The sequence below is a fragment of the Athene noctua genome, chromosome 3, assembly GCF_965140245.1.
Source record: "Athene noctua chromosome 3, bAthNoc1.hap1.1, whole genome shotgun sequence".
NCBI classification, from domain to species: Eukaryota; Metazoa; Chordata; class Aves; order Strigiformes; family Strigidae; genus Athene; species Athene noctua.
Genome location: NC_134039.1, coordinates 73,112,549 through 73,256,727, shown reverse-complemented (window position 1 = coordinate 73,256,727; position 144,179 = coordinate 73,112,549). Strand labels below are relative to the sequence as shown.

General features: G+C 42.0%; 3 protein-coding genes across 6 annotated transcripts in view; 1 reads left to right on the top strand and 2 right to left on the bottom strand.

Annotated features, from left to right (window-relative positions):
* The window catches only part of ATXN7L1 (ataxin 7 like 1), a 121,296-nt gene extending 93,645 nt beyond the window's left edge, over positions 1-27,651 (bottom strand). For 3 of the 4 annotated variants that reach the window (XM_074903337.1, XM_074903336.1, XM_074903339.1), the window contains exons 1-2: positions 27,441-27,651; positions 26,824-26,892 (exon numbers count right to left, since the gene is read on the bottom strand). In XM_074903337.1, coding sequence (XP_074759438.1) covers positions 26,824-26,892; positions 27,441-27,555 — 184 coding nt within the window. In that variant the 5' untranslated portion in view covers positions 27,556-27,651. The remainder of the gene's footprint in view (positions 1-26,823; positions 26,893-27,440) is intronic. The other variant, XM_074903340.1, reaches the window with a different exon arrangement.
* Positions 27,652-52,685: 25,034 nt separating this feature from the next.
* On the top strand, positions 52,686-85,497 carry LOC141958726 (cadherin-related family member 3-like). Its single transcript, XM_074901610.1, has 16 exons — positions 52,686-52,755; positions 56,565-56,767; positions 59,888-60,056; positions 62,519-62,604; positions 64,485-64,579; positions 64,685-64,789; positions 68,388-68,536; positions 69,889-70,078; positions 71,717-71,882; positions 73,382-73,481; positions 73,627-73,725; positions 77,176-77,402; positions 79,117-79,288; positions 80,971-81,215; positions 83,801-83,982; positions 85,377-85,497. Exons 1-16 carry the CDS (start codon positions 52,686-52,688, stop codon positions 85,450-85,452), a joined length of 2,334 nt encoding a protein of 777 aa, XP_074757711.1. The 3' UTR covers positions 85,453-85,497.
* A 21,273-nt stretch (positions 85,498-106,770) lies between these two features.
* SYPL1 (synaptophysin like 1) lies at positions 106,771-111,009 on the bottom strand. The gene is made up of 5 exons (XM_074901609.1): positions 110,941-111,009; positions 110,061-110,179; positions 108,705-108,909; positions 107,774-107,962; positions 106,771-106,902 (listed from the first exon to the last, which is right to left on the bottom strand). The coding sequence occupies exons 1-5, from the start codon at positions 111,007-111,009 to the stop codon at positions 106,771-106,773; spliced, it is 714 nt and encodes a 237-aa protein (XP_074757710.1).
* Between the last annotated feature and the right edge of the window lie 33,170 nt (positions 111,010-144,179).

Genomic DNA, 144,179 nt, shown 5'->3' with positions numbered 1-144,179 from the left:
ATCACGTTATTGTTCTATTTCAATTTCTGCCACCCTGAATACTGCACAAGTCATATTCTGACTTGCACCTATGTAAGTCACACAATTTAACAAACAAAAATTTATGCAACAATTTCATTTTCACATTCTCAAACAGAGACTTGGAAAAGCTTCAGTTGTCTTTGGAGCTGGTTTGTTTGTTTGTTTGACAGGAGAAAAAGGTGGCTTTGGGGAAACGAAATTCTCCTAGAGAAACTGGCTGCTTGCAGCTTGGATGGGCACACACTTCGCTGGGTAAAAAACTGTCTGGATGGCCGGGCCCAAAGAGTTGTGGTGAATGGAGTTAAATCCAGTTGGCGGCCGGTCACGAGTGGTGTCCCCCAGGGCTCGGTTTTGGGGCCACTCCGGTTTAACATCTTTATGGGTGATCTAGACGAGAGGATCGAGTGCACCCTCAGTCAGTTTGCAGCTGACACCAAGTTGGGTGGGAGTGTTGATCTGCTCGAGGGCAGGGAGGCTCTGCAGAGAGACCTGGACAGGCTGGAGCCATGGGCTGAGGCCAACTGGGGGAGTTTCAATAAGGGCAAATGCCGGGGGCTGCCCTGGGGCCACAACAACCCCCAGCAGCGCTACAGGCCTGGGGAGGAGTGGCTGGAGAGCTGCCAGTCAGAGAGGGACCTGGGGGGCTTGATTGACAGCCGGCTGAAAAGGAGCCAGCAGTGTGCCCAGGTGGCCAAGAAGGCCAATGGCATCCTGGCTTGTGTCAGCACTAGCCTGGCCAGCAGGGACAGGGAAGGGATCTGACCCCTGTGCTCGGCACTGGTGAGGCCGCCCCTCGATTCCTGTGTTCAGTTTTGGGCCCCTCACTACAAAAAGGACATTGAATGACTCGAGCGTGTCCAGAGAAGGGCAACGGAGCTGGTGCAGGGTCTGGAGCACAGGTCGTATGGGGAGCGGCTGAGGGAACTGGGGGGGTTTAGTCTGGAGAAGAGGAGGCTGAGGGGAGACCTCATCGCCCTCTACAGCTACCTGAAAGGAGGTTGCAGAGAGCTGGGGATGAGCCTCTTTAACCAAGTAATAAGTGATAGGACAAGAGGGAATGGCCACAAGTTGTGCCAGGGAAGGTTTAGCCTGGATATTAGGAAGCATTTCTTTACAGAACGGGTTGTTAGGCATTGGAATGGGCTGCCCAGGGAGGTGGTGAAGTCCCCATCCCTGGAGGTGTTTAAGAGTCGGGTCAACATAGCGCTGAGGGGAACGGTGTAGTTGGGAACTGTCAGTGTTAGGTTAATGGTTGGACTGTATGATCTTCAAGGTCTTTTCCAACCTAGACGATTCTGTGAACTACACAAAACATGTTTTTCCTAATTTTAGTCTTAAGTATATGACTACTACAAGGATCTTTCCAGATCACTCTTCAGAACATTACCTCACTTTCCACTATTTGTCAGCAGCAAATTATTGAAATTGACTTACTAGTACTTGGTTAGTACTTCAGGGGGTAATTCAAATACCACAAGGTAGCACTTCTGAGGCTTAGAGAAATCTTTCTTTTTAAAGGAAGACTACTGCATGTAATTAAGAATCAGCAGGCTGATTCAGATCTTGAAATGTGCTACACTGACCAAAAAAGTAAGAATGTTTTAGAGCCATTTGACAATGGAGGTAGCGAGCCTGCTTCTCAGTGCAGCTCCTCGAGTCCCGTTTCCTTGCAGGTGGTATGCAACTGCTTCACTGCTGACACTTGACTGAGACTAGGATATGAAGGGCTCAGCCATTTTTACTGGGGAGGTAAGAACACCCTAGGAACATGCACAAAGAAAACTGCACTGAGTTTAAAGCAAGCTGCTGAAAATGGGTCTGCTCAGTGACTGTCTCAGGTTCTTGGCACGAACATGCAAAAGGTCAGCAACATTTGCTGACATGACCTGGTCTCAGAAGTGATGCTGTCACCAGCACCCAGCTTCCCAGATTAATCTCATCCACCTAACAGCTCACTGACATGAGCAGACCACTTAACACTTCTTATGCTGCAGCCTGATGCCTGTCAACTTTGCTTAGAAGGAATCTCACTTCCAGCATTATAATATTCTAAGGATTTGAGTCTAGCAAAGCAATTTTTCATTTATTTCTGAGGATTTGGGTGTAGCAAAGCAGTTATTTATTTCATCCAGTATTACGGTAGTTTTGCTAGGTCTGTAACAGTTAAAAAAAAAAAAAATCAACAAAACAGTTCTGTTTAAAGACTGATTCTTCAAGTGTTTAGAATCCATGATTTTCAGCTTTTCTTCAAGTCTGCTGTGCCTCCTAGTACTCCATGATTTACCTAATTGCAGGGTCATTGGAACAAGATGTTTCCTAGATAAGAGTCCAAAAGACAGCTTTTCAGAGACACTCTCAATTCTCTGGCACACACCTGCCTTCAGCAGTGATAGCACCTTGAATAGACAGAAGAAAAAGGAGATAGAGAAGCAAAAATGCACTGCCTCGTCTCGTGCATTTAAGGTACACACCAGCATCATAAAGCAATAAAAAGTCATCAAAATTCATGGACAGAGACTACTTAAGAGACCTTTTCAACAACCCCATTAAACAAAAATATCCTCCACACTATTACAAGCAACAAACCTTACCCCCATTTACTGTAAGACTACAGGCCCTTGGAGGGCTGTTACTAATTGCCATGCGATCCAACAGACAGGACAGAGGAAGAGTTGAACCCTGCCTTCCTTCACCTACAGGGAAAACTTAGACAAATTTCTGGAATTCTTAGTGTCTTTCCCTGTACATCAGGAAGAATTACGTACATTGCAACTTCTAACTAAACACTTTCAAATTTACTGATGAAAAGCATTACACGAGAAAATAAGTATATCTATCATTATATCTTAATATATGTTGACACCTCATCTGCAAGTTTATGTGATAATTACAATGGCATAAGTGACAGCTAATTCCTATCACAACATTTTGTCTGGTAAAAAACCCACTGGTATTACTACTTTTCCAAAAGTCTACGTTCAACAAAATTCAGCTTCTGAGGAAAAAAAAAAAAATACAGCACAGCAGCCATGCAAATGAACATCTGTCCACTGAGAACTGTTTGCATGTTCTCCAAGTGGAACTACATGAAGGATCAGAAGCAAACTCTGGAGCTGTTTGTGTGAGCTGAAGCTGCTTCAGTGTGAAAGAGGTACAGACGTATCTTGAGGGATGCAACATACCTCAACCCAGAACTGCACTCTGTATGCTGTTGCAGCACCAGACCTGTGCAAGCTACCTGCCAGTGGGATCCTGGCAACAGCCAGGTGAGAGATTAATGTGGTGCATGAATTTAATGCAGGGTAAATTAATATAATGTCGGACAGAATAACTATTGTAAGTAAAAGAGGCTGCAAAATTCTTTAAGAAGGCTAAACACCTGAAAAGAATGCAGTATGCACTATTGCCCCACTCAGTACAGTACAAGGAATGACCATATCCATCTGTAAAGTGCATATTTGGAATATCACTCACAAAACCTACAAAGTTAGTGATGTGCACCTTCCTTCTGAGTCTCCTGTTTGAGATGCATTAAAGTTCTGTTGAACTCTGTATCTGAATGGCGTGAGACACCACTTCCTAATGTAAACTCCCTGTTAAGGAAGCTTCTGTAAATGATCTATCCAGCCACTCTGCAATTAAATACTGTCCTTTTTCTGAGATTATCACAAACAGTTTTTCCAACAGAAAGAATATTCTAGTTATCAGAGCAGAAAGGTTGAACAGCCCAAGTTGGTTTTTTTTTTTTTTTTCAAGCATTCATGATAGAAAGTCTCTGCCTAAGGAAAATTCTTCAGCCCAGAATATGTTTTCTTCCACAATGTTAAAACATAAAGCATCTTAAAGCTTCTGTCATAGACAGAGGATTCCTAAACCAGTTTCATACCTCAGAGTACATTTGTTCTTTTAAGTCTCCAAGTTCAAGTGCAGTACCTCATTTGATACCTAAACAGAATCAAATGTCTGCACTTTAAAACTTGTGTCTTAATTGCAAGCATTAAGGAGTCAAGAATCATTGTAGTTCACAAAACTGAACTCTCTTTATTTTGATTAGAACATGTTTCTGCAATGTAAAAAGCCACCAAGAGCTGTAAAAAAAAAAATCACTAACTATGGGGAAGCGTATACTCTAAGTAAGTTACTAGGATGCATAATTACTATCCAATAGAGTTAAGGCAGTCTGAACACCTTACCTATAAATTACTGATTTAAAGAGTTTCTATAATGTCTGAAACATTACTTTATAACTTTAATATATATTTGCAATACTTGAAGGATACTTGCAATATCACTAGCTATTAAAAAACCTGTAATATTACATTTTCTCAATATAGTTTTATGTTAGTTGAATAACAGAAAAGAGATTATTTTCTTCCTGACTGTATCATCCTAAACTCTCATAAACACAAATCAGAATTTGCTAATTACAATTCTATTTCTTTATCACTTATGTGGAAGCAGTTTCCATTTCATGCACCAGATGGATTTTTACGGCTAACACTATCAAAGCCATCAATACACTAACAATTTTAGCAATACACTAACAATTTTAGTGGAAAACACGGGCATAACAAAGAACCAACCCTGAATACAAAGTTTTAGTCTATAACTAAGGAAGATTATCCTCTAAGAGTTATATTTTACAGCAAGAAGAATGTTGAAAGTATCTACCACTTGCAGTTCAGAAGCTGGCTATTTGGACATTCACAATTAATTTATTTTGGTTCAGTATCAACACGGTAGCTACCAGAAATTAACAGATAGCAATCCCCTTGTCAAAGAAAGAAAAAAAAAAAAAAGAAAAAAAGAAAAAGGGAGCAATCATGAAAAAGTAATTCTAATACAATAAAAATCACTAGCAATCATTCATGCCCAGTTAATTATCAAAACATGCCCCAATTCTTATTAAAATACCACACTCATAGCTAGCTCACAATCACTGTTTACATTCCAAGATAATTTACAAGTGCTTTACAACTGCATGTTTCAATAACCTTACAAGGACTTTTATTCCTCTGTGGAAACAGAGCATTACAAAATGTCAAAACTTGTTGCAAAACCTCTGATGGAATTGTGAATAAAATAATCTCTGGTAAAATTCTACCAAAAACATAGCTATACAAAAAAAGAAAAAAAGCATTCCGCTCATGTGAATATCTCTTCTCTGCAAAAAAATATTTTAAAATTTATGTAAATACAAGGACTATTTTTTCCAGTTCTACCATCAACTGTTATTTCACACACTGGAATTGTATTTCACTTCATTAAAGTTACAGAACAAATGTACCAAGGCCTAAACTTACATTTTAATGACTGGATTACTACATTATCATCATGACATCTGTATACAAGGATATAAGGATCCCTTAAGCGACATGCAGATTTGACTGCATGGCTTTCAATTACATTCAGAAGACTTCTAGATTTTACAATCTCCAAACATAAATGAAAAAGAAATGTTCTCATTTTTCAAAATAGTTGATATTCTGAACTTTTAAGAAAGGTTTTAGGACACATAAGGTGAGCAAGATCACTCATAATGGGAGCTATCCTGCTGTTAATGAAAACTTTGCCCTCTATTTTGCTGTGCAGTGTGCTGAACACACATACCAAAGGAACTGTAAGCCATCAGTAGCCCAGACACCACCAAAACTCGGGACACTCTAAACAAACATGGACTTAATCATTTACCACACTTCTTGATTCCTTCAAACAGATTCTGGCAATTTGCAGGCTCCCATAGTACTCCGATTAGGCATATCTGAAGCACTTACATAGAAAGCTAATTAGGCAAGAGGGCACGCTACTAGCCAGGACACATCCCCTGAAACTTCAGAAGATACACTCCCAGCACTCTACCACGGTGCAAAATCCCCCACCCCCCGCTCCTCTTCCCTATCCTTCTTCTTCAGGGTAATCGCCTCTCACCTCTAGTCCTCTGTGCCCGTCACCTGCCCAAACCCCTCTAATTAAAAACAAACCTATAGCAGAAAATGCCAGGAGCAACTCAAAACCAAGTAAAGAAGGTATCACATACAACAGCAAGTGCCTTGCTGCAAAATGTCTCTCTGAATGAACCAACTCCACAAGAGCACTCTCAGTCAGTTTGCTCTCATAAAAAGAAAATAATGAATGGATACCTGCTAAAAAGAAGGAGAGCCTCCTTCAAGCTGTGGAACATATACAGTAGCATCAAGTTGATATTCTGCCAGCTGCTTGGATCTATGAGCAAATTCTGAGGAAAAACCCCCACAATTCAAAGCTATCTGAGGCTTCAATACACAGGTTAGTAGAGTGCAGTCCACAGATACTCCTGTATAAATAGGCAAGGTTTGCCAGTGCTGTCTGGACAGAGACCTAGATTTTGCTAACTACCTAACTCTGTTTGCATGCAAGTACAGCAAAATTTTAAACACAACAACAACCAAAAAAAGCAAAACTATTCTGATGACAAAATCTCTTCCATAAGATAGGCCAATTAAGACTGGCACACTCTGGAGAGATATGGAAAAGCAGGTTTTTCTCTCCTTAAACAAAGGAAGAATTAAAACTTAACTTGCCAGCAGCAGTATAAAGCTGTGGCTGGTCTCAGTCTCCAAGTTCTGATATATGTACCTGGTCCTCTATTACCCTACTCTTCATGAAAATATCAGTGGTTACTCAAAGTGAGGGTACAGATGCAACTAGCTACACCATGTAAATAACAAGATATAGGTCTTTGGGGAGTGTTGTTGAAAATGTGCCATGTGCTGCAATTACATGCAGCAATTTCTCTTTTACACACCTCGGATTCATACAATCTCCACACGAAGGTGCACCTAACCAAAGCACTCCAGCAACACAACTAGAGATTTATCTTGCATGTTTGGAACAAGACATTTGGCCTCTCCATGTTTCTGTTTCTCCATCTGTGACGCTTCACAGAAAGCTTGAGAGGCTTCATTTATTAACAGCCTGCCAAGTGCTTTAGATAAGTGTTACTAAAGCATTAAAACTGTGTTCATTGGTTCCGAAAGGGTAAACCATTAGTCAAACCAAAAGAAACCCAACAATATCCTTAAAAGAAGGCTACACTTTTTAAATGTAGAACTATTGTGTTTACCTTATTTGCCTTTATAAAAAAAAAAACACCTTCAGACTTTGGGTATTTTATTACAGTAGAACATCAGAGATCTGACTTTCCTCTGAACCTCCTTCCTCTCCATTTAATATTACACTCCTGAAGGAGGTGATAAGCAGAGAGAAACAAACCAGTAACACCAAATGAGTGTTATGTGCTCAGCCAGACTCACTGTCCCCAGGCCACAGGGAAAGACCTCTACACACCAAAGCCTGTCAGCAATCTTTAACTGACAGCAGATGTCAACTACAGGTTGCGTGACCAGGGCAGAAAAAAGTCAGGGTGCCAATACAGACAAGGGCAAACTGTTCCCAACACCTGCAAAAGACAATATATTAGACGCTGACAGTGAACACTATTTAAGCACTGGACTTCTTTCAAAGCAGTATCCATGTGGACGTTTTGTATCAATACAAACCCATGGTTCAGGCTTTTGCTCTGTTGTAAATGTTGCTTTTGCTGCAATATCAGCGAGAGAATTCTCACGAATCCATTCCTGGCAAGAGAAACTATCCACCTAAAATACTGACAATGGACAAGGATCATCCAAAAATACCAGATATATAATACAAACATATATTGACCAACTCCCAAACCCTAGTTCCACTTGAGAGCATATAATATATACTTATAACTAAAACCAGTTGCTATAAAAGAGACAGCTGAAACAAGAAACTCAAAAGAGAGACCAATAAATAACAGTACAGATTTCTTATAATTTTTCAAATTATTAAAACATGAAAAGCCAAATAAGACAAATATTCTCCAATGTATCACAGATTAAAAACAGCTTTCATTTAGGCAAAAGAGCCCCAGCACTGTATAAAAGTTGTAACATCAGATGAGGAAACAACTGATGCCTTGAAAAAGAGTCATTCTGAATCACCAGATACTTAAGAAAAATCTTGAGTTCGAAAAGCAAACATGATTACATATATTAATATATTTAGAAAATTCTCTGTATACACATACACATATATTTTTAGGATATCTGCCTGTAAGATTTTCAGCATATAAATATGGTAATGCTGCAGTGCCATCCTTCATCTTGTTCTTGCTAACCTTTTTGCGTGCTTTATATCTTTTTCAGACTGCAGAAGTATATTTGTACTACACTTTGCTGCTAGTTTATCCAGCACACAATTTAAAAGATCGCCTGATACAACTGTCAGGACAGCGCACTAGCTCTCTGCATCTTTAAGCTCCCACATCGGCACAAAGTATTTTGGTCCCACACTTGCAAGTCCACACTGCAGAACCTACCCTGCCTATAGCATCCTTAAGAGTCACTATAGTAAAAGCAACATTTTTTCCTCCTGACTGGTCAGTGTGGCTCACTCTCAGCAGGTGACTGGCAGTAAGAAAGTAGTTTCAGCTCAATCAGACACACAGAGATAGAAGTACTCCTCTCCTGAAGCTGACATCTGACCAATGTGCCATATCAAGTACATACTGTTTAGCAAGAGCTAATGAACATCGCTGCCATTCAGGACAGGGACTCTTCTGGCGTGAGTGACTGATGATATCATTTGTCTCCTGCAGAAGCCCACCTTGACATTTTGGTAAGGGGAATGGGGAAAAGGGGAAAGGCTTCTTTGTAATCAGATGGAAACACATGGTTCAAGATGCCCTGCCTTTTGACAGGTAGGACAGTGACACAAAAAGCCAAGGAAACAGCCAGAATGGTTTGGTGCCATCAGGTGCTCTATGAGGTTCTGAAGCTCTGCAGCTTGTTTCTCCTGAAGCAAGAACAACTTTTGGAAGATGACAGTCCTGATCCATTTAGACTTTGAGGTTGTGGCACGACAATCTAGAGCATGATTTTTTTCAACATGTACCTTGTTCCTGTAGAAGGCAAATAAGAAAGAACTTTGTGCTGTTAGCTTACAGTGTGAATAACAGCCATGAGGAACACCACCTCACAGGAAGGCGAAGCCTTGAGCTTTTTACAGTACAGTGGAATTTCTATACATTATAAAGGTACTTATCTGACAGTAATAGTGAGATAGCTATGCCTAACACACAGCTCATCAAACCACTGCCTTGGCTGGTCACACCCATCTGACTGCTTCCTTCAATTTTTAATGAATCTGCCCCTACTGCAGGGTATTGAACTCCTGCTTTCAGATTAGAAATTACCCTTTGCAGTGCTTTATGTCAAAGTGAGTGTCATCTTTTGCTGTTGTATTTGCCACAGTCTCAAATACAATTTACCTGAATGCAGGTATGGATTAAAGGATGATGGGAAGGTTAAGTAGACCGATCATCTGCCTGATCTTGAGTAACTGACGTCATCTACCTTGACTTGCCCAAAGCTTTTGACAGTCCTGCATGACATCCTCACCTCTAAACTGGAGACACATGGATTTAATGGATGGACTACTCAGTGAATAAGGAATTGGGTAGATGGTCACACTCAAAGAGTTGCAGTCAGCAGCTTGATGTCTATGTGGAAGACACTGATAGAGTGACATTCCTCAGAGGCTGGTGTTGGGACCAGCACTGTTTAACGTCTTTGCTGGCGACATGGACAGTGGGATTGAGTGCACCCTCAGCAAGTCTGCCGATGACACCAAGCTGGGAGGTGTGGTCAACACACTGGAGGGAAGGGATCTGCCATCCAGAGGGACCTTGACAGGTTCAAGAGGTGGGCCTGTGCAAACCTCAAAGTTCAACAAGGCCAAGTGCAAGGCCCTGCACATGGGTCAGGGCAATCCCAAGCACAAATACAGGCTGGGTGACGAGTGGATGGAGAGCAGCCCTGCAGAGAAGGACTTGGGGGACCTTAGTGGATGAAAAATTGACTATGAGACAGCAAAGTACACTCACAGCCCAGAAAGCCAATGGTATCCTGGGCTGCATCAAGAGAAGTGTGGCCAGCAGGTCAAGGGAGATGATTCTCCCCCTCTACTTTGCTCGTGAGACCCCACCTGCAGGGCTGTGTCCAGCTCTGGGTCCCCCAACATAAGGACATGGACCTGCTTGAGCAGGTCCAGAGGAGGGACATCAAGACAATCAGGGGGCTGGAGCACCTCCCATATGAGGACAGGCTGAGAGAGTTGGGGTTGTTCAGCCTGGAGAAGAGAAGGCTATGATGACACCTTAGAGCAGCCTTCCAGTACTTAAAGGGGGCTACAGGAAAGATGAGGAGGGACTTTTTATCAGGGAGTGTAGAGATAGGATGAGGGGGGATGGATTTAAACTGAAAGAGGGTAGATTTAGATTGGATATAAGGAAGAAATTCTTTCTTGTGAGGGTGGTGTGACACCCAAAGAAGCTGTGGCTGCCCCCTCCCTGGCAGTGTTCAAGGCTAGGTTGGACGGGGCTTTGAGCAACCTGATCTAGTGGCAGGTGTCCCTGCCCATGGCAGGAGAGGTTGCAACTAGGTGATCTTTAAGGTCCCTTCCAACCCAAACCATTCTATGATGTTAGCATGGTGGTTAGTACTGCGTAGAGAATACTATCTAAATGGCAGATCTCGGCCTAATCCAACATTTGTGAAATTGTGAATAGAGGTATCTACAGAGTGAGGGGACCGTGACAAGGACACTCATTCCAAACATTCATCCAGCTCACTACACAAGTAACACACTAAAGGTAACTCCAACCGTAAATTTCTGAGTATGTTGTAACTACTCAGCTAAGAGCTGATGAATCGGACACCTGTCAAGCTCTGCTACCTTGTCACAGGCAGTAACAAGGAACTAAGGAAGATTCAGATTCTCTGGATGTTCAGAACTCCCCATGGTACTACTGCAAGGTAGCACAGGACATGTGTGACCCTGTAGACTCCCAACCAGACACAGCCTGAGCTCACACACAAGAGAATTCACATGGCTCTAGAACAGAGCACACACTGACACATTTGGAGAAAACCTCATATTCCAATTCACAGTTTGTTTTCACCTTTCCAACTGCAGGAAAAAAAAAACAACAACAAAAAAAGCCTCCATCTATTCTGTAGTGCTGAAATTCTTTAGTTTTTGTTGGGTGTGTAAACCCAAAACCTAACATTTCATAAAAAGAAATCCAATATTGCTTATTTTCTTTTTTAGAACCTCAGTTCATGCTGCTTTCTTTTACAAGTTTTTGGAGGCAGCAATACTGGTAAGGGAATGAGGAAGGAGAATTTATCAAGTTGAGATGCAGCACATTCACTTTCTACTTATTTTGTATACAGTGATTACAAGAGCTACAGGACCACCAACGCTGGGGAAACCTCTGAAAGTGTGTCTTCACTGAAAGTAGGTTAGGTGCTTCCTTTAACCCCACATATACAACATTTCTCATCTAAGCTGAATGGTACCCTAAATCAGCATTGATTGGCCTTGCTGTGGGCATAACCAAGAGAAAAGGTGACACTTTCACTCACACTGGTGATGATTTTGCAACAGAGACAAACTAAAAGATGCAAGTGCTAATATCCTTGAAAAGACTCCTACTCTTCCGCAAAATCCCAAAAAATGTTCTCACACAATTCATTAAAAAATTACAGAGCCTCTTACCTTACCACAAAGACTGACTTCCTATGTCCTCATAAATCCATGGACAAGAAGGCAGTACCAGGGACAACATGTTAACAAAGGTTGCTTTGCAAATGAAGTAAAGCCAAAGAAGGCATTTGGGCCCATCAGTGCGTTGCATGGACTTACAAATTATCTGCAATGCTTCTGAGAAGGCTAACATCTATACTGGTAAATGATTAAATTATGTTTAGAATTAATGACTGGCAGGATATTTGTTGTTTTGATTACCAGAAAAATATAAAGGGAGAATGGAGAGTGTTACTTCCTCTTTTACCTTCTCAACTATACCACTAGAAAGCTGCCTTTTTGCTTTGATCACTTCATCTTTCATAGGAACCTCTTTTTTAACAAAAGAAGCATTTAAAACATATGAAATTTTAGCGAGGAGAAGAATAAGAACAAAAATCTTCCTTATGATCTGTACTGAATTTCTATGTTGAAACAGGCCATAGAATTTCATTACATTATTCTAGCTTTGAACCCAAGCTGCTTTCTGTCTGGCTAAAGCACTAGGTGCTTCCTGGGAAAGCACCTGGGCCTTATGTGAGGATTTTGTGCAACAGAGAGACTACTACATCCCTTGATAAGCTGTTCCTCTTTAATTGTATCATTAGAAAACTGCACCTTACTTCTAGTCTGAACTGATCTAGCTTCAGCTTTCAGCCATGAGAATCCCCTTAATCTATCTGACAAAGAACCATCTAACTGTCAGATACCTTCACTCTACCTAAGTACTTATAGACTTATTAGGTAGCCTCTACCATCTGTTGGTAAACTAAATAGATTGAGCTTCTTAAATCTTTCATTCTAAAGGTGATTATCCAGACCTCAAATTAATGTCTGTTTTTTTGAACTCCTTCCAGTTTTTCCAACACCTAATGTGCACATCAGAACTGGGATGTATTATTTCAGTAAAGCTGTATAAAAAGTAGTAGTATTCACCTCCCTTCTTCTCTCCCAGTCACGCACTTTCAGCCTTCTTCAAGGCTGCTTTGCACAGGGAGTAATACCTAAATAAATCAACCCTCTAAGGTAATTCTTCCATCCCTACTTATATTCTAGATAGAAGTTCTTCCTAACACAATAAATTCAGAATTGACAATGAACAAGTTTACTTCCATTTGTTATAAATAAAAACACGTATTTTTTTAACCCTAATTGCATAAGCTCTATATGATGGAATGGGTGAATTCAGTGCCCATATTTTACAAGAGAAAAAGATTACCTTGCAATCTCGTAATAGTTACCCAACTTAAAGCTACCTCTTTAAACTACTATTTCATTCAACAAGCTCACCACCCCCAGCCTATATTGCAGTATGGCATTCTGATGCTCACTTGTATTTCACCTCTCAAGGTGCTGGGTGGCCACAGATGATTTTATTTTCAGCAAAATCCAGTGGGCACAACGAAAGATTGCTTCAGGTTAGAGGCAGTGTTCTAACAGACAAAAGGCAGAGCTGCAGGCTAGTCATGGAGGATTTCCTAGTGTTATAAATTCATCTGTGTAGTGAAAATTAATTGCCAGTTATAATCTTCAATTATTACTGTATCATCAGCTAGTTTTCTTTCCTATCTTGGATGAAAAAAGAAGCCAAGTAAAATCATGAAATATCTAGGATTTTCACAAACAGAAACAAAAAGCAAACTTCCAAAACCCCATCAAAATAGAGATTATAAGATCATATCCTATCCTATCTGGTAACATATATATGGTCCTCATGGGCAGAGCAGGTGCAGAAAATAAGATGATGCTAGTGAGGTTTGCACATGAAAAGAGCAAGCAATCTAGCTTTTGAAGCAGTAATATCAATTTCTACTTTTAAGTAATTTTAAAATGATAGAAAAGCACCATACTAGTGTTTGTGGTGATTTGCTAAAATATAGTGAAGTAGCACATTTTTTTGCTGTAATAAGAAACTGGCCTAGTCTCATAAGCTCGGTTTGGTTAACTGTTCTTTAATAGTAAGATTAACTCCAACAATGTATTTCAAAAGATGGCACTCTTTGATCACTGCTTAATTTTAATGAGCAAAATTCGGTGCCAATGGGAGCATCACCTTTTGGAAACCAGTAAACAGAGTGTTTGTCAGTAAAGTCCCTCTCACAGGGAAAGGTAACATGCTTTGGTTGTTTTGCCTTTTTTTTAATTTTGTAAATAAATACATTTTATGTCCCTGCATTTTCTTTGTAATCTATAAATAAGGCATTGTTCCTTTCCTTTCCAAATCATTATGCAATAACATATTTCAGTGAGGGCTGGATTACACCCTATCAGCACACAGTAGGCTTTCAGTGTTCTTTCGTTTAACTCCAGTACAGGTAGGATTAGGCTTTCAGCAGCAGCCATATTTGCGTTCAGAGATGCCCCTGCCCCCTTTCAGTGACAAATGGATTAGTTTCTGCACATAGCTGGTAGAATACTTTGGGCCTTTTTCCAATGAAAGGTGATCTATAAACATTATCAGTAGTCAACTTGCTTATTCTCATGATTTCTTCCCATTCACTTGCTCCCTCTGCCTCTCCTCACACTGATAGGTGGGCTGTAGGCATGAATCACATTTCATACCCTTCATCTGGATATATACACACTGTCCTGATTATTACTTAAAGCAGCTTTAATACATGATTCTGAACACAGGGAAAGTCTCTCTCACAACCCCATAGTACTAAAATGAAAAAGCTTTAAAAGCACTTGTTCTGTGTATTGTTTTCATAGGACTGTATGCTTGCACATGGTATGGCAGAAATCTTTCACGAAAAGTCCACATTCAAGGGGTTCTCCTGATATAAATCTAAACTTCAGAGGAATCTGGACACAACAGACTCACTATAAGGTTGAAAGTCCACAACAAGAGTCAAAGCTGCTTAGAATTTTCTATGTCATTTATTGTCTGATCCTGTAACATAAAAAAAAATGGGCATAAAAGAACTAATACAGAAGGAGGAGTATGAAAGAATGACAAATGTTGCATACACAAGGTGTTAGTTTCTCTTCACTTTTTGCCTAGTATCAAAACTAGGGCACCATTCAAGAAAACAGATGAGATTGAAGCTTAATAAGAAAAGGGAATGTTTAAGCATTTGGAGAACAGAGGACATGTTCAGGGAACAGTTAAGGCAGATTAAGATTTATCTTTCAATATCTACATTATTTTTGCAGTTTGGCAATTAGAATTAGTTTTGCTTTCCAGTTCCAGGACAGTAAGACAACAAAACAAGGTGAGTTTAATTTTACGAATAAACTGTTTTCAATAGAAATCTGTTCTGTACGCTACTTTCCTGTACACTGTACTACCAGATTTGATGCCTCCTTCCTCTACATCAACAAATTATTCTCAACGTCCTTAAAATAGCTGCCTGCATGAAATTTTTCAACATTCATAGAATGATTTTTGTCTTCACAACGTACACGGCTTATGGCTTTGTCTGAAGTGCACTGTAAGCTCTCTGAAATGTAGACCATATCTTGCTATTTCTTAAAGCTACCACTTTTATATATGTTACACCATCTGATCTCTTTAGAACTTTTCTAAATAAATACTTAATAACAAGGAATTAGAAAAAAACAAACCAAGCCACAGAAACTCACACTCAGGATAAACTCTCACCTTCCAGGAAAAAAATAAAGGGAAAACAAACAGGGACAATAGTGGCAGGTATCTTGAAAAGCTAGAAACAATAATAAATGCTGCAAAATAAAACTTGTAGCATTCCCTCCTTCAGCAATGCAGTCAAGAATACTTTTTTCCCTTGAACAAGAAACCCCAAAAATACGTAAAGCTGCATTACCTCTTTCAAAATCTAAATACCTACAAGGCTTGGTAATGTTCACACCCAGTGTGTTTTGAGTTATGAGAGTAGATGAAGAAAATTTACACCAAGCACAGAATGTACAAAGACTCTATTAAAAGCTCTATAAACACAGCACACCATAATTTCAAGAGCTGAAACATTTTTTTCTCCCATTTCTCCTTATATTTTTCCATTGCCATGCATTGAGTTTCTTAGTATATTTGCCCAAGGTTCTCCAAGTCCATAAATGAAACAAAAGCAAGAATACAGGTTAGAACCACAAAACTTGATGACAGTGCACAAAAAACCCTAAGAGACCCTGAAGAGAAGATCTGAAGACTTTGTTTCTTCTCTTTTTTTCTCAGTAACTCTGCAAGAGAATGTGTATAAACTGCTGGGATGACTGAACATTGATAACATACAGGGACAGATAGAAAGTTGCCTGGGAAAGGCAGGCAAGGTAATGGATAAAACCATCCAAGTCAAAGTATCAGCTCAATTCTCTGTGTGCAAGCGAACAACTCTTTCCCACAGCATTCTCCTCTTCCTGTCTCTTCCCTTGCATAGATGATTACATCTACTAAAACTATGTGAAAACCTGATATTAACACTGAGGATCCTGCATCATGAATAACAGCCATTCCATATAACACCTCAAAAATCATTAAGTCCTGCTTTCTCAGGGGAAAAAAAAAAAAAAAAGGTGCTTATCATAAAACATGCCTGCCTGCAGCATGTAGACAGCAACAAGCTTGCTTTGCCCTGCAAGACAAGCAAAAGCCATACAACCAAGTTTACTGCAGCACTGTGCCCAAGCTCTGATGATACACACCACAGTAGGACATCAGCCAGGGCCCAGTCCATGACAAAGTAATCCTATGGCCTTGTCTCGGCTCTGGAAGCAGGAAGCAGAAGTCAGTATCAGTATGGGACAGATCATGTAGGTCTACTTATGATGCACTGCGAAGAACAGAACTACTGAGCTAGAAACCAGCAAGCAAACTACTTTCATGTCCATCACACAAAGCAATAGATATGATCAGTCCACCAAAGCATAGGAGCATTCTGCTGTCACAGCCATGGTCTACACACTCTTCTCTCTCCCCTCGGAAAAAAGGCAATATTCTCTGGATTTCTCAAAAATGCTGCTCTTCAAGGCTTTGAACTTTCTCAAAGGCACATTACGGATTCAAGCACGGGGTTGTCACAGAGCACAAACTGTCATCAGTCTTCTCTCCAGTTATCTCCAAAAGAATCTTTCATCCGAGAACGTGACTCAAAGGCTGACCTGGCATCCATACTGAATGGCATCCATTTACTCTCTCAGCACTGCTCATTATTCCCATCCCATTATTTCTGATATCCAGGACTCCACCCTCTTTCACACTGACACAGTATTTTTTTGCCCTTTTTGTTTCCACCCTTGATGGGCTTTGGTTTGCTTTTCCTTCCCACAATTAGGTCCAACTCCACCAATCCTGAACCCATGGCTCATCTTAGATATCCATTTCCTTTGCTTTATTCTTGCCTGTCCTAGAATTTGCAGTACAAAATGAAACCAGTCTGGAAATGAGGTTATTGCACATTTTCTCTCTCTCTCTCTCTCTCTCTCTCTCCTGCTGCTTACTAAGCTGTGCCATTCCTCCAGTTGAGCTGAACCCACACCTGCAATTTCAGCCTTTTTTCCTCCTACTTTTGACTCACTCCTCAAACCTTTTCTCTTGTATCCATTTCTTTCTCCACAATAGAATGCAAATATTTATCCCAGGAGAAAGCCAGAAAACATAATAATCATTTCATGTTCTCCCTTCCCACTCTCTTTCTCTTTCTTACAGCTCTCCCTTCTTCCTCATTCCATAGATATGAAACACATCTGTCCCACTCCCCACTTGCTTCACATCACCCCATGCCTCACATCGCCTTCCTCCTCTTGCTCTATCAGGATACCAGGACAGCAAATCAGTCTTTTATATGTTTGGAAATCTACTTCTGACCCCTTGCTTCTGTAACTACACAACTTCTCCTTCTATCCTTCTTTCACCTCTAAGCTCATAATGAACTGTTTGATAACAAATTACACTTTTTTTTCTAACTTCAGCAGTGCTTTGCACTATACTGAAACTATTTTCACTACAATGTCTAAAAACCTTTTACTACTGCAACGTCAAAATAAGTTAATAATTTCCATCATCCATGACTCCTGTGTTTTCTTCATAAAAATTCAAAGCATTTCTCCTTCTGAGGCATTCATTCTCCTTTTCTGACCTCCATGACTCAACCCTCTCCTGCTTTCTTTCCTCCCTTTACCAACCCCTTCACAGGTCACTGGGAGGCTCCTTATTCCTCCTCTGTTTTCTAGTAGGGCTGCACTGAGCTACATCTTTTGCCCCTTTCCTTATGTCTGGGAATTTCATCCACAAACTCAGCTCCTAAGGAGACAGGTCTCAAACACAGCAGATTTATGTCTAAACAAAAAATCTCAGTCTATCTTTCTGACACCTCTTGTCACGGAGTAGCTGTCAGCTTCAGTTCAATGCAGCTAGAACAGAACTTAGATCTCTCCTTTCCCACCCTCTTTTTTCCACCTCCTCTCTTGATTACTGTGGACAGCATTATCATCTTGCCCATCATTCAGATATGAAATACTATGCCATCTTTGACAATGACTTCTCTCTTGATCTGTTCATTCAGGCTGTGCCTGTATCTAAATTATTCTTCCCGTCTTGCATCCATAGGACAAAGTCTTCTCTAAACATCTTCAGAGCTAAAGGCTTCTCAGGGTCTTCACCTCAGCTACTAAAATTTTCTTTTTTGTCTTGACAAACATTATCCTGCTTGTTCACACTGTTCCAAAAGTTCTTTCTTCTATATTGTCATACTGATCTATCAGTATTCTCTCTGCATCCTTCTATGCACAATCCTCCATTCCAACTTTAAACGCTGGGAACAACTCACCTTTGCTTTCCTGTCTTACCTACACTATAGTCTTCAAGTCCTACTTGATGTCACACCATTTACTCACATTTCTAGTTGGCTCATGATGTCAGTAATCACTTACTAAGCTTTTAACAACCAGTCTGTATTTTCGTTCAGGTCAGCTTCCACACCTGAATAAGGATACCTTCCAAGCTCCTGCAAAACTACTTCAATGCCCTCTGAACATTACCTTAAACCTTTCCTTGCCACAGTTCTAAGCAAGTCACTTAGGTTTAGCTTTAGCTTAGGCTAAAGTCTACCACCTATCATGTTGAGCAGCTAAGTGCTTTTGTTTGTCAATATTAAAACTCCTGCTATGTCATATATTAAAAAAATAGTTCTCTGTAGCATAACAACTGCACAACAACACACATGCACACACCCTTCCTCCCTGAGCTGGTACCCTGCACAGCAGCATCTAGTCTCTAATGGGGCTTCTAGGCATTAGGATCATGCAAATAATAATACTGCCTCCCTAATCATGGCAGTAACAGATGAATTACTTATATTCATCCAGATCATTGTCCTCTGTCTGTCTCCATTATCAGCCCCAAACAAACAACGTTTTGGCTCTGTCAGTGCTTGTTGTAGTGGCATGGGTCCAACAAACTTTTCAGATTTAAATCATCAGCAGCATCCTGTCTCAATGAGACATAACTAAGAGCAGTTTAAAAAAATAACTGGTTACGCGAACTACCACCTGATAATCTATTCCATCTGGACAATCACAAGTGGCCAATCTAAATGCCACCTGAGGACAGAATACTTACTAGAGATTCAAAGGTGTACACACATGATGATTTACACTTCTGTACATCTCTGTTTCCATTCTGACCATTTAAGCTCAGAACAACAAGCTGAAATCACCTTATTCTGACACTGGAGAGATCTAGTCCCATCCTGTTTTGTTTTGCTAGTGAAGACACTTTTGATCCAAAAACTTGTCAACAACTATTACTTATATGATGTCAGCAGTGTTCAATTCAAACACAACTTCAAATTCCCAGTTTCTGCCCAACCCCTATGTCTAGCCCTCTGCAGTAGGAAAAATAAGGGAAAGCATGACTGGACAGAAAATATCAAACACCGTATATTAGGAAAAAATCAAACAAAACAAACAAAGAAAAGTGCACAGTGAAGATCACCACACAGAATCAAACCCCATGAACTCTTGCCCTTTGTGAGTCATTCTTACATCTTCATGTTACTTCACCAAGCACACTTCTGTCTCTTCTGCTGAACACCTGCTTCGAGGGAACGGAAAGGGAAGCAAGCCTAAACCCCTTGTGTACTGCGCACAGCTCTGTCACAATACAACTGCTTCCGTTTTACAGATGATTCAGAAAGGGCCTGGGGATTAAGTGAAACTACACTAGACATACATCGATACCAGCAGTTGTGCAGAACCTAGAACTTCTGTCTTCAGGTTCTTTGCTACTTCTGGCTGATGCTCTTTCTGATCTGGGAAAACTCTAGTTTTTTGCCAAACACCGCACTTTTTCTAAATACAACAAGCAGGAAGACCAAATAATTCTAAATTCTAATTGCTGTCAAGAATGCAGATAAATAGAAAGATGTGTTGGGCTTAAGGGCTGTATTGTTAATATATAAAATATGAAAGGAAATTGCCAAATAATAAACACAACATTTCAGAAGGAAGACATTTCTACTGAGTGCAAGACCAAGAGCAATCAGAAAGCCCACTCCTCCAGCAACACCAGTGGCTTTCAAGCATAACTTTTAATAAGCCATACAAGAAGTTAAAACAAAACAACTCCCTTAAAATCGTCAACATTCAATCATAGCAAGGGACACAAAAAAGACAAAGAAAGAAATGATGCATGTGATAGTTGGTTTTCCTTTGCCCCACATCGGTCTTAAGTAACTGGATTTCATCTCCAATTTAAGTTGGCTTAGCTGCACAGTACTACAATAAAAAATTGGATCATTTTACCCACACAGCATCAACCTTTCTCATCCAGCAAGAGAACCATCAAAGACTTCTTGCTATAGACCTGCTGCAAGACCTCTGTCAAACACCCTTACTACATCATGATAGCATTCACCACAGGATTTTTGGCATATAAATTACCTAAAGACACCAGCTTCACCTGGCATCCTGCACCATTAACTTGAATCAGCTTTTTCAAGGACAAGCTGAAGAACTTCTGCACCAAGTTGAACTTGGAAAACAGAAGGATCCAGTAAATTAATCCATGCCCACATAAACTGAAAAGCTTTCTTGCTAGTTAGTAAAAAATTACTCTTAATAACAAGTTGTTACAGCACTCACATATCCTTATGGTGAAGATAACTCTAAGAAATACTCATATCGATATACTATTTTTACTGAAGGTGATCTTTCTTAGTAAAGCATGTAGTGTTATAAATCTAAACTTTCACTGGCCTACCAGAAACTTACGCTTTCTGCCTACAGGACTCCTGTGATCCACAACTTAAGAAAATGTGATGTGAAACGTGTTTTATATAGGATTTTCCACTACTTCCATCTCATGCACCTCAGCCTTGGTTAAATGGATAACATTTTTTCTCCCAAAGGTAAACCAAGACCTGATCATGTCCTAATTTTTAATTAACTAGAAACAAAAGGCCCGTTTCAGGGAAATTACTCCATTTCACAGTGGAAATGGTTCAGCTCTTGTGTAGTCTTTTTCATACATGGAAACCTGCATTTCATCTATAAACTATTAACCACATGCAGAGACAGATCAACAAGAAAACACACATGTGCTCTTATATCTGAATCAAAATTAGATACAAAAACTCATTTCACTTTCTGTGGTGACAACAGGGCTTGGGATACACTCTAGTAAACATGTAATTTCCCTCTTTCTCAAGTCCAGTTATAAATTACAACAAGTAGAAGGAACATCATGCACAGATCTTTAGTGACAGGGCTGTTGGTTGGCAGAAAAATCACACATGGTTTCCCCCCTCAGTGATCAAAAGAGGTACCTTAAATTACAGGAGATCTAACCTCTTCAGAATAACTGTTGCACAAATTTTGGGAGAAATATCACCTGAACTCCATCAAGATATGTGCCACCTAACAAAACCAGATTTTTTAAAGAAGTCATTTATAGAACAACAGTTTTAGATAAACATTCAAAACCATCAAAATCCTGATTCAAAACACAGAATGTCTGATCAGAGCGCCTTACCATTACTCCACTCTTTTTATCCAGTGTGTGGGTTGATGAACTAAAGGACAGGTTTCAGAAAATAACTATGTAACTATGAGGATAAACTACAATTCTGACTAAATTTCTGGGCACTATCATACATAATGTTTCATTCTTCCTCTGTCACCATTCCTTGAGATACATTAAATGAGGCGACAGCCACAACCAGGAGCCACGCCACCCCCCTGCAGAAGCTGTCCATGGAAAAAAAAACAAAAAACAAAAAACCCAAGAGTCAGATATATACCAAACCGATCAGGCATTTAAACACCAGAACGCACACCAAAATTCAATCCCACGGACATTTCTCATTCTCAAGAAAACCCCCATGGAGACCTTTGCTTACTATTCTTACTCCCAGTATAAAGGTAAAATTGGTAAGAAAAAGTTTCTCTTGACAACAGTCACAGTGTTGTAACCTGCTGATTCTCAGTTCTTTCACTCATCAAGCTCCAGCTGAATATTACATCTGTTTAAGAACCAGTATCTCTGGAAGACCTTATTAGTTTAGAGGGAAGCAAAAGGAAATCATACAACCACTCACCCCTCTCTTTCGCCCACTGCAAAACCAAAACCAAAACCAACCCCAACCCCAAATCACCAGCTATGGTGGACTAAATTCAATAACCTCACCTCTTTCTGTTGGGGTACGTGTTTAAAACTGTTACAATTTTCTTTCTCTCTCAGCTCTTTCCAACATTCCCTACCACCACAAAAGGGTGAAAGATGAAGGCAGCTAAGTAAAACAAGAATGTTTTATTCTTAAGTTTTTGTTTGATTTGTTTTTAAAGGACATAAACAGCACCACTGGCAAACCACTAGTAAACAAACAAACAAACAAAAATTTTAAAAAATCAACTCCAATCTCTATGCTTACATTAACCAGCTGGTTTTGTCTTGTCTTCTGTTCTTTCACAATCTCCTCCAATTTTAGTTCCCTTCCTCTTGCCTTTCATAAAGTACAATGTTGTATGCTACATCTTTTTTTCCTACAAAAGTGTTTCCTACCATTGCCCAGCCTCCTTAACTTCTTGTTCTTCCACGAAGAACGATAAAATCATCAAGATACTTTTCTGAAGAATAAAAAAATACTGAAAGCAAACCTTATCAGTATCCCTTTAATTTTTTTCTGATGTTGCCAAAAGACTAATAAAAAAGCTCACCAGATATTTATGTGGGAAGTTAAAACAGGAAAAATATATTGTAAACAGCTATTCAATATATTTTAAACTCCAGTTTGCATGTGTAATTGTCAAGTAAAAGGGTCAAGTATGGGGCTGTGCAATAATGATAGAATATCTCTACTTTTAACACAACATAATAGAATTTTTTACATAACATACTTAATGTTAAACACTAATGAGTCAGTATGGTTAGTGAAAAGAATATCTAAGACAAAACACACACATCATCAGATTGAAACCTCAATAATAGATATCCACTGAACTGAGAAACTGAAGTTGACTATGACACCAAGTACCCAGATATAGATCTAAATCCCATAGGTCATATTTAACCCTGCTGTAGTACACGAAGACACACAGGATATCTTTTGCTCCTTTACAGCCTGTGCCTACCAAGAAACACAGCACTTACTGCTCGTAATTAATAAGGGTTCTTTATGTAACACCAAAAAAACCAAATCACATTCTTCTATTATTTTCTTAAATATTGTATAAAGTAAAACATATGCCTCCAAAATTAATCTAAAATCAGTTACAGTTCCTGTGACTTTTTATAGGACACAAATTGTCAAATAAATATAGACTCCTTTTACTATGCATGCTATCTCCAAGAAAATCTTCAATTCTTCAAATAAGCCATTCAACTTTCTAAAATTCAATAAAAATTCAAAACACTGCTCTAATTCTGATAACCCCTCTTTTAGCTAAACTGGTTGGTTGATAGTGATTTCTTAGATAAGTTACACAATAATGTTTCTGTTTCCTGATTAGATAAGCAGATAAGTGGGGTTTTTTTTCTGGCACATTTATGCATAAAATTTTTCATTTTCTGTGAACACTTGCAACTTCGTAATCCCCTCTCCACAAATCTACATGCCAGTAAAAGTCAACCATGGACATACTGCATTTGCTAAAGGAAAATATAAAGTAAGTATTAGCATGCAAAAAGCAATTCCATCTACAAAACTGAACAAACGTTCAGGAAATTTCTCTCCCTCTGTGCTGCCTACATAGACACTGTAGAATAAAGGAAAGCATTGAGCAATATTTCTAAGGCTTTACTTCTGCCCTAAAGAGGGGCACAGGGGGCACGTGGCCTTGGTCCATCTCTTGCATTACAGAAATGAACAGCATAGCCAGACTGTGACCCCTTTGCCCAGGGATTTGCTGAGAAGTATCAAGCACTTTGGCAGGTGGAGATTTGGCAGTGTTTCTCCCCACCACCACTGGGGAACGCTGCCTCACAAGTTCCCGCCTGGGTCAACAGGAGGAGGAAGAGCAGCCCATCAACCTGAACACATATAGTACACAACCAGAAAGGAGGCAGCAACACGGGGATGAAGCTAGCTGGAAGCACTTTTTGACATCTGACATTAATTTTTTTCTACAAAACCGAAGTGAAACACCTTGTCATGGTCTGGAGGAGACCACCGTCTTCCCACCCCTTCCCCCCAACATGTTCTCCACACATAGTCTCACTAGTCTAAAAAGGCTCCTTGCTTAACTGCTTACAAGGGAATGGCCACATAAATCTGGTCACATTGACTAAAGTTGACAAAACGCAGACAAATATTACAAGAAGTAAATGCAGTGAGATCAGATTTAACAAGCAGGACAGTAAATTCTGATACTTGAAGTCTTGTCCGTCTGTCATCCCCCAGTTATCTTATGCAAGTAAAATCTGATTTTTCCAAGACACCGCTTACCATCTCCTGGCACCACAAAGGCCATGAAGAAGGCCTACTCAAATAGATAATATTGCAAAGAAAAATGAGTTGGGTTTGGTATTAAGGTCTTCCATGACCACAACCCTTGTTTACGAACAAAGCAGACAAAAAAAGTCGTCACATGACAGATGTGTGCAAGATCAGAATAAGAGCACAAGTGTTTCTGCAAGTATATGGGCAATGTTTTCTGCAGACCAATCTAACTCTTAAAATTTTTCCCCACTTTTATTAAGCAGTGGGGATTAATAAGAGGCTCAAGGAAGATTTATAGCGGGTATTCAGCCACACAAATGGGTGTGGTGAAAACACCAACATTGACACATGTTTAAGTGAATACACTAGAAATACTTCAACACATACTAATTTATTCAAACTCTGTGAAAGTTCTAAGTGATCGAAAGCAAGTTAATACTAGGAAGCAATAAAATTCTTAAAGCTTTTTATTTTCTAAGTATAACAGTCAGGTTTGGTTTTTTAATCTGTATTCCAATGTAAGTACTATAAAGCTAGTAACTGCTTCACACCTGTCACTATCATAATGTAATGTTAGCAATCACACTACACTTTGTTTGGAAATAATTTTTCTGGATAGCAAGCTTACATAGAGCTCCTCTGACAGTCTCTAAACCCCTCAAAAAGAAACAAGGAGAAACTAGAGCTCATAATCTAAACTGAATTGTTCTAGGAAACAATTTGCATATTATGTATGACTAAGGAGTAGGGATGCGTTTCAATCTTTATGTCTCAAGTAAGCTTATAATAAGAATTCGTGTTCAAGGACTTCTAGGCGCAAAACATTTTATCTCAACAAATTAAGCTCCTTATGAAGGCCAAGCTCCAGTAGCAAGATTTTTATTCCATTACTTTTGAACCAAACATACACTCAACATTACTGACAGACATACAAATAGTTTGAGCCTTAAACCTTTTACCTATAAATATACTAAATGAAAATCCCAGTTGTGCCTCTAACTTATTTTTGGGATGGCAAAATAGAGAGGATCAGGCAAGATAGAATAAAGACAGGAACATAATCAAGCTTAGCATTTTTATAAAGGCCTTTCAAAAGGGAGGTTTTATGGCATTTAAAATAGTATTATTTAACGTGTACTCCACGCAATTTTATAGTTTACCACACAAATCTATGTTACTGATTAATTCATTCTTTTTTCGAGAGCTTCTTTAGAAAACGTAAGATTCCTTTAAGCTGCCAAGATGCTAGAAATTAAATGCACGTGTAATGACAACTATAATATAATGAGAAACTTAACATCATTTCAGAATATCTATTATGACATTACAGGTAATAGCGGGATTTCTCTCAGCATTAGTAAGTCACAATGAAGTTTCACTATGATGGGATCATTCATTCTGAACTGACTTCACAAGAAATACTTCTCAAGACAGAAAGGTTGTATATACATACTGCTTTCTTAACAGAACAGAAACAAACAGAAAGTTACATGAAAATATGTCCCAAATCGTTTCACTAGTTGCATTAGGTGTTACCCCAGCACGATGTTAGCAACCCGCCTCACAAACAAAATGTGCAAATTGATTTGCCTACGCTCACCACTGAAGTTTCTCCTCTCGCAACTGACAGAACTGTGTCAGGCATGGCACATTAGCAAATACCATTAGCCTGAAATTTGCCTGTTCATACTTATGGTACCAGAAAACCTTACGGCCCAAACGACTCATTATATTTGTTTTTGCATAATATGCATGGCTTAGGCTAATGTAAGATAATATTAGATGTCGGCCACTCAGCTGACTGTAAGTCACACTCAGCAGTGAGAATGAAAGAATAAAATGCGACTTGAACTGAAGTGCATGAACTCAAAGATCGTAACAGACCATTTCTCTCCACGAGTGAAAATGTTTTTCACTACAGTCACTAATGATAATACAACATTTAAAGTTGATGCACGGGTTTATATGCTTATCTTCACACAGAAGCAAGTGAAACGTTGCACCAAGGGACAGGGTCCTTGAAAAAAATCCAATATGGCCACTGATGTGCAGTTGTCTTCTGACTTAAAATTGCCTTATCTTTTACCATGTCTGTCAGTCGCACGCATACACCTGTTATACTCGCACTTCAAAAGAAGTTGACACAGTGACAGTCATCTGCGTGTATCCAACCCTGAAACACTCTTCACAGCAGAGAGGTCCATATGCTATTAGACTACCCTGTCAAGGCCAAACCACAGTCATTCACAGCCACCAAGAGACAGACAGGTAGAGAGGTGTGCCAGCGCTATCCACTTACCTTCTTTATTAAGCCTCATAACCTCCCTGCTTTTTCCACCCTCCTTTCCAGTCTCTTCTAGATCTACACCTGCAGAAGAGAAGCAGAGTCAGGAAGCGCCGAGGGCCCAGAGGTGTGCATTTATTGTTTGGCGGGGGTGGGGTGGGGGGAGGAGAGGTGAGGAGGTGAGCAGTGTTTCTATTTGCAACAGCAAAAGCACAATGGTCGGAGCATCTGCCAGGGAGCGGAACCGCCGGGCCCCCCGCGGCAGCACCCTCCGGCCCCCCCCGCAGCATCCTCCGGCCCCTCCGCGCCGCGCATCCTCCCCCTCGCCCCCTTCCCCCACCGCGGCGCCGGCCCAGCGGCGGAGCCCGCGCCGCGGGGCAGCGGCACGGCACGGCACGGCACGGCAAGGCACGGCGCGGCGTGCGCCAGCGCCTCCCGCACACATGGCACCGGGGGCTCGGCGCGTCAGCTGAGCGCCCGGGGGGGCGGCACCTCCCGCCGCGCGGCGCGGCCCCGGAGGGGGGGTGGGGGGGGCGGCCCGGCCGGGCCCCCGGCCCCGGGCCCCGGCGCCGTGCGTGCGCTCCGGGGGAGGGGAGCGGCGTGCCGAGCCGCGGGCCGGTCCCTGCCCTTACTGTGCGGGGGGGCGGCGCCGTGCGCGTGCGGGGGGGCGGCCTCCCGCACCCAGGCGGCCCAGGGCTGGCCCAGGAACGCCTCGGGACTGGGCACGGGCCGCTCCAGGGCCGCCATGGCGCCGCGCCTGCTCCTGCCTCCTTGTTGCTTTTCCCGTTTCCTTCGGCGGCGGCGGCGGCGAGCGAGCGAGCGAGACACGGGATTCGAGAACGCCGCACGTCATCCTCGGGACGTTCCGCCGCCCACACGGGGGTAGTGTCAGCCCCTGCTCCCTATCAGATCGGGCTCCCCGCCGCCCAGCGCGCATGCCCGCGCCCCCCGCGCCTGCGCGCCGCGCCCCGCGACGCCGCCGGCCGCCGGGCCTGCCGCCCGCCCCGAGGGGGGCGCCGGACCCCCGCTCCGCACCGCACCGCCCCGCACCGCGCGCTGCCCTCCGCGCCCCCGCGCAGCCGCCCGGCCCGGCCCGGCGGAGCGGAGCGGGGCGGGGCGGAGCGGGGCGGGCGGCCGAAGAGCCTCGCCGGGAAGGCAGCCGCCTTCGCTGCGCGCCCCGGGGTTGCGCGCCCCGCGTCTCGCAGCGCCCCGCAGTAAGTCCCTGGGACGCGCTTTCGGTAATTGCGGCACGGCCCCCCCGCCCCGGCGCGGCCCGGAAACGGCCCCGGAGTGCGGTGTCGGGGCACCCCCTCCCCCCGACTTCTTCCAGCTGCGCTCCTTTGGATCACCTATAGCCACAACCACAGCCATTTTGTTGGCCAAATACTGCCTAATCTGTGTTTGAGTACAGGCTTCATCTGTTTGCAGATGAGTTTTTTCTTGTTTTGGTGTTTCAGGCTGCGGTACGGGAGCTCTCTGAACTCGCAGATCCCGCTCCTCAGAAATAATACCGAGGTTTTCATCTCGCTATACATAACCTATGGGAAGTACATGCTTTCCGTTTAATTTTAGGAGTGTGCATTTTTGGTTTATTTCTCCGTTGAGGTAAGAGTAGAAAATTACCGTGAAAATTTCTGCCCTCAGTATACCCGAGTAAGGAATTAACAGCATAAAACTATTGCTTGAGCTCACACCTATTAAGCCAAACATCATCATCACTGGTGAAGGACTTGGTTTCATTTAAGGAGCCTCACTGGCTCCCCATGCAGCATCTTCCGTGCAACTTTACAGCCCCCAGCAGGAGTACTGCCCATGGAAGTTTAGGGTTCAACAGACACTTCCTGCAGTGGTGGTGTGGTCCCTTCCCCATCCTACTTTCTTCCAGCCACTCATTTAAGACTGTCACCATTCACTTTTTGCTGGCCTGAATCGTTGTGGGAAAGCGCTGAAGCAGAGCATGGAATTAATCTAGACTCAAGAAAAAAGAAAAGCATTTAGGGCCCGCTCAAGGGTTGGAGCAGCGGCCAGAGGGGCGGGATGAGAGTTGCTGAAGTCAGCACTGCTGCCTGCAGAAAGGTACACCGTACTAGTCTACCATGGATTGAAGAAAATTTCTTACAGTTTCATTAAGACTGGGCTCTTTACAGTGCTAAAATGGATAAACATTTGGGGCAGAGGATCACAGAATCACAGAATCATTCAGGTTGGAAAGACCCTTGGAACCATCGAGTCCAACCATCAGCCCTACTCTACAAAGTTCTTCCCTACACCACATCCCCCAGCATCTCATCCAAATGACCCTTAAACACATCCAGGGATGGTGACTTCACCCCCTCCCTGGGCAGCCTATTCCACTCTCTGACCACTCTTTCTGTGAAAAATTTTTTCCTCATGTCCAGTCTGAACCTCCCCTGTTGGAGTTTAAAACCATTCCCTCTTGTCCTGTCACTAATTACCTGTGAGAAGAGACCAGCACCAACCTCTCTACCATGTCCTTTCAGGTAGTTGTAGAGTGATGAGGTCTCCACTTAGCCTTCCCTTCTTCAAACTAAACAGTCCCAAACCAGACAAACACCCTTTGCCTTATATATACTGTCAATAGTATTACATACAGACAGCATTCACACTCCACCTCTTCCAAAAAGTAGCTGGAACATAGAAGTCCATCCTTAATACCTGGAGGCAAGCCTTTCACACCATATGGCCTGGACAGAGTGCCTCCAGTCATGTAATGCTAGCTACAAGAAACTACAGGAGCACAATTTAAAAAATCAAAGGAAGCTCACCAAAGTATGCCTCAAAAGAGACCCAGTCAATTGCAGCAGGCTTATTAGCAACCAACATGAAGCAGCCATAGGATCCATGGCCTTAGATATATTATAGACAGAATTTCCAGAAGCAGGAAGGGTAGTCATATACTACAAAGCCCTGACAAGACCTATTCTGGAATATTGAGTACAGTTCCAGGCACCAGTTTAAATTAATCTTCCTACAAAAAAGTGTGTAAAGAGTTATCAGAATGATCAGAGGAATTAAGAGTCATCATATGAGAAGAGCTTGATTTAGTCTAGGAAAATTTGGCTGGGAATGGATATGATTGATGTTTTTAATTATAAGGAGACATAATCATCAATGAGGAAGAAAAAATAAAGAATAGACATAAACTGCTTATGTTGAGGTTGAAAACCCCACTCACTACACATAAAACTCACTGGTCAGGAATAGCAAGATGGAATTCCTTAGGAGGAATGATAAATGACATGAAGTTAATAGTCTACCGTGTTTGGCACTTGTGCTCAAATTCACTGCAAGGTAGTTGAGCAAAAGTCTTTGACAGTGGCCAAATAGTCTCATAATTAAAGTTACACTGCACAGTTTATACCATAACACTTCTGTGATTATCCAAGACATGTAGCTGGGGAGAAGATAGAAAAGAAAAGGATGTGAGCACCCAGGAAATTCCCATCAATGAAAACGGGCATAAGATTTCAGGGAAGTACGTATTGCCAAACATCTAACTAATATTAAACATTGCCACAGGATACACAAGCAATAAAGCAATTCCTAACCACACAACAGGGAAAAAATGGGAGGGGAAAACTATTTAATACAAGCTGCCACAAACCAAGCAAAAAAAAGTGAAGAAACTTTCCAACTTCAACACATGGCACTAATCTACATGCTGCTTACCATGACACACTGCAGAACTACAGTCTAGGCTCTTAAGAGAAACAGACCATATGAAGGAAAATTAGCATAAAATCAAAGATGCAAGATGTACCAATTCCTTCCTAAAAAGAAACAATCCAGTGACTTACAGTTTGAGAGAAAGGTTTCCAAAGACCTCCCAAAGGAATTCTTCCTCCTCCCTACCATATGTATTCAAGAACAACATTATCATTAAACAAATGGTTCCACAATCATCAGAACAGATATGCCTGACTTTCCAATGATCAGCATCTTTTGTTTGAAAAGTGCAAGTTCTGCTGTGATTACATTTATGCTACCTCTATGATCTGCACCAAGGAATGAACCCCATCTCTGAGCAAGCTGTAGATCAGTTTATCTCCATTGGCTTGTAGGGTGCAAGTCCTGAAGCTGCAGAAAAGTAGCCTCTGTTCTGCACCAGGGTTCCTCCCCAAGAACACTGCTGATTTCACTGCAGATCGGAGCCAAATTGTGTGTGTAGCATGGACAACCGTGTGTTATGCTCCAGAGCCCTATAGAGAAATAGGAAGAGAGCCAGTCTGACATAGTTTTTCCATGGTTGTGAATATATGTAGTTCCTCTCTTGTGAATGTGAACTCGGGCTGCAGCTTTACCATAGCAAGGGTATTCAGATGGTTTCTTCTTCCCTTTTCCTGGCATCTGCTTTTGCAACATTTGTAGAAAGACAATTCTATTTAAGGCTTTAACTCCTCTTTCAAATCTGTTTTTATTAATCAATGGATCCAAAAGTTATGAGTGGAGAGGAAATAAGGGAGGGAAAGGCACAAACATGATCACAGAAGACTTATTTCCATAGGAAATGAGTAAAAAAACTGCACATGAAAGTGCAGATTAAACATCCTCTTTCTTTTCCACCTGCTCATCAATACAGAAATTTAATTCTTCTGTGACCTTGAACAAGTCACTCTGCCATAGAAAAATAATTAAGTCAGGCAGGAAAAGTACTTCTTTCCCTCCCCTGTCCCTGTGGATCTTGTTTTAGTTCAACTGCCAAGTAGAGGCTTCATTTTACTATGGGTTTTCAGAATTTAATATAATGCAGCCTTGATCTTGGTTGCAGCTTCTAAATACTACAGTGATCCAATTGTAACATGGAATTAAAAAAGTAAACTATAAGCAAATTAAGGCCTTTAATTAATAAGCAGCAAAATACGGGTGAAACCTTTACTCTAATCTTTTTAATCCATATATCACTGGTCTTTTAATAAGATGATCTCCAAATGCAAGCTTTCCACTAAGTAACCAGGAGATAAAAATCGCTTGTTCCTATATCTGCTTACTAGAATTATAGTTAAAGACTTGGGCTTTATAAAAGCACAGGGGAAGTTACATTTAGAAGAGATCCAAAGCTCTGTATCAATCTTTGGCTTATGTGGAGATCAATCCAACATTTATATAAGTTTCAGGATCTAAATGTTAAGAGATAACAAACTTAAACAGCAGCTCTCATGTGGCTGTTGGGAACATCATATGTCATCATCGTGTACAAATAAATAATGATATGATTCCATTTCAACTCCAGTGTCATACACTGAGAAAACATGAGTTTGCTGAAGGTGCCTGTTAGTCACAACAAGAATTTGTGACCCTCTGCTTTAAATGATGTATACCTGAAATACATGCACCAGATGGCTTTAAACTGCCTGCAAAAGTATTACAAAAAAGCAGCTGTATAAGACTTCAGTATCATAACAAGATTATAAACATATGATGTTCTTGTGACAAAGTCGTTATGATTTAAGCAGTTTGGCAAGAGATTCATTAGCACTTCTCAGGATCCTATTTTGCAGTGGATTTACCACAATAGTGGTTTTATCTTATATAGCAAAAATTATTACGCAGCAGACAGTTTTATGAACCCAGGTATCTACTTTGGTGGGAATGGAACAGTAAATGAATCACAAGACTTTCTTAAAAAGAGTCAGTGATGGAGTTTGCATAAGAAAAGCACCAGCAAACTAGCTGGCTCTCAGTCACAGAAGTACGGAAACTTCAATCATCCTCCAGGATTTTGAGAAGTGTAAAACTGATTTGTATGTTGACTAGTGTGCAAATGATTTTTATAGTGGATTTTTACACCCTTACTAATTTTAACCTGTAGATTATCTATCTGTAGTCTCTCTTTCCACAGTGGATGAGTGAAATTTCTATTTAATACTACAGCTGCACCTCAGGAGAAAAGATACCAGACAAGTTTGTATTGAAAAGGTGCAAAACCCACCCGGTAGTCCTGCCTTTCTCTGGCGAAACTGATTCTGAAACTTTTTTTTTTTTTTTTAAATACAGTGTAGCATCCTAGTCTGCTATGTGATAACGAGAGTAGCTAAATTCATTAAACAAAATAGATACTTTAAAAGTCCTATATCTAGGTTTCTGCAAAAAGATGCATACAGGATGGCCATTAAAAGAACTCAGCATTTAGCAAGCCGCATGTAAAAGCCACTATGAGGCAGTCTCACTAGAGCCACTCTGGCCGGAAGTTCAGTCCCTGTACTATTTATGATCTCTTCATAATTTCAGAAGGTGTCTCAAATACCATAAGAGTGCCATCTTAGAAGAATTGAGCTAGAAAACTGTATTAAATAGACAGTTATAGCAGAGAAATCTATTTTAATGTCCTCTGAAGTAACATAAGAAAAAAAAAATCTAAATTAAGCTTTTGATTCCGTCTTAGCCAAAAGAAGCCAGCACTTAAAAAAGAAACAGTCAGAAAAATGGAGAACTGAAAAAGAAATTCTAAGTGAGATACTCTTGTATCCCAACAAAAACATATTTCTCAAACAAGTGTTGCAAATTGCTTCACCCAAAAGAAAACAGTGCTTGAAACGCTACAGCAGCACTAATCAGCTGAAACAGAAAATCTGAAGAGAGGTATACTGCACAGATCTATGAACAGAAAATGCACAATAAGATAACATTACAGTGAACTCTGAAAAGTTTAGAGAAAAAATGCTACCAAAAAAAGGCCATGAACTAGAGGTGGGAATCAACAGTTACTACACTTTCCAAACCCAAGAGTTATACAAGCACTGTGAAAAAATAAATTGCTCGTCCTTCAGTTCCAGTGTCTAAAATCTTGTTCCAAACAATTTTGCTTAGGTATTGGTTATAGTGTAAATGCATTAACATAGCACTGTACTACAGCTAATTTATTGTGCATTTCAAGAGGATAATGTATCTTATCTACTGTATTACCATAGCTGGAGTGTTTCAGATACCAAAGCTAGTAATGGTAACTATCAGTGTATCATAGGACTGCTTTGTACAGTGCAGACATGCATCTTTGCTGGACACAGGGACCTACCAATTGCTTGTAAGAAGCAAAGCAGTTTCATTTTTTTCTGCAGCAGTCTCAGGTTTCAGCCATGAGTCTCTGAGAGTTCAGTTCAGACCTATCTTCCGTTCCAATATTTTCTCTCCCCCAAGAACATTCCCCATGTCCTGGCCTCCACCAAACACCGGAACATCCAGTCTCAGCGATATGGTACAACCTCTATGAAACATGGATCTCAAACTCACTTCTTAAAACCCCTTCCCAAGGTCCCTGGTCTAACACTTCATCAGGTGGACCTACAGCAAGAAACAGGATTGGGCCAGGTCAGGGGACTGCATTCATTACAGAAGACTGAGGGGTAGATTCTTAACAGTGTGGCTATTTGGGAAGATGGGAGACATGAATGACAGGTCAAAGAGTACCTGACAGGCTAAAATTCAATTTCCCTGTATTGACAGGTACTCAGGAAAGATCAAAGGGGAATTATTTTAAAACACTGCCAGTGCATGTTTCATATTGCTTCTTATATTTACTAAGAGTATCTAGCACTGGTGCAGTGAATTACTTGTACTTTACTTATTAAATATTTATCTGTTTTGTTTTATTTGAAACAGTTTGTTGGTAAATAACAGCAATAATAATATTTTTGAAGGCCATATGCAGACTCTAGAGGAAGGCTCTTAGCCATCCAGTTGGGACAGAAAAGAAGAAACTTGTAGGAGTGCCTTGCATTTTTGAAAGATACGACAAAGTTCTTTAGATTTTGAGATATAAAACCACTTCAGGATGGAGAGAGTTACCTTGCCTCAGTATTAAGTCTGCATCCAGACATCATGCTATGTTCCTAAGCTTTGCTCTCTCACAAAGCCCATGTGAATAATGAATACCACAAAACATGGGTCCCCAAAGATCTTCACACATTTCTCATGAGGTAGGCATAGAAATATACTTTCATTAAAAATTAAGTTTGCCTTGCTGAATAATGTATATTATAACTTTCCATTCACCAGCCACGTTTGCATGTGTTGGCAGCACACAACAGCAACTTACTGTGTCTCCCTAACTGCATCATAATCAATTTTCTTCTGTTCCTCTTCAACGTTGATGCCATATTTCTCCCGTTTGTATCCCTCTTTCTCCCAAACACTTCCCTTTTATGAATTTTGTTTCCTCTTTTCTATCACTTTTATTCTAACCTTGCAGGGTGGGTTTTCATCTCCCACCAGGTCACTCCACTGAAGCGCCATCTTGGGGCCTTTTTGCTCCCAGCTGCTCTCTCACTACCCTCCCACTTGGGCCCAGCTGCATCACCAAGCACTACCATGTCTTTTAATATGCCCTGCCTTGCTTTTTATCCCCTGCTTTGCAGTTAGGAGCCTCTCCTCTCCCCTTCCTCCCCCAGTGGAGGACAGGTCTGTGCCGTACATCTCTCCCAGTCCAGAGTCATCTCTCCACCTCCCACCGGTGAGCTGCCTCTCTCCTCACAAAGCCGTCTGGAGTTGCCGTCTTCTCCTCTCTAAACACTTCCTCACCTGCCTGGGGGAAGCCCCCTTTCCTTCTCCCCCCCCTTTCAGCAGCCAGCTCTCCTCTGCCTCTCCCTGGGAAGCCAGCAGTCCTTCCCAGCCTTGCCCTGCGCTTGGCTGGCGGCCCCCTTCCTTCCGTGCAGGGGTCTGCCTCCCCTCCTGCCATCTTCCACAAGTGCTGGCACACAGGCTGACCCCTCTCCCGCAGCTTGCTGATCCCCAATGTAAATGGGAACTCATCCCTGGTGGCCTGGGCAGCGTGTGTGAGTGGGCTGAGGGGAGGCACCCCAAGGGCTGCCAGAACAGCAAAATAAAGATTTCAGCCTGGGTAGGCTGTCCCTTGGTGTTTGGAAGTCACTTGAGTTTACTTCAGCCCAGGTCTGAAAGTTCGAGGCTGCCCAGACAAGAGGTTTGAGTGAGGGTCAGACTGCAACGCCTTTGGTGGAGTTCATCTTTCTGCCCTAAACCAGTCGATAGCAGAGAGGCTATCCTGTGGCTCCCCAAGCTCTTGCTGCTACCACAAGCCAGCTCCAGTCACACCTTGCTTGAGGTTCTGAAATGTTTTGACAGTTGTTATGGTATGTCCTACTTCCAGGCCGTACAGGAAGCAGACCTGTTGAAATCACAGAAGAAAGCAAGCCTGTTCATCTTGTATTTCTGGCTGCAGCTGGAAGTGGAGTGCCAGAAATCAATTGTGTCTCATCTATTGTACAGGGAAGTCTCTTGTAGCTCTTCGCATCAATGTACTAACTTTGCAAGGAGCTTTGTCCTAAGAAGATTCCCATCCCAACCTGGAGGAGTCAAAGATGGCATATTCTGATAAGCACTGCAAATTCCGTACTCAGTCCAAATGGCTCTCAAAGGCCTTAGCAGGAAGTTGAATATAGTGGGTGATGTGCCTAACAAATAAAGGCAACTGAATTAAAAAATAGTTTGATATTTAAGCATTGGCTTGCATGCAATGAGAGGTTGTTTCACAAATGTTTTGATACCATCAGGTTTCAAAATGTCTCACAAGCCACCCTACACTTCTGTCATCAAACTTTTCACCAGACATTTTACAAAGATGGTATGGTTGCAGAGACCAGATGTGGATGGACCTCAGTTATGGTCTCACAGATCTAATGAATTTTTGAATTAAATCCTTCTCTTAATGATACAAATACATTGTCTTTTGATAGTTCCTTTACCGGAAACCTGTGGTTTGATGATTGTTTCTAAGGCACTATTTCTTTCAAGCAGACAAAGTATAAACACACAGTAGTAATGATAGTCTGGGATTAAATGGAAAAACATAACTAGTCAAGAAGACAAAAGTTGAGACAGTATTAAAAATATCCTATGTTGCCTATGAAGTGTGCACACTTCTAAAATGCCTAGGAGCTAAGATTGCAACTTCGCAGATTCTGATTAAGAAAATCTTTGTACATCTATGGACATCAAACATTATAACTGCCTAATAACATCCAGTGATGCTTCTCTGTGCATTGAATCAAGTATTGTTTTGTAGATACCCAGCATGTGATATCTGGTATACGCAAAAGTTACAAGACTGATGAAAGGTGAACAATACTGGTTTGGGAAAAATAATTAACTAAAAATCATTACAAAATTTGAGTATTTTGTAGTTCAACTTCAGATACTCATTTGATGCAAGATTATAGCAAGATCTGGGTGTTGTTTTCCAAATCTTTTAATTGACAGATTAAAAAAAAATCCTTTAAGAGTAGTCAACAACAACATTCAAATTCAAACCAGTTACTAAACACAAACTCCTCTTTCTCCTTGTGTGGCATTGGAGTTTTATTCTGAATCTGAGCTCTTACATTTTTACTTGCATTCATATTTACTTTTAAGGACTCCATAATAATCTGATAATACAACGCCTGGTTTCCCTTCTGTGCTAAGAACATTCTTTTTCACTTGGCATTGCAGCTACTAGTGACTTCAAAATACTATTACAATTGTAGCCTGTGATATAGGAAAGCTAACAAAATCAGAATGCTTTGTGTATAGTGGGCTGAAAAATCACATGAAAGATTATCTCTCTAAGCATATTTTGACTGTCAGTTCTCTACAGCAAGAGGTGTCTGCTCTTCTGTTTACAAGAACTTTTTTTCTGTGCCCTCATGCATTATTGTAATTGGCACAATTGATACAACTCAGATGTATCAGTAGCATAAGCAGTGGCATTTTATTGAATTATATGTGCGTGTCACAGTAGAGTTGGGCACTTTTAAAAATTTCTAAAGTTGTTCTTAACTGATGGAGCAAAACTTACGCCGTTATAAACAAATAAAAATATGAAGTTAGAGACTGTATGTAAACAGAGTGAGTTATGATGGTGAAAAGACCTAACAACAGTCCCTTGATAAACACAACATTTAATAGCAGCACAATATGAATTCCTTGAAATAGAGAGATGAGTCTGCACTGGAGGGGTTAGAAGTGGTCTTGTCTGGAGAACCTACAGGTGCACAGCGCCATAAAAATGTCTTTTGGATTTGTAGAGGGAAACCTTGAAGGACATCTCTAGGTCCTGAAATTGCTCACATGTGGGTGAATTCCTACATTTATTCAGAGTTTAATATTTTTGCCTGTGGAAATTTTTACATCATCTGACAAAACCCCCTCAGTCTGTCTTTGTCGATCTGAATCTTAATGTAGCCAACTGTTCAGTTCTCACACTACAGTTGTGGTGTAAGAGTCTAAGAGCATGCTGTGTCAGCCATGGGATTATTGGTCCTAGATTTTGCAAAATTTCCCATACACACTTTTAAAACAACAGCAGATAATTATGAGAGTTGGCAGATACCAGACATAATTGTTTTCAGCAGTTACAATAGATGTTTTAAAAACATTTCCTTATTCAAACCTTTAGTAACTTCAGGGCTGGTGAAATACAACCCTGTTGTCTCCTGCCCTCAGTGTATCCTCTGGGTACAGCAACCAGCAGGACCTCCCTCTTTCTCACTCCTTCTTGCTCTTCACCTGCCTATCTCACCTTTTAGATCACTGCTCCAGGTAGTTTGCCGGGCTGCCTTTCTAATCTGCTGCCCCTACAGCTATCCAGCCTTTGCAAAGTCTTCAGAAGAATCATGTCAAAATATCTATTCCATCAAAACTGAAACACATCTGGAAACATGGTTGAACTCATCATCATTTTATTTCAAAAAGGAACATGGATAAGAAGTTCCAGTGGTATCAAAATGGCATGTGTTGATATTTAAGGAATGATGATGATGATGATGTCATTGTCGTTTTACTTTCCTCTTCTCCTGTCCTTCTCTCAAACTTGACCTGACCTGGGATTAAACAATCAGAAATGTCACTGTAACTTGCTTCTCATGCTAAAAGAGCACAAATAGGCTGACCTCAGCACGCAACAGAAATGCTTGGAGTGGCAAAAGGTAAGCAATAGTACACATGTGATCTTGACTGATTAACTTACGCCCATACACTGCCTGCAGCACAAGTGGCCACACATCAAGGAGATGATAGGGGTTTTCGTTTATTTTCTATCCATTCACTTCCCTACTCTGTTTAAATAAACAGCAGGAGTCATCTTAACAGTTGTTAGTGAGATAAGATACAGAATCTAATATATCTTCTTGTCCCTCAGGAAAGACTGTTGGTAATTTTGGAATGAATGTCTTATTCTCTTCAGGATACTCTGTAAATTTGGGAAGAGGAATTTATCCAAATAATTATAGTTTAAATGCTGAATTCCAAATATATTTATTTTCTTTGCTTTTGTGTTGGCGCACTTAGCATACATGCTTTAAGAGATTTCTTTTTTGTGGTTGCTATGGTAAAAAGCAGTCCCCAGTTCTTTTACTTAAAACCCATGAACTGCAATTAACTGTTTAATGTTGTAACATACAACAGCTCTAGTAACACCTTAACAGCTTTGAGCATGATACTCCATCATCTCAGCAGATGGTGATTTTTGGCATTCTGTGTTTTCAGTTTATTCTTCTCCTTTATAATCCTTGCCATTATATCTTTTGACAAATGCTTCTGGACTAACTTAATTGCAATTTGGTAATACCAAGGCATTCCTCACATCTTTTTTTATTTCTGTTAAAGAAGACCAATAGATGAAAAAAATGTTTGTACATGTATCCCTGGTAGCAATTATAAAAGCAGATTTTAAAGTACCATAAGAATCTGTTTCTTCTCATCTGTAACCATAAAAATACAGTCTTGAAATACACTTAATATACTATAAGAGCCCTACACCTCAACAGAGAAGGAGACATAATTGATTCTTTTGTGAAGGAAGAGCAATGCTGAATGTTTGTCAAGAGTCTGAATTAAATAAGAGTTACCAAATTCAACTTGCTTTACTAAAAGGAGTTGCCCTTTATTATTTCTATAGAGCTGGAAACTGAATTCTGAATGAATTCTGCTGATTCTTTTAAAGCTATATGACTCATATAAATCCTTTTTAACATGGAGTTTCAATCATATTTAGAAAAAAATTGACTTTGTTCAGACATTATCAAGAGCAAGATTATCTGTTGAAATTGTTTTCAGCTCTCTCCCTCTTTCTCCCATATAATACATTTGTATTCCATTTGTTGGTGATGTTTTGTTTTGTTTTGTTTTGTTTTTTCTTCCAATTAGAAATGGATTCTTTGGATTTAAAATCAGGACTGTTCTTCATTTTATTGCTTGAAGGAATTTTATGTATTAAGCAGGCAGGACACTTTAGATGTGTAATTCTGTAATACAGGACGAAGTAAACTTTTTTTATTTTATTAGTATTTCTTTAGGAAATAAAGCAACAGAGAAAAAGGAAAAGAACAGTTTTCCCAGAATCACAACAAGATAATTTTGCAGTTTCAAGTTTTAAAATATGAATGTCTCATTCACAGCTATTTCCTGGCTGACTCCAGGTTTCTATGATTATTATTTATTCAGTGCTGATAGTGTGCTTGACATTGTGCAAATATAGAAAGAGATATTCATGTGGACTATCTGCCAGGATTTCCTAGTTGTTAGTGGCAGTGTTAGCCTCTTTAAGCAAAAGCTTGAGGCTGTCTTTAAAGCGGAGATGCTTATCCATCCTGCCAACATGCAGCTTCATAGATAGGACCGTGGGAAACACTGCTCAAATGCACCCAGCAAGGCTTTGGAAGGATGGACCCAGTGGAGTTTAATTTAATTAGGACAGCAGCAGTATGTGGTAGCTCTGACTGATCCAACCTCTAAGAGCAGTCATGGTAATTTGAAAAGCTGCAAATTTTTTAGGGAAAGGTAACTGGGAAGAATCAATCCTCCTGATTTGACATCTAAAGAACCACACAAAGACTATTTGCCTGAATGCTTCGTGCTTTTAAAAATCCTGTGTCTTCTGTGAAATCCATGAATCTTTTTGTAACTTATCTGTAGGATTTACCGATGACCCATGTGCTTAGTTCACCTGGACAGTGATGTTGGTGTCCCTCAAGTTGTTCCTGCCATTGGCAGACTGTTTGTTGCCAGACTGACATCTGCCACTGGCTTTGTCAGAAACAGTATCTTCCAAGTGGTAGCAGTGAAGGCTTTTGTCAAGGACTAATTTCTCCAGTTAGTGGCATTTGACCAAAAAAAAAAAAATAATCTTAGTTTGAATGAGATGACTTTTTGTCTTTTTTGTTAGAAAAGAGTTACCATCTTTGCATTTCCTCTCCAATGAAGCCACAGCAAAATCATTCTAATAGAGGGATATTTAATAACTGTTTATTGACTTTATTCATGAAAGAGCAAGAGATTTGCTGTTTCATGAATATTTTAAGTGATCATGAGGAAAATATTCCTCATGATCACTTAAAAAAAATAATAAAACCTCCCGAATTCCACAAAACCCCTGGATTGCTGTGAGAGAAAAGGTGGAATGAAAATACTTATCCTTGTTTTCTCCCTGGCTAGGATGAGCATTTAATCATCTGGTCTTTTCAGATATCCCAGCAGAATGAATGGATGATGGCAGTAAGCTTATCTCTTTGTTTGAGATGGTGATACCACCCATCCAAACTAACGCTCGAAGGCCTTCATTAGAGCAACGCAAGTAATATATAGGAGTCAGTATCAAAAAGCCCCATATCCAGAAATGAACACGTCTGCCACATATTGTGCAGAAGCAGCCAAACCAAAAAACTTGTAGAAAAATAAGCAAACCTCTGAGGGATTTGAAAGCTGAAGTTAAATGTATTGAGCTTAGTTCAGAACTGTGGAGAAAGTTAAAAAGGGATATATTAAATCTAATGTATAAATTACAGTTCCTGTATTAGTCATAGTTATTATATCCCAAATTTTGTTTGGAAAAGGAAAGGGAGTGCTCAGATTTCCTTGCTCTTCACCTCCCCAAAAAGACTTCCTTTTGCTTGCAAGCAATTTTTTACACTGAGCAAAATGCCTGGTTTACACTCAGATGAAAAGTTTAATTAATTCTCATTTTACAAATCCTCTACAATATTTATTCTAAAGATTGGCAAATTCCAGGAAGTTCACCCATCCCTGAAAAAGAAGTTTTGTAAACAAATCTGGCAACAAATTTATTTTAACAGCAGCAACCCTGCTAATCTGTCAAGATGTAGTTTGTTTTTGACACTTGATTAAATTATTTTTCCTTAAGAACAGAAAGTAATTTGCTACAAACAAACCATTTAGTTGGGACATGGTGGCTACCCCTCTGATACTTCACAGAGCATTTAATTCAACAGAAAAAAGCTAATGGTATAATGTTTAGCACATTTATGTATTTTTTTAAACAGAAGCAAGGCTAAATTTCTGTATTTATAAAACAGCAACAACATTAAAAGTTTCAGGGTCTGTAAAACCCATTTATGGTGTATCCCACAACCTGGACCAGCATTACTCCACATCCTCTGGACACAAACGAAGGGAGTGTTTTAGGCTGTGGTTCCACAGGCACTTTCTTGCCCCAACCCCCTATTTCCTGGCCATTTGTTCCTGGCCATGTCATCCACTCACTCAGTTCTTATCCAGCGTCATCAGTTCATGGGTCCAGTTCCATGTGCAGCAACACCAGCAGTTGTGCAGGCACATTAGCCTTGGAGTAGCCGAGGCTGAGACAACTAAGTGAACTGTACAGTTTAGGTTGGTTTTGTCATGAAAAATGCTCATGTCAGAAATTGGTTTATGCAAAGACACAGTCTCAGAGGTTTGCAAATATCAGTAAAGCAAAATGGCTAAACCCTACTGACTGCCATTAATGTGAATTGAAACAAAAGATACATAGGTGCTATTGTTAAATATGCATGGATATTACCTTTTTTTGCATTAAGACTAGACATCCAGCTGGGCTGCTGGGTGTGTGAACATTCTGGGGTGTCCATCTCTTGATTCTTAAAGAGATTTAGCATGTCATCTCACTGCTTCCGCTTAGAATAGGAAACCAATTTGTGAATGTATTTTATGTCATAGCTTCATAAAGCTGTGCATGTCCTGGGGTAAAGGCTTGGCTGGTGTAAATGTCAGTAGAGCCATGACAGTTTGTACCAGCAGGGAAAATGTCCATCCTTCCCGCCGCTTCCCCAGCTCCTTCAAACCTAACGGCTGATCCATATCCCAGTGAAGTCAGTGAGAGATTCTCTGCGTGCTGGATCCAGCTCTAGGCAAGTAGGCAGCCTCTTAAGTACAGCAATTAAGATACTGAGCTAATGTTAGTAATCCTTTCCTGCCTGCCTAGAACACCAAAGCTGTCTGAGCTAACCTTCATCTCAGGCAAAAGCCTGAGGAAATCAGCTGGGTTTATGTTGCATCTGAAAGGTCAGTCTGTGTCCCCATGGACTAAGAGGTATGGGGGAATTCCAGAATTTGCTGCCAGCTTCTTGGTATTCATTTCTGGAAGCTGTTAGTTTAGATTTTATTAGCTAATCTTAGTTATGGGGAACTGATATAAGAGTGAGAGTTTTAGAAAGTCACATTTATATGTGCTTTAAAATGTGTTTATAAATCTACCATCCTTGCTTTTCAGGTTCCTTTTTAGATGGAATTTTAATTCAACATTATTTCTGCACACTCAGGACAGTGAACATGTTCTACTTCTTTTCTAATACCACATGTAAGGGCTTTGCTAAGTGAACCTCCCTCTAAAGCAAAGAAAATACTTCCCAAAAATCCTGGCAGACTTTGACATCGGTAACTTTATACACTACTATTATTGTGAGACATTTTACTACCTAAATACTTCCTCATTTGGGGGAACCTGTGATACACATTTTTTGCAGCATATTTAAAATCAGCATGGGAAAAGGAAAAATCCCCTTTAAGGGTTCATATTTGATGATGTGAAATAATGAATTTAAAATATAAGCAAATTAATTTAGCACCTTCTTGCTTAAATTTTATTTGTGCTGTTTAAAATAAAATGGAATAGTGGGTCTCAAATATACTAACCCTTCTCAGGCTGAAAAATAATATCCTTTTACATTATGACTCTGATTTCCTCTGTGATTGAATCCTTTTCTTTACATGGTTAGTGGGTAGAAATAGTGGGAAAGTCACAACCACAAGCAATAACATGGCAATTTACTCAGAGGTACTGGTGGGACATTTAAGTAATTTTAAGTCAACATATATAAACATTACATTGCTGGCTTGAAAATCTGGACATTGTTTGCAGCTGGAAGATTTGATTGCTTAATTGATTTTGATTTTCAAATTGCTTTTGAAAATCAACCACTGGTTTGAATCTGATCCAGATGGGCAATGACTGAAAATTGTTATAATCTGGCACGTATTTGGTAGCATAGATAAGTGAGTTGATGGCCTCATTAAAAGTATCTCAAACATATGCACTGATTAAAAAAACCATCATCTCTGGCTCAGCAGGGTCTTGGTTGAGGGGAACTGAACTGCTCTGTCACCCCTAAGGGCTCTTTCTGACATGACAGTGGGAGGAAGTTCATAATGCTGTTGCAAGAGGTGAATATAAAATATATTATGGTCCAGCGTGCCTGCGTATCCGTGACTGCAATGTGGCATAGGCCAGCGCTTGTTTCCACTGTAGTCAGTGGGAACTCTTGAGTGAGTACATGTGTTTCCCCATCTGAATAATATTCTGAAATAATGGGGTTTAGGAATCTGAAAGTGGTATTTATTTTTCCACCAACAGGTCATAAAAATTATTGCTTACCTGGTAAATAAATGTTACAGAGAGCAGGCACTAGTGATGGAGGAGTCTGAACATCAGAGCTAGCCATTCTAAACCTCCTTTATTGTCACTGCAGAGAAACAGATGTTTCAAAAGTACAGTGCTTCCCATCGTAAAGGCAATGGCTAAAGTTGGTCACACGAGTTGTGACCTAGTTGTGCTGCTTTGTTTCCAAAAGAGGCCTAGGGTGACTATATAACATTAACATATGCAGGTCTATGTTTTAGTTATTTCAAGGTAGGTAAGATAAATCCCACCCTCAACAGCATCCCATCATTCTGACTACTACTTGCTAAAGCACCTTGTGAGTACTTTTGCACTTTTTTTCACAACCTGTGAATGACTGTGAACGGGGTTTCTCCTCCAGAGACTTATGATTCAGTTCCACAACACACTGTCATTTTTTTAAAAGAGAAAATGTACCATTTTCAATAACAAGCTTGGCAAAATGATGTCTCTGGCACATAATGTCCCTGGTTTTCAGTATGCTTTGCAATCATTGCCTACATAAATTAAATGGCTCTTTTCTGTTTAGACAGCTGGATTTCTGTGTGGCACTAGATGGCAATATTCCCTCAGCTCCAGCAACGGTCAGGGGAGCCATACACAGCAAACGGACATATTCTGACCTGGTTTCCTTGTTATCACCTATGTAGCTCATAACAGCTAGGTTTTATGTGTCTGAGGTCAATCTGGGCTGCAGAGATTTTTTTTTTCCTTTCTGTGCATTCACACACCTACCTTTACAGCTTCACAGTTCTCTGTCAAAACATTTGTTGGACAGTACACTCGCTTACTGTCTGGGGTCTTCTGTTTCATTAAGAAAGCTCTTGTGGTCTCAGGCTGTTCCATGATGTTGGTGCTCAAATCCACAGGCAAGAGGCATCTACGTCTGGAGTATTGCACGGCTTTCCTGCCGCCTTTTGCATAGTAATGTGGTGGCAGACTCAGTCATTACTCAGATAAAATGTTGCCTCATGTCACTTGTAAGTGGCTTGTTTTTTTCACTCATGTTTGCTCTCAGATGAAATAAGCATAATCTAAACTCAGCAAGTGTAAAAAAGTGATTCTGTGTCTGTACCCATATAAATTTGGCCCTATCTCTGTGTGATATTTCTAAAGGCTTTCTCTAGTCACAGAGCTTACAGGCAGCAAGAACAGAGACAGTGATGAACACCTGTCTCCTTTGTGTGATTAAGATTTTGTTTGCCTTCAGACCACTTTATTCAGGCCCAGGTCTATTGAAACTGCTCCTTTCAAAATGAGGCTTGTCACTGATCTTTGTGAGACCACAATTATTATAATTATTTTCCAATAGCCTAGATGAAATAGTAGGGCTGCCCAAATGTAGAAAGATTCCAAGGATGGCTTTAGACAATGTATGTCCCAGGCAAGATATTGAGGTAGAAACTGAAATTATTGTGGAAATGTTGTTTTTTTCTCTTCCCTTGCTGTCATAGGACCACTCAAGCCTTCTGTTCAAGTGGATGCCTGACATTTCCCATTCGCATTGCCACACAATATTTTTCCAACTTATAAACCTATGTCTGTGCTGCCACAGCTGTTCAGCCACATGCTTCTTAAAGCAAAGATCCCAAAACCACATCCACTGCCTCCCTCATCCTCTTATTGCACATCACCATGTTGTCAGATCAGGACCCCAACTTCACATGCCTTAACTTTTTCTTTCTTCCACTCCTCAACTTTCTCAGCAGAGATCCAACTCTTTCTCCACCATGTCCCTTCACTGTCTTCTACTTCACAGCCCTAGTTTCAATCCTCTGCCTCACAAGTATCGGTCCTCATGTAGCTGAGTAAATCACGGTACTACTGCATTGAGTATTGCTAAGTGTGAGAATGGAGCAGAAACAAAAACAATAAACCAAATCCTTAGGTGGTGTCTGGCTGCTGCATGCCATCTGATCCACGGTAATGGGAGGACTGAGACTCGGTGCACACTGCGGTTACCATCAGTCAGCTGATGGGTAGTCATTTGATGGGGATAGAAGCACAGAGTGCTGAGCAGTTACCTTGAAGTTATTAAAGGTCCTGCATAAAAGGGTATTGTCCTCTTTCAGATGCTTCAGTCCAACAGTCAGACTGCAGTTTATACCATGAAACAAATGGGGAAGAGAGTGAAATGTCCCTCCTTACTCCCTTACACATGTCTTCTAAATGCCAGGTACAGCTGCAGAGGAGGGCAGAAGCCACATTTCCCCCAGGGGAAGCCTGAGCCTGGAGGTATATGCAGTACTTACCTTTTCCTCACTGACTTTGCCATGCCAATACCTGGAAGAGAATGTCCTCAGCTATGGGCTGCTTTTGGGCTACAATCTGCCAAGGAGAAATGAGTCAATTCAGCACTCTCTGGGGCTTGAAGCAAAGCCCATTGGGGCCCTGGAGCAATGAGATGGAAAAGGATGAGGATCAAGGAAAAGCAGAATCAAGTATAAAGCAAGCAGCTGAGGTAGAGATTTACTATTGTCTTGCGCTACATCTGAATAAAAAATTAAACAAGCCCATAGGAGAATACAGAGCTATTTCTGACCAGTCTCTCTGGGGAAGCAGCCATTGAGAGGGTCTGGAAGAGAACAAAGATGACTATAATACACCGTGACACCTAAGGGCCCCGGCACAGGTCAGTCCCCACCACAGCCTTGGCAGCCCAAGCAAAACCCTGCACCCAGGGCTACATGCCCTTCTCTCATCACACATTCCTCTGCTCCACGGGAGAGCTACAGAGCCCAGTTGAAGATCTCAGAGTTCTTGAAACCACAAACAAACAAAATTTCACACTGTTAGGAAATAGTCAATTATTCTCACTCCTCCTGTTCAAAGGATGGAGGAATTTAGGTGTGAAAAACTATCCACCTCCAAGTGAATCTCCACCACCTGAGCCTTCACCCTGTGCCCAGCCATGCTCTTTTCTGTTAACTGCTCTTTGGTTTTGTTTTGTTTTGTTTTCCAAAGCCAGCAGAAAATATTTTATTTGTGCTAAAATGCAAGGCTGCTTTTGCAAAATATAATCAAATCCCTTTTTCTGATAAAATAGGTAAGACATAGTATGTTTCGTGATGCAAAGACCTATTTAAGTAATTCTTGGTGTCACATTAAAATACTTGACTAAGTGAAGTGCATCATGCTGTGTACATAGAAACCTCAGAGTTTCTGCACCCATATTTGCTCAGAGCATTCTTTCTTGTTGCATTTGCATCATTTGCTACTTCACATCCTTGTTTATATATTTACCAATCAGCTCAGATGGCCAAGCAATTAAGTAACAGACAAACTTGTAATATGCATCAATACTGTATCATGAGGTACAAAGTATTGCCACATGGGTTCAGGCCCTTATCCAATATCCAGTAAACCCAGAAAGAAGACTTCATTGGCCTCAACACATTTTCCACTGAATCTTTACTTGCACTAGAACTTTTTTTGGAAGACAAACCACATGATTAAAATTCAAGTGACACATGTGACTGGTGTGGACAAGTGACATAATTTCTCACAGGTATTGAGTGTTATACACCACCACACGTTTTTGATCTTGAACCGCAAAACACAGAGTAGTTGCCGATAACATCTACTTTTGCTCAGGTGGATGAATGTTGAAGCTTGTGTTCCACTGACTTTCATGTTGCGTTAATGCAGAAGAAAATGTAACATTTTTAATCAAGAACATCTCAACGAGAAACACATTTGGCAGCAATGTTCTTTTTATAGTCATGGTGTCTTATAGTCATCATGATTGAGATTGGGAGTAGGACCAAGAACTTTGGCTTTTCTGCATTTTCCATGTGGCCTTTGTAGAGAAGTCACTTGACCTCGTTGTAGGGAGGATTCAAGTATATTTGGAGTGTTCTTGAACTTATGTCCTTGTAATCATTTGTCTGTCTTAGTCCACATTTGTCAAGATGGAGTGAAGGGAATGGGAAGGATCAGAACAATCTCCCCTATCTTAATGCCTCACATACTCCCGGTCCTCCTAAAACAAGTGCTAAAATTCTCTGTGGCAAAAGACAGACTCCTGGGATTCCTTCTTCTCTGGCAGATGCTTTCATCCCTTGGGTGTATAACTGCTGGAGTAATGAGAGAACTTGTTTTCATCACTGATATGTTTTGGGGCTTCTGTGTGTACTCACAGAGATTTTAGGCTGTTCTTTACTTAAATCTGGATCCCAGAAAAAAGCTCTTGGTGTGATGGAATGACTTCTTATTAACAGACACTTCAAGTTAATTATCAAGGAGGTGACTAGTCGGTTTATGTATATACAAGTCAATGCTAGAAAAGAGATGGCCCAGATATCTGTCTGGGACTTTTTTGCATAATTGCCTGGGTTACTGACCTTGCTAAGGTGCGATTGCTTTGGTGAGATTAAAGTAGCCTGGGTAATACTGATGACTTAGTTTGCTCTTGTCACTCACAAATGGTACAGAGGAAGCTTTTAGCTGAGAAATCAAATGAAGTGGTGCATAAGTTTTTGGTGTAGGATACTAAGGTACTGGTTTAATATTTTAGGAAATGTTACCAAGGCAGTGGATGGAGAAGCTGTAATGTTTAAAGAGAAAGGAGATTAAAATAAAACCTGACAGTCTAGGTAATTTAATTCATGAAATAATACTAATAAATACTCTTGAACTGAGGTTGGATCAGGTGTGTGAAAATTATTCTTAGGCTGGTCAATTTTTGGTGAGTAATTACCACAGCAAGAGCAAAATGTCTCCTTTCCTGTGAGTTGGCTAAGCAGAAGAGAGCCACTACTCTGGCTGAAATAGCCATTAATGGGAAAATTATGTCTTGAACCTCTGATGTATTTGAAAAGTGAGAGAACATTTCTTTACTGTTGACAGACTAGAAGTCAATTGAAAATTAAATGCATGGAAAAAAGATTAATGTCCTGAACATGCACATTTTGTTATGCAAGTAGACAACTTCTCTGGCCTCTGTTAAAATTCCTCACTTCACTAAGGATTTTCCCAATTGAAAGCTTGCACATGAAGCTCTGCTCTGTCCCACCCAATACCCCTCACTTCCCATGTTCTTTCTCTCTACATCCCAGCGTAAGACCAGTGCAGTCTCTCACCCTCCAATCTGTTGGTCTTTCCCGTGGAACCAAGATTCTTTAATTTCTTGAAAGATATAGCATCTTCCTCACATTCTCCACCTTACCTGATAATCCAGAAAATGTTTCTCCAGAAGCGCCTTTTTTCTGCACTGCTCTAAAATGTCCAGATTTCAAATCATCTCAAAAACCAAGGAATGATTAAAAGCTCAGTTTGTTCCTTGACTTTTTCATTTGCTCCAAGTAATTTTTCTTCCCTCTATTTTGCCTGAAAACTCCCTCGTTGTACTGTTACTTGCACTGCCTTGACCTCTATTCATCTAGCTGCTTTATATTCCCAGGAATCTCATTCCTGACCTTCCTGCAGCGGCAGAGCTACTGTTGCCAGCCTCACCAGGGAACTTCTGCCTTGCTCGCCTTTTCCTAACTCATCTGTTCCTAACCAGCTCTACATTTGATGATACGCATATACTTATTTCTACTTGATTTCCAACCTGTTCAGGGCTCCCTTTCAACTATGGCTGCTTTTTCACTTTATTCCTCACAACTCAGCAGGATGACTCAGAGAATCACAGAAATCCACTCAGCAGAGGAATATAAGAAAATATTTAAGGGAGAAACTGAGGTACTGGCAGCGACTGAAGGAAAAAGGAGCAATAGCCCTTTCCACACATACTCGCCTTGCCTGTATGAGCTGCCCTCTACACTCTCCTCCTTCTGTGTGTGCTACTCTTGGCTCTTCCCCATCTCCCTGGTCACCTCTGAAGTCTCTTCTCACAACATGCTTGAATCATGATGCTTAACAGGGACTATTTGAAGGCCCTGGAGACCTACTTAGAGAGAAAACAAAAATTAACTACCCCATGGGTATTCACATAGGACCTGAATTTCAGGTGAAGCTGGGGAAAGACTGGCATTTCAAGCACATGTGTATTTCAGACACCTTTGCCATCCATGTCTCCCATACCCCTCTGTGGCATCTTTATCACGAGATGTGCAGAAGAAAGTCTGATTTATGTATATGGACACTGAACTCTTGCTGAAAGTAGATCTGTGTAGGTTCTTAGGTGAACGAAGGACAAAACAAAGATTTTGGAATATGTATTTATAGGAAAAAAACCCCAACCACCCACACCAAAACCAAGCCCACCAAAAACCCAGCCTAAGAAGTAGGACAAAGAAAATAAAGGACAAAAATTGTGACCTCTGAATTCTGAAGAAGACTTGGCTATTCAGAGCATAGGGTGGGAACACTCCTATCACTCAAGATCGATACTAAACAAGTTTAAACATGTGTCTGAAAGACTTGCTACTTGAAAACTTAGACCAGATGTTTCTATAGTTCTTTCAAGATTAAAAGAAACAGCAGTACAATGGGATAGATTATACATTGCAACTAAAAGGAGGGAATAAAGCTAGCAGCAGTTTTACAGTGTTATGATAATTAGTAACGAATCACAAATTATTGTACAAGCCTGGTTCATGCCTGTGCACAGAGACCTCACCTTTGTGAGGTGTCGAGTCAGATCAAAAGCTGCTTTGTGGGCCCAGGAAATGCATATGAAGGGGTGGGCAATGATCTGGTAAGTAAAGCAACAAGCTAGACTTTATTGCCAATATAAATGCATTTACATTAATATCTTATCAGCATAAATAGGTCATTTGGAGGTGAAGTTTTCTATATGTTTTTTTACTAACATAAGGTCTAGGCACACATTTCCTGGGGCCATGGAAGATTAGCTTCTTCAGGACTACAGGTTGATGCAGTGTGTGCTCCCAGATGATATGGTGTGGCCACATTCACTTTAAACCCAGGCTGCATCTGTACTTGGCAAGGCCTTAGAAGAACTTCAAAATAGATGCAGATCAACCATCAAATGAATGTTTCTTATGATTCCCCAAACCAGTATCAGATATGTAGGTATGGCTCAGTTCCAGTCAGTAAGTTGTACTGATGCATCTTTTCCAGTTTCATTATATCAGCAGAATCCTCCAGGGCACATATGTATGACAGTTTAAGGTGCACATGCATCAAGCATAGGCAATGCCTGCCCCAGCATTAAACTAGCTGTTCATGTTCAGCATATTTAATTAACATGCTCATACTGCACAAAACACAGGAGCATGGGACAGAGCTTTCTGACCTACAGTCAGCTTTCACTGAGATGGTCAGAGTGTCAAGCAGAACCATCTAGAGATGCTAGCTTAGCTCACAAATCTGTGTGGTTTCTCCAGAGCTGTGTTAAACCTGAATCTCTAAATTCTGCCTCTTAGCAGAACTGTTAAGTTTGTGTGGAGGTGTTTGAGAATCAACTAGATGGATCCCTGAGCAACCTGATCTAATTAAGCCTGCTTTGAGCAGGGTGTTGGACTAGATGACCTCCAGATATACCTTCCAACATAAACTATTCTATGAGTTGATACTGATGCACCTATATTGCATCCAGTTCCCATATTAGTGTCACCTCTATACTATGCTCCGTGAAAAAATGCTAGGACTGCCCTTAGATTAAAAAAAAAGGAAAAAGGTTGCATGGGTGTATTGTGGTCTAGCTAGCTAAATGCCTAGTCTGAGGGAGCCAGTGCCTTTTGCATAGTGGTCCATGCTGTTCCTGAGACAGCTACAGCAAAGCTAACTTCATCATATACATATGCTGCAATTTCACCTCCAAGTATGCAGTGTGTATGGTCTGAGTAATTTTCTGATAGCCAGATAAATAAGAAAACTTCAGGTTCTTGGTTTAAGTTAAAAAACATGAGTGATTCTGGTGTGTGAAGAGAGCACCTCATTTGCCAGAGTGATGAAAGCAGCATGGTATTTCCAGATTTAGAACATACTATATTCTTTTCATAATGCTTCAATAAATAAGATGATTGCAGTGAAAAGACTGTTAATATTTGCTTTCTCAAGTGTGGCCTAGGTCTGTGGATGGAGTGTCAGCAAAGAGCAGTTCTCTGACAAGCAAACAAGCTGACAGTGTTTAGAAACTTCCTTAGAGACACGGGTCCTTTGTTTTGTTTCTCACTCCACAACATGATAAAGAGGAATAATTTAGGTGGAGCTGATGTAAACTAGGGAAAACATACCATGATCTTCCTTCAGTTTGCATCCTGGGAACATGAAGGACAGGGCTGTAAAGATGATGAAGAGCATGCTCCTTCTCCTCATTTTGCTGGCAGTAGTATCTGGTAAGAACATGATTTCATTACGCTGCTAAAATTAGAACACTGTTGGCTGTTATACTTTCTCTTGGGAGCTTTATAATACATATTTAGGGATCAGACACGGATGGAAAAAATCAAGTAACAATTATTTTCCTACTGAAATAGATTGAGCTCTGTGGTTACAGCAGTATAATGAAGAGAATATGACTCCTTGCTAAGATACTTTGCTGGATGAGGCACTTCGTGTGCAATAGCCATTTCTCAGTGTGACAGTGTTGGAGTGGGAAAGGAGGTCAGCTGTCCAAGAAACAATCTAGTATTAATACTCCAGTATTCTTTCAAATATTGATACATTGCTCTTTGATGATGTGTAAAACAAGCAACCAAACAGGACCAAACAGGAAAACACTCATGGAGAGTATTAGTAGGGTAATATTATTATCTTTGCCCAGTGTAAAAATATGGGAGATTTGCCAATATGAATATGTGCACATTAGCAACTTAATGTAGATCTTCAAACTGCAGTCTGTGTGGCTCCTGGAACACTTGGTGTTGCTTGTAGTAAGCTAGCTGCACAGGCAGGGTAGGGTCACTTTGCTCTCAGGGAACTGAAGTTCTGCCAGCCCTCAGGAACCTGAAAGTATTTGTGGTGGTTTTCCTGATGTCCCCGAAACTCTGATCAGGACACTGCATGTGAATCTCAGCTTTCCTTGAAAAAATAACATTTTTCTAACCTGCATGATTGTGAAGAGAGAAAAGCTTGAAGTTGTGACTCAAGCACACTGTAAAGACTGACAAATCACAGATAAATAAGACTTAAATATGCATATACTTCTCAAAGCCAATCTCATGATTGCTTTGTCTTGGACTCAGCATTTGTCAATGTTTGGGGCTGGTAATTCTGATAAATAATGTATTAAATTGCTTCAGGCACGTTTTGTTCTCTGAAGTAAGGAGGTAAGCAAGGACTTGTGAATATGGAAGGAGGGCTTTTGTAAAATCAATTGGAAGAAGAAGCCATTTAGATGCAGTACCAAAAATTTCAGTTAAAAATAAAGAGCAAGAAGTAAGAACTTGTGATTTAGAAAGACAAATCCTGAATAAACAGCCAATGAAATTTTTAGAGAGAATATAAAATTAGCAACTCCTTTCTACATTTCTATTTTTTTTTTTAATTCATTTATTTAATTATTTCACTGATGTTATGAATGGTTTCCATTAATGAAATGTGTCTTGCTGAGGGACACAGGTACTGTCAGGTACTGTCAGGTACTGTCCACAGGAGATTATGTACAAAGTTCAGCTCCACTTACAGAAACGCATCCCTAGAAGCCTCTCTCAGCCCAGTCTCATTTGCATGGGTGATTATTGATGATGTTTTCCAGAATCTGTAAGAATGTTGATTAAAAACTCAGTCCTTCACTGAGTTCTGCTTCCATTGACATAAGTCAGGAACAGCTCACCTGAACTCAGTCCTACTGGAGCGTCAATGTGACCAGTTCAGATTAATTTACAGGTAGTTCCCGTCTCAGAGTCTCCAACATCCCAGCCTGTACCTCACCCACCTGCCTTTTTTTCCATAAATGCCAGAGTAATCCCAGCCAGATCAGTGATCCATGGACCTGCTCTATCTGGAGTGTGGGAGCATGGGAACATCCATGCAGATGTGGAGAGTCTCTGGGGAAGTGCCTCAGCTCTGCCTCTTACCAGTGAGGCCCTGTGCTCAGAAGAGGTCTTCCCAGAGGCAAACTCTCCCACCACAACCTAATATGGCTGGATACATGAACAACATCCCCTGTGCACCCTACTTCTCCTCCCCAGAATGCAGTGAGTCTTGCAGGCTGCAAGAGGAAGAACTGGAGGTGTCTAATGGAGTCATGCTGCTCTACGAAGTGCTCCAGGAAACACTCCAAGGACAAGTGTCTCCTGGGCTGGGATGCAGGAAGAAGGGAAACAATGTGACTCCATGCTTTGTTTTGTGGACTCATCTACTGCTATTAGTTTTGCTTCTCATGTAGCAAAGGCACTGGGATCCTAAGTTTTCTCTGATCCTATAGGGAATAGTTATTTGAGAGGCCTGTAACAGGAGCAATGTCTGTCACACAAAGGCCATATGTGGGTGTCACATCCTGCTCAGACAAGGGGGACAAGTGACTCAGATTCGCAAATTCCCAATTGGAGTGGACAACAAGTCTCCAAGTCCAAGCATTTATTAACTACCCACAATGTACTAATTGAACACATGATAATTGGCTATGTATATAGCAAGCTGTGGCGAGCAATATAAGTTGCCTTGCATTTCTTAATGGAAAAAGGAAGAGAGGGAGATAGAGGGACAGTGGGGGATAGATAGACAGTGGGCTATCCCTAAATTGCTCCAAAATTTTTCTCAGGTTGTAGGGAAACAAGATTTTTTGATAGTTTGGGGAAAAATTCGCTAAGTCTTCTTCTAATGTCATTGGATAACATTGGAGCTGAACTGTCATCCTCCATATTAAAAAGACTGTTGCTGTTGGAGGAACAGCAATTAGAGTGCATCTTTGGTGGGCCATACTTCACCAGCCACATGAGAAGGGGGCAAAGGGAGATGGTTCTGTCCCACACAGCAGAGCTGTTGCAAAGCAGCAGATTTCCCCTTGGCATTATGTTCCCAAGCTCCAGGCTGTGTGTGAGCATCCAAGCAGAAACATGCTGCAGCCCTAATGGCCTCAGACGAGTTCCTGTAGCAGCTTTTTACCTTGCAGTTGCTCAGCAAAAATAAAGGCTTCATGGAGCTTTTGCTACAGTAATTGTGGTGTAGGAACAGTCTGGCCAGGCCCTTGAGTGAGCAGTATCTGCCTCCCTCTTGGCACACAGTGTGTAGGAAGTTTGACTGAATGCAGCCAGCTTTCTTGGCAAGTGTTTTGGACAAGCCGATGAAGCCCCCCCAAGGAACAGTCAGCCTGGCCACAGTCTCATGTTGAGGTACATTGCCAGTTTAGGCATGTGAGGTTACTAAGATGTTGTTTCAGGACATACCCTTAAAGCTGTCCTGATTTATATTTTCTAGACACTCTTAATGAGATAAAGCACAACAGGCCTTTGTTAAAATAATAAAAACCAGAAGCTAGATGAGAGAGCAAACAAAGATTTTGGTTTGGGGAGTCCAGAGGTCTGACTGAGAAGCAAGGAACTCATGCAAAGCTGTAGGATGCCACAGCAGCCTGTGTTGCTTCCAGGCAGTTTTCAACCACAGGGTGATTTTGTGGGCCCACACCTCCTCCAAGGACTGGAGGTTGCTCTTCCATGCTCAAAGCAGAAGACACAATAGCACAACCCTCAAAGTTGTTACTAACTCCCACTACTCACAAGCCAGGAGTGCACATAGCTATCCTAGCAAGATTCAGAAGAGGGAACATGAAGGAAAAGGGCACTGCAGATGTTGTAATTCACAAAAAAGATTGTTTCTTTAACACCCAGGCCTGTGTGATTCAAGGTGCCTTTTGATGTGATTAGTGCACAGAGGCAGCAATTAGTACAGGGTGTGAAATGAAATAATAGAAACATGTTTGGTTTCTTTGATTCTATATAAAGGCATATATGAAGGCAAACACAGGAACAATACTACTTGAACAACAGCCACTGAAGATGACAACCGTGTAGTACTGAATTAGAGAAAAGATCGATTCTTTTGACATTAGTACTGGTTTTACTACCGTGCGATGCCACCATTCATAAGCAAAAAGAGAATCAGGCCATTTTGTGCTCATTAACGGGAGCTCTTGGCACAAGCTGTGTGCTCCTGCTAGCCTAAGATTCCCAGAAGTAATTTTACATTCATTTTCATCTTGCAGGAAGAAGAACCCATTTGCTTAAGGGCTTACCTGCAACAAGCACTGTTGAAGAAAATTCAGCAGCTGGTGTTTCAGTTTATACCTTTAATGTAACTGTTTCTCCATTGTCTTCTGAAGGTGTTGCAATACTTCCTACCATAGTAAATTCAAATCCACTTACAGAGGCTTTTGATATTGAATCAATAGGAGATCTCGAATACAGGGTGAGTTTTACATTTATCTTGAGCAATGTTCCATCATGTAGGCTGATGTTTCCTGGATTACTGAGCACTGACAGTGCACAGTGTCTCATCTTTTAATCAGGGAAGAGTTGCAAATGCAGACTGTGATAGTATTTGGACACGCTGTAAGAGATATGGCAGTTGAATAGCAATACTGATTATAATTTTTAAATGCATCTAGGCAAAAACCACCTATCACAATAATTCCATTTATTCTGTGATAGAAAAAGTGATTTTTGGAAAATAAGTGGTGAAGAAGGACATATAGGACCTGCTTCTGATTTGAGGATTTATCCATAGTTTTTCAACTTAATTTATATTAAGTCACTGTGAATTTAAAGTGGCTTTGTCAAACCACATGCATCTTCTGTTTGATCATTCTCACCTAGAATTAAAATGAATTTGACTCACTTCCAAACTAAAGTAAGCTGAGTCAGATAAAAGTCATATTTCATTCTGAACAAAGGCTGTGACACACAAGGAATTTATCTTGAGGTAAGAAGTTATCACAGTTCCACACATCTGTTAACTATTTCTATCTATTGCGTGCTCTTGTCCTATGGCAAATGCAAAGCAATTTCTATTACTTCAGGCTAATTTCATTGCTGGATAAATTAGCAAGTATTAGCTCACATTTGTCACTGACAATGAGTGTTCAGACACATGACAACTTGTCATCCCACTGTAACTCACTTATATGTCTGAGCCTGAACAGTGACACTGAAGAGTGTCTCTAAAAGATATGGATAGACACTGAGTAGTCTTCAAAAGTTAATTTGAGTACATTTTTCAGGGTGTTTCCAAGGAAGTTCAAGTTTTCACAGAACTGATACAAAGGCTTTTTTCTCATTGTCTTTGCTGATGTTTCTGGGTGAAAATTTGGGGAAATATTGTATTCTGTACAATATTTTGCAAAAGTGATGTGATCCAAAATGATCAGCTCTACCTACTGCCATTACATCTTTGCTAAGATATAGAAAAAGGCAGTATTTCATGTATGAATTATGAGGTTTGAAGATTAGTTAAGTATCCACTAGCACAGGCTTTTCCGTATTTAGGAAGCATATTTAGTCCTGTTGCAGCAAGCCAAGGCAATATCACATTTCTTAGTACATTTTGAGATTTCTGAGAAAGTCACAGTTTCTGAGATCTGAGCCCTACTCATTGCTCTTCACCTTACTCTTGTTTGAAGAATCCCATGGGCAGATGTGTTGAATGCATGAAAACATACTGCTGCCTGAAACTACCTTGATGCTGTTAGTCATGGTCCCTCTGCATCCCAGGTGTGAAGGGGGGAGCAGAGAGCAGTGAAATTGCCAGGTGGAACAAGGAGCAGACAGTCATGGGGTGACTATACCCCCTTTCACATGGTCTGTAGCTGCTTCAAGTGTATATAGTGCTGCCTCTACCAGTAAGCATTGCTCCTACCTGGAGGAGAGGTGAACTGTGGCTCACAGCCTATACCAGTGGCAAGCTGTTCTCAAAAGCAACCTAGAAAGAGACAATCTAGATTCACATCTTCACTTGCAAGGTCTCTATAAAGGAGGGTGGAAGGTGTGTGTTTAGGCAGTCTGGCTGTAGTTACAACACCAATGAAAATATCTGGCTGTGAACTGGAGGGGTAATACCCAGAGCACATAATTTCTGCTTAGAACTGGACAGTTTCTCATTTGGAATTAATTGCATGTTTACTGTACTTGGATCTCCAGCAAAGATTCATTTTGGAGACCAACGTTCCCACTGGTGTTACAAGCTTTCACTTTTATGAGAAACTTCTATTTGTACAATATAGGACCATCCAGGACATAGTTGTTTTCTCCTGCAGTATTGTAACAAAAAGATCCACAAGGTTACAGGGAGCAGCTGTTTTACATACCAGAAGGCATAAAACGTTTGTGCTTCTGATCACTCTCCTCGGTCTTTGTTAATTGGCTCTAGTATGGCTTCTGTCTTCTAATTGTGCTGACATCACTTCTGTATTTGTCCTCTGGCCATGGCATCTCATCTAAAATCAAGGATTTCTTTCATTGTTCTCCTGCATCCTCTTCAGGCTCCTCCATTCTGCAGTATTGTGAATACAATGACACACTCCTTGTCACACACACTTATGAGACCCAACTCTTCTTCTCCAGTTCCACAGCACACTGCTACTGTGTTCAAGCTTCACAGCTTCTTAGCTACACAGCAAATTTAAGTCACCTTCTCCTTTCTTGTCCAAGAAAGGAAAGTTCTTGTTTCTTAATTAGCTTCAGCAGTGAAGATTGAAGTATACAACTTTCAGCATCCTGCTGTTGCTCTGGACTCATCCTAAGTCCAAAATGAATGTATTTAATGCTTTTTCACAGAATGTCAGTCTTGTGCTTGTACGTATTCTGTGTTAAGAGGCAATATGCAGAGCTGGAAGCCTTTCCAAAAAAACCCCTCAAAGCAAATGTTTGCCTTATCAATCTTTCAAAACTTAAAGCCTGTTTTATTTTTTTAATTAGCACAACATTATCACCAAACAGTTCTTGTCCCTCTCTCATTCAGTGTGCCCGTGTAGCTCCCTTCTTCCTCTTGTTTCCTGAGTGTCTTCTCCCAGACATCGCTTATACAAGGAACAGACTGATACCTGCAAGACTATTTGGTCTCCTGCCCCCACACTCCTTATTGCAAGTAAAAGGTCTTTCCCCTTGTGCTCCTGACTCACAGAAATAGTGCTCTTGTGTCCTACAGGGCTTCCTCCCAGTTTTCAGTCTCATCACACCTCAACTGCTCCTGGAGCTTGGTGTAGAGGTGAAGACTTGGCACAGACAAGTACCTGTAAGATGTAGTCCTGACCATGAAGGCAAAGCATTGCCTATGAGGCAGGACAGCTCCTTTCAGGCTTTCTCCTCTTCAGATTGTCCCTTACACAAGAGTTCCTTGAGTTGCTCCATGAAGCCACTACATTTTGGTTTTTCAGCTCTTGTTTTTCTCACATTTCTGCCACTGACAAGAAATGGGCCAGCAAGTAGAAGATGATCTAAAATACTCACTTCTTACTCATGGGAAGTGTCCCTTTACTTGTATTCACTCATATAGACTATAACTTATGTGCTAATAACATCTTTTTCTTTTTAGGTTGTTACCACTGGAAACCCTGTCCTAGATTATGAAACAATGCCAAAGAGCTTTGATTTACTGATTTTCGTTGAAGATACAACTGGAAGAACTGACCTTAACACACTGACCATCCAAGTAACAGATAAAAATGAACGTCCTGTATTTCAAGGAAATATGGCAATTCAAAGTAAGATAATGGTGGTATTTGAAAAAAACAATACTTGAAAAAATTACATCAGATTAAAAAAAACTATAGCTGCATACAGTGCCTGTAGCTAAAGTGGTATAAGCATTTTCCTTTAGGAAAATGAGAGAGGAACAGGACACTGTTTTTATCAAAGCTTTATTTTGCACAAATGTTTGGTATGCTTCACCTCTGGAAATGCCCTTTTAATTTTCTTGAAATTTTAACCAAAAATGATTTAACCATTTTGAAGCACCTGAAGAATTAAAAAAAAAAAAAAATACCAATAAATATATATGTTCATTTTTTGATGAGATTAATACCTACCTAGAGGTATGTATTAGAAACTTCAAGTTTGGTGTGGATATAACCATTGAGTATGCGTGCATTTTTAGTAGTTTCTTGAAAACTGGACTGATTTAAAGAAGCGAGATAAATTTATGTAAGTCTATACTATGTATGTACAAAGATTTCAGAGGGAAAATTATAGAAACGTTACTCTGCCAGTCTTTTACACCTGTATATTACATTTTCATCTGCACATGAGAAATTAAGTGGAAAATCAGTCTGAAAAGTGAGATCTTGGAAATTGTGATCTATGGTGGTACAAATGGAAAGAGGCAAAGAGTTCTGTCTCCTGTGTGGGGCAGATGGTCTTAAACAAGTTTATTTTCAGACGATGGGCAAAGGTGCAGTGTGCAGTGGCCTTAGGAATGAGGCTGGAGTGTCTGGACCCCAGCTGTCGTCAGGGCAGGCTTTGCACGCCATGAGGTGCTTAATGCAAGTGACAACCCCCCCAATGAAAATAATAGGAAATAGTTGTCTTATTCTCTGAGCAATCTTATCCTGTTCATTTACTAACGAGAGGGACCTGGAAAAATTGTACCATGAGCTGACAGAGTATAATGTTGTATTTATTGTGTGTTCATACACAGACAGAGCAGTTCAGGTAGTGAGTAAAAATATGTTTTTATTATTTCATGAACTACTGAGAGCCTTTCTGAAGTCCTGATATTCTAACAACACTGTATGGAAGAGCATTCAATAATTCAATATGCATTTTTTTTTAAATCTGAAAGTATGAAACTGTGATCTGTTCATGAGTATTTGGAGCTGGCTGCTGAACCCCCCAAGTCCGGACTAGCAGCCGTGTTATGAAGGCTGTGACCTGCAGCCCTTGGAGTGGCCAGCAGCACAGCGTGACTGCAGCCTTGACTTCTGCCTACTGCAGAGGGCAGGGCTTCTCTGCCCGGCTAGGTGCACACTAGGTCTGCTCAAATTCAGCCCGCTTCACTAAAGCCTCCTAAGCACATTTGACTTCCCTGCTTCCATACAATACTTAGTTTGTAAAGCAAATTAGCTTCCCCTAGGGAAGAGGCTGTGTCATCTTCTCAGTATAGCTGGTGTCTTGCATATCATGGGTGCTGCTGAAATCTAATAATAATTAAATGTGACACTTCAGGGGATCAGCACAGCATGAAACACACTCTACGTGGGAGCTTGTTACAAATAAGCGCATCAGCTTAACTCTCAGCTAGAGCTGCCATAAATTGGTGAGCACAGATGTCTGATCTGTCTAACTGTGTGGCTTTAGTTAACAGTACCAGCTACAATTAGACACTAATTGCACATTCTCTGGTTATGAAAAAGCATCTCTCTCTCATTAAACTTTATATTCATATTGTTGTCCTCTGGGAACAACTCATTACGCTGCTCCGGGATTCCCACTGCTCTGATGAGAAGCAGCAGTCAGCAGGGGTCACAGTGGAAACTAATAGTCCAGAAACAGCAAGTCCAGCAGACACAAAAGGGCATAAAGCAAATAATGTGATCTAAAGATCTGTTGTTCTGTTAATCACTCTACCCAAGCACAGATAAGCCTGTTGCCAGTGGCCCAGTATGGGATAGCCCAGCTGTGAGAATTCCTGTCATGGAAAGAAATACACCTTGCATTGAATTAGCACCCTTAATATGGCAAAAATTTGTCAGCACAGATCATTTACTATTTATTTAACTCGCAGGTGTAAAGGAAAAGCAGAAATGCAGAGGAAAGTCTCTGAACTATCCTGACAGGGGACAGAAGGTGGACAGGGAGAGGATAACGAGGAGGATGTAGCACTAGGCTATGTTCTCCCCATCTGCATAGTAAAGAAAGACACAGGTGTAGCCCAAATACATCATTTTACTCCATATCCTGTGAGCAGCTCAAGATCGGCCATATGTAAAGATCAGTCTTTCTCCTGAAGGCACAATTCCTATTGCAACTCAGTGATGGTTGCCTGTTTACAGTTAAGCAATTGGCTTCTTTTTATCTTTTGAGTATTTGTGCTTTTTGTGATGATTTTGTAATTACACCTGTGAAGTGAGAAGATGCAGCAGGCAGCAATATGCCTGGACAGCTTCAGTTTATTACTGTGTTTGCTATTTTTACCCAATTGACAAAGAGTACACTTATATCCATGCAGCCGTAATGATCTATGTCTTGGAAGGAACACCTCCGGAACACATTTACCAAGTTGATGCAGCTGATCCTGAAAATGCTGAACTCAAAGTAAGTTGTATTAAAGGAAAAAATCCAGAGATTATATAATCCACTGTATCTGAAATGCTAATTACCAGCATCTTTCAACGACTTCCTTATCAGGAACATAGGAAAACGTTTAGTCAGGAAAAAGAAACATTTTCAATAATAAACTAAAAAAACCCCAGCCTCAGTGTTTGAATACAAATTGTATTTTGAGTTCTCAGCCATCCAAAATTAAGGCATTTTTAAGGCATAGTTTGATATAGTTAATCAGAGATACATTATAAATTTGGTCTTTTTTTTTTTTTAAAAAAAAAAAGTATTGCAAAACGTTTCTTGTGACAATGTGAATAACTTAAAATGAGACAGTAAGGAAATCACAAGGCAACTGAATCTCAGCTTTTTGACAATCCCAGGGTAAACTGTGACCTTCGGTTAAGAAAATGTGTTAACTGATGTGAAAATAGTCTTGATATCAGCAAAAATTTCTGGAAAGTGATGCTTGTTTGCAGACAGGGGAAAAGTAACTGCACTTACCAAAGAACTGTGTGGTAGCTTGGCTTTATTGGCTGTGGCTTTATGAAAGACAGCACATTCAAGAACTGAACCTGACGATTTTACTTCGATATGTAGCATTATTCAAGAGAGCAATTAGCTTGAAGTCTGTCCTCAGGCTTTGCCCAGTGAAACCATCAAACCTGAGCTGGTGAGGAGGGAAGCAGAGGCCTGGGGGTTTAGCTCTGCTTTGTTTCTGAAAGCAATGGCAGCGAGTTCCACACGCCTTGCAACCCCTGACAAATCTCAGGCATAATAAGAAGCTGCAAATATAGAAATGCTGGGCAACAGGTAAAATAATAATCCAGAAAGGGAATTTAGAAAAGTCAACTGGCGAAAAATTGTTAAAAGAATTCTCATTACCTAGCTGCCTTTTTAAAAGCTATTTCAATTAAATCTGTCATTGCAGGAGGCAAGTTCTTTCACTCAGCTCTCTGTACCTCCTGGTTTTTTTCCAAAAGGTAACACAAGAGCAGTTGCATCCGCTGGACAGATCTGCTCAGTGGATTTTGCAGGTTACTTGTATGGTGCATGACCTGATGTTGCATATTTCAGACTTTATGGGTATTACTAGTATCTGCACTAGCAAAGGAAATACCCTTGAGGGCTTATTGGTGATAGTTTGGCACGTGGAAGATAGTGGTGAGGAGTGGTGGGTATGTAGTAGCTACCTCATGGCCACAGGGAAGAGGGTGCTGCCTCTCTTCCTACCGTGTAAGGTGTTTGGGTGCTCAGCTCCCTCCCACACCCGTGCACTGGTGTAGTACCCATCTGTGTTGTGCAGCGCACAAAGTGGCTGCTGCTACATGCCACCACTGAGCAGCCATGTTAACACGGGCTGCTGTGAACACCCTTCACCCTCACACTCCCACACACTCCGTGAAAGTCCGCTCTCCCCTCCTTGCCCTCTCCTAACATCTGGACCCCCAAACTTCATTGCCTCCTCCACAGCTCTTATGTCCTCCAAATCCAGCCTCACCCCTTCTTCTCTCTCTTCTCCTTTGTGCATGTACTCTGCTGCCACCACAAAGCTGAGTCCTGCCTACAGCACCGTGGCTCTGCTGCCTGGCCTCTGTGTTAAATTCTCATTGCAGACCTGGAGTTCACAGAGGTAGAGAATAGCGTGGGCTTTGATGTAGCTCTGTGTCTGTGACTCTTCACTGGCTGGTCAGCAAAGCACATATGGCTAAGTTTGAGCATATGTATGTTTGAGCATCTGTATGTCAGCATGTCTCATTACGCAAAATTTGAGGCAAATGTTGTACTTTAGCTTTGCCTGTTCTACAAGGCAAGGAATGAATGGAGGGATGTCTAAAGATACAAACACTAATTCTTTGCTCTCTTCATTTCAGTATTCACTGCTCCCTGCACCAGTGCCATTCTTGGTCTTGGAAAGCGGAGCCATTTTTTCCACAAAAGAATTTGATTATGAGAAAGATCCACACTGGTGAGAATGTATTTTATTCACATTGTCTATTAGCTTACAGCAGGCAGAAAAATGTTTTCCTACACAGCCAGAGAATGATTCTTGTTTTGTTTTCTTATTTAACAGTTACTTTTTAAATATAACAGTGACAGACCCAGATGGACTCAGCTCGACTAGAACAGTGAATGTAAATATAATTAACATCAATGATGAAAGACCTTACTTTACCACGTAAGTGAAAAACTTCCGTTGTACTCAAAATGTAGATGTTTTCCCAGCTTTACTGCTTTGGCACCAATGGGAGGGTGTAACATAAGGGTAAGTATATATAACAACAAAATGCTACTGAAAACGGTATTTTAATTTTGTTATTATTCCTGTTCTTCTACTGGAAAGCTTTGAACTCATTTCCCTCATTTATTCTTAATTATATTCTTAATAGTTTAAAGTTTTCCAGGCTCTGTCTTCATGCCAAGGACAGCCAAACAAGCTTGTTGTACTTGTTAGTATTTAGAGAGGTTAAAGCTATGCAAAGACCTTTGGACAAGTTCAGGCAAGGAGATGAATTTCACCCTGTGTGAATACAGTCATACAGAATTTACCCTTCATGCAGATGTGCATTTCACCATAAAGATGTTTATTCATGCAGAAATGTCTAGACATAAAAAGGTCTCACTTTTGATCTGTCTTCCTCTTCTTCCCAGACACACTTGTAAACAATCCTGGTGATCTCTGAAACATTGTCGTCTCTTAATGTGTCATAAGCAGGAAACTGTGTCATAACACACAAGTCAGAAATAGCTTTAGAAGACTAATAGAGTTTTAGTTGCAATCAGGAATATTGTTGAAAATTTGGAAAAATGGGAAAGACTATACATGTGCCACCAGCAATCTGTTTTGCGGTGGAAAGCACGGTGGATGATTGCTTCTGAAGCAGGAGCTTGACTATTGTTACAGTCAAACTGATTCTGCTGTTGATTTATCTTTGTCATCTGCATGAGACACTGATTGGATTCAAGACACTCTCTTTATGTCTCCTGATCCTGAGGCTCCACAAGGTCCCTGCTGAGAATATTTATGATATTTTATTACAATTTATGATATGGATAGCACTTGAGCCATGCCAAGAGGTTTCCAGCCATTTGTTTCGAACAATCTTCTGGGTGTTTTGTGAAGCCAGAGCAATGCACAGCTCTTGGGCTGAGGCCAAAGATCTGGACTTTGCTGGGTAAAGGGGTGGAGAATCTGAAGAGACAGAAGAATTAAATGTTAGAAACAGACATGGATTTTTTTTTGTTGCTACTTACTTAATACTTGAACCTCATGTCTGCAATAATCAATAAGGTTAACAGCTTGTTCCACATTACTGTTCTACTACAAGCAGGAGGAATACTCTTCCCAGTGCCAACATTTGCACATTGTGTTCTAGACTGATTATTTCCTCCAAATGTTGCCATTTCTGTTTATTTATCTGTTTGTCTGGAATGCTAGTGGAGCTCTTTTAAATATTTAGCTATTATTAAAATTATCGAAAGCTGCAGTGACTTGAGCATCCATAACACCTAAGGCCTAAGACTCAGTTCTCAATATGGCACAAATAAGGACCGCTATTTTTTTGAATCTTCTCCCTTTTAGATTGACATCACAGTCCAAAAATTGCAGCTCAGTTGTAAAGAACTTTAGATTAATTTACACTTCATGATCTGTCCTCGGTATGCACATGTATGGCCTCTCCCCTGCTAAAATGAGCTGCATGGTGGGCCTATGTACTTTCTGACACTAGTTAGTGCTAGGATGGGAGCTGGGGAAACTTGATGAGTTAGCAAACCTTCTTTATTTTCTCCCGATCAAAGCTGTCAAGAACAGAGTTTCAAAGGGTCTTTTTAATTGTTCCCACTGTATATGCAGGCACATCTGGTTTTGGTGTTCACAACACTACATTGGTATTCAGCCTTTTGAAATTCTGGCTGTTAAAATCAATGGAAAACTTGTGGAGTCAGGAAAACAAAGGAGAAGACAAGAAAACAAACATATGCTTCCTTCACAATTACACTGCAGTGTCTAAAGGCTCTGCTTGAACCATCCTGTAAAAAGCCACTGGCAGGTGGCAGACAGATGGACAACAGGACACAGCCCAGACATAGCTGCGTAGGAAGTGGCCCCCATCTCCTCCCCAGCTGTATAGCACTCAGTGCTTGGGGATATGCTCAATAATGTCTTGCTTCTTCCTGAGAAATCTGGTGGGGACAGGACAACAGCCCATGCAGGGTGCAGAAAGGGTGGTAGGGCTGTGAAGGTGGAGTTGTGGTGAGATTCCTGTCCACAGAGAGGTTGGAGTTTTGGTCCCTGTGGGCATAGGGAGTTTCCTACTTAGAGCCAAAACCAGTTAGAGCTGTCCCTCCCATATTCCCCATTGACTGGAGAGGCATGTTGGGGTGGCATTTTTGGTAGCAGTGAAGGATATCTGTTGTTTTTTTGTTTCTGAGTGACTCTGGAAGCAAAAGAACAAGGAAGGAAGAGATCCAATGCCAGGAAAGAGATAGAAACTTAATAACTACACTGATTCCGCAGACTTCACAAATTCCTTGTTTACTTTTTTTACTTGGAAAACCCTATGTGATTTCTCTCCTGTATGCTTTTCTCTTTTTATATGAGCTGACCAAACAGTTGAAGATGCTGGGTCTTCTTAACCATTTAAAAAATTGCAAGTGGAGACCTGGAGGCATGGGGTCTTCTGTCCTGTCTCCAAAATTCTCTGCTCCAATTCCTAAGTGCCCCATGATGTTGGTTTTCAGAGGACAATGACGGGCTCATGCTTTTCTATATGGGGAACTACAGACTAGTCAATTATCTAAGTGGTAGCATAGGAAATTTAAAATCTGCAAAAAGGATTCAGTCTTGAAACATACTCCTAAGGCTTTTCTGAACTCTTGAGCACCTTCGACTCTCTTTGATATCTAGAAACAGATGTTTGTGTGTTTGTGTGTATTTCAGTACTATAAATCAGCCTTCATTAATTCCTTGCACAATTTCTGTGCGCTTGCCATGCCTGCTTTTGCATGTGGTTCAAGCACTGTAATTGCATACCTGAGTACCCATGTGAACATGCAACTGCAACCGTTAGGAGCAGTCTTGCACAATTGCCTGCCAGACTATATCTGAGCTATAAAACTCACTTAATTCATGGGAAATTTGGGAGCACTGGCATACCAAACAGCAGCAGTAAAGAACCATTTTCTCTATGTAAAATGAATCACAGGCAGATGTTGTTGGGGGTTTGGCACATGTTCATCTGCTGGGCACCCACAGGAATGCTCCTTCCTGCCTCCACCTACTGCAGGGGCAACTCAGCTTTTTAGTAACACTGTTGTCCCCAGAAAGCCTCCAACATTCATTCCAAAAGATGATTAATTACATTACTGCTTTTATTTTTGTTCTTCTCTTGCAAAATGAAGAAATTAAAGCAAGTGGCTTTACAAGCTGGTGGCTCTGCAGGGAGATGGACTGCATGATTTAACAGCCCCTTTCATCTTCAGCTTCCATGATTCCGTGAAAGTCAAATTGTTCTTACCGTGAAAAAGTTGCAGGAGAAGGACACTTATTTGTGTGGCTATGTCATGCTTTATGACTGCGTACCAGTTCAGCTGTTGCTACATGTCCAGCTGGCAGAGCCAGTGACTGGGATATTTACCCTGACAGGAAAATAGCCATCTCTGAGTCCAGCGTGGCCATGGCTCTAATGCTACAATTGGCTGCTTAGCCAAGTCTGTAATCAGCTGCCCTTGCAAACACAGATGTGTGCTTTGCTGAATTTTGTTTTATCTTGTAGAAAACAAAGATTCTACAGGATTCCAGAGGAGCAAAGCCCAGGCACAGTTGTTGCCAACATAACAGCTAAAGATCCTGATGATGAAGACTCTCCTAGCAGACTTTTCTACAGCATCCAGTCTTCTGACAGATACTTCTCCATAAATCCATGTAAGACAACCAAAAATGTGCCTTCTGACACCCAAAAAAAGAGAGTAGCTGCTCTGGAGAAAATGTTTTTGTCTTAAACCGACTTTTTATTCTGTGGCTACCCCTAGAAATAAGAAATGCTCAGTATGTTATTAGGGTCAAATTCCTTGGTCAGCTAACCAAGATTCAGTAAGATATCTTGAAGAAAGTAGACCAAAGGTGACTTCTTGACAAATATTGACTTATGGCTGGTGGGTGATGGTCCCCTGGGAAGAAGTATGATTAACTGCCTTCTTTTTAATCTCTGAGGACTGCAGTTACCATTCTGGGCTCTTGAAACAGCAGCACATAGTTAGACCATAGTGCTGTCTTTTCTGCCTGAAATCTGCTCTAGCATTTGAGGTGCACAGCAAATCTGCACCTCAGCTTAATTGCTCAATTCATGGCCCTCCTCAGGCAAGGCCATCCAAAGAGTCTTCCCTCTCATGCTGGTCTCATCTTCTTGTGCTCTCTGGGGTGCATACACGAGGGCTCTGAGGTTTTTGCTCCAGAGCTGGCATTCAGTGACTGTTTTGCTCATATGCTATTGCTTTGGAACTGCTTCCCACAGCTGTAAGAGGTGCCTCATAATACAGTGCTGTGAGGGATCAGGACAATCCTTAAATGCTTTGGATTTCCTATGCCCTTTGGCCATATATTGCCACCCTCCCCCTCAATTACACTCCAAAAGAAAGAGGATATATACACTGTTCTTCTACCTCCTTTGTGCTCTGGAAATAGTATTGTGCTGTACCATAAAAACCTTCTCTTTTTGAACAGAGTCTAAGAGAAGTGAAAAAAAAATATTAAGTGAATGGCTGCCCAGAGCACTTGGCGCAATCTGTCACAGCTAAAAGCAGCTCTGTTGATATGTGAGTAGATTTAGAGGTGCTGAAGGATGCTTGAATGATTAACAGTAGAAAGTGAAGCGGTCTTACCAGCCAGAGAGCAAGGACAGCACAGACATTAGCAGCTCATTGTCCTTGATGCTCTGTGAGTGCACTCAACTCTGACTTGCACTAGCTCTTTGAGAGCCTAAGGGAAATCTAACTGCTTTCCAGGCCCTCTGCTGAGGCCACCTATGGCGTATTTTTGAGCAATGGGTATCTATCCATTAAAGTCTTATGCAGAGTTTTCAGAGCCATTTTAGATAATTTTAAAAAATAACAAAACCAGCCATGATTTGCACAGAATAGAAGACTTTTTATTCTGCTGCCTGTCTGCTGAGCTACCCTGTCCTCTTGCATGTACACCATGTACATGTTTGCTACTTCTGAGTGTTTGCTACTTCTCCCCCTTGGTGACCATCTAACTTCTGGCTGCTTTCTGCACAGCAACTGGAGTGCTGCAGGTGACTGGGAGAATCGACCGAGATGCCCTTCCACTGCGGCTCCATCCTAACATTTCATTGATAGTCCGAGTGGAGGACAGTCCCAGTGGTGGTCACGCCAGTGAAACGGAGATCACAATCATTATTGATGATATCAATGACAACCCACCAGAATGCAATCCTTCTACCTTCAGGTATTGAGGTTCTTCATTGCCTTAGTGCTGCCTTGTTGCCCCAGAGCAATGTGCAGTCTAGGGCACATCAGTTAGGGTCCCCAGACCTACAGCTAGAGGTTCAAATGTACATTTATCATTAGCTTTAAAGGTTAGCTTTCACTCTAAGTGTCTTAGGGCATGAAACTCAATTTCCTGACATGTTCAAACTGGAAATTTCAACTAAAAATATCTGCATATAGTCAGATAATTTATTTATCTTTCTTTCAGATACCTAAACCCTTAAGATATCAGAACCACGTACTATAGAGTTACTTTTCTGACCTGTACATATCCAGGCTCCTTGTTTCTTACTTGATGCTAAACTGTGGGGAATCATTCACCAGGGAAAGCTTGCTAGTCAGTTCTGGAGTTTTATTTTAAAATTCCTGTTCTTTTCTAAATATCTCCCTGGTGACCTGCATAGTTTTTGTCTACTGCAATCTGTAAGGTCTTCAGAGCCCACATCACCTCTGGTTATAGGTGTCCTCTGTGCATAATAACTTAGTCACAGACTTTGCTATGGCTATGAATGCTCTGAGACCTTTCTGATGATCAGGTAGTTTATACTTGCAGATGAGAACATAACATTAACTCTGTTTTACATATGAAATGTGTCATAGAAAGACTGAAGTCAGAATTGTCCATCTGAAGTGTTTGGTGTGCCTGGGCTCTGACCTTTCAGGGTACACTGCATTGCATAGTGCAGTTCTCCAGGTGCACTTATGGTAGTTTGGTGGTCCTGCAGTTAAAAATCCAGCATCTCAGGCCAAGAACCTTTGCTATGAAGAATTCCCAGTTAGTGGGTATCTGTTTAAATTTCTTGCTCACTATCTGACAGAAATGTCTTGCATTTAAATCACATACTTCTATGTACTGGAAGAAAGAGAATCCAGTTCCTCAGAGTGCTGCTTAGTTACAACATCCATGACAATAACACAACAGTCTCTTTGTTATCTAGTGAGTTTAAATTTTGATCTGAAGGAGGCAAAAATCTTCAGAGAAAAAATGTGAGTGAATAAAGAACTAGTCTTATAGGGACTGCACAAGGGAACAAAATCAAGGTTTAATGGTATTTCAGTTGGTTCTTCATTTTTTTGTATTTCATTCTCTTGATTAAAAAAAAAAAATTACACCCTCTGCCCCCAGTTCTATCAAGTGCATCACAGGGACCCTCACTATCAAGAGCAGTGCCAGAAATGCTAGTTTCACAAAACAGGAGAATGGTCCAGCTATTAGTTAAGGAGAAAAGAATGAGCTTCTCATCAGGAGAACATTATAACATACTGAAATGAGTGTTGTAAAGGTGTTTTAAAATGCTAATTACTAACTGAACTAATCTTGATCATTAAGATCTTGTGGCAGCTTCTGAAGTTTAGCTGAGTTCCAGGTTTATGGTTTGGATCTGGCTAAATGTTTATGTCCTGCCCATTTTACAGGGCTGTTGTCCACCACAGAGTATGGATCAGATTCTGGGTTGCTTCATCAGCTGTTGCCTATTTAGATCTCGGATTTCACTTAGAAAATAAATGGAAGTCAATGTTTTAGTATGTAATATATGAAGGGTTCAAAAGGAGAAATATAAATTGCTCTGATGGGAAATGTGTTTGTTTTAAACAGGAAAGAGGCAAATGAAAATACAACTGCTGGGATGTTTCTTCTTGATCTTAACTACTGTAAAGATATTGATGTTGATTCAACAAACAACCAATTTAATTTCACTGGATTATCTGGTTTTGGAAGCAATAACTTCGCTCTGGAGTCCACTGTTTCTGGAAGACTTGTGGTCAGTTGTTTGTGGCTTTATATTAGCTTGTCCCATTTCAGAAGTCAACTTCTGAAATATAAGTTCTTTGAATTCATTGTCTGTATAAAGAAAAAGAATTACAGTAATTCATGTCACAGTGGGTATGCTGGGAGAATGACTGTTTTGACTGCATGTGAACCTCATACCCTTTGATAGGATGCTTTCTATGGATTCTACAGAATTCGGTGAACAGAGAACTGTTTTCTCCAGTTTTAAATAAATGTGCTAGATATGATTGAAAAAAAAATCCTTTTTTAGGCAGTGTGAAGCACCAACTTTGATATGGATAAACAGAGAAATTTGATGCCATTTCATACCCATTTATTCATGACAGACTGGAAGATCCTTGCTATTCAGCATGAAGAATTGAAATACTTGAGAAATCCCACACTCAGTAACTACTTCCCAGCTTCATTGGTCAGAATTGTAAAACCACTTTGAGTGGTAAATTTTCACAAAAGCGTGGTGGGAATTGCACTTGTGTGATTTTGCATGTCAAAATATGGGTTCCTTATGCTGATAGCTGCTGGCATATTTGCATTGGCCAGAACCCCCACTAGCTGCTGGACATGTGCAATGGTGGTTGTTTCATTGCTTTAAAAAGAACCGTGGGCAACTGCAGAAAAAGGGAACCATAACAAAAAAAATGCACTCTGTCTAAAAGACAAGAGTGATACAGAAGCAGTAAAATGATTTTGTAAGGCTTGCTTACTTTAATTTTTGATCTGAGATATACATGTCAATGAGCACTGGCCTTAGCTGCTTCATCTGCCAACATAAAAAGCATGTTCATTGTTGCGTGGGATATGATTGCTGTCAGCCCTTTGATCACCATGTATGTATAATACAACAGGCTATCTGCAGTGTCATGTCCCTCCAGGAATTTCCCAGTAGATGATCAACAGTGGATGCTTGTGCTTTAGTCCTGCTGCCCCAAAGTTTATGAGGCTCCTACAGACAGAGAGTTCAGGAGATTAGAATTTAAATCTGCGTGAGCCACCATTTAGTAACAGCTTGGTTCCTGGATAAACACTTGCGGCTGAACCTGATACCTTTAATACATGTCTGCAGCCATGAGCTCAAGGAGTAACTATTACTATTTAGCAATAGCAGATTCTTGTTGAGCCAACAAAGGGCAGAGTAAATAGCCAGCTCATTACATGAGCTTTGAATTAACTAGGTAAAAGGCCAAGACCCTATGATCCAAATGATAAAACTTTCTGCACTTAAGTGGAAGAAATTTTGTTGACAGAAGGAATGTTTTGAATTTCCAAGAGACGCTAGAGCGTGAACATGTAGAAAAAGCTTAGAATTCAATTCTGTAATTGATTAATAGCCTATATTACTCCCACAGAGCAATTCTATATATCCAGGGGGGAAACCACACTTACAGAACACTGAAAAAAGTAATTGTCATCATGTGTATTGTGATTTTATGTAAGGAAGTATAAATACAATTGTGTTTCTTTTTAATTTAGATGACTGAAAGTATTGATTTAGAAAACCCAGCTAATCTAGGAATTGAAGTTTATTCTTTGACTGTCAGGGTGCAAGATATTGCCTGTCCTAACTACTCAAGCAAGTATCCCTTTTACACTTCGTTTGATATTTTCCTGTGCTGTAACAGCATGGAGAGAGGAATACCATATGTATTTTGAATATATGCATGAGAAAATTTCACAGCCATACTTAACTATGATTTAATCTTCTGTTATATTTCCAGATATGATCTACATTTACATCAGGATAAAGCCAGTGAATGAATTTTTTCCAGTCTTCAGTAATTTATCATATGAATTTAATGTTCCAGAAATTATTAAAGGTACAGTAAGTAGCACCTACATGACAGAAATAATGTTGTCATGTTGATAAGTACCTTTTTGCTCAAAATGGATTTTCATATATCTGAATGAGGAGAATGGCTCAAAGTTCCAGTTCATCCAGGGTCTCAATATACAACCACCTACTACCCTTAAATAGACAAAACTGGCAACAACTCCAGTTGTACAGATGGAAGCTGAGACATAGACAAATTCAGCAATTGCACAAGAAATCTGTGACAGAGCCAGGAACTGAACTCAGATGTCTTGTTTTAGACTGTCTTTCTACTCTTGCTAAATTAGCCTTTTGGAGGAACTGCGACAGTGCAAAGAAACCATTATAGACTGACACAGAGTGAGGACTCCCTTGGCCCAAGCATGGTGCAGGATGACCACCCCACTGTCCCCTTAGACCCAGCTCACCTTGGGTGCAGTGGGTGCCCTGAAGATGGGTTGGGATAGGAGTGCTCAGACGGGGAGGCTGTGCTCAGCCAGATGGCAGCCAGAACAGCTCCTCGTGCCTGGAGCCAGGGTCCTTCACATTCCTGCAACAGCCCAGGACCAGCAGCTGCAAACGTGGCCTTAAAACTAAATTTGTTGAAACTCTTCACACATTTGACTCCCGTCTCAGCACCATTCCTGTCCCCTTGTAAGTTCTGCATCTCATGTGCTTGCAGAGAAGTACCATGGCATCTTGCCTCCTTGGTAATCCTTGTGTGCCAGATGTGACCGCCAGCCAGCTGTGCTGTGCGGCTCGGTGCGCAGAGGAGTCAGCATGGGAATGACGTCTTCCCTAGCTTCAGCCTCTCCCTCATATGACCTGATGTACCAAACACAGGCCTGCCTCAGGACCTCACTTACTGGCTTTATTCTCTTGACTGAGAAAAATTTGAGAGCTACATTAGATATATGCTGGATAAATCTTGACCCTCATTCTGAACCTCCTAGGGTCACAGAAAAATTGAAGGTGTCAGAAACCTCTGGAGGTCTCAAGTCCAATTTGTGCTCAAAGTGAGGCTCATTTCAAACCTAGATCAGGTTGCTCAGGGCCTTAACCAGTTGCATTTTTAAAATTTCAAAGGATGGAGACTCCACAGCCTCTCTGAGCCCCTGCTTCAGCTGAGCAACCTTCTTTCCAGATAATTTTACCTTGTACCCAACTGGAATTTTCTATGTTGCAGCTTGTGTCTGTTCTCTATTGTCCTTTTGCTGTACCCTTCTGAGAAGACTGTATCTTGGTCTTCTGTATTATTGCCCTTTAGGTAGTGGAGCACAACAATTAAATTCCTCCTTCGCCTTTTCTTATTCAGCCTGAACAAACCCACCCCCACCAGCTTCTCTTCCTGTGTCCTCTGCTCAACCCTCCCCAGTCTTTCTCCATTTTTTTATCATCTCTCTTGTACCTGGGTCCCCAAACTGATCACAGGTATCGAGTGCTGAGCAGAGTGGATTAACCACTTCCTACCATGGGCTAGTAACAGGCTTGCAGTCTCTGTTTCTCCAAAGGTGCCCCGGGGGGCACCTTATGCACCAGGACCTGGGGTCCACCCCTGCAGAGCAGCTGCCTGCTCAGTCCGTCTCAGCCTGTACTGACGCATGGACTTGTTCTGGCCCAGGTGCAGTTCTTTTCATTTGACTGTGCTGAGCTCCATAACTCCTATTGGCCAGTAGCTCCAGCCCGCCAGGACCCACTGAATAGCAGCCCTGTTCACCAGCACGTCCAACACTGCCCCAGGCTGCTGTTACAAACCTGCCCCGGTGGCCACATCACCAAGGAGGACATCCAACTGAATCACTGCATCAGTGTGGGACATGGTAAATCTGCCCATGAAACTCCAGGAGATTTAGCAGTCAGATGATCTAGTACCTGTTTGAATTCATCAAATTATTATGGCCAGGGCAGGCTTAAAGCACAGGTGAAGGCAGCTGTGGCTATAGTCAGTAGACCTGTGGGCCCTATGGTACTTCTGTCTCCATTTGCCTAAGGCAGGAGGTGGTAGGGAGGAAAGGACATGCTTCAAGCTGCCCTGCCATCCTGCCCACAATCTCCTCTCCCTTGCCATGGACAAAGGAGCAAGCCCAGATTTCCAGCCCACACCTTCAGCTCTCTGTTTCCTCCCTTCTCTGGTAAGGAGGATCCTGTCAAGGTCCACAGGTCTGCAAAAATCACTCATGTATGCCCTGTGGAGAAGCCATCATTGGCCACTGCTGAGTATGGCAAAGCTGCAGCTACTGTGGGGATGCGTGGCCTGGGAGGGAGCTGGAGAGACTGGGGAGGCTGGGACAGAGGGAGCTGGCTCCCAGGGGGGTCTGCCTGGCAGAGAAACCCTGGCAGCCCTGGCTCCTGCAGGAGCCAAACTGCCAGGAAAGCAGAGGAGACTAAGAGGGGATGAGAAGGCACAGGACAGCCACTCAGCCATCAGAGGACCCTGATGTTCAGGTGTTCATACCAGTGTCTTGCATTACTCATCAGCCTGTTCTTCTTGCCTCTTTTGTTTCTATGGTGCATGGACGGACCTTGGCTTTCTATGCTGTTTCCTGGTAGGCATGATATGGTGAATTTTGTGGCATTTCCTATCTGTGTGTGTCTTCTCATACCACTGACATGTATCTTAGCAATATAACACTTGAAACCCATCTGTGACATGGATATGTCTGTAAAGCTCTCTGTGTCAGCCACAGAACTTTGCCCGATACTATCAAGAGAAATACTGTTTTTTCTGACTCAGACTGCCTTTTGTTTTGAGCCGAGTTGACATTAACAGAGTGCTTGCTATTGTTGTACCAAACAGGAGCCAACAGTTTGCAGTAGGACTGGAGTTCACAGGGTCAGGAAAGGCAAAAAGAAAAAAAAAAACCCCAACCAACCCTTCATTACATCGTCCTTCTGTCTTACTCTATGCATGTGAACTATTCATCCTGGGGTCTATATCCCCGGGTCATGTGGATCCACACAGAGTTGAATCAATGTCTGCAGAGATGGGTGGACACAGTCCCATCTTCGTTCTCATGGTTTACAGCACTGCCATTTGTTGTTTCCTTCATAAATGCTTGACACAAAGATAATTCAAACTGCTCTTCAAACACCTTGGAAGGAATGGCATCAATTGCTTTTCAAGGCAGACAAAGAGCCTTGTTCCTCCAACCAAGTCAACACTTGGGCTGCTACAAGGCAGGAGTTCATGCATGTGAGTGCGTGGCTTGGGGTGGCCCTCACCACCAGAGCACTTCTGTTGTGGTTCTCTACAGACTCCTTGAGTCTCGGTATTTATACTCCTACATAGGGGAATCATAGCACAACCTCTATTTCTCACATCTTTGCTTTACATTTTTGGGGTGAAAAATTCTAAAACAAATCTTTAGTTCCGTTTCATCAAGTTTAGGTTGGAAGAAGTACTCTGTACCTCCTTTTCCTTAAAATGCTAATGAAATAATGATTTTTTGTCTCTCAGTTGGATCCAGCATTGGAAGAGTGAATGCCAGAGACAAGGACTGGCCACCCAGTGTCATCACTTATTCCATTGTGGCTGGAGGAGGCACCAGGGATTACACAAATATATTCTGGATCAGCCCAACCAAAGGAGATGTGAAGATTTTAGCTAGATTAGACTATGAAACAACTCAGAAACACATTCTCACAGTACAGGCCTCAGACCAAGAGAAGACCACAACAGCATCTGTGAGTAAATTCACTCTAATTCGCTTTCTTCATCTACATTTTTTCTCTACTTTCTGGCAAGAATGGTAAGACATTGGGCAAAGCACTTCGGTCTGTGAAAGGCAAGTCCACCCCAGCACAAAGTCATATATTAGTCAGATGAAAGAGGTGGTGTTCAATCAGTCTTGGTTTATTTCTTACAAAAAGGATTAAAGTAATATTTTTATATTTTTAATTCTGTATTTTTTGTTTCTCAGTCTTTTTTTCTTATTTTACCTGGAAATTAAATTGTTTTCTGTGCCCTAGACAATTTAAGATATACTTTATGGCTATGTATGTGCCAGAAAATAGAAAAAGAACAAGGTCTTGAGGTCAGGTAGCACAACCTGGTTGTAGCCATGCTTAGTGCCAAGTCCTTTTTGGAACCCATGTAGTGCCCCTTGGCCCTCAAACATACTTTTGATTTTGTATGCAAAATACACTGCAAAGTGTTAAAAGTAACACAAGAATCATGTTGCAGCCCATCAGAGTTGTGTTTTCATGTGATGGAACAGAGAGGATGTGATGCATACCTTGAGGATGGGATGAGGGCTTGGGCAGCCTCTTGGGATAATGTCAGAGGGCCCAGCCCAGTACAGCTGTGTCCACGTGGCCTCCTGGAGATGAATCCTTACACGTGCCTTACCCTGATCATGATCTAGTTTTGTCCCTAATGGTGCTATCTGGCAGTAGCCAAGAGCATGCCAGGGACCATGATAACATTAAGCAGTAGGGTTGTGCTAAAGTTTGCTGCCCAGACTGACTTTATTCAGAAGAAAAAAATATAGATGGTATATCCACAAAGGTATTTTATAGTCAGTTCTTCCAAAGAACCCCAGTGTCCTTCTCAGACAGACTCCTTATTACTCCTTTTCATGTTTTCTCCCTCATGACTGCCTTACATTTGATTTTTGCACATCTGTTGGGGGGATACAGGTACTAGGCCTGCTTTCTACTCCAGCCAAGCACCACCCATCGAGATGCTAAGTAGGAGGTACTTAATCTCTTTATCACCTATAATATTTCAAGGCAATGATTAAGGGAAATTCAGCATCAGGAGCTTTTAACAATGACAAGTTTATCTGTTGCCTGTTAAAGACCAACAGACATTAGAGAAAAGAGCTTTGAGAAGGGTAATCCTTTTATCTCAGACAGCCAATCCCAGCTGACATTAAGCACATCTGGTGCTACCTGGGGTGCTCCCAGTCATGCAGAAGGCCATCACCAGTATTTCTTTCTCACTGGGAACAGTATATGAGGAGTATTCCTTCCTTCCATGGATCATGCTCTGAATTATTATTAAATATGCTAAGAAGCCTAACTAATGACTGTAAATCAATTTGAGAGGTTTGAAAGAAAGTTTAATGAATATGAGGTACTATTATTATTTCTCATTCTAACGACACAATTAAGGTAATTCAAATAGCCAGATGCATCAGCTTGAAAACCCCACAGTTTTGGAAGATGGTTCAGGTTAAGGAACCTGTTCCCAGAAGAGTGCTGATCACAAGAATTGAAGGTGAAATGATCACAGGCAATTTCTCGTAGAAACTAGATTGGAAGGGAGGTTCATTGCTCTTCAACTGCTGTTGATCAAAAGAGCAAAATGGGCAAAGTCATACAGTTTTTGAAGTTAATAAAATTCTGGCTCAGCACAGTTGAGGTGTTTCAGCTTGCTATTGCTCTTTTCTTTCAGGTAACTGTCAATGTTTTGGAAGTAAATGATGAAGAACCAGTTTGTTCACCCAATTTCTATTCACTTCAAATCCCAGTCAGCTTAGCTGTTGGGACCAATATTAATGGCTTCAGGATTCAATGTCAAGATCGTGATTCTGATCCCAGGTCTTTCCGTTACTTCATTAATGAAGGTACTGTGTCACGGTGTGTGAGCCAAGAGCAGTGCAAAAATTAGTGAATGCTGATGGTTCACTTTGATTTGTAAATAAATATCTAGCACAGTTTATGTGCTACTTCTCATGGTGAGCGAGCTGTGAAACACAAATTCTGCACATCATTTCTTTGTTGCTTACCAAATGAGATGTGTCTCCACAAGTTGGCTACTGGTGCTACCAACTAGAACCGTTCCCTTGCAACACTGGATTGCCTATCATGTTAATTAATTGGCAATTCACACAGTTGACAAGGACTTCAGAAGAATGAGCTGGAATGATATGTAGGGTCAAATCTTCCTTCCAGTTACAGCTGAGTAAATCTTGAGAAATTATGGTAGGTTCTGTTACTCTGCATACCTCACATTTAGATGCTGGTACACAGTTCAAAACAACTGAGCAAAGCTGCATGTCCTAGGTCCATGCTGTATGCATTAAAACCCCATCTTCAGAATGTGTGTTTGAACGCAGTAATCAGCTGCATCCACTTGGAGAACTGCAGAGGTATGGGATGACACTCGGCTTCACAAAAAAGGGAATGCACTCTCTTGGGAAAACTCCTTTTTTCATTGCTGAGATGACTGCTGAGAAGGAGGGAGTGAATTGTCCAGGTACCAGTAAATAGCTGTGAGTGTAAAAAGAGTGAACCTCCATCCTATTGCAGCGCCTTAATGCCACAGAGGAGCTCTGCAGCAGTGGTATTTACACACAAACCCATATAAAGTCTGTGTTTGTATTAGTAAATCAGGGTCTGACCACAGGTCCCGTTTTGGCTGTACAGACGTGAGCTGTGCCATGCAGTTGGCCTCTGAGCCACAGAGCAGCCCATGGCCTGTTTCATGTTGTACAACAGACATGGCCTTCAGGGTCACTTCAACTCTGGAGCTCTATGGGGCAACAAGAGCAAAACCAAAGCACATTTGGTGCCTTTTCATGGCTCTGATCTCTTGTATGTGTGGTCTGTCAAGACCCTAACAGCTGGGGCTGGCCTACCTGCAGCCCAGGCTCCTAGCAGACCTCCAGCTATACAAACAGAAAATGCGGGCTGCGGAGCTAGCATCACTGAACAGCCCTCTCTGCCCCCACAGTGCAGACAAAGCTCTGGAGGCAATTAATGTCCCTGAGTCATTAGCTCTCTTCTCGGGGACCTGTTCAAAGGCCTCTGCCTCTGGGCAGAGGGAGAAGCCACGGGGGCTGCTGAAGGGGCCTCTGAAGACACTGCTGGTGTCCATGTGGTCTAGGGGCACTCCAGGGACTCCCCAGTAGCAGAATGAGCCCTGCAACAGCACAGGGTCCTCACCTCGGCTGGGTGCTGCTGCTTCTGGGTGCTCTCCAGGCTGTAAGGACAAGTCATTCACGTGAACTCTTGTGTGCCCTCTGGCTTCAAAATGTTTCCACAGCCTCCTCTCAGCTGTGTCCCCATAGATGGTCTTATTCTATATTTTTATGCTTTTATAACTGTATTGGTTTAAATTATTTTATATGGTATCAGGAAGATCCAGGAGCCATTCTTGTTAACGGTATTTCACTTCACAGGTGTACAGTGATCCATAACAAGTCATCAGCAGAAACTGTTCTTTTTGCTTCTTCCATGCATTTACTTTAATGTGGCATTAAAGTAATTTTTTTTTTTTTTTCATTTTGGTGTTGGTTTTCTGCAGGCAACATGAACAATCATTTCACCTTTTCACCAAGTGCTGGCTCCAACACGTCTCAGCTGATTCTTGCATCGAGGTTTGACTATGAGACCAGCCTTGATAAAAACTGGATTTACAGACTGCATGTCTATATAACAGATGATAATTTATTACCTGCCAGGGACAAAATTACACACCTAATTAAAACTGGAACAGTGACTTTAAGCATCAGAGTTATCCCAAACCCAACTACTGTCATTACCACCACAGTAAGTTCACTGAAATTTCTGTCCAGTTCTGCATTTCTTTTATGGACTAATCTCCATAGGAATGAAGAAAAGAGGGTATATGAATGCAAAGGGAAAACACAAACCTGCAGTGGGTTCAGTCCTAGGAAGTACTGAGCCCCGTGCTCTTACACTGAAGCCAAAGGTGGTTGATATGCTTAGTGTCATAAAGGATTAGTCCCAGGTACAGAGTCATAACATATGTTTTGTATTTTAGTTTCTAAAACAAAAAGGGCAAGTAGCCAAAGGACTGGGCATGCTGCCATTACCATGCAACTGGAAAGTTAAAGATTTTGGCAGCTTTATTAATAAGGAAAGAGCAGGGGTTAACCTTCGCCTGGAACCTTAAAATTACCTCATGCATTTTGCACTACCTCTTTTTTTATTCATAGCTATTCACTCCCACAGCTGCCTTGCACTTCTATGTGCTTCTTTAGGAGTGGGACACATTAATCTGTGGCTACCAAAGTTGAAATAGGCAAAACCAAGAAGAAATCTTTATCACTTGGAACGGGCTTTTTTCCACCCTTGAGGTCATCACCATGTAAAACTTCGAGCTGCCTGTCAGGAGCTGAAGCAGCTGTGCACAGCCCTCATTGTGTTGCTGAGGTTTCAGCAGGTTTCAGACAGCAAATCCAGAGTGGTGGGGTGGGTCTTTCCTGAGCTCCCTGACCACATGGTGGTCTATAGATGAGCTGTGCAGCTCTCGGCAGCCAGATTGGGATCTGGCCTTGCACAGTGTGGAGCTGTGGGCCTGTGTCCCAGCAACACAGTCTACTCTGTGCAGCCATCCCAGACAGGCTCTGGATCTCCAGTTTCATTTTGGATCTGATTTCCGTCAGGCTGGTGCAGGACGGGAGGAGAGCTTGTTTTTGTCCTGCCTGCAGAAGTGGCACAACCTGAGGGTACAGATCACTCTCTCCCCATCCTTGTGGTGGTCACAGCCTTCATCACTTGCTCCACCATCTCTTTGTCATCCAGAGTCCATCCATTTTCTGCCTGCCCGCAGATGGCATTACCCTTTTCTCTCTTGCATTCAGGAATGAAAATATGGGTATGCCTGTGAAGGGGTAAAAGAGCTATTCACTCTAAATGGTCTGAATCTGCTAGGATCTACTGGTAGCTGAGCCAGAACCAGAGGATCCTGCAAACATCACACGCAAGTCTGGATGCTTTGCTATACTTAAATCCAAACTTGCAGACTGATTAATAACCCTGTTATTATCTAATGCTCTGTTGGGAAGGAATAAATGGTTTCTTCAGAGCCTTCTTCTCCCCCTACTTGATGTGGAAATGAGAAGTTAAATTGAATAACAAAACTTATTCTGTATTTCTTTCCTGTGCTTTACCACAAATACAAACAGTCTAGACCACATACCACAGCGTTAAATCTGCCTCCCCAGAAATACCAGCCTTCCACTTTCAGTTTAGTTTCCAGAAAAGCACTTCCATTACAGCAACTTCTTCCATCACTGCTCCTTATATATATTCAGTGCAGCAACTTGATGAATCAGATGCTGGAAGGCTGGTAGTGTAGGAAAGAAACTCCGTCATAAAAAGTCACTTGTGGCTTCAGTCTCAGTGGGGATTGAGTGGTGGTGGTGACCTTGAGATTATCTGATTGTTTCTCTAAGGATTGGATATACCTTTTTTTTTTTTTCAAAGCTAAATAGGTTATTTTAAAGGTATCCTTAAACAGGAAAGAAATAGATATTCTACTAAATTTCATACACAATGTTATTAAAATGTCTTACAGAAAAGTAAATGAAGACTTCAGTAGACAATCAAAACTGATAGTACCACACTACGTAATGACCCAGCTAGAGCAAATGAGTAATTTCTGATCTGTGTGAGGATAGTTTCATGACGGGACCTTAATGAATGAGTTGGTAGAACCAAGTGATGTGCCAACTCAGAGACATGTCTCCTGGCACTTGGGAAGATGTGGGAGATAGCAACTGCTCAGGAAGTGTGGTTTTCCCTTCTTGGAACAAGTCACAGGGAAAAAAAGGAGATTCATTTATTTTTACACAATAACCCAATTCCTCGGGGTTCAACTCCTCTTACGAAGTGGGCTGAATGATCACTGCAGTGAAGATGACCTACTTCCATTTTTGCCTTAGGTAACAAAAAACCATTATCTCAGTAATGGCAGTATTCCCTGAACTTGCTCACCCTCCAACAGCGCGCTTGTAGCTTCTCAGGCAACCAGAGGCTTTTAAACCCCACCATGGCATGCTTGTTTTAGTATAAGACATTGAAACATCATCTGGAACATTCTTTTTGCATTGTGGGTGGGCTTCATTTCATCTGCCTTTGGTTGCCCCAGGAGCTTGGTGGTCGATCTCAGTAATCTGAGCTGCCTTGGCAGTCAGCAGGTAGGTACCTGGAATGAATCACTGTCTCCAGCAGACACTATCTCCTTCTGCCCATCATCTGCAGAGCCCCAGGGCAAGTTTAGGCCAGGTGCTTCAGTGCAGAAATTCAACCAGATGAAAGGTGCATTTGGTGTCAGTAACCTTAAAAGTATGCAGCCTTGAGGATCTTTTCCTATCTTGTTTTAAAAGCCTGGCTTCACTGTTGTGACAAAAAGGGAAAACCTCTACTCTGAATCAGCATGGTACGTGCCGTTCGTCATCACCCTCGGCAGTTTGCTGCTCCTCGGACTGCTGGGGTACCTGGGGTTCCTGTTGGCGATGTGGGTCAACACCCGCTGCCCTCCGGCAGGCAAAGCAGACGGCGTGTCTCTGTGAGTCCTCCCAAACGCCATGCTCGGGAAATACCCTGCAGCACCCAGCAGTGACAGAGATAACTCAGACCTTTCAACCATAATGAAATTTACACTTTGAATATTTTATAGCAGTATGCCCTTTGCTGTATTAAATGCTATTACCAGCTACAGTGATATTTGGTATTAACAATATGAAATCAAGGAAAAATATCCATGGCATTTTTTTTTTCATGGATTTACCAACATTAGCATTAGCTGAAGGCAATAGTAGAATTAACAGTTATGACCTCCAAAGGCAGCTATGCTTGTGAGGTGGAGTCAGAGTCTGTGCCTGACCATGCTGACCAAAAATACAAACGATTTTGGTTTGCATTTGGCTCCCACTCCAAGGGAGCTCCCTTCTAGGTAGTTACTGGATGCATTTTCCTCCCTCTCAGCTACTGATCTCAGAGTCCTTTCCAAACCTTGGTGGTCATGCCAAATTCTTTGTTCTGGCAAAACTTCTGCATATTTCCTGGAGTTTTACCCAAGTCCGTTTCAAGGCAATGTCCCATAAAGCTTCGCGGTACCTTTAAGTGCTTGTGCTTGGCAAAAGCCACGGAAGCACCTGGGACCGTCTCTGGTTCATTGTGGGAAGAGGCAGAGATCCCTGCTGGCTGCCTGCTCAGCTGGCTGGAGCCAGACTGCCTCTAAATTGACTTTTTGCTTCACAAAACAAAGACAAGCAGCTCTTTAAGTATACTGGGATTTTTAAAAAAAGGATTTCTATAAGTATTCTCAGGATTTGGACCTAAACTTATAAATTGTAGTAAATGTAAAGAAGTAATATATGACTGTGATTATAATTCAAATGGTGTGTGCAAGGAATTTAGCAATTTATGATAAAAATGACAAATGAATCTAGCAGCATAGAGCTTGGCTATTGTTATTACTATTTATTAATAGGGCAAGTGATTAATTGGGAGCCAGGCTCTCCCATTAAAAGGCAATTTCTATATTTTCGAAAACATTTACAACCTTTCAAATATTTTAAAAGGTATTATTTGAGCACATAAGATCCAAAAAATTGACCTTCCTCCAAGGATGGGATGAGATGACAATATTTGAAAATACATTTTTCCAGAATGTATAAAACCAACATGCTATCATCAATAAGACTTTATTTTTTTAATACCATCCCTTCTTGGAGAGGTGTTAGAGTAATGATCAGGGCTGTTTTCCTATTTGAGAGCAGAATTAAATGATGCACGCCTTCAGTGAAAGCAAAACCAGAAACCAAACAAATCAAGCAAATCCCAGAACTCAAGGAAGCAGATCCTTCTCGCCAAATGAAAGAGAACAAAGCATGATATTTTTATGTAGGCAAGAGTATGACATTTGTTAACTACACTCTTAATCTTTTTGCATTACAGGATAAATGCTCCAGGTATGTACCTCTTTTCTATATTTAATACTTCACAACAAGACCTTGTTTACGATTCAGTGTAAAATTTGTAAATCCATTTCTAGACAAATAAATTTGACCCACTACAAGAATACTGAGATTAAATAACCCTGTCTGATTATGGGAGGCCTGCCTAAGCGATTTCATGGTCCTTTCGGTCTTCAAATCTATTAGCTATTAGGTAAAAACCAAATTCAGATTAGCTTGGTATTCTGGCACAGATGTTAAAGAATTACTGTATTTTTCACATGCAATTCATATCCTGTCTGCTAAAAAATAATCCCATCCCTCTACAGCACCTTCAAGAGTCCTCTCCACTCTAATTCCCTGTTCTCCAGTCCCTTCATTTTCTCCCTTGACACCATTATTTCATGTACCCGAAGATTTATTTTAAAGTATTGGTGCTTTTAAAGGTGTTTGTATAACTTAGCAGAGGTATAAGTTGCACATTAAAAAAAGTGGTTTTTTAAGCAGTCTTGTTCCTTTTAGTCCCATTAGCTTTCTGCTAGCAAGCAAGGCTCATACAGGCTCAGTAAGACCCTGCTTTTATAATATAATTCCCCCTCCTCAACCAGTATCTCCAACTTGCAAAAAACACATGACTAACAAACCCTAACAAAATTAGCTGTTCTCTTGGTTGTCTAATTTGGGACATTTCAGCATTGGCTGGTTTACAAAAAAATGGATGCTTAGTGCTTTCTGAAACACTGGTTCCCAAATGCTGGGCAGCAAAGGCCAGACAGAACAGGTTTTGCATCGGTGTTCAGGTTGAGACACATCTGCAGCACTTCTGAGTATCACACGCCTGGTTGTAAAACTCACTGGTGGCCAGGCATACAGTTCTCCAAAGAAAGGCCATTAAACAAATCGGCAAGGAGTGAGCAAGAAGAAATCCTAGCAACTAGTTGGGTATCATCCACAAATCCATGCTGTCGAGATGCCCATGGCACTGCTGCTGTATTTGTTTGCATGTGGGATGAGTTAATAGTGTGGTAATTTCACACATAACTAAACTGTTCTTCAATCTGAATTTTACTTGACTGGATCTGCAGCAACTTCCCTGTTTTGTCTCCAGGTGCATGCTTGAGTGCACAAGCTTTGCAACTACAAACATTCATGGAAAATAAAATATACATTTGTTTTCTCTATCTGTTCATCTTATTTGGAAAGGGAAATTTGTTGAAGAAACCATTGTTATTTAGTCATTACTAAAGAAATAAAGACTTGTCAAGGCTAAACTTTTGATGAGTCATTGACAACTGTAGATTCTCACTCCAAAATACTATGAAGGAGTTAACTTTTCAAATAGTATAAGGGATCAGCCTTTGAAAAGAAATAAGGTTCATTTGAGATGTCTCTGAAGTTGAGCACCAAGAATGTCTATTTGTTTGAGAAAATCTTGGCTTTAATGACTGTAGTCACTGTCAGAAAAATCTGTTTCTTTACAATGTGCATTTTCCTTTCTGTAGAAAAGAAGAAACTGAAGAAAGAAGTTGTTGTAGTAAGTACTGCCGGCCTCAAAACAAAACCCAGTTTTGCCCAGCCCCATCATGCAATATGATCATAGGGCCCTTTCTATGAAAGGTGTTTGTTTTCTGAAGAGAATACAAAAATGACAGGCAAGGAAAAAAGGATTGCCCCCAAATGCAAAACACTTCAGTGCCCCAACTGGCCTCTCTATTTGCAGGCAACGCAGGGCATGGGGGGTGCTCACTCGCACTGTGTCCCCTTTGCTTCCAAGTGCCAAATTCTCCGGCCTCTCTGGCAGCCCTGTGCATGGAAGGCCAGAGAATCTGTGCCCAGAGCAGTGACAAGGAGACTCACTGCAGGCACAGGATGACAAATGCCCCAGCTCCGCTGATGACAGTGTTGCACTGCTGAGACACCGCTGACCTGTGCAGCTAACCCTGACCCGCCTGACTGCAACCAGTAAGGTACACGAGTGTACCCAAGCTGTAAAGGGTGTGGTCTTGATAAGCTGTTTGTAGCAAAATGACAGTTATTTCCACTGTAATAGATGTTTCTTTGCTCCTAGATTCTGGGGCTCCCTCCTTTTCATAGCCATGATAGCATAGAGACTGCAAGGTACTTTCATTAGTGTACTCTCCCTCCCAAGCTCTTCAGAGAGGGGATTCCTAAGCCTCCTCTGGGTGGAGGTGACCCTCTTGTGGTTACACACGTGGGGGCATTTAGTACGTCAGACCTTATTAATTCTCCTTTGAACATCTAGTGACAACACCCTAAACCACAAATGGCTTTTGTTGCCAATTTTGATTAAACCCAGCCTACAGAAATATAATACGCAGGTCATACAAATCTACCTCCATCCATGTAGGTCATCATTTCCAAGTCACTGCTCCTCCTTCTAATTCAGAGGATTAATTTTGCATTTTGTCTCTCTTCATAGACAATGACAAAGCTAAACACTGTCTTTGATGGAGAAGCCAGAGACCCAGGTAATAAAAAGCAATTAGCAGTGGATATGAATATTTGGCTGGAAACAAACTGGATTAGTTGATTTAAACATGGTTTGACATTTGCTTTTCATATTTCAGGTTTGCTGTTTCCAAGGAGAGTGGAATATATATTACACAGATAGTGAAAATCAAGACAGTGCCCTAGTAACATTTCTAATGGTAGAATATACTTACAGCCCTTGAAATCACACATCCGATGGCCACACTCCTCTGCTTAAACCTGAATGTATGAATCTGATATAGGAAGGTGGGAGGGGAGGAGGAATTTGCTGCAAACTTTCTGGTCTGGAGCTGTCATGGTTTCACCTCTCCCATGTCTGGGAAATGGCCAGCAGATTAATGTAGCAGCAGATGTACTGACTTTGTCTCTTAAACCTCTCCCTAGATGCAGGGCGGGTGGGTGAGTTACTTGCCCGTGCACAAACCTCTTCCCTTGCAGCAACAGTGCACTGCTGCTGTTTATCTAAGGCTGGAGCATGGCTTGTTGGGGAGGAAACAGAAGATCACTTGCTTTCAGATATGGTTGTGGTGGCATCAGCTACCAGGTGTGTCACCAGGCTCCAGCAATGCTGAGCATATCTGATTAACCAGCTGGGAAAAGTGAAATTAAGGTAAAAGCTAGAAAAACTAGTATGACCCATGAAGTGTAGTGCTTATCCCCTTCCCCAAGTGATGGCCACTGTTCTCTTCAGCAGGGTTCATTACAGAAACATGACTTTTTTTCTAAGAGTTGATCTGCCATACTTCATTCCCCTGAACCACAGCCCCTGTATCAGCCTCGCACCGTGATGCTTGGCCTGGCATTAGGGTGCCCAGCCCTGCGTCTAAAGGCGGAGGGCCCTCGTATGGAGAGGGGGGGCTGGTAAAATGTGGCAGTGCGTCAAAACAGGTCTTTAACAGAACTGAAAATAGATCTGAAACAATAGGTCTAAAAATTATCCAGAAGGCGGCAGGCTGGGATTCATCTGGCCAAATTTCCACCCAAGTGCCTGTACCTTGTGTTTCTTATTAGCTGGCTTGGAGCTGTCGGATGCTGTGAGCTAATGGGAAACACTAGGCATGGGGACTTCAGTAGAATTTGGGCAAACAAATGGGACCCTACTGTGCAATTAAGCCCATCCACAAGGCTGCTCAAAGATGGTTTGGTCCAGGTCCAAGCCCACCTGCTATTTATAAAGAGATCTGGAGGGAGGGCTCCAAGTCCCTGCTTTTTTCCTGTGTAACTGCTTTTGTAATATATGGATGTTCTCTAGGCTGCTACAAGAGCTGCTTCCCGGTGTTTTTGCAGGACAGCTGATGTCTCCCTTCCTCAGCAAACCTGACCACACCAGACTTAAGGATATCTGAGCCCATCCAAACTGCCCTTCAGAGCTGTAGTGTTTGTGTCATGCCTGACACAAACATTAAACTATAACACAGCTTTTTGGTATCAGCAGAGAAATGTGTGCTCCCCATACCTCCCCTCTCCTCTCCACTGCTCATCCCAAACCCTAGAGGATCAAGTGTTGGTGGTTTGGAAATGAGATTTAATAATTCCCAGGACATCATCTGTTGAATGTGATTAAGAGGGATAGTCAGGAGCTGCTTCCTGATCTGGGCTGCTTTAACATGCCCGCCTTGTAAGTAGTCAGAAAAAATAACATGTAAAGAGATCCATTTTCATCTTTAATTGCTCAAATTGTGTTAATGTGTCAGAAACCATTAATTCTGATACAAACCGTAACATGTAGTAACATGTAACCACAGTTTCTTTCCAGTCTGTAATGGTCTTTTTTTTGGTCTCATATTAATAATGTTTAATTATAAGAAGTGCCACTATAGCTCCTCGCTGTTTAGCGAGAGACAGTGATTTAGACTGTGAGGCAAACACACTGGACACATGGCAATTTTCCCACCTATCTATAGGTAGTAAATGCACTGAAGGAGAAGATACTTGCTTTTAATGTACGAGTAGAAATTACCCATAAAATCTGAAGAGGGCCAGAAATCTTTCTAACAAGGAAAGGTAGCCATGTGTGCTAAACAACCCAAATTTAATATTATTTTTTATATATATGAAGAAAGAATGTACTTGCACAAACAGAAAATACATAGTATTTCACTGTATGAATAACAATGTGCACAGCAAGTCTGGAGGAAAGCATGCTGTGCAAATGGAGAGGCATTGCGTACAGTCAGAACTCGGGGATTCCAGATCTCCAAATCCTGAGTCAACCAAGATCACCTGACATGGTATGGAAGACATATGTAGCATATTGTGCTCCTAGCAGGTTCTGCTACCTGAGGTAGCAGAAAAAATAGGCACAGACATATACAATGGCCTTGCTCAGAATGGCCAAAGGTAAAAGTTTTGGGAGAGTTAGTCCTAACAACTAAGGACTATGGATGTGTTTGTTGCACTGTTCCTGTTAATCTATGGTAGCTGTAACTTGGGTAGAGGTATAGGATGATAAGATCCTTTTTTTTCCAAATAGGAATGTTTTGAATATTCCTATTTCCTGAACTGCAGAGCCCAGGGTACCATAATGCCCAGGTCCCCACACTTGCTTGTGGAAATGAGGCTTTACCTCCCCAACTCAGCTGATTTTCCAGGTGTTTCATGTTTCTCATTTCAACCCCATCCTGAAGAGAATTGCATTGTCTTAATCTACTAAAGCAGGAATGAATTTAATTGTTTGTCTTTTCTCCTTTGCAAGTTACTGGCAAAATGTATGAATTCAATACATGGTCAGGGGCCCGGAGGTGGAAGAAGAGCAACGAGCCCCTTCAGTCAGTGCCAGCCATGCAGGTAATGTCCAGTGCCACAGATGATAATGACCAAGGGACAGACAGAGCAGAAGCACCAAGCAAAAATGGGCCTTCAGAGAAGAGGAAAGAGCTGACTGCAGAGACAAAACCAGCCGCCAAGCGCTTGGCCAGGGACAAGGTGGGCTGAGATTATGAAAGCGGAAAGAGGAGTCTGAGGACAGGGGGTTATCTTCAACAGCCCCCCAAGGCAGATACTGACCTCCTCTCCCAAAATGAACACTGACTTGCCATTAAGCCAAGCTTAAAGCAGAGTGCATGAAATTTCAAGGCTCCCCCCAAATGACCCACACTCTGAATAGCCAAAGAATCAGATGTGATTTTCTCTCTATGTATCTCAGCTGCAAAACATAAGGTGGCCATTCCTGTGTAAACTGGTCCCAAAGGCAGGATGAAGCTTGATTTACCTTCAGTAGGTGCTGGCAAGAGTGGGAGAGAAGGGGAGGACATGAAAGAGGGAGAAGAGGAAATGAAAGCAGAGTCATGGACAGAAGCATCTGCTGGCCACTGCCCTCTGGGCTACAGCCACTGGCAGTTTCCTCCTAGAAGAGCTCTGCGCCCCCCGACTGACACAGCCACATCCTCTGAGTGCCTTTGGGGAGGGCAGTGTACACGCAGACATGCTTTCTTACTGGTGAATGGGGTCTCCTGTTCCTGCTAAGCAGCAGAATAGGTGAAAAGCACATCAGGGCTGAAAAGTTTGCTGGTAAAAGCTAAAAATACTTTATTTTCATTCAGTGTTTTATTTCAGCCCTTCCCACCCTCCCATCCTGCTGTAGGAAAGACCAAGGCTTGAAAGCAGTTTTGGAGTGGAGAAAACCCACAGCTTGTTATGGTATCTCAGGCTGTCATGTCAACACTTTCAGTTTATTTATCTTTTGTAACACTAGCAACATTCAATATCTTCACCTTTGGTATTTCCTCTGGCATATTTCATGTTTTACAGAATCAAGTGGAATACACTTAAAAGAATAATGACATGGGGTGAAATAATCTTTTCCAAGTGTGGGCATGTATAATGTAAGTGCTGTCTAAGAACCTGATATAAAACAAGCTAATCCTACAAGTTTCAGAAAATTATTTTAATCTGGAGAAAATGAATTATAAATGATGACTTAATACTCCACGTCTTGGCTTCTCTTCTTTCCTGATTACAAAAATTTTTTTTTGGCAGCAAGTGACTGATATCATGTGGCAAAATAAAATACTCAGTTTAAGTTGAGCAGGGACAGTCAATGAAGATTTTATCCAATCTGTCACATATGTTGTTTTTTGCCATACAACAGAGGGCCTGATGGGGAGGCCCAAGGTGGTTTCACCAAGGATCCTATGCTTTACAAAACCACCCATCACAGTGCTGCAACTCTTTGCTGTGCTCTGAAGGAGTGGCTTGGCTCAGAAACAACTTCCCTTGCAAACACCAAACATATTCAGTCAAATGCCATTTCATTGTGGATTCAGAAACCCAGCATGTCATGAACACCGCAATGACAGAGATTAGAAAGAGTGATTTACACTCTCTGAGCATGTTATCAGTTTACTGTGTCTGCGGTGGTTGTCATAGTGTTGTTTGACCCTCCAGCACCAACAGGGCTAGCCACACGTTCAGAGCTCCAACCCACTACTGTTTGCATTTGTTTGCTGTAAATACAATATATTCAATTTCTATGCAGATGGTTTTCCAGTGACACAGAGAAATTCTGTGGTGACTGGTAGTACTGCTGTAACTTTGATCTTTCTATCACTCTGACACCAAGCTACCCACAAGCATGCCTGGCACCTACAAATGTTAAATCTTTGTTACCTGAAGAAGTTAACTTCATTGTGTTCATGACAAGAAGACACACAGGCTTTTGTATTTATTTTCCTGGGCATTTCTCTGAGGCAGCCGCTTTGTTTCCTTAATTTCTCTCCTACTTTTGTGATTAAGAAGTAATTACCTTTTTTTAAGGGGAGGTAAAAACAGTCTGTGGTTTCAGCCAGGAAGCCTGGGAAGAGATGAATGGAGACTCATCTTTCTTTACTACTGTTCTTGCTGCTGAACTGCATAAATTTCTTTCCTTCCTTCTTGGGGAAAAAAAAAAAAACAACCAAACCACAACAGCAGCATAGCACAGTATCCCAGCATGCTCTGAACATCCATGTATGGAAACACATTGCCACGGCCAACATTGCTGGTGCTGTAGTCTCCCACAGCTGGCCAACAGCTGGGTGAAAAGCAACTATCCTTGCAGTGATGCTCACATACTCTAACCTCAGAACAAGTGACAGCTCTACAAAGAGGCGCCAAGGATGTAAGAGCTGCCAGATCTAAGAGCTAACACTGCCCAGGATGCTTCTGTCCAATTAAGGTGAGTTTAACTGGTGTACTCAGCCTTTTGGGGGGCAGAATCAGACAAGATAAGGCACCTTGTGAGTCCCATGCAACATGCTGCATGGGGAAACAAGTGTGCTGACCATAAAGAACAGCTACGTCCTTCCTTACACTGTTGCTTCAGTATGTGCAATGCTGATCTCCAGCTTCAACTAATTCTTCATCCTGATCTTCACTGTAAGATCTTACTTTGGCCATGCACAAAACTACTTTCCTTGCTCGGGATCTACAAAATCAAGGAACAACATGGCTTTACTGGAGCATCAGCTTTATGCAAAAGCAGCACAATTTTCCTATCAGCTGCCCCTACTACTACTGGCTTTCCTCCCTGTGAAGGAACAAAGAATAAATTCAGGTCTCACTGATCCAAAGCACAGCTATTAATTTCTTTGCCCTGTCTTTGGTAGAGCAAAAGCAGATAAGGCAGAACTGACTGACCTAGATGTACACTTACTGCACATTCTATGGAACAATATATTAAAAGATACTTGGAATATATGTAAAAGAAACGTATCTACATTGTTTCATAAAATATAGATTATATTTCTTACACTGTGCAGTACAGCTTTAAATGTTAGAAAACTCATCTAATTGCTAAACCAGCTTTTATGCTTTTTTCACTCAGAAGTGTCTATGAGAACACAGATTCAGTGTTGAAAACTGCCACTAGATGGACTGAGAGCAAGGATTAAGTGCAGGCTCTGGACAATGAAAGCATTTAATGATTGGAACGATTAGCTAAGACTGTGAGGCCTTTCCATCATTTGAAGACTTCAGAAGTCAAGAATGGCTGCTGTGCACTGCAGAGGGTCAGACTAGATGACGGAAACAGCTTCTCTGGTCTTCAACAGCTCTGTAAGTCTCTGTGCATACAGTTACAAGGTGTGAACCTTGGTGCCATTTATTTTAGAGTGATGACACCAATAAACTGAGACTAGAAGAGGAAGAAAGGTGCTTGGTGGTTCAAGCAGAGTGGCTGGGAGCAACAGTTCCTGACCTCCAGCTGCCTGTTACGCATTACTTGTTAATTTTACCCAAAGTCTACAAAAATCAGTATGAGTTCTGCCACAGCTTTTGATTGCAGTCTGTCTACCTATTACACATCTCTGAAGTGCTTTGAGACCTTTGGATTAACAACGCTCTGAAAGTTTCAAGAGTGATTACAAAAGAGCACAGATTACTTCTGACCAGCTTCAGTTCCCTCAGTAGTTTATGTGTGATCATATTGCTGTTTTTTTGGTGCTTTTCTCCAAAGTAAATGCACTTCTAATGCATAAATGCTTTGCTTTCATGTTGGTATTATAAATAGCACTTGCAATAAACATCAGAAGTCTCAGCTTCTGGCCATGTAACTTCATTTATATCAAGGAATGTAAAAGTGCTGATACTGTATTTGTTCATGGTCTCCAAGAGACCTACACAGAACAGTTTCAGCTGCAGAGGTGGAGAATGTTCACCCAAGAGGCTGCCACTTCGTGACTGTTCACTAGGAGCAGGAGATGGGGCTTGGACACCCTCAGAGAAGGGGGATCAGACAAGGGGAACAAGCCTCCTCCTGAGCAAAGAATCCAGCTGCTAGGTTATTTTATGAGACCCAGATTGCAACACCATAATGGAAATAACATTTTAACAGCAAACAGCCACAACTGCATATTGCACACACCCTGGCTGATCAGTTGCCTGAGATCCCCAACCACAACACGCTCTTTGCAAGGCTCGAGCTGAAAGGCTGAACACAGGCTTGGTGCCTGCTGGGCTTCACCTGCACATGCCTTGTCTGAGCTAGTCGCTGCAAGGTCCTTGTGTAGTCACTGAGGAGAAAGAGACACTTTGGGGGTGGTTTATTGCAAAGCAGACATCTGTCTAGAATAGATCTGATGAACTGTGCCCTAAAAGCAGTTCTTTCTGGCTGACTAGATCAGATATCAATGCCTACACACCACACACGCAAAGGTAGATCTGCTGAGTCTCAGCCCAGGTTTTTCAGATCTGTGCTGCTGCATGGAGCGTGAGGAAGCTGAAACTCAGCAGGAAGCGGAGCACAGAGGTCAGCCCGGCTCTGCGGCTGCCTGCTCAGATCCCAGGCGGGGATGGGGCACCACCCATGCTTTCTTAATGCTCTGGAGGCTGCTTTCTGGGACCTGCCTTTGGGGTCATTCTGCATCTAGAAGCATGTTATGAGATGTGCTTCAAAGCAGACAAGTAGGAAAGCATGGGCTTGGCCAGGAGATTGGAGAAGACAAATACAAGCTGCTGTGAGTTTCTGCAGCAAGCTCCACATTACTGAGTGAAAGACACACTTGAAAACAAAATAGATGAATAGTTACTACTCTGGATGTTATTCAATGATGCCACCACTCTGCAGTTCTCTGGTACCAAACTTCAGCTGCCACAAGTCAGTAGACCCTGGAATTTGATTTTGAAGCAAGGTCCTTGTTTAACTTCCAGGACTTTGAAAAAGCAGTTGATGAATGACATGGGCAAGGCAAGGCTTAGTCCAGCCACGCAGTTGTGTCTCATTTTCATTTCCTTCCCGTGGAGACCAGCCGGGGCCATGCAGACAGGAGCAGCAGCGCCATGCTCGCACAGGACCCGCCTGGATTAGCCCCACCGGGCTCCGCACAGCCTGGCCTGCCCGGGTGCCCGCACCGGGCTCCCCCCACGGCACCCTGCCTGCCTCCGGCGAGCCGTGACAGCCGGCTGTTTGCGGAGGGGCTGCGCATATCCCCGCGCAAGTGAACCTCGGGGAGGGTTTGGGCGCTGGTGCCCGTCCACGCAGGCAGCAGAGCTGGCGGACCCGCAACCTGCCAGACCCGCACACTGGGCAGAGCTCTGGGCACGGCCGCCGCCAAGGGCCAGGCAGGCTGCCCGCACGACGCGTGCACGTCTGGCCACACAGGCCCCAGGGGAAGGAGAAGCAGCATCATCCCCTCTGCTGGCCTGAGCCCAGCCTGCTCTCCTGTAATTACTAAAAGCCATGGCAAAGAAGGGCTCTGTGCCATCTGGCCAGCAACTAGTCCGCTGAAGACTCTCACCAGGGCCTGTGGGCGCTGCCGAGAAGGCAGAGGGAGGCAGGCGCCGCGCCGCATTTCAGGCAGGGAAACTGAGGCACGGCGTCCCGCTACGGAGCACGAGCGCGGCGCTTCTCAACGTCCCCGGCTCAGCCTTCCTCCTGCCACAGAACGCCGCCGGCACAGAACGCCGCCGCCCCGGGCTGCCGCCGCCCCGGGCGGTCCCTCGGAGCGGTCCGCGCCGCCGCCGCCGCTTTCGCGGAGCAACACTGACGCCCAGCGGCGCGGCCGCCGGCCCAGGGACTACTTTTCCTGGCGGGTGCGGAGCGGGAGAGCGGCGGCGCCGCCGCCAGCCGGGGAGGCGGGAGGGAAGAGGCGGCGCGCAGCGGCGGCCCGGGGAGAGAGTCGAGGCGGAAAGAACTATTTGAGAAAAACGAGGGGAAGGGGGCGGGTCATAAGGCGTCCTGACGGGACAGACATAGCCAGAAAGAGATGGTCCCGCTAGAAGATTAATTTTCTTGCGGAGCTCACCGGGCCACTTCTGGAACGAAGCGCCCTATTTTCTGTTTTCTTTGAGCTTTTCCCTTCGCCACACGGAATTGAACCCGTATGGTTTATGGCCTTATGGTTTATGTAAGCTGCAGTATGGATGCTCCTGTACTTCATCAACTACTCTGCATATCTGGGCAGACTGGGTGCAACTAGCAGGCAGGGAAGGATGCTCTGGCATTTCTCTGCATGGCCATGGACAGAAAAGCGATAAAGAAACCGATCCAATCCATTTTCACACTGAATTTCTTGAATTTTCCTCCCTGACCACATCTTCTCACTTCACGTAAGCAGCATAACCACACTGACATATGCAGAAGAGTCTGAGCTTTCCCCATTAACCAGCAGCCAGGGCTGGCTGTCTGATGTACTTGCTCTGGAAGGGCCTTACAGATGTAGGACCATGCAGCCTGTGACAGAAGCATCTATGAGATCAGACACCCCCAAAATTCCAGGGAAGAAAGAGCAGTTCAGAAGCTCAGAAAAGTGATAGCATTCAAAGAGATCAAAATGGACACCAGTTTCTGCCAGAGACCTGGCAGAAGGTATTCCCTATCCTCTACACCAAGAGACAGCAGTATTTACTTGCTATCAAAGATTAAAAGGCAAGGACTAAAAATCCAGATATGCACCTGTTCAGCTGCTGCCTAGCTCTGGAAATGTCTGAAGAAGTTGCACACTTTGGTCTGTCAATCACCATCCCAAAAGCCTCCCCAGGTGCTTGAGCACACACTTCCAAGCCTGCCCAGAGAGACCAAAGTCCTGACAACATCCAACAGTGACATGTCAAGCTCAGTGATGTATCAAATTCAGTGAGAAATTTCTCCAACTACTTTACCTGATGCCAGAATGTGCTTTGAGGTCCTACCTATCCCACTGGCTCTGGAGGGGACAAGAGGGAAGTGAGCTGAGCATTGGTGTAACTCTCCCTGGCTGTCTACACTGGGTGGATAGTCTCCCTAGGACAGCTGACGGCTAGACCGCTTTAGTCTACCAGGACCAGAAAAGCTGCAGCTAGTACCTTATACCATTTTGTCCCCTCTTCCCATCACTACTGTGCTCAGCATGAAGGAGCCAGCTCAGATGATCAACAGAGAACTAAATTAACAGACATTTCAGGTCAGTATTTCAGTGCTTTTCTGATAGGTGAATCAGGAAAAAGGTGGATGCTCCCAGGAATTTCTTCATGCACAGCCAGGTCTGAATCAGTACCATGTTCTTAGATGCTCTTGAAGAGATCCTGCCTCATCACTGAGCCAGGAAGCTTTTTCCCCCCTGAGTTAAAAGAGCATGAACTTACCCACTTAGCAAAATAAAGCAGCAGCTAGCCCCAAGGTGCCTCCAGCCAGAACTTGGCTGTATTCACTCTGCTGGCTCTTCTTTTGTGGAAGAGTTGTCATCCTCTTGCTTTTGCTATCTGTAGGTCACGACACGTGGTTGCAACTGAATGATACCTCAAAGGATTAATCCTGAAGCGACTGATCCTTCAGAGTCCTGCTTATTTTGGGGCACTAGTGCTGATGCATGTCAGGTAAAACTCTGTCACTCCAGACTGAAGGCCTATTGCACTTGCTGTAGATCCATACAAGTAACTGCCCAACACATGGGAGAATAGGTTCATGGTCTCTTGAAGAAAGCAGAGATCTTCCAAGTTTCCAGCAGTCCTGCTTCTTTTCCAACAAGGCTGAAAGCTCTGAAGTGCCCACGTTGGTCACATGTAAAACCAGACAATCAGTAAAGTTCAAACTTAAATTACTTCCTCGATTAAGAGCTTTCAGGGCCTCAGGACAAGATGGGAATATGGGCCCTTCAGCTTTTTTGCTTTAGCAATGCATTTCTCAAATTCATTTCTTGGTCTAGCTTCATCCTCAGGATGCTCTTCATGGAGCTGCGTGCAAACCTCACAGACTCTTGTGCCTGCCAGTCCTTTCTCATTACTTTTGATGCACAGTCTCTGTGGAAACTAAAGCTAAAAATAATCACCCTTATCTCCTCTACTGGTACATACTGTTTTCTTTTCTAACCGTAACTGCTCGATCTACCTGCATTCGTGATCTTCTGGGAAGAGACCCAACCAATACCATGCCCATTTCTGCAGGAGTCCTCTCCAGGGGTACTGCTGGTGCTGTGCCTGGGGTCATTACTTGTATGCTGTCATGAAGATGCCTTATATGCCAGTCACTACTGTGAATCTCTGATAACCCCGAGCTTTCCCAGCTTGAAGGGTTGTATCTCTCTTTTTCTGCTTTGGACCTGTCATTAGCAGATTGTGTCTCTTTCTCTCCTCTTCTGTTTCTGATCAGGGATTTTTTTTTTTTCCTGGCCAGCTCAAAGTGAAATGTTCAGCTGAACTGCAAACTGTTTCCATGGCGTAAACGTGACTTGCTCCAAGAGCACTAGAAGCACACCATGTCAGTAAAGAACCCAAAGACAATGCTGACCCCTTTGAAGATGAGGAAGGCTCCTGAGATGCAATGCTCCATGAAGACCTTGTGTAAGAATAGTTCAATTTCATTCTGAAGGCATCACAGCCTTCTGTTGTGTTCAGGCTAGGATGTTCCATGGTACCCAGAAAAAAATGGTTTTTCATTAGATAGCTAGTGTCTGTCCTTTGTAGTTTGCCCAGTCTTTTGTTTCTTTGCTGGACAACAAGCTTTGTATCACTGCAGGCAGTGACCTTGACAAGCCACTAATGCTACCCAAAAGGTACCAACTGACCCAGCTGAAGATCTGAGCAATATAAGAGGATCAGCAAAAAACTCTCAAGATCTTCCAGGCAGCAGATACCTCTCAATGGAAGAAGGTGTGTATCATTTCAGTTCATAGGACCAGGGGCAATATAGAATAAATGTTCTCTGGTTATTGTAGAGCTTATGAAGTGAAACTTGAGGATACAATTCCTGTATTACTGTGACTGTTGTGGGAGCAGCTAAAACATTTTGTGCTGACAGAGCCAAAGTAAAAGCAGAAAATAACTGCTTTGATCTGAAAGCTGTTTTAAAAGAAAATACTAAGAAACTTTGAGTATCGTCTAGTGGCTCAAAAAGGTAATAGTGAAATACAGTATTTTCAATTCAGAAAAAGGGAAAGAAAAGCCACAGAAGCAGAAAGTGGCAGAATCCAGCAGAAGGATTAACATGCACAGTGCAGCCATTTGCCCTAGAGCAAAGGAGAGCTCCAAGGGAACCTGATCATATTAAACATGAATCTAAAATTAGATGCTTGCAAGAGCGGATCAGGATGCAAAAATTAAAAATAGCTGCTGTATCTGCAGAAAGTGGTGGAGAATTACATTTGAAGTCACCAGAGAAAGATGACTTAGGGGATGATAGGAATAAGTGGGAAAAAGAAAAGGAAGCTGGGAATAGCAGCATGTATAACAACAGGTAGATTATGATCCCAAGGGAGAGGAGTGCAGCAGGTAAAAGTAACTCTGCTTTACAAGACAAAAAATAATCCAGGGGATTTGGGACAGATAGCTGCTGATTTTGGGCCACAGAAAAGTACAACTGTGAACTAGAACGTGGTCCTTTGAACTTTGAATTAAGTTGAAATGAAAGAGGTAAATTGATTAGACCTTGTGCTAACACCAGGTTTTACTCGAACTGTGAGTAAAGGATCAGTATACAGCCTTCTTGATGACAGCATTGAGTTAAGTTGCTGCACAGACAGGTAAGGAGAAAGTGCAGCTGGCAGCGCTAGGATTAAACCACAAGCCAAGAAAAGACAGAGTGTGTTTTACAAATAAATGAGGAATTGTTCAAATATTGACAGGATGTAATAGCAAGTACAAACCACCCATTGTGGATGAGGCACAGGTACCTGCAGCTCTCCTGGCAGCAACAGCAATCAATCCTGTTTCTTGAACCGGGGATGGACTACGAGAACTGACTACCCAAATACACCCCCACTATTCACATGTGCTAATGTAGCAGAATGAGAGGGAGCTTACTTGGATAGATAACTAGCAAAATACTTTGAAATCTTACTGAATATTATGGGTTTGGTCCAGGAGGGAAAAAAAAGGGGGAGAGTACCAGTGTTGGCCATGCAGGATCCATAGTGAAACATTAACTGAATACATGGATAGCAGAGAAGAGAATCTGGCTGAGGCAGATTTTCTTAAGGAAAGAATGCAGGAAAAACACAGTCAGGGTTAGCACAGATTTCTTTAGCCCCTAGAATGCTTGCCCTGAAATGAAGGGCAAACTGTGACTGTGACTTTGGCTGTGTGCATATGGGCACAAATTGTAAGGATGTCACAATCCAGCTCTGTGTTACTGCTTTCCTGACTCAGGATGAAGAATGAAACATCCAGACAAGCACTACAGAGCACAGGCAAGTTTTTGGAAGTTGCAACTGAAAAGTATAAGGCAAGCTTCTAAAAACACAAGTCTGAAGTTTTCATTTCATTTTTCCCTGCTCCAAGTACTGAGTGTCTGTAGAAGGGCAGTGTTATTAAGGGCACACCTGGATTCACTTGACAGGCCAGAAGAAAGGGAATTCCACATTTGAGACAGGCTCTAAGATACAACTCTGAGCAGCTGTTGCTAGCATACATGGACTTGATCTTAACCTTGAAAGAAACTGCCTCATTTGCTAGTATTTAAGTGGGGAGGATGCACTCCTGACCTGTAGCATTCTTTTGAATATATTCATTATGCAGATTATTATTTAAAAGTGACTAAGCAGCAAAAACTGGCTTCTGACTTCGTGACCACAACTTTGCTTTAGGCTATACAGCAAATCTGCTAGGAATGAACACATTTAAATACTGCCACAAGAATAAAAGTAGATTATCCAGGATGTCTGATGTGCGGTCATGACTTGCTTGAGAGTCAGGCATTTGTGGAAGCATCAGGGACTATCTTAAGACAGCTTCCAAGAGAGAGATACCCTACCAGCTCCCCAGGAGTTTGCAGCAGGGCAGGCAGCCAAACCAGCATGGTGCAGCACAGTATGGCCAAGTTCCCCAGCTTTACAGGCTGCTCAGTTCTAGGGGACAGGGAAAAAACAAAATGGCTGCAGCTACCCTGTGTCCTTGATCAGGTGATGAACCCACAGCCTTACAGCTCTTCACATCAAGGCAGCACCCATCATCTTTCTTGTCTTCAAGTGAGAGCTACACACCTACACCTTCCTCTGCTAGCAATAGGTGGTGTGCAAGCAGAGTCAGAGCCCTGATGAATTGACTGCACATCACAAAATACTGTCCAGCTCTAGTAGAATAAAAGCTACTAATGCTGCTGGTCAGTCAGCTGGCATTTCAGTGTCCTAACTCCAGCCTGTGTTTGAGATGGGTTTGCTTGCTGGGGTTATAGTGGCCATAGTGATACAGATCCTTGGGTGACTCCATTCAGCACCACGTGCACCAGCTCCTGGGGATCTGACATTGTCAGATCTTTCTGAGGCTTGGGTTCCTATGGCTTTTCCTCCAGGTTAGTGGCAAAGCTTTCAGCCACCACTGACACCATGCCAGCTCCCATGGCAGATACTCTCCTGGGAGTTAGCACACATGGTATGTACCATTCTCAGCACTGTCACAGAGGCCTAACCCTCAGATCACTGGTCACAGCACCCTAAACCACAAAATACTCAGTTCCTTAAGTGTTAATGGCTTTTATTCTCTGCCATGGAGTTCCCTATTGCCATCCCATATTGACCCCTCAGCTTCCTTTTCCTTCACTGCCACCATCCAGCATTTCTTCATGTCACGGATTTACGACCACAATCCCTCTCTAGCATTGCACCTACATAGCAGGTATCATACTTCATTTCACTTGCTAGAGCTGCGTAACTATAACCTGCTACCAGAAGAATTCATGCAGTGTGAAAGGATTTTTATGAGCTTGCTCCGCTGATGGCTGCAAGAGAGATTGCTGCCAGCTGAGGATACCTTACCTGTAGAGACCTGGCAAATTTCCAGGTCCTTTGTTCCCTCAGTACAGAGGGATCAAGCACGCTGCATCTCCTGATAGCAATGGTGATTCTTGTGCAGTCAAGATAAAGCTAGTAAATCAGTCAGAGGTTTGGTTTTTTTTTTTTGTGTGTGTGTGTGTCCCCTCCTTCTCCACTCTCATGAGTAAATAAGACACCGAGTATTTTGGTGCTGCCAGTATGAATGTGATGTCAATTCAAAGGCAAAGGCTGCTCAGCCCTTTGTGGGTGTCCAGGGTAAATGAGAGCAGCTGCTTGCTCCTGCTGCATGATGCTTTCCATTTCATCTCAGCTACAGGACTCTAGCAGACATCAAAGCCAGCAGGATTCTGCTTCAGTCCCCTCCCCCTTGTGAAGGAAAACAAGTCTTATTCTAATGAGCCAGAAGGGGACCTGTTATTTTTCCTTTTCAAAATCTTGCTTGCTGTGGACTACACATCACACTCACCTTTGCCTGCAGGGCCAGGACGCTTTTACACAGCTAAATGTTAACACACACACACGTGATGCTTGAATTTCTACAAAACATAACCACGTATCTCTTGATCTATATTTTACCAGCTATAGTCTGCCTGCTGTTTTGGTCTCTCTCTCTTCTAAGGAAAGCACTCTAGGGATTGGATGCACTTGTTTTATCTACAAAACATGTAAGAGAAAGTTTCAGTCCTATGGAAAACAAGAATGTCTCTATTGAATGCATATTAAATTTAAGGGTTTTTTGAAACAATCAATCATAGTGTACTAAGCCTTCCAGCTTTGTTTCAGTTGTTGGCTAGACCTTAGCCATCAGCAAGGCATATACTGATCTAATCCGTTCCTGCTCCCATGTGTGCAAAAATGCACACAATTACTATTTTATAACTATTTGTGACAAAGTCAGTTTGTTGTAGAACTGGAGCTTCAGTTGGTATATAAGCACATACTAAATAGACAGAAACATGGTTTTGTTAAAAATAATAAAGGTTAATAAAAAAATGTTTTCCCATATCATATGTAACCTTAAGTCCCAAGGAATTTTGAGAATGAAAACCTTAATTAATCTATAATTAGCAGGGTTTTTTTCTTAGGCAATATGAAAGTTTATAGGAGTTTTAGATTTTAGGATGAAATACATATTTAAAATAAGTGTGCACAATGTTGCAAACAGGAATCCTCTGGCTAAAAGACAAAACAAAAGGAGCAAACAGTAGCCCATCAGGTGTTAGAAAAAAGGACATTACAAAGAGGAGGCCTCAAAAACACTCCAATTTGGTTCAACCTCTTGCTCAAAGCAGTGCTAACTTTGATCAGGTAACAAATACCAATTTACTTCAGATCTAGCTTTGAAATTTAAATTATAGTAATGGAATTACCAAAACATCCAAATATTGATTTTGTGGAAACCTTGTACCTGTGATCCTATCATAGCTCACCGTTATGAAATTGCACAGAGCTTTTTATCTCAGGTGTCTATAACTCTGTTAGGAAGAGAGCCACAGAGAAGGTCCAATAAGTTTGACTTGCCAAGAGGAAAAAAGTCCCATGTGCAGCAACAAAGTAATTTTCTTTCCCCAACTCTTCTCTATCCCTCTCTTCTCAACTATTCATAGCTATATAGATATAACATTACAAAACAAGCCATCTGTGACAACTGTCAGTTCAGAGGAGCGTTAGGTAATAAATGAACTCACTTCAAGGAAAAACGAGGATTTAAGGTTTAAAGTTAGCATTTGGAACATGGAACTGATGCAAGTGAAGAGGTCAGAAAGGGTACCACAAAAGTCTTCATCGGCAGCGGTTCTTGAGAGGCAGGGGAACATCTAGTGCAAGAGCACTTCAAAATAACACCTCCCTATATTTATAATCAACCATCTGACTCAGTACTCTAATCTTGATAAAAGGTTTGTATTCTGTGTTATTAGCTAACACCAAAGCATTGTAATTGCTATATGCACAGCCTTTCCACGAGAGTCATACTATATAGCTCAGTGCAACTGTGCTGGGTCAGGCTTAATAGTAAAAAAAAAAAAGAAGAGATGGCACTTATCTTTTTATTATCAATACTTCCAGTGAAGCTTCAAGACCCAGTTCAGACCCCTGAAATGACAGAAGACTACCCAGCCATAATTAATTTTCTGATGGTAAAGGAAGTGCAAAGAGCATGGAATTAGTAGCAGAATGCACATGCCCTGTCCTATAAAATCTACCCAAGCAAGGATGTGGAGAGAGCTGGATCAGTCACTGCATTAACACCAATTTGCTTAAAGACCTTTGATTGTGAAGCTAAGAGACACTCAATTATCAAAACCATTTGGGAGTTTCATCAGCCCTTTAGATCATTGTCAAGTGTTGCTATCAAAAAAACCCCCAACAAACCCATAATAGAAGTAACTTGTTTCATATCCAACTTTTGAATACAAGAATGATATCATCCTTCCTAAACCCTCTGCCCCAGTCTTCTCCTGCATAATTGCCTCTTGGGTTGCAGAAGGTCCAAGATACAGAAGGAAGGTTCTGGGAAGACTACATTATGATTTTGAGAGCCATACTTTTGATGCAAGATTTAGAACCAAGTACTACTTTTCTCTCATCTTCCTACAAGAGAAAGGCCTTTGAAAGGTGGGATAATACTTGGCACTTGAGTGACCACTGAGGAAAGGCAAGCCTGTTTTTCTTGTTGCAGTAACACAGCTAGTATTGTTAAGCAGGAAACCATAGAACATTCATTGCTATCAAACCCCTTATCTTGGAACAGGGAAGAAACAGAAAAGCATGTTTTTAGAAAAGGGCAGCTGAACACTGCACTCCTTACCTCTTCCAAAAGGAACTTCAGAATAAATTTTGAACAGTTATAAGTAATACACACACCCACCCACCCCACCCTCCAGGCTGCCAGAAAGAAGTACTGGGAAGCATCAGTCAGCTTGATCTGCAGGAGTGATAGACAGTCCTCTCTGCAAAAAACTCAAGGCAACTGTGTAAAAGTCCTCCTGTAGCACAGATAACTCATTCAGCTAGCAAGGTCAGCAATAGCTGAGGTCGTGTCCATTAGCTACAAAGTCAATACATTTGCATCGCTGTTACAGCAATAAGGACACAAAGCATATTCTTCCAGCAACAGTCATACTTCATTATGCTCTTTGGACTGGAAGTTTACTGTAAGTCAGTAGCTCTGGGACACTGAACAATTAGGATCTGTGTTATATGCACACAGCGATGTCCATTTTCATCCTAAACAATTTAAATAAATTCCTGAACAATCACTTACTGGATTTGTCAAAACAAACATTTTTGAGCAATTCATAGCCAAACGTGTTTATTAAGAAGTCCACATGAGAAGAACCAAACACTGCTTCCAATGAATAAGCTGAACAACATCAGTGAAGGCTTAGTCATATTCAGGCATCTCCAGTTATGTCCTTTCACAGAGAAGCATTGTTCACGCACCTTAAAGACTTCATGGAAGCCCAGGCACTAGCAGTTAGAATATATCAGCTTTGATTTCTACAGTATTTGTAACAGTTTTGGGCCATACTTTTTTTTTTTTTTTTTTAAGTGTTTAAGTCATCTATTGCACATGTATACACTCTCTCATCTTTGTTAAGTGACTTTATAATGAAATTAGAAGCTATCTTCTTGTTCAGAGATTGTCCTGAGCCATTAAATAATAACAACACGTTAAACACAGAAGTAATGTCCTTTGAGACAGGCCTGTCCACAGATTTGATGCAGTAACCTGCATGGAATATCTGGAAACTAACATGTGATGGCTGCAACTCAGATAGAGCTGGGAGATTTACTCAGATGGCTTTTGCAAGGTATCAGTGATAGGAAGAAGCTGAACTGCATTTTCACATTCCCTAGCTGCATTTTTTATTTAATTTTTCAGCCAAGGCTTGTTAGATTAAAGAAGTTGCAGTAATTACCTAGACGCAGTTGCTTCTCACCTATCCCTCCTGTGAGGCTATTTAAGAACCTGAAGGGGTCAGCAGATAACCTCAACATTTTACTCTTCAAAAACTGTAAAGCACTACATGATTTTGAAAGGCATAATGTATTTCAAGATAATAAACACTTCAATTGGAGTATCCAAGACCTTATGTCAAACCACAGTACAGAACAGAAGTTTGTACAAAGTATTACCAGTTATTATTGAAATAAATCCTAATGGCTCTGTGCTCTTGGCAGCGTGATGTAAAAGCAGAAGCACTTCAAAGTATCATCACGGTTTTATATTCCTCTTTGAGTTGAATATGTTCCTGGATTTTGAGAAATTTCACTTGATTGGTTGTGCAGGTTGGTGTCCTTGTATACAAACCAAACATTTCCTCCCCATAAAATCGTATTAAGCAAGCCAAACACCTGTAGGTTAAGACAAAAAAGATGACATTAAAGTTGTTTAAAAAAACCACCAAAACACCAAAACTCAGAATACAACTCCAAAGCAAGCCAGAAACAACTGCTATTTTTGGCACCCCTTTGATTTGGACAAGACATTTCCACGTGCTTTAGAGTATTATAAGCTATTTCAACTGACTTTTTTGAAAATTGGATAGTCAATTTATTCTGTCCTTTACATGGAATTAGAAAAATTCTTTTCCACCACTCATCACCTCTGCATATGCAGAGCAGATGGTTAATTACTACTGGGCCAATGAATAACTGCCAGAGTTTTGAAGAGCAGAATTCACTAGGAAGATCATACAGTAAGGCTCATTTGCCCTGCTGTGAAGTGTTCTTTCTATGAACATGAGCTTTATACCATTGTATTACAAGGAACCTCTATTTGATGGGTAGAAATTGTTTAATCACAGTTGATTGAAAAGCTAGGTTCAGCACCAAAACATGAAGCAGGAAGCATAGTGTTCCCTCCTTACTTATATCAGTCAATGAACCACTTGAGTGGCTCAGTAATGTATTTTAAGGTGCTCTCAGTTACAGACAGAAATAATACAGAGACTCAAACATGTCTGGAAATACTACATCTAGCAGCTCTAGAGACAGATCCTACAAGTTATTTCTCTTCATTTCTTTGAGGAACAAGTTTACTTTTAAAGAAAAAAAAAAAATGGTTAGTGTTTACCACAGTATTAACGTGCCTGAGCAACTAATAACCCAGGAAGCAATCTTAATGCATAAAGCAACATGTGCAATCAGTAGAACAGGCCTCTCAGGTGCCATTGGCTGTTTTCTAACACATTTATTGTACCCGTATGGCAGAAGGGATACATACCACAGATACATTCAGAGTTCCCATGCTGGTTACAGAAGCAAAACGGCAAGTTGTTCCGGGTGCTTTGCATGATTCAATTCCTGGAATAATGCTGGCCCCTGTGGACATTTTGATGCCAGCAAGTGCTTTTGCCCAAGCAAAAGTACTAACCAGCCATAGAAAGGCTGTTATGACAGTGATAGCCAAATCCTACACAAGAGAAGTACTTGTTATTAGGTTAAAAAAAAAAAAAAAGAGCAAGGCAGAGACAGTATCAATTATATCACCAGAAGAATGGCACCAGTGCTAATGATCACAGGCAAATTTAGCCACTAACAGTGCTTTAATTACAACACATTATATTCCATGTTGATAATTAGCTACAAAACTGTATGCCTTCTGCATTTACCAAGCACAAGCAGTCTTACCCTTTGAAAGAAATCAGTTTCTAAGATCAAATGCCTAGCACCTACGTTATAAAATTTATAGTAGAGTGGGGATTCTGAGGATCAGGGCTTTGGTATTCAAGGTGACTAAAATCCACAAGATAACTATTTCCTTCTACCAATTGCATCTGCACAGCAGGTACTCTACACAGGGAAAATTCCCAGAGACTAACAGAGGAGGTTCTACCTCTGGAACAATTGTATATTCAAACACATCATACAAAAGAAAAATTGTGATGGAGACACTGCACTTGAGAAGGTGGAACTTCATTTCACTCTGCTTCAATAACTGCATAAGGTACAATGCCATGAATGTTCAAGGGCTTTAGGTCTCCTTTTCTGCTTGAGTGCTGTAGTGACTAGTCTGAGATACTTGTGTTTACGCTCCATCTAATTTTTGGAACTACTGAATATTTATAAGTTTTTCAGATATTCTTGTATTAGTAGTATTTCTCATCTCTCTGGTTTCAAAAGGCAAAACATTAAAATATCTTAGTATTACTTACAGTTAGTGGAAACTTGTTATTTTGCTGATACACATGCCTATATCCAATATAAACCATGAGGGCAGCAATGCAGTAGAGGAATACCAACACTGCAAGCGTAACAAAGAACTGTGCAGAAGAGGAGAAGTTGCCCACGAGATAGATGTCAGTCCAAGTACCACCACAGTGTTTTGGATCTGGTGCACTAAATAGAACAGTATTCAGCCTGCAAAGATTGTATCCTTCATGTAGTTAGTTTGCTATACAGTGGAAACTTCATGCAGTCATGCTTCACAACAACAGTGCTTCAGCATTCTAGTTGCTTAAATCTACTCTAAAAGACAATTTATATTTCTATAAGGTATCAATTCTATGAGACAAAGATTTGTCAAGATATCTGAATATTATTCCCTATCCTGCATTGAGATATGCAACAGCAACTTCAGGAGAAGTATCTTAATCTTATCGTTAGAGCAACTGAAGAAATAAACCCTGATTTGCAAGCAGACTTAACAACATTTTAGAGACTGACAGATGAACAAGGGGATCAGGACTTATAAGGCACCTAGTTGCATTCAGCTGCAAGAAAATACAAGCACAGGAAGTTCAGTGAAACCTGTGTGACTAGCAGCGCCAACACACTTACCAGCACAGAATCATTTCAGATTCCCACTCACCCCTCCAAGTGCTATTAAAATGCTGGGTTTTGTGACCAAATTCTATACTTCTGTAGTACTTTTTACTAGCTGGCCTCTATACTTACAGCTATGCTTATTGAATACATATGGAACACCAACTCTGCACTTGTAACCATGTAAGCTGTAAGAAAAAAGAAGAAGTCTTCCTCCTTGTGCTCCAGGAAAGGAGCTTGTCTCTACAAGAGCACTACAACAACAGTGGACTATTTAGGGTTTTTTATATACCCAACACACTCACCACGATCATAGTGGAATAAACTGAAAAGTAAGTATTTTGTCTTTAAACAAAAATATAATGGCACATCCAAAATAATCTTATCTGGGCCTCCAAAGCAACTACAAATTGATGAAGAAATAGGCTGTTGAATGAAATGGTAGTGTTTTGCTTATTAATTACCTTCTGTAGCATTCATGCACTGCTAAAATAGAGCTTAAGGTAGAGAGATACAAAGCAGTAATACAGCCTATTGCCGTTTCTACCTACTTCTTTGATAGGGCACTGACAACCACAATGCTTTGAACTATTACAACTAAATATTTATTGCTACTATGGAGCAAGCCAGATTCTGCTCATTCAGATTTACACAGTAAGTACATACTCATAGGCAGACAAATAGGGGAAAAAAAGCAAATAATAAATAATTATTATATGAGGGACAACCAAGGAGCTAATACTCACCTGAATGGATAAGCAAAAGCAGCTGTAACTGTCTTGTTTACCACATCTTCACAGGAAACTAGAAGGGTAGTTTCACCTTGGAAGCCTCCACATGTGGCAAAAGCAAAGATGGAAAAAATCTATAGGAATTGATACACAGACATATTGGTACACAGCTCTAGAGCTCAAAGGAAATAAACTCAACATTTAGCTGAAACAGCTAGTGAAGACAAGAAAGAGAGACAAAAGTTAGCAATAGTAAAGTATGACGTGTTATCAAGAGGTAATGAAAATGCTGAATTTCTACAATCCAAAAATAAGAGCAACATCGCTAACAAAAACCCATTTGAAAGTTCTTTTTGTTTATATTTTTCCTAGCTCTACTGCAAAAGTTTTTTAGGTTTGGTGTGGTTTGGGTTTTTTTAATGCTAAAAGACAGCACAGTAGCTCTTACAGTTGGTAAGGAAAGTTTTTTTGTGAGTCCAACATACGTAACTGTAGATTAGAGTAGCTAGAAGACACATGCTCAGAGTATTGCACATCAACTTGACTAAGTAGCTTATTTTCCCTTTGTACACTAGCAAAACCCTAAACCCCAAAAATCAGAACACAGAGCATGCAGCAGCACAAGTTACTATAACAAACTTCTCATTAACACATAGATTTTATGTATCTGCAGAACTGTTTTCTTCCCTCCCAGTCAGAAGACTTGTCTGAAGAGCAACCTTGTGTGGAACATCCACCACCAGTGGCATGAAGCAGGGAGCAGGCAGCTCATCAGCACACTCCTCTCCAGGCCCAGCCAGCTAAGGCACGGGAGTAAAGCCAAGCCTAGAAAAGTAGAAGAAACAGCCCTGAAAGGAGAATGAGGCTTCCCCCATTCCTCCAGAGCCCCACTTACCCACTCAAGGACCTTAATGAAGCCCAAAGGCTCCAGGAGCAAACCAAAATCCATCCTTAAGCCAGCCATTCCAGGCAACACCAGAGCAGCCAGCAAGAGCCCACACCACAACCTGTCCATAGGTGCAGCCCTGGCCAGGCACCTCCTTACATGGCCGGCCACTGAGCTCCTCCCTGACACACCCACAGTTGCCTCAGGCTGGGGCTCTTTAGCCCAGGTCAGAGGCCAGGCGAGGCTGGGCTTGGGGTGAGCCCAGCTGTGTGGGGTGGGTGCCACTGAGGACCTTGTCTGTGGGCTGGGGAAATGGCACAGTAACTGCCACAGGCAGGAATGGCTTTGGCTATTTTGTGGGAGCGAGGCAGCAGTGATGTCCTTCCTTCCTGGGAGGCTGAAAGGGCTGCGATGGGCTAAAGTGAGAAGGAGCTGCCACAGCAAAGGCCAGGAGTGCTGCAGTGTCAGGGCTGTGTGTCCTTGTGGCCAAGGCTTGAAGGAGGGATGGCAGGTAGCAGGCAGAGGATGGCACACTTCAGAGGATCATCTGTGCCTTACCTTGATTTTGGGCTTAGTGATTTTATTGGCAAACAAGGCAGAGGGTCTTGACAATTCATGTGCAATCGAATTTCGTCAACTACATTTGATTTTTTAAGCTTTAAATATTTTTTTTTGTGACTGTGTTTACTGTTAATACATTGATCTTCAGTGAAACTGAAGAGCTAAAAGTCATGTTGAAGAAGATTTGAGGCCTGTGAGAGGGGCTGCCATCTGCTCTCCTCCTTGACTGGAGAGCATGGCTAGCTGAGGCGGCCAACGGACACAGCAGTCGCTGCAGCGGTTTTCTGGCTCTCCTTCAAGATCTTCTAGAATTGTCTTCTGGGATTGCTGGGGAGCTCCTAGGAACCCTCTGAAAAACATCAGGGCGTCTGGTGCTGCTCTTGGGAAGGGATAGCAAGGGAGGCTGTGGCTGTTTCTAGCAAGAGGTAACTGATCTAGCAGTTTCTAGCAAGCTCTATGAGCTGCTCCTGGACAAAGGAAGGTTTTGTCCCAGCTGAGCCCTGTTAAGACTGCCAGGTGCTGAGGAGATGTCAGTGAAGGTGCTGGCTTGGAGTGCAGCTCCTGGGTATAGTGAGTAGGTGCAGCTCTTTGTGCAGAAGGTGGCCAGCAGCCTTTACAGAGCAGCATATGCATGCTCAGCTGTGGTGGTGGTGTGTTTGGGTCACAGTCCCCAGCTCCATCTGGATCAGCTGTTCCTGGTGCACCAGAGGCCTTGGCTCAGACTGAGCTGCTGAGGGATGGTGCAGCTCTCCAGTCCTGGGGCTGGGAGGGGCACCTGGGGTCTCTGTCTGGGGCTGGGAAATCCAGACTCCTTGCCTGTAGGAGGTATGCAAAGGTGGAAGGTGTGTGCCATCAGGAGCTGTGGGAGGAGGTCAGCAGCCTACACAGCATCAGAGATAATGAGAAAGGGATCAACCAGTCAATCTTCTCTGAGACCCTGAAGCTTCATTCCTATAGGAGGGGCAGGTGAAGTCTGTGCTCATTGGGTTAGGAGATGGAGACTCCCATGATGGTGAAGGCTGGAAGATTGTGACTGCTGGCACCAGGAGGATGGCTGCAGCTGCAGATACGGAACATTCAGTACCCTAGTAGTAGACAGGGGGTTGAGAGCTTTCTCCGATGAAGCCTCCATACCAGCTGAGCCTGAGCTACACAGGAACACTAAGGGGAAAAGGTGACTGACAGTAGAGGGAAACTTCCTCCTGCATGGGATGGAGGCCTCTACTTGCTCACCTGACCTGCTGTCTAAGGAGGTTTTTTGATCACCAGGATCCAGGATGCTGTGGAGAGGCAAGCTTCAGACTATTCATCACTGCTGCTCTTCCACATGGGCACCAACAGTACTGCCCAGGGATACCTGGAGCATTTCAAGCATGACTACTACATTGTTCTGGGGTGGTGGTCAACATCTTGGGGGCTCAGGTGGTTTTCTCCTCAGTTTTCCCAGTGACGAAGAAAGACTTGAGGAGGAGTAAAAAGATCCTGCACGTCAACAATTGTTTACTCAGCTGGTGTTGACAAAAGGGATTCAGCTTTTATGACCATGGAACCCTCTCTGAAGACTCAGGACTGTTAAGAAAAGATGGGATGTACCTCAGCAAGTAGGGCAAAAGCATCTTTTCCAACAAGCTCGCCAGACTGAGGAGATCTTTAAACAAGGAGTGAGTGATTTGGCATCAGGGGAAGAGAGGAGGAGGAGGAGGAGGATGATGATGACCCACATTAAGTGATAAGTGGTGAACTGGTTTAGTAAGCAAAGGGCACAGGATGACATGATTTCAAGGAGAGACTTTGAAAACAAGAAAACAGGGCAGAAGCTCCCTACCTCAAGTGTATGTATGCATATAAGGATGTGTCTACAGAACAGCATTATGGGGGAAGCTCTTATATCTATTCTGGGAAGTCAACATGATAGAATGCTTGTCTAAAGTGTCTGTGTAGTAACATACACAGCATGGGAACAAAGAGGAGGCATTGGAGGTCTGTGTGTAGTTACAGGGCTATGATCTCATTTGGATCATGGAGACAGCATGGGATGGCTCATGTGATTGGAGTGTTGCCATGGTTGGATACAGGGTCCTTAAGAAGGACAAACCAGGATGGTGAGGTGCCCTTTATGTGAGAGAGCAGAAGGAAGGCATGAGGCTGTACCTCAGGATGGATGATGAGCCAGGTGAGAATTTATAAACACTTAAAATTAATAAATAGGCTTCTTGATAACGTGAAAATGACATTGTATTTTGAAGTATCAATGATGATTTATTATTACTGATTCTGTTGATTCTAGTATCTGTAAATGTCTTTTAAATCTGATGTAACAGTAAGGTTGCTAGCATCACTACTAAGATAATTGCTAATGTATAAGTTTGCTGTTAAGATCAACTTATGATTAGTAACTAATTAATTAGAAAAAATGACTAGTTGGCCTGTCTATTGGAAATCTCCAAGAATATGTGGTTTTGGGCACAAAACACATGTGGTGCAGAAGAGCACCTGCATGGCTACCTGTGGAGCTTTCCATGACAGAGTGAGGCCATTCTGCAAGCACTCAGAGAGCTGGGCACAGAGTGCCAAGCCTCCAAGGACTCTAGCAGAGTGCACAGGTATCATCAAGCATATGCTAAATTTATTTTTTAAAACATGTTGTCTTAATTCTGTCATGGGAGTAGAGCACTCCCAGATGTATGCAGGCTTTTGAATCACAAAAATGATCAGCCACTCCTTGGAGCAGGCTACTAAAACACTTTGAGTACAGTTAGAAATCCCAGCAGGGTATCACAGGAATGGGAACCCCCAAAGTGGTAAGAGGGGCCTAAATCACCAGTCTGCAGAAGGGCACCTTGCATTTCCACATGAAGGTGACAATGCCTGTGAGGATCTGGACCTCCTTTGTGTGCTCTGGCATGGTCTTGGACACAGCCTTGAGAACGCTCCGTCTCCTGCAAATGCATTGCTCTGTGAGCCATCAGCCCTTTAGTATGGCAGGGGCAGAGCAGTCTGCCAGAGTCTTCATCCGGAGGCTTTGGGTGTGCTTTAGATATGCTGAGCAAAGGCTGTCTGAGTACCTCCAAGGTAAGGTTTAAGACAATAAAATTAGTTATAATGAATTTATGATTTGACTTTAAGCTGTCATTGACTGATGCTGCAAGGGGAGAACAGTAAGCTGTGGTTTTGGTGCTGAAACTAATCCCTCTTAAATGTAATGGAGTTAACCAATGGGTGCAAATTAGGAAAGAAGACCAGAGCAGAATGTTGTAAGTCTCCTAGGGTCTCTTTTATGGGGATACTGCAATGGTACAACTAAAATGTGCTTTAGTTTGGGCTGTGCAGGTCTTGTAGGATCAAACTCCAGTGTGGAACTGACAGTCATTTATCTGTATTTCATGGTGGTGTTTCTAAAGTAGCTGGTAAAATGTTCTCTGATCTTGTAAGGGTCTGTCAGACTTAAATGAGCAGTGTCTGATCCAGGAAACATAGCTTATGGGAGACTATCTATGCTTCCTACTCTCCATATAGTACATGAATCTCAGAAAAAACCCCCCATGTTCCAGAAAAGCAGTGCTGAGGGTTCAAGCCACCTTGGTTAGTTTAGCTGTCTGAATAGCTAGTGCCTTTAAGGCGTAAAATAGGAATATAAAAAAGGGACAGAGCAAGATAAAAGATGGAATATTTATTTGCTCATCATCATCCCTAAACAGGGACCTTTGTCCGGATCTCAAGAACAAAAGGAGAATCTATTGCCTTTGGAAGAGGGGCCAGGTCTCTCATGAAGACTGTAAAGATGTAGTGAATTTATGCAGAGAGAACATTAGGAGAGCCAAAGCACAGCTAGAGCTCAGCTTGGCTACAGCTGTTAAGGATAATAAAAAAATGTTTCCATAAATTCATTAACAACAAAAGGAGGATTAGGGAAAATCTCCCTCCTTTATCGGATGCAGAGGGAAACATAGTACCAAAGGATGAGGAAAAGGCTGAGGTGCTCAGCGCCTACTTTTCCTCAGCCTTTAGCAGTGGAACTGGCTGTTCCCTGGACACCCAGACTCAAGAGCTGGGAGATGGGGAGGGGAAGCCGACTGAGTTCAGCACAGTTGAAGAGGAGCTGGTCAGAGACCTGCTGCAGCACTTGGATGCACACAAGTCTGTGGGACCGGATGGGTTATACCCAACGGTGCTGAGGGAGTTGGCAGATGTGCTCACCAAGGCACGTTCCATGATTTACCTGAAGTCCTGGCTGACTGGGGAGGGCCCATTGGACTGGAGGGTGGAAAATGTGACACCCATCTACAAGAGAGGCAGAAAGGAGGATCCAGGAAACTATAGACCTGTCAGTCTGACCTCAGTGCCAGGGAAGGTCATGGAGCAGGTTATCTCGGGTGCCATTAAAAGTCATATAATGGACAACCAGGGGATCAGGCCCGGTCAGCATGGGTTTATGAAAGGCAGGTCCTGCCTGACAAACCTAATCTCTTTCTATGACAAGACAACCTGACTACTGGACGAGGGAAAGGCTGTGGATATTATCTACCTGGATTTTCAAAAAGCATTTGACACAGTTCCCCATAGAATTCTTGTAGAAAAACTCACAAATTCACAGATGACACCAAGGTAAGCAGGAGTGTCAATCTGCGTGAGGGCAGGGGAGCTCCACAGAGAGACTTGGGTAGATTGGATCGGGGGCCAACGTTAAGGGGATGAGCTTCCACAAGGCCAAGTGCCAGGTCCTGCACTTGGGCCACAACCACCCCATGCATGGCTACAGCCTTGGGGAGGTGTGGCTGGAGCTGTCTGGAAGGAAAGGATCTGGGGGTTCTAACTGACAAGCAGCTGAACATGAGCCAGCAGTGTGCCCAGGTGGCCAAGAAAGCCAACGGCATCCTGGCTTGTGTCAGCAATAGTGTGACCAGCAGAAGTAGGGAGGTGATAGTCCCCCTGTGCTCTGCACTGGTGAGGCCACACCTGGAGTATTGTGTCCAGTTTTGGGCACCTCAATACGAGAGAGAGATCGAGGTGCTGGAGCGAGTGCAGAGGAGGGCAACGAAGATGGTGAAGGGCCTGGAGAACAAATCCTGTGAGGAGTGATTGAAGGAGCTGGGACTGTTCAGTTTGAGGAAGAGAAGGCTGAGGGGAGACCTCATCACTCTCTACAACTGCCCAAAAGGACATTGTAGAGAGGTTGGTGCTGGTCTCTTCTCACAGGTGATTAGTGACAGGACAAGAGGGAATGGCTTTAAACTGCAACAGGGGAGGTTCAGGCTGGACATTAGGAAAAAAATTTTCACAGAAAGAGTGGTCAGAGAGTGGAATAGGCTGGCCAGGGAGGGGGTGGAGTCACCATCCCTGGATGTGTTTAAGGGTCGTTTGGATGAGATGTTGGGGGATGTGGTGTAGGGAAGAACTTTGTAGAGTAGGGCTGATGGTTGTACTCGATGGTTCCAAGGGTCTTTCCAACCTGAATGATTCTGTTTGTGATTCTGTGTGTGATCTCCATATCCTCCATGCCCAAGAAAAACTGTGGCATATAAAGTCTTGGTTCACTCTAAATGAACAAAGTAAGTCCCTGCCCCCCATTCAATATATCTTTTTTTTTTTTTTCTCTTTCTTCCTTCTTCCTCATCTTCTACTTAAACCCTATAAGCAATGTATCTCCCTAAAAATACATATAGGCACTTGTTTGATTTCTCTCCTTTTCCACTTGTCAGTTAGTTAAAAGCATTTCCTTATTTAAAGCATTCTTTAAAAATGCTCTCAGCCCTGATTGATTTTTTTTTTTTTTTTTTTTTTCTCCCCCAAGTCTTTTCAGGTGTCAGATGTCTCGTATGGATGTACTCTGAACTATATTCAGTTTTCTAGCTGTGGGCTCATTAATTCAAAATTGGAAAGGCTCTTAATTTTTCACTCCATATAACTTATCTCTCCACTGGAGTTAAAAGTATTTTGGAACACTTTTGCTAGTGGATTGCATTCCAAAGTGATATCAAACACTCTAAATATAGATAGTACTTCCACAGAGCTAATTTCATAAGCTGAAACCAATTCTGAATCAAATCTCTGCAAGGAAGAATTTAGGCAGGTAGACTGTATACTGCTTAAGAGCATTGAAAAAGTCTACTACAGAAAAAGAGAGTTATTTTGCTTGGAAAATTAGTTTGGCTTAAAGAGAAAGTGACAGAAGTATAAAAATTATATAACAAATGGGAGAAAGGAGAAGTTGGTAATAATGAATATAAATTAGAAGGCAGCCTATTGAAGAAAAGTGATAAGAAGACAAATGGACCAAGGGACCAGTGTATGTTCTACAGCCTTGCAGACAACAGCAATGCATTTTTTAAACACAGGAGGAAGAAAAGAGATTATATGAAAGTGAATAGACAGGAATGATGGAAATCAACTAAAAAAGGGGGAAAAAAAGCAGGAATGGCCAATAACATATTCTGTATTTTGGAAAAAGCAGCAAAGTGTTAATGATAATCATGTAATAAATCCTTTCCACTCCAGCAGGCTCAGGGGAGTGTTGAGTCACATCTGCTAAAGCTTTTATATCAGTTGTCAACACCCAGCAACCCCAGTTTGGACAGGGCTGATAAAGCAACTCTCTTAATATGATAGTGATTGCCAGTCATCTTTGAAGCACTGGTCAAGATCCAGATATCTGATGTGGCAATATAGGCCTATCCATTTATCACTATTCCTAAGAAAAAATGATGGGGTAATTGATGCAGAACCCTTTTGATAGAGAATTAAATTAGAACAATATATTTTATGTCAAGTTACATGGTCATTTGGGAGTTAATTTTTGCTGATTAGCTGATGCTTAAGCAGTGATGATCAAAAGACTGGGTAGCTGTAACATAATTTGAAGTTCTACAAGATATTTTGCGTGGTACTTGATGGCTCTAGAAGGATATAAAACTATTGTGGAACACTGATTTAATTAGAAACTAGGTAACTGATAGCTCTTAAACTGAAAATCAATATTATTAGTGAAAAAATAAAAATAATTATTTGGAAAATAAAAAGGAGGACAAAACTGTGGGGTTTATATACCTGGTCTCATGGTGTCTGATGAGGGTGTGGGAGAGACCAGTGGGATTCCTGGCTGCCCCCAGGAGACATGTCTCCAACAGAGACAGCAAAGCGCTGGTGCCTCTGTCTGAGGAGTGAATGAGCTTCCTCAGGAGCATTATGTAGCCATCTCATTTACTAATACTTGTGGAAGATTAATTCAAGCTACCTGGATGATTAAGGGTCATGGAGAGCTCATTTTCTTAGACTGAAAGAACTTGGGTGGTTTTTAGCTTAGCAGAATGAAGGGTAACTGAAGGTGTTACTGCTGGCGTGAAGTACACGAGGGAATAGATGCAGGGAAGTCAGGGATTTATACTAAAAGACAGTTTTATCACAGGAATTACTGCATATAATCAAAGGATATAATTTATGATGAACATAAAGTGTAAGTATGAGATTCTGGAAATGTCTTCCAACAGAAGGCAAACACTGGAAATTGTTTTAAGAGGGAGTTCAGAATATTCACAATATCGTTGCTTGTGATAGCAGTAGAAAAAAACTTGATGAGTCATGATGTTCTTTTTCCATCCTAATTCTTTATGCAGTCCAAACAAGGATTAATTCAGGGAAGTCCTGAGCTCTGTGTTTATAGATAAAGCAAGAGTCATTTGTTAATACTTATCTGACAGGGGAGACACCATTGCACAGGACTGCTCTGTCTACAGTACTGTCTATTCAGTATATTCATTTGGAAATTCTAGGTGGCGAAAGTGCTTTTCTTCCTCCCATGTTAAATAGATCTCATCTGCCAAATAGTTGTCTACAGGTAGTTTCTCACGATGAAACAGGCTGCAGTTTTCTGTCCATTCTCTTAGCTGTCTGTTTTCTAGTATCTTTGCATCATTTTATTTGATTGTGAACTCTGATGTTTTAAATATTTCCTCTTTAGACCTGTTAGGATATTTATTATTCCATTTATTTATCTTTTGATTCTAATAACAACACTAAGTCACATCGTTCCTTCTGCCTGAATTCTGTGGCACCCCTTTGCCTTGTTTCCAAGACTTTGGGAATCACTGTTTAATGTTGTCCTTTGCTAAAAATCCTTGAGACATATCACTGCATGTGCCATTCATTTCTCATATCCAAGCAGGTCTGTGGTTGATACAAGTTAGATTTTCTGAGACACTGTATCAAAATTAAAAAAAAAAAAAATCTAGACGTTTTACACTGCCTTTATTTAATTTACTCATAGCAGCTTAGTTACTTCTGAACTATTATGTTGCTTATTTGTACCCTTGCTGCCTTGAATTTTCATTTTCTACTGCTGCATGTGTAAAAATTCTTGTTATTCTCCTTGATCCCTGCAGAAACCACTGAAGGGCAGGCAGATGTGTCCCCTACTCCCCACCTTTCTGTGTACATTTCCACGGGGCAAAAGGGAAGGCAGCCCTTCCCAGGGAGGCAGTAGCTCCTCTGGAGGGTGCTTCAGAGCAGAAGTTTCTCATAGCTGCTCTTGCATCCCAGGCAGTGTGATTTCCACGGGGGATCACAATCTACAAAAGAATCCCGTGGCTTAATTTTCATAGCTCATCACTTTGTACGTGTTAACTAGGTAGCTGTGGGACCTACCCTGTACAGTATGCTGGTATGTGTCTTGTTCTGTAAATACACCTTGGAAAGTCTCCGTGAAGACAGAGTTCTGGAACATAACAATTAACTGTAAAGGACAAAGAATATGATGTATGCATTTGAAATAAAATTTCTGAATTACACTGTAGACTTAGGAATCTTCAGCCAGAACGACTTTAGTCGCTTACTGGAAGGGTTTGCGCCGGGAGTGAGGAGTGGCTGCAGAACTGCGCAGACAGAGTCCTGTTGTGCCATCTAGTGGCCTCTTGTGGTAGTGCACACCGTGGAAACCACCCATTTTCAGGATGGTGTATTATTATTAAATTAATAAATTATTATTAATTTTTGTCATCTGTGAAGCCCAACATCATTTCTTGGATGCAGGGAAGACATTAGAAATGCCATAGGTGCTGATTTAAAGTGGAAAACATGGAGAAAAGGTGGTAGAACATATTCTCTGCTGCAGCCGAACCACTTAAGCTTGGTGTGGGTTATCAGTAGCATCCCTGAATATACATTAGTCTCACTAAAGCCTAGCATTTACTACTAGATGTGATCTGTACCTTAGGGCAAAGCACACCTTTGCAGTGCTATTATTGATTTAATTTTTGATGAATCTAGAAATCAGAAAATCTCTTCCCTTGCTCCTCCCTTAATTTTCTGACAACAGTCTCTGAGAACTAACATAGTAAGTTCAGTTTTGACCATATCATGCCACTTTCAGGCAATATCAGTCCATTGCACTTCAGCTTATTGCTGTGTTTTCTAGTGCTGTATGTGCTGCTTGGTTGGCACTGACAGACAAACATACTCTATCCATGGCTGCACTGTTCTCTGCAGAAGTTTATACTGTCATACATTTGAACTGATCAGGACAAAACATAAACCCATGCATAGGTTCCTTTTTTTTTTTTTTGGTAGCAAATGGATGCACAAAAGCTTGTGCTGGCACAAAGCAAGAGGTAGTTTGGGGCAACATCCCAGGAGTGTTCTGAACACAAAGAGCAGGAGAATTTGGCTCCCAAAAGAAAATGCAGGGTAGGACAGAATCCCTTGGGAGCTCCCATATGTACTGAATCAGACTCCTGAAGCGGATTCAAGATCAGATCTATATGCCAGTTGCAATGGGCTTTTTGTAGCATACTGACTCTCAGAATTAAAGAAGCTTTAAAATATGGCCATTTATCTGACAGATGGATAAAATGCAGCATCCACTCTGCATGCTGAACTACTGCTGCTATGCTGGTATAAAAATTGTTTGCATTTCTAACCAAGTCTCATTAGAAGTTTACGTACAATTAATTATACAACTAAGCTGAATGCATTACTTTTTTTTTCCTCTTTATTTTTCTTGAAGGTTCCAGATTTCCCAACTGTTGACAAAGGATGTGTTAATTACATCATTATGAAGTTCTGTTGTTTGTTTTCTTCAACAGTTAGTAATTTTATTGACTTTGGCAGAGAGATCAGTGTTTTGCATGATTTCAATAGATTTTGTGACACAGAGGCATAATATAAACCAAGATGTTCCAGAATAAACAGGACTATTACTACCAGATGGAAATAGTCCTGAAGTATTACTGGACTTGAAAAAACAAAAGCATTTTAGAAAAAATATTTTAGGAGTCAGCTTAATCACCTTGAAAACAATATCTAAGTATAAAATACTGGGTTTTGAGAAAACAACGGAAGGATATAAATAGTAATTATTTCAGATCTCTCTATTGTCTATGCACATATTTAGAATGTGCTAGTCTTTAAAAGACATGCCAACACACTTGAGTTAGTAAGCTAACTATACAAAGTAATTTGAATCTGAAATGAGGTGTTTCTGATTATAACACAAATCAAGGCAGCTAAAACTCAGAAGATACTCTGGCAGCAAACTTAAATATACATGAACTTAGAGACAGTAGATGTTGGCTGACCTTATTTGTAGAGCTAGTCAAATGATTAATTGTGATTTTCAGATGAATTCTAAATTTATCCTGGTAACAATAGCTTATGCAATCAGTGGATAATGAGCCCTGACACATGACTGGTTTGTAACTTAAATCCAGGTCATGGACATCAGGCCACAAAATAAAAATGATTCTATTCAACAGTACAAATATTTCTCATTCTAAATGGTGAGAAAGGAAGTCTTGCGTACTTGGGTGGAATAACTGTACACAAATACAGATGGTGAAGCAGGTATCATTTGTCTGCCAAATGAGACACAATAGATATTCTTAAAGAATCTGTTAAGAATTTGGAAGCAATGAAATGCACTGAGTAGATTGTTATCTTTTAGATCACAAATTGCAAAAATACATATGGATTAAATAAAATGCAAACAGCAATAGGAAATAAAGTGAAAACTGAAATAGAGGGCATAATAAAATTAAAGTGTTGCTATGTAGTTAATTCAGTTATTATCTGGCCAGATTGAATTTTCTAGAAAACAAAACACAAACCAAGCAAGACTCAAGCAGACTATGTAAATAAAAGAGCCTTTTTTAATTTCATTACATGCAAATGCCACTGAGTGAAAGAAAATAGTTCATAAATCCTTAGTCCAGAAGTTCATAGCCTTCCAGATGCAAGGGTGGGCTCTCTTTTTGGTGCAAGCTAAGAGTTTGCCCAAGTCCAACTTCACATAGAAAAAGCAAACTATTCTCTTGGCACTGTAATTTGGTACCTACATGTTTAACACCTTTTCTCCAAGACCACTTCAGCACTTGACATTTAGCAGAAACAAACCAAGTAGGCGCAGTGACCCCTGGCCTTTTCTTGCTGCATCCAGAGTTAGGGAATAAATTTGGCCACTGCCAATAACTGCCAGTCACACTGCAGGCTTCAACAGGAGCGGAAAATAGAGCAAATGAGGATACCGATTGAGAAAGAAGATGTTGCAATGTTGCCAAATTATCCTAGGAAAGAAATATCACAGAGCAACCAGAAGAAAAGTATCTATAGGCTACCTGACAAGTCCAGACCTTCAAATACTCAGGTTGTAAAAAACTGGCCCTCACAGAAAGTTCTTTAAAAAACAGGTTTAAGATTTGCTTTAAGTATCCAGTTTTATTTTTAAAAAGTCATCTTATCTTTCCAGAGCCTTATCAATGTGGTGAGTAATAATATAAATGCTGTATAAAATGAACCATAAAATACGGAAGAAAACCTTTGTTTCCCAAGATGCTTCAGCTGCAGCAAATGAAATGTGGCTGGGGACCTTCCTGGACATGGAGGCCAGCTGACATGGCGTTTGTTATCTGACTCTCTGCTCATAAAGCCTCAGCCTCCAAACCGTGGTGGCTGTATGACCTGTTGGGAACCATCTCTGGACCATCCACACTCCTGAACTGTGCCTGGGAATTATTTGGGAGCATGTCCATGTGTCCATTCCTGCCCCAGAGTGCTTCACCAGTTTGCTTACTGACAGCCTCCAGGGCAAGTCTGGCTGTCCTTGCCACTCTTGACTTTTCTTATATAGAGGCAGCATTTTTGTGGGAGGCCTTGGAGCACCCGTAGAGAGAGAAGTTGCCTGGGATTTCCTTCTCGTTCCCTGTTGCAGTGACTCTCATTGCTCTCCCACCTCTTCAGGCGCTTAACTGCTTGTGTCAGTCCTTGCAAGCCTGATTTCTCCCTTCAGCCGTCACCTCCCTCCTTCATACCGCCTCCGTTTTTCACAGGATCTCTCTCATGTTAATCCATCCCGGGGGAATTTTTGCAGCCTCCTGTGATGGGAGATAGAAGGCAGCAGGAGGCTGGCAAGAAGCCAGGCAGGCAGGGGAATAATAACGCTGCCTTGCCTGCTCCAAACCCATTTTTTTGTAAGTATCCTGCTGTACAAACCATTTCATGAGCCATTCATCATATTCACAAATGAGCACTCGGAGAAAATTTTGAAGAACAGAAAGCTTAGAAAGAAAGTCTAGGTGACCTAATTATGTGGCTACTCTGGGGTCATTTATACATGCTGATGCCACTGACATTGCAGTGTGTCTTTCAGCAAATATGTGCATGTCAGTAGAGCACAGCCAGTAAGCCTTACCTGTGTACAGCACTTTAAAGCCTCCAGCTCTGCTGTGTTGTAAGAGATAACTGTTGTGCTGTCATCTCATGGTCATGGGCTGCTGTGCACGTGCATGTATATGAACATATAATTTAAAACAACCAAACCCAGGAGTCGGTTCTGGGAACTAATACAGCTTGTGTTTCAGCGCTGGAAATGCTGTGTTTTGACTAGCTTCCTGGGGATTTTTCCAGTAGTTGGTTTAATCAGTCTTGCTGGTAGTCTGTCAGCCCCAGGCAGCATTTCGGTAGTGCATACTTAGTGAAACATAAAGCTGGAACAACCTCTGAGGGCCATGGGCAGCAAACTGCGAGACTGTCCCGGCTTGGCTGGTTCTGTAAAGGCATAACTATACTGTTATTTCCTCCCTTCATCCATTCTGCACTAAGCATGCACCAAATTCTGGGCTGTACATAGTGACTAAAAATTCTACCTTTCCCATGCTTTCCTGTTAACATCCAAGAGAGAGGGTTTGGGGTTTTTTTGAAACTCCCTCAAACAGGTATATATAGGCTTGGCACATAATATATGCATACATAATCTACATTAAGCTATAAATTTCAAGCATCTAATTAAAATGCATATTGTTAATGGAAGGCAGAATTTAGGGCCTAAGTGTTTTGACAAAACCTTCTTTAAGATGGAGCTTCATTCGATTTTTTCATTAAGATGATATAAATCAAGAATAACTCCCTGGAAGTCATATTGTGAAAAATGGATGCTATTGAGCATCTCCCATGGAAACAGATAGCTTTAATTGAAGAAATTGACTTCAGTGCAAAAGCATGAAGGTAGAAATCAACTCAAATGAGAGCAGTCATATATGGAGGAGTGTGTTCCTGTGGGAATACTCCAGTCCTCTCTGTACACATAAGATGAGGTTCTCACCTGGACAGAGACTACCGAAATTAGATATAAAGAAGAAATTTTTATGATGAGAGTGGTGAAACAGTGGAACATGTTACCCAGTGTTCAAGGGCAGGTTGAATAGGGCTTTGAGCAACCTGATCTAGTGAGAGATGTCTCTGCCCATGGCAGGGTAGTTGGACTAGATGACCTTTAAATGCCTCCTCAAACCCAAACCATTCTATGATTCTATGAAAAATTATGATCTAAGTTACATGGATTTATCCCACCAGCTTTTCTCTGGATGTGACATTATGACAGCCATGGGATTTACCATGTTGTACAAAAGGTCTCCTTTTTTGATACAATGCCACTGGTGAATGGACTGTCTCACCAAATCCCCTGTGTCACAATTCATTGAGGCTGGGAGAAACACTTCCATAGTTCTAGGTATCTTTCCCCTGGTTTTGGGCATTGTCAGAGAGCAGACTATAGTGTCAGACAGATTCCAGGTCTGGTCTAGTATGGACATATGTGGGCAGTATAAATTTAAAATTCCCCACACCGCACTGGGTGCACTCCACGTGTACACAGTAGACCAGTTCCTCCGTAACTTTCTTTTTATTCTCTTTTTGGCAAATGCCCATTGCCAAGTGAGAGGGGTTTAATGGCTTGGCACAAGATTCAAGGGGTGCTGGGGATGTCCCTGCTGAACTGTGATTGAATGTCAGCAAGCCATTAGCTGAGATTGTTTATTCCATGCTGACCACTTCCACTTAAACAGTTCCATTAAAAATAAATGTGCTCTTCTGACGGCAAGCAGACAGTCCTCGCACAAGGCTCGCTTCACCATGAAGCCCAACAGCTCACAGTACCGATCTGCAGGCAGCGCTTGGCTCTGCCCCAGCCCTCCTGGCTGGGAACGCACTTGTGGGCTGTCACATGCCCAAGGCCAGCCTGGAGTGCTGCTTTACCGGCTCAGACACGGCAATGTCCTTTCACACTCACAAGACCCTGACATGCCTCTGTCCAAAGAGCTCTGCATACTTGGCAGCCAGCCCTCTTGTGATTTTCCAGCGGCACGTGTTCAGTGACTGCTGCCATTAGCTCTGGCAGATGCAAGGAAAACATGTTGTAACCCTGGAAAATTCCCAGTACTCACACTCCATCTGACTGGTTAACAGCATCCTCCTCCAATGGCACCTCTGGATTGAGAAGCATCAAGGAGCCTAAGTGATAGGCCTTAGAAAAGACGGGAGAAGGACAAGGAAAGAAGGAAAAAGCCAGAAGCATTTTTTTCTCTCTTCAAGAATTTAATTATATTCTTTCTTATTCTGAGTATTCAAAAGTTAATAGCTGGTCCTCAAAACCACGCTGGTTTTAAGCCATGCAGTTAGCTTAAAAATCAGGCTCTTGATACAGCTGAGATTCCTTTTCATTTGTCTTCTGATCCTTTGCCTTTAGGAGGTGACATTTGCCAGCTTTTCTCTGCAGTCTCAATGGCTAGAAACCTACTCTTCATTGTCGTGAAAGCTGAGATACTCACATAATCATATGACTCCAGCAGCTGGAGATAGAAATACATTGCGTCCCACGGGACCAGCCACCAGAGTGCTGGCAACATTGCAGAATTTCCCTGGAGAGCTCATCCTGCCGTGCTTAATGTCCCAAAGATAATGTACAAAGTCTCAGATGAGCTGAAGGAGCAATCTAAAGGTCACATTCAGCCCTGTGCAACCAACCAGCACAAGTCTATAGATCATGTACCTCTCAAGTAGGACCTCTCCATCTAGGCAATGCTGACATTCATGGTGACCTCAAGACTGGATTGAATTTCATTCAAGGTGCATTCAGAAGAGCCAACAGCTCTACTGGTAACTGCAAAAGTGAATGGAAGAAAAATCTCAGAACTAGAAAAATGTTTGGGGTTTGAGTCGTCTTCTCTCCCCCCCCCCCCCTTTCTGATAGATGGTGTATCCCCCCAAACGTCTCTTGTGTTGACCAAAAATTGTATCTAATTCAGAAAGTATCTTTTAGATGAAGTTAATGGTATGCTATATACAGAGAAGAAAAATATTTTTATTAATGTGTTATATATAAAATATATATGTATAGAAATAAGATTTATTTTTTACAAATTTTCAGTTAAAATGCTGTAGTTTTTCTCATTTTGAAACCATATTTTATACTGAAATTTGCCTTATTTAATAATGAGAATAGATTCAAACTTGATCAGACACAGAACATGTCATTTTGGATCAAACAAAATCTTTCAGCTCTGTGTGACTGACATGTGGTTTATTTCAAATGCCATATTAAGAAAATCAGTTTTCCACATGGGACTCATCTCAGACACGCTGGAAATGCAGAAGATTGTCCAGGAGCCTGTGGGGAGCCAGGGCTGGAGGCAGCAGAGCCCCTAGAACTGTCCGATACTGCTGCAAAGTCATTAATGACTTTGTTGCTGCAAGAGCTGCTTTGGGCAGAGGAGAGCACATTGCACCCGGCCGCTGCCTCCTGCTCCAGCCGGTGCAAGGGCACGTTGGTTTGAGCCAGAGCTTGTACAGGGAGCAGGGGCTGCCTATGAATTTTGCAGTCATCTGGCAGTGTGTGTTCTGTATTTCCATGTTGGGGTTAAAACACCCAAATGCCCTTGCCAATAGCCCTCTCATAGACATCAGCAGCACCACACCCAAGAAGAACCTACTTCTTTTAGGATTCTGTTATGTGCTCTATAAGAATTATTACTAAGGAAATGAAAGGCAGTAAGAGTCTTGTCAGTGTCTGGGGTTTTTTTCTCCAATATTTGCACAGCCAGATAGAGGGTTTCATTATCAGAGGGTTCTGGAGCAAGTTCGGACTGAAAGTTGTGCCAACGATTGGATTTCTTGTCCCCATTTAGATTGACAGCTCTGGGAGGAAGGAGCATATGCTGCAAGAGTGCTCAGCTATTCCAAAAGTCCAGAAAATGCTGCCTTGGCAGCACGTTTCTGGTGGAAGGCGTTTGGCACAAGTACTAAACGGGTACTTTTTGGCACATTTTGCCTCCATGATGTTTTCCCAGTGCCTTTCCAGTGGCAGGGGATGGGGTAGAGTGCCCAGCACAGGGTGGGGTGACATGCCTGGTTGTGGTTTAGCACAGAAATAAAATGCTGAATGATGGAACACACTCAGACAGGAAATCACTTATTTCCTTGTGCAGCTGCTATGACAGTAATGTTGATGTTGGATCTTCCGTAGCTGAAAGAAAAAAAAGTAAGTTCGTTCAACACAAACAGGGCCTGATTCCTGTATAGGTGAGTCGTTGCCTCACTCTGGAAGGTGGTTTTCTACAGCCCCAGTGCACAGAGCATCAACCACACAAGCTGTCAGAGGTGGATAGCTGCACGTTTATCTTTCTTTATCTACAAGATGCACAGCCCTGAGTAAGGAAAAAACAGTGATTTAATTCTGTTTGGCTGAACCCAGTAAGAACAAGGAGGGATTTTCCAATAGCATTCAAAGCAGTTTTATTTCCATTGCCCTTGAGACAGAGTTTTACAGTCCTGTCACTTGAGGACAGCTGCTTGCACTCTTAACTCCTGTGCTGCCTTTGGGGAAGAGGGTAATAGTCAAGTGAATAAAAAATCCTCTCTGGTCATTTAATGTGGGAAAATTTAGGATTTTCTGACACCAGGGTTGGGTCAGTCATAATTTTCACTACAGTTGTTGTGATTCCTCTGAGAAAGATGCTGCACTCTCTGCTCAGCCCATTGGCAAAAAGGATGAACCTCATCTTGGCAGATACATGCTTGTTTGTTTCTTTTTTCCCCTTGTAATTTGTTCTCCCTGTGTTGCGATAAAATAAAAGACAAGAAGATCTATTCTTTCATCAACCCTTTCTTCAGCACTGCAGGCCATTTTTAACTTTTGAACAAAGTGGGAGCAGGGAGTATTTATGAAGCTGTGTGGCAGCAACTAACTGTAGAGGAAAATCAATGCTCACATCAAACCAGCTCAATAGCCTTGTGTGCATCCCCAGCTGTTTTGTTTCCAGATGTTACATTTTGCTCTAGTAACATTTTCAGATGTCATTATCAACCTGAGCTCTATGTTTTAACTGCAGAGGTTTCAACTTCGTTGACATATTAGCAGACTCAGGTCATTAACTTTCTTTAAAATGTGTGGAAAAGGAGATCTGCACCAAAGAGTTGGGGATTCCTTGTGAAATGATACATGAGAGACTGAGCAATGAGGTACAGGGAGCAGTAACGTGCATCTACTGACTCAACAGGACCTATATAGTGATTTATAGTGATTTATATCAGACTACAGACAGGCACAGCCACCCTGTGTATTTTCAGACCCAGGAGGCAAAGCCTTGGGGCTGAGTTGGTGCCTCCGTAGCTGCCATATATATACCTTGAACTCACACTCCCCAGAGTTTGTTCGGCAACGGCTTTGCATTTCCCTGCCTTGCTCATGGAAGCAAAGGGTGAAGCAGCAGCAGCATCCCCACCTCCTCCAGGGTTTCCTATTCTTGTTTAAAAACTAGGTCTTTCATCCTATTTGTTCCTGTTTGTCTGTAAGGTATCTCTGAATCCCTCCCAGTCAGCAACCTGTACTGGCTAGTTTTCCAGGAGGCTGTCACAACCCCTGGACTTGTCCTGGTGTCTCCCTGAGAGCATCATGAAACCCTTCCCTGTGTCTGTGGCCTCCACAAGCGGGCATTCCACCGCTCAGTCCAGCCATGAAGAATTTGCTTGCATCCCCTTGCAGAGAGGATAGGTCATAGCCAGCGACTACCTGGGTTGGTGAACACGTGTCTCCTGGAGTGGAGGCACATCCACACATTTCTACCTGCTGTCAAATTCAGCTTAGCCTCAGGAGTATGAAGTTGCCCAGCACAACTGAGCCACACATCGACCTTCCCCTGCCTGTAATCACTCCTCCGGGGCTTTAAAGTCCATCTACTTCCATTAAAAAAAAATGTGATCAGTGGGAGACTAGCAGTCACACTGAAGCAATGGGGATGAATGACATGGTGACATGCACAATGCAGAGACTGTCTTGTGCACTTGTGCAGTCATTTGAGCTGCTGCATGCTCTCTGGGGCAACCCCATGGTGGGATGGTGATGGCACTGTCCCTGCCAGCAGGCTGTCAGCTGAGGACGGGTTACCCAGCCTGGGAACACAGAGGGAGGGAGATAGCATCCACTACCCTTCTGCCTTCAAGTGCCCCAGCGCAGGAGTGAGGAGGCAGGTAAGAAACCTGCTTGGACCATAATGGAATGTGAGCAAAGTGCTCACAGAATGAGATGGCCCTTCACATAAACAAAGCTGGAGCTAAAATTGCTGAGACTGGTCAATAACGGCTTCTCCCACAGTGCACAATCCTATCCCACAGTGCCAAGTCAGACAAGCAACCTAGCTCCAGCACACTGCTCAACCCAGCAGTGAAGGCATTTTGTTGTCACCCTTATGTCAAAAGACATTACATGTGTTGTTGTGCACACGGAATTACTCCAGCAGGTCCCAGGCTCCAGGTATCAATGCCAGACATTGAGAGCAAACACACCTCTGAGCATGAAGGCAGGGGTGCAGCAGAGACTCAGGATTGCACTGGTGGGGACATCCTCATATTTTGTTGTCCTTTGAGGAGGACAAACCCAGTCTTTTACCCCAGGAGATGTCAACTCTGGCTCTTGGCAAGATGCATTTCTAGATCCTAACTAGAGGGTTCCTATGTGGGTTTCTACCTAATTTATTTTATGATTAGTGGAGGTTTTCAAGTATTTCTCTGTAGAAGGCCTCTTAGACCTACCAAGAGTAAATGCCCCAAAAAAGCAAGCAGGCAGGGAAGAGGCACAGCCCCTGTTCAGGCAGGATTACAGTGAAGAGGCAAAGCTAGGTGTGATACACTGTGCCACGGGGCTGCAGCTGAGCACCTTCTGCAAGCCCAGCACTGGTTTCCAGTCTCAGAAACCTAAAGCAGATCAGCCTCAAAGCTGCTAGTTTGAGTCTGGAGTCAAGGTAGAATTTTTTATGCTAGTTTAGTTGTCAAAATAAATATTCTAAATAAATAGTCAAAATAAAGGTAGTCCTCAAAAGAAACCAATTCATCTAACAACAGAGGAATTCAGAAAGCTGGATCCAGACAGTTATTTAATGGATTCCCCCAGTTTGGTTGCTGAAATAAACTTTCTTATCATCTTTGTTTTTATAGAAAACAAAACTGAGTTAAATAAGATACAAATTCATACTACTGCTATTTGAAATGGGGCTATAGTGCAGGACTGCTCTAGACATCTCAAGAGTCAGGCGATGCTCTGCGGAGCTGAGGTCAGGCGCATCTCCCAGGCTGAGTGCTGTGGTGTCTGCTGGGCAGGAGCTGGTCTGGGCTTCCCACCCAGCACAGTGAAACCCAAGACTGAAGGCAACACATCAGCTGTGTATACAATTGTTGTTATTTCGTTCACACCAGACGTGGGCAGGACAACACATAAACATGTAGAACACAAGGTGACATTGACTTGGCTTCAATGACATGATTCGGGCTGCTCTGCTCCTCCAGGCTCCTCCCAGCATGCTGCAGGTGGCTGGGAGACCCCCAGGCCCAAGCTGGGGTGCCTATGGTCTGCGTTTCACCCCTCCCACCACCCCACTGGCTGCCTTGGGAGCGTTGTGGCTCCTGGATGGTGAGGATAAGCCTCCAACAGCCCAGCTGAATCCTGCCCCTGTGACTCCTAAGGATGGTGCCAGCAGGAGCTGGGAGACAGACACTCCCCATCACCAACGAAATCCCATGTGATGAGGGAGGCTGCTGCATCACCCCAAGTCTCGGTGGGAGGACACATCCCTCTTTGCCCGCTGTGGGGGACGTTAGATCCCCAGCCACCCCTCAAGCCCTGGACACAGGTACAGGCACCCACCTGATCTGGCTGTTTGGGCACTGGTTTTGGGCAACTCTCTGAACTAATCTCTGGGCACCAAGCCAGCGTGGCTGTAGCAGGGGTATGGAGACTGTCGACAAACATCCACCAGCGGTATCACCCAGCAGGAGGAGGACACTGGGCTTTGGTGTGAGCTCAGTGCATAGATAAAGTAATTACCAGGTAAAATGCCTGTTGGAAGAGAATTAGGACCTGCATGATGCAATGATTGACTAATTAAATGTTTGTTAAAGGTATCCTTGGTTGATGCTCTTTGGATTTGGGCTGGATTTACTCCAAAAACTCCAGGGACTTACATTTTTTATGGCAGTGATTTTTTTGTGACCCTTGAATTATCTGTTTCAGATGTAGAAAAGCCTTCAGACTTCTCTCTCCATTATATTTGTTAGATGTGTTTAAGCATAATACTTTTGATTCTTGGCTATTGTTAATCACATATAGCTTTGTGAACTTCAAAAACCCCACAATGCCACTTTATTCCTGGCTATTCAGGAAAGTGTTAGGCTAAGCAGCAAGGATACAAAAAAGAAAAGTGATGAGTGATTTTTTGAAGAGCAGACATTAATTCCAGATGAAGGAGCCTCATTCCCAGCTGCCAGAGAGAGCAGTTTGGAGATGATCAAATGAGAGAGGGAATGGTTTTGTCTTTCTGGGTTTCAAGCAGATACATCTCTTGCTCCCGTTGGGGGCATGAGCAAGGGCAGGTTTGCACTGATTATACACTGCCTGGGATTAAAATGCTTCAGTCCTAGGAGGATAAAAATTAACAGCAGCAGCTTTTAGGAGGACTTGCAGCAGGATGCATTATCAAGCAACAAGGAGGAAAGACAGGCCACTTAGTGTCTTGTCTAACAACCACAAACCAGCACATTAATTTTGTACTTAGGAATATGAATGAGAAGGGCACAGCTGCACACAACCTGCTTGGTTGTGACCCCAGTGGATTATGAAACATGCTGTGCAAATATAAGTCATAATTGTTGCCTTTTTGGCCCTAAGCCACAATAAAAGATATCTGTGATGAGCCATAGTTTCATGCCTTTGGTGTGCCATGGGGCTAAAGGCCAAAGGCAGCATCATTTCACCCAGCTGGGAAGTGCATTAGTACCTTGCCAGTGCAGGCTCTGGAGAGTGTTATTCCAGGATGAAGTCTTCCTTTTTTGTTTTGGCCTTAGAAACCCCACTTTTTCCAAAATTAGAATGAATGTAACTGTTTTTGTGTGCTTTCTCTGGTGTGGAAAGCAGGGGAGAAAAAAAAAAAAAAGGGAAAAAAGAAGACAGTTTACTCACCTATTTTTACTTACTTCCTTTGGTTTCCCCCACCCACCAGTGTATTATTCCCAGTACATTTCCCATACAAAAATACCTTTAACAGAGGGCACGATCTGGACTGCACTTTTATCTTGCTCTGAAGTAGTTCCAGCCGAGGCTACTTTGGTTTTGGGCTAAAAAGCAGCAGCAAAAAGTACTAAGCCTTCTAAGGTTAGTTAGACAGAGGTGTCTTTACCTTAATGTTTGTTCTTTTTTCATTAGATGTCTTACACTGCCTTTGGTGAAGAGCGAGAGTACCAGAAATGCTTCATCTGTTGCTTTGAACCTGTGCTATTCTGAAAACTGAAAATAAACCCATCAAATAGGGTCAGATCTGTAAAACAAGTACAAATCGGGGCAACCCAACATTGCCCCAGCCCTCCCCATGCTGCATCCAGGCTCAGGCAAACCATGCGGTGGCTGTGTCCCACCTCTGAGCTGCTGGGAGAAAATATGATGGCAGGAGGGGCTTCCTGATTTCTAACTGACATTATTTTTGCATCAGGGTACTAGATATATTTATTTTGTGTGCAGGTCTTCAGAAGAGGCAATGGCTTCACGTTAGCCTGTCCAAATGCAGATTTAATATTTCACGCCAGCCACAGGTCAGGGAGTTATTTGAGCCCATTTGAGGAAGAGATTCCTGTAAAGAAAGTGATGCCACTGCACAAGGTCGGCAGTTTATTCTAGAGCACAGGCATGAAGCCTCACCTCCCTCGTACCCAACTACCCTGCAGCTTTCTTGATGGGGTTGCTTGCCAGTCTCCTCCTGGGGTGGGATGAACTTTCCAATCCCCAGAAATCCAAATTTCAAAGCTGTTTTGAACTGATGATCACAACGTGTTTTGGATTAGGTCAGTTTAAACCTTTTGGTTTTAAAAAATGCAAAAATAGTTATTTTTTACTTCAATTCTATTTTTTATTTTTATTTTTTCTATTTTTAGAATTCTAATTCTATTTTTTTTAACTCCAACTATAGATAAACTTCATATTTGAAGAGTGATGCTAACAAACTCATAATTTCAGCAGTTTTAAAACTTTTTGAACCAGCTATCAAATGGGCAAATTGAAAGCAAGCCTTTCTGCAAACTGTTCTTCTTTTAGCAAACTGGCATTTTTAAAGGAAAAATATGGTTCACAGGAGAAATTCCAGTTCTCTTTGCCCAAATTATTGTATAAAGGCTTTCATAACACTCAAAGGTCAGTTTGTTTTCTTGGAGAAAGCAAGTTCATATTTTCTTCCACTCTCCTCCTCTAACTTGAAAGGAAATAAAAATAAATAAACACCCTTCTTTTAGTAATAAAAGTACCATTTTGAACTTCTATAAGCACTTTATACATTTGAAGTACCATAGAAAAAAGTAATTCAGTAGCTTAAAACTTCTGCAACTGAGCTGGAGAACCTGAAGCTGTGGAAATGCTTAAGTCCCAAGGCTGAGACATCTCGTGCCTGTTGGCTTGCAGAGGTTGTTGTCAGCTGTCGGGCTGCAAGGAGCTCCAGTGTCCCACGGCTCCATGCAGCGTTGCCAGGTGGGTGGCTGTGCTTCAGTCACTTGCTGTGCTTCGCTCAGTGGAGCCCTGCCAAAGGTCTCGATGTGCAAAAAGCCCAAAGCTTACCTTTAACTTGATGGTCTGATCAGAAGAAATCAAGCTCTCCTGTCCCCAGATTTACCTTTGGATTTCCAGAGCCAGAATTTCATCAGGGTTGGAAACCCTGCTGATCTGCCAAGGTCTTAAAGGTCAGCAGCATTTGCCCACCATCACGTGGGTGCAGGAGTACTGGGGTGTGAGCCAAGTCCCAGTGTCCTGCCATGAGACACCAGCCTGGCTGTGGGGGGACACTGAGCCGAGGGGAGGGTGGCACTGCTGGCACTCAGGTGGCAATTGCCGCAGGGGCTTTGGGAGGGTTGTTGATGTGGTTCAGGTTTGCTGGGGAAGGAGGATAAGCTCCTTGTTATAAAGCCTTTTGCAGTGTGAGGTTATTTATCCTGTCAAAGAGAGGATGGGAAGTGGCTGATGCATGTCCATACATAGCCATACATAGAGTAAAAGTGACATCACAGAGGACTTTGGCTGGTGAGATGTGATACCAGGAGGATGCTGCTACCAAGAAATCACATCTACAATGTGAAACAAATTTGGAGGGGGACTTATTAGCCACAGGAGCAAGTGGCTAAGGCTGTGCCTTACGCACCAGGCAGGAGTGTGCCGTGCTGCAGCCAGCAGCCCTGCATCCCAGCCCCTGTGCTGCCAAGACCACGCCACTTACAGAAAGCCCAAGTCACTCATTTCTTCTGAGCCTTGTCCTGGTTGCAAAAGGTTGTCTCTGTTTAATGGATGTTAACGTTCTGATATAGATGAAGGAAGCCGCAGTTTTAGCACAGCACAGGTGGCGTTTTTGAGGTAGTTTTTCAGTCTTGATGTCAAGTTAGATCTGTGGTTTATGGCTTAGTCAATTAATTATTGCCTCCTTATTTATTTATGAATGAACAGCAGCACTCAGGGTCAGGGTTTCTTTGAGATAAGAGATGATGTGAAGCAGATTGCATGTAACACAGCAGGGCAAGCAGGAGAGGAGAAGGCCAGAGCTGCCCCTTTCGGAGGGCAGGGCCTGCTAATGGCGCCCAGCTGTCAGATGTAAGTGTGTGCAGCTGGCATGCGTTAGCGCTGGGAATGGTGTAGGGTACACAGAATATATGATCTGCTGTGAGACACTTCTCTCTGAAACCACTGAGTCACTAAAAGGCATGTGTGGGAATTATATTTCTTGCTTGCGAATGGGGCACAGGAGGTGACATTCAGGTTTACAGATGGACTCTGCCTGCTTACAGAAGTGATCAGGTCAGTTTACTGAAGACTGTCTGGACTTTTCCTGGGTACATGCTTATTCTCCCGCATCTTAGAGGAACCTGGAGGGCATTTCCAAAACAGTTGTTGATTCCCTGAGTTGCTGATGCTCTGGGGAAGTAAACTACTCAAATAATGAGTATAATTAACTGGGTATGTAGGGTCTCTTCAGCCCCTCGCTGGAAACTCAGATTATGTGCTCCTTCCCACTCAGCATGTTCCCAGCAGAAAAGTCCCAAGTCACAAACAACTGAAAATAGCAAAATGATCTCATAGATCAGTTGCTAAAAATATGGAGAAGAGTCTAGTTACAAATGCTGTGGCCGGGTGGTTTGTTATTCACCTAGCAGAGAAAGGCATCAGAGAATCTTGGGTTCTTCCACTTTCAAAATCATTTTTCCTTTCTGGTGTTGCCTGCTGCCGTTTCCTGACCAGCACTGAGCTGACACCAAGCCCATTAGAGAGGAGCTTATTCAGAAGGAAGTGCCAATGAATGACGCAGGGGTACAGTGTATCACTGGTGGGCCACTGGCTCTGCCAACACCTGCCCATCACCAGGGGTGCTCTGTCCTGAGCCTGCACCAACAGGAGAGGAAAACATCATATCCCATCCTGAGATGGCTGATGTCTCCCCAGGGGAAACAATCCCTATACAGGCACGAGGTGGGTGCAGTGGTTTTGTCCAGAAGCCTGATGCTGCCTTAAGACCTGACATAGTTTTGACCTGAGGCTGCTCACTCACCTTCAGGACTTACCTGGAGCTGGGAGGGGAGCTGTTCCATGGGCTGCTGGGCTGTGGGGACTGAGAAGTCCCTCCTGAGAGCAGCATCTGTGCATCAACTGCTGATGGAGAGGACTTGCTGCAGGGCCCAGGATGGCGTGGTCATGCCGCTTGGCTTCAGCTGGGCATCTCCAGGGAAGCAGCATGCTCAAAACATGCTCAGCAGGCTCCAGGACAGCTCCTTACCCCCCACTTCTGCTTGGGCAAGTGTGACAGTAAAGGCAAAGTGTATTTTAGCAAGTTACAGCCAAGACTTTGGAAGCTGAAAGGTCACAAGTGAAAGCTATACAGTCCTCGCCTGTGCTTAACAGGATGCCCACAGCGGTGTCTGTCCCTCTGGCTTTTCTTAGATGCAGACAGTGGGATCTGGTATCCTCAGTGCAGCTGTTTCGCTACAGACTCCCTTGGTCTGCACAACTTTACTCTCCCCTAGCTTGCAGCTAGGCTGACCTGAAACTCGGTGTTGAAACACCAATACACATCACGTGGACAGCTTAGCCTGGCAGGAAGCACCTTGCATGCTAAAGGATGGTTGTCCATCCCTGCTCACACCTCACTGAGCAGGGGCAATGTATACGAGGAAAATGTACTTTGTACAAAATCCACTTTTTTCCCCTGGGGTATGCTAGGAATTTGAGAGGAGTTTCCTCTTCATCCTTGGTTGGTTTGCTGGCTGGTTACTCCTCACCTTCTTCTTGACATTATACTTCTCTGATCCAAACTTGGGTTGTATCTAACTCAGCAGCTTAAATTTCATCCTGCCATCAGCCATACGTTCACTCTGGAAACATTAACGCCACAGTGGCCTCTCTGGCCCTAGATCTGGATGCTGCTGCCCAGGGCCACTGGACCAGGAGGCTGGGAGGACAGTGTGGCAGCTCCACCAGAGGGCAGAGGAGGAGAAAGGAGACCATGAGGCTGCCCCATGTCAGTAATTGTCCTGCACAGGTGGAAACCACAACAGACAGAACACCCTGCTACCCCATGGGGGATCTCACAGCCCCCAGGGAACTGCATGTTGAAGCTGCAGTGGGTGTGTAAGTACTTCTGGAAAATGAAAACTCCTGGCTCCCATCAAGCAAGCAGGGCTGGAGGAACCCAGGGGGGCAATCCAGAGCCTTGCATCCCCTTCAAACAAAATTCCTAAGCTTGGATGATGATTGCCAGCTTTCCTTGAAAGGCAAGCAGACCCCCAGACTCATTCTTCTACGGCCATGTGTGCACTATCTTCAGAAAATCACTGCTGACAGAAAATTGCCTGGGCCCTCTTGTGTGTATGAGTACCACTGGCATAACAGGGGCTGGGGGCTGGCTGCCCTTACCACTGGAGAGCAGGTATCATTGGCTTGCCCTGGACCATGAGTATCTCAAGAAGTTCTGCTCTCCCTTAAAAATGTTGCTTTACTGTCTTTTCCTACCTCATCATCATTGCTCACTGCTTTGTGGTGACTTTTGGCACATAAGCATGAGTGAACACTACATTTATGTTCATTTCAGAAGCTTTTAGATGTTGCTGGAGCAGCATGTTGGGCACATATTGTCAGCTAGATTTAGGTCCACCACAGCTATCTTCTGCCTTCTTTATCACCAAAGTATGTGTGTTTTAATTTCATAGAAACACAGCTGCAAGCTGCATGATCATCTGCTGGTTCTGTCCAGGCACTGAGTGCCTCCAACCACGCCTAACCTGGGACCTCCCCTCACCCGCAGCCCATGGCCCAGGAGCCCCTTTGCAGCTCAGCTGGAGCCCTGGTCCTGGGGCTCAGCAAGTTTGGTCCAGCACAGACATTTACCCAGGGACAGATGAACTGCCAGGTCTGGGCTGTGCTGGACAGGACTGTCCCCAGGGTGATGGTCCCCATTTCTCCTACGACTTTACCTAGCTAACACACAGGTCCCACTTCTCTGGCGCTGTGTTTTCTCCAGCTAAATATTCCCAGTACATTCCTTATGTAAAGGTATTTTCTTTTGTCAGGAATTGCAGTGGAAACCAGGATTTGGCTGGCAGAGCTTCCTGCTCAAAGCTATAGGGAGAAGAAGATCCCAAGTTGAGATCATCCTTAACCTTTCAGTTCAGAGCACTTTACTGGCTAGTAGTAACAAAGGGAATCAATTAGGGCTGGTGTCTTCTTATTGATAGGATTGCAGGTCTGTTGAATAAAGAAAACCATCATAATGCAATGTTAATTCCTCCAAGGCATTAGTACAGCATTCTGTTTGGTTTTAAAAACTTGTGCAATATGTAATTGCCAGGTAATTAACTACATGGTTAAAAACTGGTTCTTTTGTGGATCTCACAATATTGATCATTGGTAGTCACCAGTAAGCATGACCATGTTTAGCAGCAATGCCAAAGGGCTGAGGTCTTCCTGACATAACTCAGTTTGTTCACTGGTGAACTAGACAATAACATAAAATTTCTGCTAATAAAGTCTGTGGAAGACATGTAAACTGAAGAGTAATAAAGAGGGACAAAGACAGGTTACTGTTACGTTAACCTGACTGGCCCGGTCACAGTCCCATGACATCCATTGACAGGTAGTTAAATACCAACTTACGCAACAACACAGACACACAGACTGTCTTGGTAAGAATTAGTTCAGAGACAGATTTAGGAGTAATCATAGATGATCATTTCAGTGTAAGCTGCCAGTCAGGTGGTGGCTGAAAATGCTGCTTACACAACCCTTTTATATATAAAATTAAGCTGTCAGGAAGAAATAGGGCGAGGATCCTTGTATGCAGAGTTTGTGAAAGATCATAGCCCATGAAAGATCAATATTAGAATGTCTTTACTTTATGGACATTTCCTTCTATATATACACATTTATATACATCCGTCTATTCATATATAGATAGATTTGCATCTTTGTGTAATATATAGATGTACATATATGCATATGATCCCTGTACAGTCAGTATATGTAAAATACCAACTGCCAGTGCTCACTTCATGCCCAGCAAATATGCCAGAGGCACCTCAGTAGTTTCAATACACCCTTATTTCCAGTATAACCAGGTTTATATATTTTTTTCAGGACATGAGACATGTCCAGAGACCCTTGCATGAAGTTCTAAAACAAATGTCTCAGAACTACTCTGGAGTCTGGTTTAGTCCAGAGTCCCTTTTTGAATACAATAACTTTTTTGGAGTCCAAGGACAAGCACTGTGCAAACTAGGTTCTCTCTGCTTCTAGTCCACATCAAATTTCTTCTGCAGTGGCTAGTGAGGCTGCCTCTTTTATAATGTCCATCTTTCCTGTTCATGCAAGTCCCTGAGAAGCATCACCAGGTGACAAGCCTCCCACAAGTTGCTCTGTTACTTGGTAACTGTCCCTCTTTGATTCAAACCTGAAGAACAGATTTGTCCTAATGTCTAACTGGTATTGGGTTTTTTTGTGACTGTCAACACATGAATAAGACTGTAGAATCTTGTCAGCATTGTGTCGTTTGCCACTGAGAACTGTATTGCAACATGGGAAAGACAGCAGGAGAACATGAAAGTTTCACAAATTCCCTGAGTTGTCTGGAGTCAGATTTTCCAAATTTTCAAAATACTTTTGATCTTGGAGACAAAGGCACAAAAAGACCAAGGGGTTGGATGCTGAAGGTGGACAAACTTTGAAATTACAGTGGAAGGAATGAATTTAAGCTCCTGGCAAAGACTCCACATGACATGTGCAAGAGAAAGTCACTTTCTTTGAAGACCTTTGCAGGAGTCAATGGGTGTGTGGATAAGGGAGACCCTTTTAATATAGCCTACTTCAATTTCAAAAAGGCATTCAACAAAGTTTCTAATCAAGTCTTGAAGGAAGCTAAGAAGTTCTGAGACATGAGGGGAGGTCCTTACATGGATACAACACTGATCAAAGGATATTAAACAGAGGAGGAAAAATACTCATCTTTCCCAGAGAGTGTGAAACTCCACTTAGTGATCTGTCCTGGAACTCATGCAGCTCCACATTATTAAACAATCTAGAGTAGGATGAGTGAGTAGGTGACAGTTTGCTGGAGGTGATGAGTTACCCAGGGTAATAAAGATGGGAGCTGATTGTGAAGAACTGCAAAAGGACCTTATGAAACATAGTGACGGCAAATTAAAATGGGAGATGAAATTCAGCATAAACATAAACTGAGGTGTACAGGAAAAAATAATCTTAACTTCATGCATAAAGTGATGTGTTATGATTCTTCTACTACCACTTAAATACAAAATCCTGACATTATAAAAATTAGCTTTATAAAAATGTCAGTACAAATCTCAGCAGCACTAAAACCAAACAAACAGAAAGCCAGGCAACTCAAATCTTAGGCAAGAACAGAGACTGTAACACAGCTTTACCCCATTGTAGGAAAATTACACATGGCTGCTTGGTGAGAGTGGTACTTTCCAAATTCCATGTGTTTTAAGAGTAGTGGGTAAAGAGAGTTGGAAAATTACCAGAGGCAGCCTTAGCCAACATGCATCTCAGTACCCTTGCCTTTACTGCAGTGTTGTAACAACCATCTCAGTGACAGCATTTATGTCTAATCAATTGACTTGGGAAGAAATTATTATTTACAGTCATATCACAACCTGCAAAGTCACTCCCTCCTGCTGGTTTACAGCACACCACATATTCAATAACCATATGGATTCTTGTCTCAAATGCCTTTGGGCAGGATCCTATTGTAACAGGGAAGAAACTAATGAAACTTTCCAGGTCTTGCCTAATCCAGTATGGGCTGTGAAAGACAGACCAGGGATTAAACATCTCTACATGCTTTCTTACAAAAATACAGCCGTGGGAATAGTCTCCACAGTTATAAGTAGAGCTGGAGATGAATTAGGCTCACCAAACCCAACAAAAATGCATTTTTTTCTTTCATGGTTCAGGATGGCAGCAGGATAGGTTATTTCATATAGTGCTGGACTTTCCCAGCAGACACAAGACCCAGCATTGTGGTCTCTATATGCTTGAGTACTTTGTTTTACTATCCTGTGTGCCAGTGCAGCCTCTCTGATGGGATTAACTGTGTGTAAACCATGTGGAATCTGGCTGAGACCGGTGAGTCAAGAAGCACTTGCAGAAACCAAGTTAAAGTGTTTGAGTATTCAGTTACAATCTTTATTAATTACAATAGAGATTATTAAGTGTATGTTTCAGTGTATGGCTTTCATAAGCAAACTAGTTTTTTAGGAGAACAAATTCCTAGTTTTGTCAGATTCTCATGTGTCTATTCACATTTTCATGGTTGCAACTCAGGACGTGAAAGGCAGCAAAGGGACAGCTTTCTGTTTTGGTTTTAGTGTGTGAATCTATTTGCTTTTGTATGAAGGCGTAAAGATTGCAAAACCTTGTACAGAGGTGAAACCTCCCTTTTTATCTTCTGGAGATATATAGTTGCAATAAACACCAATAATGGTCTTCAAACAACAGTGCTGGAGGTGAGCCTGCAAAAAGGAGTCTGTGGGAAGAATAGTAGCTTTAATGAAATTTGTCACTGGCATTTGGCTTAACAAGTATCTACAAGCCTTGAAAAATGGATTAAGGTTGGACTGGAGCACATTAACAGAACACTGCTTTGTTATCACAGGGACGCAGCAACACTGTTTTGGTTGAATAGTCTCAATGTTTTCACAGCAGATTATAGGACAGACTTGAACCTGCTCAGCTGAGACAGAAATCACAGGGAGGCACCCTCATCAGAGAGAGATTAGCTGTCATGTTCTGACCTTTCTGTGACTAACAGACATATCTCTACCCAAAGCCATTTTGTCCAGAGATTATCCTCTTAAAATTGCTGGGCTATGTCATCCTTCTGACATATCCAACAACCAGACACAACTCCTTATGTTTAAAATATGGTGGCATCTTTCGGAATAGGAAAAACTTCCTTGAAAGGAAAGAGCATGCCAGCCTTGTTCTTTATAGTCAGAAAGCTGAGGAAACTGCATCCCAAACACTCTTGAGAAAACAGCTTTTTTCTGCTCCCTTTTGTGGGAAAGGGAATGAAGTTTGAGGCTGATGGTCTTCACTTTACTTCAGAAGTTATAAGGTTTAGAGCCCATACAACTCATCTGCTATGTGTATTACTTTTGTTAATATTTTGGTGATACGAATACTCAGCCATAATAAAATAAGATTCCTCACCTCATTTTGTTTAAAAGAGATGAAGTGAAACCTTTAAATAGCTACACTAATAACCTAGTGACAAAGAAATAAAAGTGTCCAGCGCTCAGATCCCTCCATGCATTCTTTATCTACCCACTTGAATTTTTTAAGTACTGTAATTATAGAAAATTCTGAAGCCATTTTCAGTAATTTATAATTGCCTGGCTATGTACAATATGTTTGACACAAGCATTGGAACAGCTACCAAGAATCAGATCCTCAGTTTTCATAGGCCAATATTAATCAATGAAGCATAAGAAAATGTAAATAGTGACATATATTGATAAATTAGTGTATGCTTATTTAAATATATCTAGTGATTGAGAAACAGCTTGAATTGATTTAGATACAATCTAGATTTTTGGAAAAAAAAGAGTCATACAACCCAAACTTTCTGATTTTTTTGGCTCAAAGATAAACAAACACTAAACTTGCCCTTCTACTCAGAAGAGTTGTATAAGATGGAAGTAAAAACATGTTGGAGGCCTGATGGCTCCCTATCCATCCTTAAGAGACCTCTCTGCTCCAGCCAGGAGATTGGACTGTAATACTGATTCCAGGAAACCTCATCCATAAATTGAAAATTCTAGAAATTCTATTCAAAAAGCAGTTAGGAAAACTCAGATAAAGATTAGTAAGAACATTATATATAGTGAAATATGTTACTTGAGAAGAATCCTGCTGACTTCACTCCCATATCCTCTGAATTAGGTTACAGCAGAAATCAGGGTAACTTTCAACAAAATACTGTGCCACAGGAAAATACTTTTTGGAAATGCTCTATTGCTAAGTGCTTTTCATCCTTTACCATAAATTAAAGCCAAAGATCTTTAGGTAACTGCAAAATCATTAACAAAGTCAGCTGTGCTACTAGTAAAACAGAGGGGAAAAAATTAATGTAACATTCATCGATAACAACTGCCTTGAGCAGCTCAGCACAGATACTATTTTATTTATTACAGGAGAACCGGAGCACATAAGAGACACATTTTTGAATCCTTTGCCTTCTCCTGCATAGTTGGAGGCCTGGAATTTCTCTGCAGGCTCCTTTGCATGATGACCACTGCACACTTGCTGTCGGTAATCACTTTTAACTCGCACAAAGTCCGATCAGAGTAGG

Coding starts and splice junctions, on each gene's coding strand:
- LOC141958726 (XM_074901610.1), top strand. CDS start 52,686: ATGAAGGACAGGGCTGTAAAGATGATGAAGAGCATGCTCCTTCTCCTC. Junction 64,580..64,684: donor TATGAGAAAGATCCACACTG/GTGAGAATGTAT, acceptor CTTATTTAACAG/TTACTTTTTAAATATAACAG. Junction 79,289..80,970: donor CCGTTACTTCATTAATGAAG/GTACTGTGTCAC, acceptor GGTTTTCTGCAG/GCAACATGAACAATCATTTC.
- SYPL1 (XM_074901609.1), bottom strand. CDS start 111,009: ATGGCTGGCTTAAGGATGGATTTTGGTTTGCTCCTGGAGCCTTTGGGC. Junction 108,910..110,060: donor GCTTTTGCTTATCCATTCAG/GTGAGTATTAGC, acceptor CAATCTTTGCAG/GCTGAATACTGTTCTATTTA. Junction 107,963..108,704: donor ATAACAAGTTTCCACTAACT/GTAAGTAATACT, acceptor TCTCTTGTGTAG/GATTTGGCTATCACTGTCAT.